This window comes from Papio anubis, chromosome 19 (assembly GCF_008728515.1).
Source record: "Papio anubis isolate 15944 chromosome 19, Panubis1.0, whole genome shotgun sequence".
Lineage (NCBI taxonomy): Eukaryota > Metazoa > Chordata > Mammalia > Primates > Cercopithecidae > Papio > Papio anubis.
Window position 1 is genome coordinate 3,970,653 of NC_044994.1, and position 121,896 is coordinate 4,092,548.

General features: G+C 41.2%; 1 protein-coding gene and 1 pseudogene across 5 annotated transcripts; one reads left to right on the forward strand and one right to left on the reverse strand.

The window, feature by feature from the left end:
• Positions 1 to 7,038: 7,038 nt before the first annotated feature.
• On the reverse strand, positions 7,039 to 120,677 carry TWSG1 (twisted gastrulation BMP signaling modulator 1). 4 transcript variants are annotated; one of them, XR_001897170.3, is made up of 7 exons: positions 120,530 to 120,677; positions 118,091 to 118,250; positions 96,008 to 96,107; positions 60,812 to 61,078; positions 57,902 to 58,012; positions 9,093 to 9,226; positions 7,039 to 7,634 (listed from the first exon to the last, which is right to left on the reverse strand). XR_001897170.3 is itself a non-coding variant. In XM_017951532.3 (6 exons), the coding sequence occupies exons 2-6, from the start codon at positions 118,211 to 118,213 to the stop codon at positions 20,637 to 20,639; spliced, it is 714 nt and encodes a 237-aa protein (XP_017807021.1). In that variant the 5' UTR covers positions 118,214 to 118,250; positions 120,530 to 120,677; the 3' UTR covers positions 20,385 to 20,636. The 4 variants fall into 4 exon arrangements, 3 of the variants coding, with proteins under 3 accessions (XP_021785636.1, XP_017807021.1, XP_003914213.1); XM_017951532.3 differs by lacking the exons at positions 7,039 to 7,634; positions 9,093 to 9,226 and adding an exon at positions 20,385 to 20,749; XM_021929944.2 differs by lacking the exons at positions 7,039 to 7,634; positions 9,093 to 9,226; positions 118,091 to 118,250; positions 120,530 to 120,677 and adding exons at positions 19,702 to 20,749; positions 105,250 to 105,964.
• On the forward strand, positions 15,569 to 16,111 carry LOC101026178 (annotated as a pseudogene). The gene has a single exon (XR_004180011.1). The product of XR_004180011.1 is annotated as a 40S ribosomal protein S20 pseudogene (transcript).
• Positions 120,678 to 121,896: the final 1,219 nt, after the last annotated feature.

The following is a 121,896-nucleotide window of genomic DNA, read 5'->3' on the forward strand; positions in this document are numbered from 1 at the left end:
AGCACAAAGAAAAGAGCCTTAACCAAAACAGGGCTTTGAAGTTTGCCATTAAAAGGATTTCCTTATAGTGGCTATTGCGGGCTTTTAAAATGATAGGCTTTTAAAACCACAGTGGGTTATCACTCCTTAGGAATTTTATGTGTGAGTCTAATGACGAGAAAAGATGATCAATTGAAATATCCTTCAATATTGTTGAAGTCTTTGATTTAAGTGGCAGTATCTGGCAAATGAAGGATGCGAAATGTCCTGCTAGTGACCATCTCAGAGTTCCTTTGTTAAGTAGTTTAAGTTGTGAAGTAGGAGCTGCAGGGTTCTAGAAGCTGAGGCAGTAGCTAAAACCTAACATGGTTGGTGGAACTGTAAATTGGTGTAGGCTTCCTAGAGAGAAATTTAGGATATCTAACAAAATTTTAAATATACACGGATCCAAAAATGTAGTCTAAGGTTATAATAGGACAAGTGTGACATGCACAGGAATATTTAGACTATTGTTATTTTTAATAATGAAAGCTTCATCAACAAGGGCTTGAGTAAGTCAATTAAAATATATCTATTGCAGTAGAATACTGTGTGTAGTTTTTAAAAGACAGATTTTTAATTTTTGCATGAATCATATTTATGACATACAGCAAACAGCAAAGTGTTCGTTATCTGGATGGAATATGTATGAGAACATGTTCCTGTCTCTGTATTGTTTGAACTATTTATGAAAGTGATGCAATATGAGGGAAGAAAACAATGATGGCTTCCGTTTGGAAGGGAAAAATCGGCTGTGATTTTTATTTTCTGCTGAGGAAACAGAATAAAGAATAGAATATTGGGCTAAAAAGATCTATGATCATCCAATCCAATTTCCTCACATAGGATATAAATAGTAGGACACTTTTCCTAACAAAAATTCTGTATTTAAAATATAAGTAGTAATTTATTTTCCCAAAACTGTTGCTGAGAACTGTGATATGAAAAAAATTATATTTTTCCCCAAGGAAAAATATAATAATTTATTTCATCATTAAAAATATTACAGATATAGCCAAAATGATTTTTATAAATCAAAAAATACAATATGCAAAAAATATAATAGTATCAGAAATTGAAGTATCTAGCCTTGCACAATAATAATATATAATACATGTTCATAATGTAATAAAATTTCATTGATTTATCAGAATTTCGGTGGTGTTAGGAGATGATTTGTATGAATCGTGTTACTTATAAACTTGTCCATGATAACTTTAAAAGATACTTTCCTTTTTATTAGTAAAGTTTTATGTAGCAAATGGACATACTTGAAATATTCCTTTTCTACCAAGCTTGAAATCTTTCCATCCTCTTTCATTTCTCTCCCTTCTCTGTCTCTTTCTTGTCTGGCAGACATCTCTGAATTTATAGCTTATTGATAATAATTGAAAAGACTGACAAACTTAGCTTTGAGGGCTATTTCCCAACCTTATTTTTATTAACAAACTCCTTTCACAGTACAATATCTCTAACCCCATTAGAATTTTTATATGCCTTTTTCTCCAGTATTTTATTATGAAAATTTTCACATACATAGAAAAGTTGAAAGAGTTGCACAGTGATATACCCAATCATTAAATTCTACAATTGTCAATATGCTGTTCTATTTGTTTCATCACCTTTCTCTATCCATGTACCCATCCATTCATCAATTCATCTTATTTTATTTATTATTATTAATATTTTTGAGGCAGAGTCTCGCTCTTATCACCCAGGCTGGAGTGCAGTGGCACGATCTTGGCTCACTGCAACCTCTGCCTCCAGGGTTTAAGCGATTCTCCTGCCTCAGACTCCCGAGTACCTGGGATTAAGGTGCCTGCCACCACACCTGGCTAATCTTTGTATTTTTTAGTAGAGATGGGGGTTTCACCATGTTGGCCAGGTTGGTCTCGAACTCCTGACCTCAGGTGATCTACCCTCCTCAGCCTCGTAATTTATCTTATTTTTTAATGCATTTCAAAGTAAGTTGCAAAACTGGCTCACATCTGTAATCCCAGCTACTCATGAGTCTGAGGTGGGAGAATCCCTTGAAGTCAGGAGTTTGAGATCAGCACCTGGGCAATGTAGTGAGACTATCTCTACAAAAAAAAAAAAAAAAAAAAAAGGACAAGGTGGCATGTGCCTGGAGTCCCAGGTACTCGAGAGGCTGAGCTGGGAGGATCACTTGAACCCAGGAGTTCAAAAATGCAGCAAACCGTGGTCATGCCACTGCACTCCAGCCTGGGCAACAAAGCAAGAGCCCATCTCTAAAAATATGAAAAATAAAAGAAAGAAAGTTGCAGACCTGAGTACACTATATCCCTAAACACTTCAGCTTGCAAATACTTATCTAGATCATTGTATTTTTATAGTGTTGTTTTATTTCAAAGTAAAACACATATAGTGACATAGACAGATATTAACTGCACCATTCTGAGTCTTTAAAAATGCAAAACTCCACCCAACCCCTATCTGGAAAACATTTCATTACCCAAGAAGATTCCTTTGTGCCCTTTCCTAATCAGTCCCCAGCTTTGCCCATACGAAGAAATAACTACTGTCCTAATTTTTATACCATAGATTAGTTGTGCCTATTCTAGAACTTTACGTAAGTGCAATCACACAGCACTGTTTTATGTAAGGCTTCTTTTGCTCAGCCTGTTTTTGAGATTCATTCATGTTTTGTGTTTCAGCAGTTCAGATCTGATTTTGTTTTATTATTTAAAAATTTTTTAACTTAATTTTTTTTTTTTTTTAAGATAAGATCCTGCTCTGTCATCCAGGCTGGAGGGGAGGAGCACAATCATAGCTCATTGCAGCCTCAACCTTCCTGCTTCAGCATCCTGAGTAGCTGGGACTATAGTTGCATACTGCCATGCCCAGCTAATTAAAATAATTTTTTGTTGTTGAGACGGGGTCTCACTATGTTACCCAGGCTTGTCTCAAACTCGTGACCTCAAGCAATCCTCCTGCCTCAGCCTCCCAAACCACTGAGATTACAGGTGTGTGCCACTGTGTCTGGCCAGTTCATTCCTTTGACTGTTTTTGAGACAGGGTTTCACTCTGCTGCCCAGGCTGGAGTGCTGTGGCATGATCACGGTTTACTGCAGCCTTGACCTCTCCAGGCTCAGGTGATCCTCCGACCTCAGCCTCCTGAGTAACTGGGACTATAGGCATGCACCACCATGCCTGGCTAATATTTGTATATTTTTAGAAACAAGGTTTCACCATGTTGCCCAGGTTGGTCTCCATAGTTCATTCCTTTTTATGGCTGAGTGGTATTACATCATTGAAGTATGGCACAACTCATTTGATCTCTTCTCCAGTTGATGGACATTTGTTGTTCCACTTTAGGGCTGTCAGAAGACAAAATTACAATAACTTAGTTTAAAGATTGAATTGACTTTTATTTGCCATCCTGGAATCAGGCAACACCTCATTCTATAAAGTGGAATGAGTGTTTCAATGAGCTGAGTGGAGGTATTGACTTTATAGGCAGGAAAGGGCTAAAGAAGGCAGAAGCAAAGAAAAAAAGCAGATGGGTCTTTTCAGTTACTTTCCTTGTAGTACTAAACAGAGTGAAATTCCTTATTACACTGACTCAAGTTGGCTGGAATCTCCTGATTTTTAGGAAAACTCGCCCATGTCAATGTTCAGTTTGATTACGTGGCAGTTAGTACAAGTGACTTCATTCTGGTTTGATCTAGTCTCCTGGGGCCCAGTGCAGGAGGCTAGTCCAAAACAATGGCCTCCCATAAACCTTGTTTAACAGGACAATTAGGAAAGAAGCTGCTACAAACGTGTCAAGAACTACGCAGGGTCTGAATGTTATCCTATTTGCAAGATTACAAATTAGCCTGCTGCAATTTCATGGATGCTGGCAGATAACACAAGACTCCTGAGTGAGTGACAGTTTTCTTACTCACAGCAATAGCAGTGGCCACAGTTACGGGAATTTGTGAGAGTTCCCCCTAAGCTCCCGTTTCCACAGGGTGACAGGCAGAGAGCCAAGTGACATCTGCATACAGTTACGCAGGTGTTACCAGAGAGGAACCCTGAGCTTAAGGATTCCTAATCTTTTATAGTTGCCCTGGAGGGCGACACTATTGTTATCTTCCCAGGCTGTTCTCTGTGCAAACATACAGATATCTCAGAAAAAGGCAGCCCATTACTTCTGCTCACAACATGTGTAAAACACCAGAGACCTATGGAGAATTGTCTCCTGACAGAACATTCTTGTACAAATCTTTTTGTGAACATCTGTTTTTATTCCTCTTGGGTAAGATCCTAAGAGTAGTCCTAGCTACTTGGAAGGCTGGGGCGAGATTGCTTAAGCCGGGAATTCAAAGTTACAGTGAGCTATGAGCTACGATCACACCACCGCACTCTAGCCTGAGCTACAGAGTGAGAATCTGTCTCAAGCGTAGATAACCCCTCATAGAGATGTTTATTGAACCTTTCCAGTGGTCATAAGTTTCACAAAAAGTCTGAGGTGTGACTAGCTACACGTTTTACCAAAAAGGCTTGTGGCAGTGGTTCATACCTGTTATCTATTAGTAGCAACCCAGGAGGCTTAGGTGAGAGGATCACTTGAGCCCAGGAGGCCAAGACTTCAGTGAGGAATGATCGTGTCACTGCACTCCAGCCTGGGAGATAGAGCGAGACACTATCTTAAAATATATATTTAATATATATATTAAATATATATTAAATATATATTTAAAAATATATAATATATATTATATATTTTTTACAAATATACAATTTTTTCCTGGAGGACTGTGGCAGGGTTCTACCATCTTGCAGCTGCCTGAGACACGGATTCTGTTTTTAAGTCCCTATTAAACGTTTCTTTCTGAGAAAATGGAATTGTCAGCCTCTTTCTTTGACCTCTCAGCTCCCTCAATCTTTGGGAGCAGGTTTGCACAGCCCGGCTTACTGCAGAACATTTGGTGAACTAGCCAGGAACTGAGACCAAGAAATGGGCGAAGGCACCGAAGCATCTTGTGGGGAGGCCCCAGGGTGGCGCCACATCTGTGTGGGACGGTGCAGCTCACATTTTAGATGCTTGCAGACCATGGCATGAGTACAGGGATGCTGCCAAATGCTGGCAGGCTTAGAATGACCTTTAGCCGAGAGCCACCTACCCCACTGTGGCAAGGGAGGGCAGAAAGGGGCAAGCAGCTCTGCAGCAGGGCAGCCACCTCCATGGACAGAATGGAAGCCCAGCTACCAGCAGAAGCAAAAGTAAAAGAACTTGAAGAGGACTCCAGGCATGGTGGCTCTCACCTGTAATCCCAGCACTCTTGGAGGCCAAGGAGGGAGGATTGCTTGAGCCCAGGAGTTTGGGGCTACAGTGAGCCGTGATTATGCCACTGCACTCCAGCCTGGGCAACAGAGCAACACCCTGTCTCTAAAACAAGAAATTTTAAAAATTAATTAATTAATGAACTCAGTGATCAGAACTCAGCTTAATTAAAAGCTGGTATTATGGTTGTGTTGTGTGTGGGGGAAAAAAGCTGATTTTTTTTATTTCTTATTTTTTTTAGACAGAGTCTAACTCTGTTGCCCAGGCTGGAGTAGAGTGTCACTATCGTGGTTCTCTGCAGCCCTGATCTCTGGGCTCAGGAAATCCTCCCGCCTCAGCCTCCCGTTGTATTTGGCAGTGCAGGAACATATTACCACACCCAGCTAATTTTAAAAACTTTTTCTGAAGACGAAGTCTCACTATGTTGCTCAGGCTGGTCCTGAACTCCCAGGCTCAAGTGGTGGTACCTCTGCCTCAGCCTTCCAAAGTGTTGGGATTACAGGTGTGAGCCACCACACCCAGCTTTCTTCTCTTTTTGCATCCTCTGTCTGAGAATTTGTTTTCAGTTGACTGAGCATCCCCCCTTTTAAAACAATTTATATGTTTGGTCCCTCTGTGTGGTGCCTTTCTTGTTGGTATGGCTTTTGCCTTTTGGAAAGCTTGAAATTGCCCCAGTTTGGCTCCTCTAAGACTTAGTTTTCAATGTCCTTCCATTCCGCTCCTCCTTCATTTGCTATGTTCAAGACCACGTGAAGGAATCTAGAGAAGACTTCTAGCAACCCTGAGACCCCTTAAGAACATAGGAAAAGGTGTCACACATCCCCTTTTGGGGGTCTTCTGCCTTCCATATGGAGTCCCAAGAGTTGAGGGGAGGTTTCTCTTGGGTCTAGAGCGCTGTTCTCTTTTGCAGTGATGTTGGATATAAAACACTCCAGGAATAAATGCTTGGTGCTGCAAAGTAAAACCAGCACTCAGGCAAAAGTTTAATCCTCTCAGCAAGGCAATTTACTTCTGCAGAAGGGTGTCACTCACGTCAATCAAGATCACAAGTGCACACAGAACAAAGGACACCAGGGGATTTTTATCCTTAATGCAGTCCCTGTCCCTGTGCCATAGCCACATGGGCTGGGGTCGGACTGCACAATTTGAGCTGACCTGATTGGCTACTTGTACATATTTTCCTAAATATAGCAGGGGAGGGGGACGTGAGGTACAGAGGTGGATTGAGTGAGACGTGCAGTTTCGGGGGAACAATGGGTACAGGTAACCAAGGGAACAGATGTGAGTTACTGATTAGAGCTGATGTGAAAGGGAAGGCTGTTTACGGTGAGTAGGGGCAAGGAAGAACAAGAACGTTGAGTTTGAGAACAAAGGGTAGGGAAGTCAACAGGCTAAACCCTTTGAAGAGAAACTCAGAAAGATTTATTGTTTCTTATGAGTCAGTTCTCTGGTCTCTTTAGCTTTGGGAGTACCAGGGATGCCTTTGTGCTATGAGAGAACATGATCTTTGGGTATGCAGTGGCTGAAAAGTCACCAGTGAGGGCTGCGGTTTTGGAGGTTTATAATGAGTGGTTATGACTGCAGGGGGCTACTCGTTTCTCTGCATGTTTAGATAAGAAAAGCATGGCTGGGACACCTAGAGGCTACGTATCTTAGTCGATTTTGCATTGCAATAAAATAATCACCTGAGGCTGGGTCACTTACATAGAAAATAGGTTTATTTCACTTACAGTTTTGCAGGCTGTCCAAGAAGCATTGTGCTGGCATCTGCTTCTGGTGAGGGCCCTGGAAAGCTTCCACTCATGGCAGAAAGTGAAGGAGAGCAGGAAAGAGAAAGGAAAAGAGAGGGAGGGAGGTGCTGGGTTCTTTCACAGTCAGTTTTCTCTGGAACTAAGAGTGAGCACTCACTTTTGAGAGAATGGCACCAAGCCATTCATGAGGGATCTGCCCCTGGATTCCAAATGCCTTCTACCAGGCCTCACCTCCAACCTGGGGGATCAAATTTCAACGTGAGATTTCGAGGGGACAACTATCCATTCTATAGCACTATGGAAACACTTGCCACCAAGGGACAAGACTCCCATGGGGGATGGGCTGATCACAGAATGGGCTGCTTGGCACTGACTTGCCCACCAGCCTCAGGGGAATGTCCATGCAATGAGGTGCACTATGGGAGCATTGCACTGCCCAGGCCTGTGCTGTTTCCCTCTTCAGGGGAATGTGAAAAGAGACCCAAAGTGAACACGTGCTGTTGGGAAAATGGTGCCGATACACTTCCTCCATGCAGGGTTTCCACAGACCTTCAATTTGCAAAAGATGGTGGTGTCTGTGAAGCACAGATAAACAAGAAAAGTTGAAGGTTTGTTCAAAGCAAAGTGAAGCAAAATAAAACGAGGTCTGCTTGTTATAAGATTCATAAAAGAAAACCCAGAGAGCTCTGCTCCAGTCACTATTGCTACTAACAACCTACCCCAAAACATAGTGGTTTAAAAGAACAAGAATCATTTCATTAGCTCACAGATCTGTGTTTGGGGCTGAGTTTTATTGGGGGCGCTCCTCTTGGATCCGCGTGGTGTCAACGGAAACAGATTGAAGGCTGAAACTGATTAAACTCTTCTTAACTCTCCTTGTGATAGTAAAACTCCGTTTTCTATACTCACTGCCTCTGACTTTCTCCTGCCCTGTTCTCCTTTTAAAATTATTTTTAATGATTCATTTTGAAATAATTCCAAGCATAGAGAAAATTGGCCAGAAAGGTGAAAAGACTCCCATCCTCCCCAGTTATTAGTACAATTAATAATAACAGATTCCCCAGTTATTAGTGCAGCCACGATGGAGAACAGTATGAAACTTCCTTAGAAAACTACAAATAGAACTACCCATACCCACCAATCCCACTGCTACCCATTTACCCAAAGGAAAGGAAGTCAGTGTATCAAAGAGGCATCTGTGCCCCTGTGTTTATTGCAGCCGTAATCATAATAACCTGGATGTGGAATCAAACCAGGTGTCCAACAACAGATGAATGCATAAAGAAAACGTGGTGGATTTACACAATGCAATGCTATTCAGCCATAAAAAAGCGTGAAATCCTGTCATTCATGGCAACATGGATGGAACTGGAGGACGTTATGTTAAGGGAAATAAGGCAGGAACAGAAGGTTAAACACCACATGTTCTCGCTCATATGTGGAAGCTAGAAAAAGTTGATCTTGGTTGGGCACGGTGGCTCATGCCTGTAATACCAGCACTTTGGGACCCTGAGGCAGGAGGATCCTTTGAGTCCAGGAGTTCAAGACCAGCCTGGGTAACATAGCAAGAATCTTGTTTCTATCAAAAAAAATTTTTTTTATTTCATAGAAGTAAAAAATAGAACAGAGGTTACTAGAGGCTGAGAAGGGTATGGGGAAGGGGGGATAGGGAGAGATTTGTCCAAGTATACAAAATTACAGTGAGATAGGAGGAATGAGTTTTAGTGTTCCATACCACTGTAGTATGACTGTAGTTACAAATAATACATAGTTTCAAATAGCTAGAAGGAGGATATTGAATGTTCCCAACACAAAAAAATGATAAATGTTTGAGATCATGGATCTTCTAATTACCCTAATCTGAGCACTACATATTATATATATCAAAACATCACTATGTATCCCATAAATATGTACAATTATTATTCAATTGAAAAAATAAAGTTAACATAAAAAACCTTTTAAAAGTTATGTTTACACTACACTGTAGTCTACTAAGTGTGCGATAACATTATGTCTAAAAAAGTACATACCTTAATTTTAAAATATTGCTAAAAAATGCTGACACAGAGACGACAAGTGAGCATATGTTGTTAGAAAAATGGTGCTGATAGACTTGATTTATGCAGGGTTGCCACAAACCTCCAATTTGTGAAAAATGCAGTACCTGTGAAGGGTAATAAAGCAAAACACAATGAAATGAGGTATGCCTGTATAAGAGAGAAATTAAGTATAATGACACAAAATACATTTTAATAGCTATTTTATAATTTTCATAATTATTTTATATTTCATAAACCCATTGTTATAAGCCCAAATTTGACTTTTAAAATGTAACAACTGATCTATGCCATGTTCTTTGGTTAAAATTAATTAGGCAAGAAAAACATAACAGTGTGATGTTATCTAGCTGTGTTTGTTATGTTTTGATCCTTTAGAATAAGATATTCTAATTAGTCTGATTAGACTGATTAGTATAGCCTGATTTGAATAGTCATGCTCTAGGAAGACTAAGAATGAAAAAAAGTTTAATTAAGAACAAATTAAGTAGTCATTACTTTGTTGATTCTTGTCTAATTATAATATATAATTGAATCTCTCACCTAAATTAGCATTTCTTTCCTTCGTTCTCTTTCTCTCTTTCTTCTTCTTTTTTTTTTTTCGGGGGGGAGACATAGGGTCTTACTCTGTCACCAGGCTGACGTGCAATGGTTCAATCAACAGCTTACTTCAGCCTCAACCTCCTGAGCTCAAGCAATCCTCCTGCCTCAGCCTCCTGAGTAGCTAAGACTATAAGGCACATGCCACCATGTCTGGCTTAAACTAGCATTTCTAACTAAAGAATTTGTTCATTTGTAAACAACATTAGAAACAAAAAAGATATGCAAATAATTGAAGAATCATTAGGAGTTAAACATGTACTTTTGAAAGTTTGACATTGGAAATATCTAAAATCATGAAATATGTAATAGGCTAATATTTAAAAATCTATGATTTAATAAATATCAAGTATACAAACAAATTTGCTTATCCAGAAGTTGATCTAGATTCAAAAGATAGGAGATACAATGCCAATATAAAGTTTTTCTGTCATTTTATACTACTTTCCTGTTTATTTTTTAAAAGTTGCTTAATATACATTTTCTCATTTGTCCCTTTAAAACCTGTATCTTGAAAACAATAATTCATTTGTCGTTTTGAAATAGCAGGCATCTCAGCTATTATATTTATTATTATTATTACTTGTTTTTTTTTTGTTTGAGACAGAGTCCCCCAGCTGAAGTGCAGTGGTGCGATCTAGGCTCACTGCAACCTCCACCTCCCAGATTCAAACGATTCTCTGCCTCAGCCTCCCGAGTAGCTGGGACTACAGGTGCATGTCACCATGCCCAGCTAATTTTTGTATTTTTAGTAGAGACGGGGTTTTGCCATGTTGGTCAGGCTGGTCTCAAACTCCTGACCTCAGGTGATCTGCCTGCCTCTGCCTCCCAAAATGCTGGGATTACAGGTGTGTGCCACCACACCCGGCCATTTATCTTATTATTGAATGAAATTTACATCCTCATGAAATACTATTTTAGTTATCTTAGCAATTTCTGGGACTTTTGATGCATTAATGAGTTTGTTACCTTACTAGCTACAGAATGTTGTGACATGCAGTGGTAGAAAGTCAGGGGTAAGGTCCCCGATTGCAAAGCTACTAGTCCACTAGATATAAGATAATCTATTCTGTCAGAGAACCTTATCAATGGAAAAACGACTTGACCACCAAAACGTCTCTGCTACCAACACAGCAGCCCTTAATGAAGGATAGCCTTGAGGCATAGAAGTTGGCTAGACAGCAAATATGAGCAATTAAGGACCCCTGGATATACAAGAAATAAACTGCAAAAACGAAAATACTAAGGTAGACAAACAGACAAACTGTTTTTTGTAGGAAAAAGTGGTAAGTCAGGGTTTTCTATCATATCAATTTTAAATTATTTACAATGTAAAATGCCATATATAGCCAACCTATCAATTGAATGAGGAAGCAAAATTAGGATATTTGTACACGTCCAAGAACTTAGAAAGTATAGCACCCACACATTCGTTTTTAGGAAGATTTTGAGGATGTATATATTAGTGAAATATGTAGACAGCCAAGAGAAAGGAAGATATGGGATACAACAAAGATTTAAACTGACCTAGAAGCCTATTAAGAAGAAGACATGCTTCTTTTTCAAATCAGATAAAACAAAGGCACTTAGAGGCCGGGTGTGGAGGCTCATGTCTGTAATCGCAGTACTTCGGGATGCTGAGGCCAGTGGATCACTTGAGGTCAGGAGTTTTGAGACCAGCCTGACCAACATGGTGAGAACCCCTCCTCTCATCTTTACTAAAAATACAGAAATACTCAGGTGTGGTGGTGCATGCCTGTAGTCTCAGCTACTCGGGAGGCTGAGGCAGGAGAATTGCTTGAACCCAGGAGGCGAAGGTTGTAGTTAGCCAAGATCGTGCCACTCTATTCCATCCTGGGTACCAGAGTGAGACTCCATCTCCATTTCAAAAAAAAAAAAAAAAAAAAGCAAAAGGCAATTAGAAATGCCAAGCAAAACAGAAGATTGTACAGGATAGTCTTGATTCAAACATGAAACATGCTAAAATGTAATTGTAACATTTTGAGCAATTGATAGTGTTTTAGAAGAGAGTATTTTTTGCCCATGATTCTAGAACTTCTTTCAGTTGACACTGGAGTGCTGACATTGACCATATAGAGGAGGAAACAGAATCTTAGCATATTTTTTAAAAGCTCTCTGATTAATAATACCTACATATTATAATAATGTGCATGCTATTTAATGGTTTTCAACTTTAAAAAGTCACCCAATAGACAATTCACAGAAGACTTAATACTGGAACCCAAGTTGCAGAGAATCTTATATCCTGGATTGGCAAGGAATATTGTATAAAGTTAATGGATCATGAAATAGAGGCTTAAGTGTTTCATTTCAAATTACAAAGATTAAAAAAAAGAAAAAGACATAAGCAAAATAATAATAAAAATTGAGAGGAGAAAGGCAATAGTATGGGTTAAATCCTCATCTTTTAGAGCAGGGACTTGTTAGATGTTAACCATCTAATCTAAAAATAGTAGTATGGAAATATAAAATTTAGAACCCTGAAGGTAATGATCAAGAGAATAAAATATAGAAAAATGATCGCCTATGAAGGTAGGCCTAGGGTGGGAAGGAGACATAGACTTTTCATCACAAACCCTGCTATACTCTGACTTTTTTACTTTTTATTTTTTTCATTGCTCATCAGCTGACTTTAAGCTGTACTCTTTTTAAAAAGTAATTTACATATATCATGTTGATACAAATTTGTTTAAATGAGAAAAAATTTAGATGGAAATGTATTTGCATGATGGCATCAGAAAATAGACCAAAGCAGCTATTTCAAATGCTTGCAATTTTTGGTTTTAGAAAACCTGGTTGGCTTATTTTTGTAATTTTTCAGTTTTGTTTCTAAATGAGGAGCTAGAGAAGATCTCAAACTGCTATTGGTGCTATTGGTTGTCATTTGTTCAGAAATCATACATTGTGAGTACAGATCTTCTTTTCTTTGTAAGTAAAAAGCCAAATTGAATTTTTTTTTTTTTTTTTTTTACTATATAGTAGTATTTTCTCTTTTAACATCGATGTTTGAAGAACCAGAGATAGTTTGATATGCTATGTAAGAATTACGACCAGATAAATATATGGTATAGATCTAGTGGAAAATATCTTGACAGGAACTTGAAAAATTATCATTTTTGTGTTCCTTGTTAAATTGTTTGTGATTGAACAAAGCATTCCTTACGCTTCCCCACTTTTAAAAAATTGTGGTCAAATATATGTAACATTAAAATTAGCCATTTTAACCATTTTTAAGCATACAGATAGTGGCATTAAGTACATTCACATTCTTGTGCTACCATCACCACCAGACATTGCCAGAACTTTTTTATCTTCCCCAGCTGAAACCCTGCACCCATTAAATAACTTCCCACTGCCCCTGCCTTACTCCTGTGACCATGCCTCTACTTTCTGTCTCTATGAATTTGACTACTGTAGGTATCCAACGTAAGTGGAATCATACAATATTTGTTTTTTTGTGTCTGGCTTATTTCACCTAGTATAATTCAAGTCTCCTTTATGTTGTAACATGTCAGAATTTCATTCCTTTTAAAGATGATTTCAGGATATGTACATACTACTTTTCATTTACTCATTTATCAATGAATGTTTGGGTTATTTCCACCTTTTGGCTATTGTGAATAAGGCTGTTGTGAACATTGGTGCATAAATATCTGTTTGAGTTTCTGCTTTAAATTCTTCTGGGTATATACCCAGAAGTGGAACTGCTGGATCATATGGTAATTCTATGTTTGACTTTCTTTTTTGAGATGGAATTTCACTCTTGCTACCCAGGTTGGAGTGCAATGGTGTGATCTTGGATCACCTGAACCTCTCCTCCCAGTTCAGGTGATTCTCCTGTCTCAGCCTTCTGAGTAGCTGGGACTACAGGCATGCACCACCATGCCTGGCTAATTTTGTATTTTTAGTAGAGATGGGGTTTTGCCATGTTGGACAGGCTGATCTCCAACTCCTGACCTCAGGTGATCCGCCCGCCTCAGCCTCCCAAAGTCCTGGGATTACAGGTGTGAGCCACTGCGTCCTGCCTGTTTGACTTTTTTGAGCAACCAACATCTTGTCTCCCATAGTGACTGCACCACTTTACATTCCCACCAACAGTGCACAAGGGTTCCAACTCTCCACATCCTCACCAACACTTGTTATTTGCTGTATTTTTAAGAAAGAATAGTCATCCTAATGAGCGTGGAGCGGTATCTAATTTGGTTTCGCTTTGCATTTCCCTAATGATGAGTCCTGTGCTTATTGACCATTTGCTTTTTGTTTTGTTTTGTTTTGTTTTTGAGAGTCTCGCTCTGTTGCCCAGGCTAGAGTACAGTGGCATGATCTCGGCTCACTGCAACCTCCACCTCCTGGGTTCCAGTCATTCTTGTGCCTCAGCCTCCCGAATAGCTGAGATTCAGGTGCCCCCCGCCACTCTCAGCTAATTTTTGTATTTCTAGTAGAGATGGGGTTTCATCATGTTGGCCAGGTTGGTCTTGAACCCCCTGACCTCAAGTAATCCACCCACCTCGTCCCCCAAAGTGCTGGGATTATAGGTGTGAGCCACCGTGCCTGGTATTTATTGGCCATTTGTATATCTTCTTTGGAGAAAGGTCTATTCAAGTCCCTTGACCATTTTTAAATTGGGTTGTTTCAGGTTTTTGTTTTTGTTGTTGAGTTGTAGGAGTTATTTATATATTCTAGATGTTCATCCTATAGCAGACACATGACTTAAAAATATATTTTCCTATCTGGTGGGTTGCCTTTTCACTCCGCTTCTCACTTTGAGCAGTAGGGTTTTGCTGTTGTTTTTTGTTTATTTTGAGACAGGGTCTTTCTCTGTCACCCAGCCTGGAGTGCAGTGGTGTGATCATGACTTACTGCAGCCTCCACCTCCCTGGGCTCAGATGATCCTCTACCTCAGCCTCCTAAGTAGTTGGAACTACAGGTGTGCACCACCATGCCCAGCTAATTTCTCTATTTTTTGTAGAGATGGGGTTTCACCATGTTCCCCAGGCCGGGAACAGTAGTTTTATATAAATTAAACCTTATAAAATTAAGGGTAAAACAATGAAGAACTATGTAATAGTCCACCCACCAAATAAGCCCACTAACAGGAGTAACTAATATTTGAGCTGGTTCATCTGATCCAATTATTGGAAAAGCATTTGGTGGGGCTCAAACTTTCTGTTTTAAGGTTGAAAAAAAAATTTTTTTTTTTTTTTGAGATGGAGTCTACTCGCATTGTTGCCCAGGCTGGAGTGCAATGGCGTGATCTCGGCACACTGCAACCTCCGCCTCCTGGGTTCAAGCGAGTCTCCTGCCTCAGCCTCCCAAATAGCTGGGATTATAGGCACCCTTCACCATGGCCACCTAATTTTTTTTTTGTATTTTTTAGTAGAGACGAAGTTTGACTATGTTGGCCAGGCTAGTTTTGAACTTCTGACCTCGTGATTCGCCCGCCTCGGCCTCCCAAAGTGCTGGGAAATTTTTTTAAAGTAATTACTGCATTATTTTTAACAGTTGGGGCTGGGTGCAATGGCTCATGCTTGTAAACCCAGTGCTTTGGGAGGCTAACGTGGGAGGACCAGTTGAAGCCAGGAGTTTGAGACCAGCCTGGGCAACATAGCGAAACCCTGTCTCTACAGAAAAAAAAAAGCTTTTTAATTAGCCAGACATAGCAGCGTACACCTACAGTCTCAGCCACTAGGGAGGTTGAGATGGGAGGACTGCTTAATGCCAGGAGTTTGAGGCTGCAGTGAGCTATGATTGTGCCACTGCGCTCCAGCCTAGGGGAAAGAGTGAGACTCTGTCTTTAAAAAACTGGAATAAAAACAATGACCGGCTTTTTGAGGAAGACGCGGTCGTAGGACTTGCGGATCTTTGGTTCGCACGCTCCTGCTCCTGACTCATCGCTGTTCGCTCTTGCGGAGGAACAAGTCGGTCAGGAAGCCGCGCAGCAGCCATGGCTTTTAAGGATACCGGAAAAACACCCGTGGAGCCGGAGGTGGCAATTCACCGAATTCGAATCACCCTAACGAGCCGCAACGTTAAATCCCTGGAAAAGGTGTGTGCTGACTTGATCAGAGGCGCGAAGGAAAAGAACCTGAAAGTGAAAGGACCAGTTCGAATGCCTACCAAGACTCTGAGAATCACTACAAGAAAAACTCCTTGTGGTGAAGGTTCTCAGACATGGGATCGTTTCCAGATGAGAATCCACAAGCGACTCATTGACTTGCACAGTCCTTCTGAGATTGTTAAGCAGATTACTTCCATCAGTATTGAGCCAGGAGTTGAGGTGGAAGTCACCATTGCAGATGCTTAAGTCAACTATTTTAATAAATTGATTACCAGTTGTTAAAAAAAAAAAAAAAAAAAAAAAAAAAAAAAAATGACCGTTCTATTGTCATCAAGTGTATGCCCTTTAGCCCTCTGTTGGGGTAAATAAAGCCCTGCTCTATTAAATAAATAAATAAATAAATAAATAAATAAATAAATAAAGCTCCAATAAACCTGATTGCCAAAGTCACTGCTTTGAAATCATCCCAGGACTCACCAGGAGCGCCCTCTTCAGGACTGGGAAATCCTGCTCGAAAATTCTCAGGCTTCCCCTTTTCCCCAGATGAGCCATTCCCCCTGGATAGCTCTATCACCCTATAGTGGGGAGGAAAATTTGAAATTCAGTTTTACAGTAGTCAATATTAAATAATGAAATTCAGAAAAGAGGATGAAAGTGTAGAGTTTAGTGCAAAGCTTGAGGATAGCCACCCGGTAAATGCAGACTCCAGATGAATAGGGTCAGCATTTTAAAGTAGAGATGTTGGCTGGGCGTGGTGGCTCATGTCTGTAATCCCAAGGCTTTGGGAGGCCAAGGCGGGAGGATCACTCGAGGCCAAGAGTTTGAGACCAGCCTGGGCAACATACTGAGACCCCATTACTAAAAAAAGTAAAAAAAAATTAGCCAGGCATGGTGGCACGTGCCTGTGGTCTCAGCAGCTACTCAGGGGGCTGAACCAGGAGGATCACTTGAGCCCACGAGTTCAAGGTTATAGTGAGCTATGATGGCACCACTGTACTCCAGCCTCGGTGACAGAGCAAGACCCTGTATCTAAAATAAATAAATAAATAAATAAAGTGGAGAAGCTAACGTCTCCCTTATATAGGCAGAGACAGAAAAGTTTTAGCAGGATTGTAACATTTTGTATACAAGACCAGAGCATATATTACAGCAATTTGATTGACTACAGATTGCTACATTCCAAAGAAGATGATTTCTCTGTGAGGAGGGGTAATGGTCTGAGGGGCCCTGATTCTGCTGCTACCTGGTCTTCCTAATTATTTACAGGAAAAAAGGCAGAAGTTGCAGCTGCATGCCACGTAACTTAGACCACATAGCCACATTCTTCTCAAGGCTCAGAATAATTTAAGGTTCTAATAGCTTTAAGTTTGCATGATTTAATTTCACACAATTTAAAAATGACATCAGCCCTTCTTCCAAGAGAATTACACTTTGTGAAATCCCCTCTGTGCTAACTTTAGAAAAATTCAAATTTTGACTCAGTATCTGGCTCACAGGGTCTCCCATCCACGAGGCAAGCCACGGCACTTGTGTGGCCATGAAAACGGAGCCGGGACCACGAAAGACACATCTACTCGGCTTCCTGTCTTTGACCCTGCTCCAACATTCATGGCATTGTCACACTTTATTAACTTATAAAAGCTAACTAACTACTAAGGAAATTCAGCGCTGCCCTAGGAAAAGCAAATTGCCAGTTATTTTGATATCAGAAGCTGTTTGATAGTTCTGTGAAAGGAAAGCCTAACTGTGATCTTAGCGAAATTAATTTTAAGAAACATAATTTTCAAAGGTGATAATTATTTTTCAAAAATATTGCTGACCACTGACATCTGAAATAGGCTTTTGGGTTTTTTGTGTTTGTTTTTTGTGTTTTGCCTTTCACAAAGATTATTTCGACATTTTTGCTTCTGGGAATTTCTTTCTTGGCAACACATATAAAAGCATTAAACTGGATGAAGTTGACATTCTCAGCATTTGAAGCTTGTCTTTGATGGCTTCAAAAAAGAGAGCAAATGACATAAAAGGGAAGAGGAAGGCCTTTAACATCATTAAACCTTCTTTGAAAGTTTAATAGGCTTGTGCTATGGAAAACTAAAATGAAACAAAAGTATTTTTCAAAATGATGGAATTTGGGGATCTCCACTCAACGTTCCCCAATCTCTCCTTTGCAGAGACGTAGGGGCTGAGGACATGCAGGTTGCTCCCCCAGGACATGGGCTGGTTAGTAGGAAAGGGGGTTTCAGAGGCAGGCTCCAGCAGGTCACTGCAAGTCTGGGCGAGTGGTCTCACCGAAGGCCTCACTCTCCCTAGCCCTCCCCATCCTTTACACAGACTGCTTCTTAATCCTAAATCAGCTGCAGGAAACAAAGGAGCACCACCAACAGCCTTTTGTTTCTTTCTCTTTTTTTTTTTTTTTTGAGATGGTGGCTCCCTCTGTCACCCAGGCTGGAGTGCAGTGGCCAGATCTTGGCTCACTGCAACCTCCACTCCCAAGGTTCAAGTGATTCTCCTGCCTCAGCCTCCCCAGTAGCTGGGAAACGCCACCGCGCCCTAATTTTTGTATTTTTAGTGGAGACAGGATTTCACCACGTTGGCCAGGCTGGTCTCAAACTCTGACATCATGTGATGTGCTGGCCTTGGCCTCCCAAAGTGTTGGGATTATAGGCGTGTAATCCCACCATGCCCGGCCCACCAACAGCCTTCTTTTTTTTTTAAGACAGGGTCTTACTCTGTCACCCAGGCTGGAGTACAGTGGAGCAATCCTGGCTCACTGCCACCTCCGCCACCCGGGTTCAAGCGATTCTCCTGCCTTAGCCTCCCGAGTAGCTGGGATTACAGGTGCGCACCACCACGCCCAGCTAATTTTTGTATTTTTAGCAGAGATGGGGTTTCACCATTTTGGCCAGGCTGGTCTCTAACTCCTGGCCTCAAGTGAGCCGCCTGCCTGGGCCTCCCAAAAGCGCTGGGATTACAGGCCTGAGCCACCGCCCGCGGCGGAGCCTTCTAATTATGAAAGATAGGCAGCTTTCCTTTAAAAAAATCCAAGATGGCTCTACATCTAGCAATCTGAAATGCTGTAGTCTATTAAGGGAAAAAGCAAGTCACAGAAAAATAACAGGATTCCATTTACAGTTTTAAAAAATTATATATCTGTGTGTATACATAGTTTAAAAAAAAAAAAAACGAAATCATGCCATCAACCTAAAGAGGAAACTCAGAGAGACAGACTCGGAAACAAATGAGCTCATTTGGGACTATGCAAGGGATTGCAATCTGTGGAAGCGTGTGCCATGATGGCTCATAAAGTTTAAAAGACAAAGAGAAGTCCACGCACGCTGCTTTGAAACAAGACTGTCAGGCCACAGAAGCTCGCTGCAGGAGCTGTCGTCTGTTTGTTGGTGGAGGCGATCACTGCCAGGTCACTATTCCGTGCTGGTGGCGGATCTGGAATACGGCAGCCTCCACAAGTCCTTGCAACCAGTCCTGATGTGGGTCTACGTGCAGGAACGTCTTGAGATGGGTCCCCTGGCGAGCATGTGGGTGTGAGGGCTTTTCATGGCCTCCCTGCAACTCCATTTTGCTAGAGTTTAGAGTTTGACCCAAGTGACCCCGTTTTGGCACCAGCAACTTTCATAACACACCCCACCCCTCCTACTTTTTTGTTTGTTTGTTTGTTTTTTTTTTTTTTTGACAGAGTCTCACTCCATTGCCCAGGCTGGAGTCCAGTGGTGCAATCTAGGCTCCCTGCAACCTCTGCCTCTGGGGTTCAAACGAGCCTCCTGCCTCAGCCTCCCGAGTAGCTGGGATTACAGGCTCCTGACACGACGCCAGGCTAATTTTTGTATTTTTCGCAGAGACGGAGGTTTCGCCATTTTGGCCAGGCTGGTCTCCAACCCCTGACCTCAGTGATCCGCCTGCCTCAGCCTCCCAAAGTGCTGTGATTACAGGTGTGGGCCACCGCGCCCGGCCTGTAACCCCTTTTTAAGGGCAGCTTCTTCCCACCCCTAAGGCAGGTCTGGGCCCATCTCACTGTCCTCTGCTGGGGAACGCTGCTCTGCGCTGGGCCCTCCCTGTTTCCGGAGAGTGGGGCTGCCCCTTTGCCGTGCAGGCCTGGCTGAGGCTGGGCCCGCTTCCTCCTGACAGCTGCAGCCCCCGGGGCTCCCCAGACAAAGGCAGTTACACAAAGACACAAAGGAAGGCTTAGAAGAGTCCACGTCCTTGCTAACTCAGAACAGCTCCTGAGCTGCAAAAGATAGGTCCTAAAGCTGGAGCTGTTCCCTGGGAGGGAGGCCTCTGTGTGCCGTCGCCTCTGTCTGAGCTACTCACATCCTCCTCACTGTCCCCAAAGCTACCTGCCTGCAGCCTCTCTGCTTGCCGTCCGGCCGCCAGCCACTAGGCTGCACCTCCCCCTCTACAGACTCATGCTTGGATTTCCCGCTCTGCCTGAGGTATCTATGGGACCCCTTCAGTTTGTAAAACTAGGCCTCCTTTTCCACTCTAGAAATTCTCCAGCATAAAATCTGTGCTCTTGGGGAATGAGAAGGAGAGGTCTTCCTAGGAGTGCAGGGGTGGGGTGGAGCCGAGCTGGGGCGGGAGGTCTTCCATCTGTTGAATCTATAAATACTCTGAGAGACGTCTGGGAGGGGAAGGAGATGGAAAGAAGGTGTGATGAAGGGGCTTTCACTGTTTGCTCCATGTATTTCTGCCTTGCTGCATTTTTTTTTTACAATCAGCATGAATTCATGCTTTACTTGTGTAATGATAAAAGGGAAAGAGATGCCTGGCTTGCTGAAATGAGTCGTGGGCTTATGTATACATTTTCACTTGCCTTCTGCTTTTCATGGACCAGGGATCGTCTCTGAAGTGAGGCCACCGGAGGAAGTTATGCAGGACGATGTCAAGGGAGCTGCAGCAGGCCAAGGGTGTTCTCCAGCTTGGTGATGTTTGTGCCCTAGATGATGAAGTTCAGAGGCAGTTTGTCTTCAGAAGCACTTCATATAAATACATTGTATTAGTCCGCTCTTGCATTGTTATAAAGAACTACCTGAGACTGGGTAATTTATAGAGAAAAGAGGTTTAACTGGCTCATGGTTCTGCAGGCTGTACAGGAGGCAGGGCTGGGGAGGCCTCAGGAAACTTAAAATCATGCTGGAAGGTGAAGGGGAAACAAGCATGCATTACATGATTGGAGCAGGAGGAAGAAAGAGAAGCGGGAGGTGCTACACACTTTTAACCAACCAGATCTCGAGAGAACTCACTAGCAAGGGGGAAGTCCACTCCCATGATCCAATCACCTCCCACCAGGCCCACCCTCCAACATTGGGTATTATAATTAGGCCGCAGTGGCTCCCGCCTGTAATCCCAACACTCTGGAAGCCCGAGGTGGGTGGATCGCTTGAGGTCAGGAGTTCAAGACCAGCCTGGCCAACATGGTGAAACCCCGTCTCCACTAAAAATACAAAAATTAGCCAGGCATGGTGGCACATGCCTGTAGTCCCAGCTACTTGGGAGGCTGAGGCAGGAGAATTGCTTGAACCAGGGAGGCAGAGGTTGCAGTAAGCTGAGATCGCCCCACTGCACTCCAGCCTGGGTGACAGAGCAAGGCTCCATCTTAAGAAAAAAAAAAAAAAAGAATTAGACATGAGATTTAGGCGGGGACACAAATCCAAACCATAGCATACATATATAAGGAAAGCACCCAGATCAACTTAGTCTTACCGGCTGTGAAATTCTATAAAGCTCAACAGTGATAAAAAGTATCTGCTCACAATTGAAATCTGGCTAACAGAGGCAAAGGAGTTTATAACTGATATGAGACCAACTCATATCACAAATGAAAACATCTTTGTATATGGAACTTTTTTTTTTTTGAGACAGAGTCTTGCACTGTCACCCGGGCTGGAGTGCAATGGCATGATCTCGGCTTACTGCAACCTCCACCTCCCTGGTTCAAGCAATTCTCCTGCCTCAGCCTCCCGAGTAGCTGGGATTACAGGTGCTCCCCCACCACACCCAGCTAATTTTTTGTATTTTTAGTAGAGATGGGGTTTCACTATTTTGACCAGGCTGATCTCAAACTCCTGACCTTGTGATCCACCTGCCTCAGCCTCCCAAAGTTCTGAGATTACAGGTGTGAGCCACCATGCCCAGCCAGAATTTTTTAATTAAAAAAAAAAAATTATAGGCTTGGTGCAGTGGCTCATGCCTGTAATTCCACCACTTTGGGAGGCTGAGGCAGGAGGATTGCTTAAGGTCAGGAATTGGAGATTAGCCTAGGCAACACAGCAAGACCTAATCTCTTCAAGAAAATGGAGAATTAGCCAGGCGTGGTAGCACATGCCTGTAGTCCCAGCTACTCAGGAGGCTGAGTTGGGAGGCTGGCTTGAGCTCAGGAGTTTGAAGCTAAAGTGAGCTATGATTGTGCCATTGCACTCCAGCCTGGGCAACAGAGAGAGACTCTATCTCAGAAAAAAAAAAAAAAAAAAAGGAAGAAAGAAAGAAAAAAAATAAAGAAAGAAGCAAAGAAAGAAAAAGAAAGGAAAGAAAGAAAAAAGCAAACAAAAATACTTTCATTATATGACTGAAATGTTGAAAGAGAGTCAGTTTTCTAAATAAATAATTCATATAATTCATTGGGAGGCCACTAGAGTGAGGAGGCTCCAGCACCCTGGCTTCCTAGTAAGCAAACAAAACCCATCTCAGTGTCAATGGTTGTATTCTAGGCCAATCGGAACTAACTTCTAACTAGGGACTTTGACTGGATGGATTTCTTTGCCTTGCTTCTGCATTCATGTTGTAAAAACCACAGTGTCCTTCTGGTGGTGCCTCAAGCTACTTGAGGTCTGGTGCTGCCCAGTCCATGAATCTGTCTGCTCAAGAAACTCTTTAAAATTTTAATGTGCCTTAGTTTGTATTGTAACAGAGTAATATGGATTAAGGAAAAGAAACCTTATAAAATAGGTGATTAGTGAAATGTTGGATATGAAGCAGAGATGATCACCCTTGCTGCTGAAACCATTAGCTATGTAAAAGTATGCATAGCACATTTTTTTTTTTTTTGAGATGGAGTCTCGCTCTGTCACCCTGGCTGGAGTGCAGTGGCGTAATCTCGGCTCACTGCAAGCTCCACCTCCCGGGTTCACGCCATTCTCCTGCCTCAGCCTCCGGAGTAGCTAGGACTACAGGCTGCCACCACCATGCCCAGCTAATTTTTTTTTTTTTTTTTGTATTTTTAGTAGAGACGGGGTTTCACCGTGTTCATAGCACATTTCAAAATTAATTACTGCTTGTTAATACAGGTTATCACTTATCCAAAATGCTAGAGAGCAGAAGTGTATGGAATTTTGGAAATTTTTGGATTTTGAAATGTTTGCACATGCATAATGATATAGATATTGGGGATGCAGTATCTAAACACAAACCTTATTTCTGCTTCACATACAGCTTATACACATAGACTGAAGATAATTTTATACGCTATTTTAAAATGATGTTGTGCATGAAATGAAGTTTTATTTTATTACCCTTTGTGGGCATGCTTGCCTGGGGGAATCTGGGAATAAGTGAACATATCTATTGCAGCTGAGGGGCTGGGAAGGTCTTTTTCCCCTTGGGGCCACTGAATAAACTGGTTTGTGTGCCTGTGTTTCACTGAGACCCTTCACATGAGATCAGGTGTGGAATTTTCCACTTGTGGCATTAGGTCGGCGCTCTAAAAGTTTCAGATTTTGGAGCATTTCCAATTTCAGATTTTCAGATTAGGGAGGCTCAACCTGGAGAGCAACATTTGAAAAAAAAAAAAAGAAAAGTGTTCCTTAAGGAGTGTGAACCTAGAAAGTACATATTGTACCTGCGCTTGATAGTTTAGTGAAATCAAATGCAGAGAAAATCACTAATCTCCTTGTAAATAAAACCAGTTAATTTTTTAAAAAATGCCTAAAGTTGTGATTTGCAAATATGGACACTTTCATTATTTTATCAGACTTTGTCCAAAAAAGTGAGTATCTGTGTATATGGTACTTACATGGGCAGAGTTAAGACAACCGAGATCTGAGTCAGTTTGCCTTTTTAAAAATGTCCTAGTCATTATAGTTTCATACCTTGATACAAGTGACCTTTCTAATAGTGGCTCATGAGCAGTTAAGTTATAATAGCAACAGTCAAATTCTCTGGGCTAGGAATGTAAAATGAATCCAATATGTTGAGGTGGAAGCTTCTAAAAAAGAGCAATCTGCTGTCCTCCAGTTGTTCGCCATCTTGTCAGTCATCCTCGTTTGCTCAAAGTACCCACATTGTTCTGCATTCCTGAGTTTTTGGATGTTCCAGGGACCGGTCGTTATTTAGAGCAATGTTCTAGTGTTCGTCATGCAAATGTGGTTTTGCTTTAAACATGAATTCAATGTGTTTGCCGCTTCGCAGATGCCTTGATTGTTCATCATACAAACCTAGCTCTGAGGACCTCATGAATTGTGAAATGGGTAATGCTTTTAAAACAAAGGAGCTTGTTATTTTGTTCTCCTACTTTGAACATTATTTTTTTGGCATTTGCCAATGTCCAAGTAATTTCCCAGCTGTTGAATGGAGTTCTATTTCTTAACCCACAAATTTGCAACTTGAAACGATGCTTGACTCAAGGGCTTCTGAAACTAACACAGTTTGAGATTGGCATTGCATAATAATCATTTGCCCTACATATTTGGTACCAGGTTTTGGATATTTTTGGCTACCTCTGACAACCAGAGTAATTGTTCTGTGTATGTCTTTCATTTGGCACATGAAAAGGTACAGATCCTGCCTGGAGACATGTGGAATCTTTTTGAGGGAGTGAAATATTCCCAGAGCACTAACAGTCAGAGGCTTACTGAATTCAAGCCATGGCATTCCAACCCATGCAACTGTGCATGGGCCAAGAGTGTGGCCCGGCACACCGAGCTTTGACTGCCCGCCCGATGCAAACAGCTCTCCACTGCTTCATTCTCTGGTGCACGTAGTTCATCGCCTCAAACACAATTCTCTGGTGTTAACAACACACTGGTACTAGTGATGTTAGATTCAAAAATAACTAGCAGACAATTAACGTGTCCAGGCAATCTTGCATCATGGGGAGTGGTAGGACTGGCTGAGCTTTGTGTCGATGTGTGATTCATGCTGTCATGGCACGATCTGTATTTTTGCATATTTCCCTTCAAAAAAAATCTGACAAATCCCATTCCAAAAAGAGACTCTTACTCCCCTGGCTGAGGATCACTGCTTTAGGAAGCAACAGGGAAATCTAGAAGCATCTGAAGGGGAGAGAAGAAAGGAGGAGGAGGCCCCAAATGTGAGTTTCCTGCTTTCTCAAGCGAGTGAAATTCTGACGGACATGGTCTTCCAACAGAAAATCATTATTAGGTTCAAACCCACTGTTTTAAAATAAACATTACTAAATGCTTTGCCATATAAATGCTGGTAAACACATAAATGTCTCATTAGAATCCTGCTAAACTTCCTTCAAGGGAAACAGAATCAATATTTAGCAGCTGGCAAATTGCCAAAAATTCCTATTCATTTCCCCTTGAGAGAACATGCCTTTCAGAGCCCTTATCCCACCATCAGAGAAGCCTCTGATACAGGCGGTGCCCAGGATACCACCAGATAGGCCAGTGACGCAGCCTTCTGTGAGGAAGCACGTCAGTCGGTCCACCTGGCTGCTCTTTCCATCTCTCTCAAGCCTTCTGTCCTCCGTCTCAGCCATGTGAACAGGGCGTTCTGGAGTAAACACACAGCAAACCACCACAAGCCGGGGAGGCTGCGCACCCACCCTCGTCTGCCTCTTTGCGATTTTAAGAGGTTGTTGTCTGTTGGGCCTCCGTCTCCTTGTCTGTCAAGCGAGGAGTTGATGAGCAGTGCCTCTCAGTCTCATACACTGAGGAACTCCAGTGGCAGAAGTGAGTTTCACCCAACTCAAGGGTCTAGGGATGAGGCCCAGATAGCCTTGCCAACAGTGGGAATGTTTCTTTCAAGACTTACATTTTTAGTTTTAGAATTTATGAGAATCTAACATTCTATTCTGTAACATACCTGTGTTTACTTAAATATTAAAATAATGTCTTGCCAAGTGGGGTGGCTCACACCTGTAATCCCGACACTTTGGGAGGCCGAAGCAGGAGGATCGCTTGAGTCCAGGAGTTCAAGACCAGCTTGAGGCACATAGTGAGACCTCATCTCTGCAAAAAGTTTTAAAAAATTAGTAGAGTGTGGTGGCACACACCTGTAGCCCTAGCTACTTGGGAGTCTAAGGTGGGAGGATCACTTGAACTCAGGAGTCTGAGGCTGCAATGCACTATGATTACCCCACTGTACTCCAGCCTGGATGACAGAGTGAGACCTTGTCTTAAAAATAAAATAAAATAAAATAAAATAAAATAAAATAAGTCTTAAATCACTTCCCATGAAATAAAGGTAAAACGCTACATTCTTCTTGTACCTTTGAGAACTGCCTAGCTTCTTCCCATGAGCCTGGGTACACGTACCTCAGTTTAAGTAGCATGACTTGGGTCTGGGACACCAGCAAGATGCTTCCCGTAGTGTCACACTGTGACAGGTGGGCTTGGCTGAATGCTGGCCCCACAAAGTTGTCCAGATCCTAATCTCCTATGAATATGACCTTGTGTAGAAAAGGGACTTGGCAGATGTCATTAAATTCAGTGTCTTGAGATGGGGAGATCAGCCTGGATTAGCTGTATGGACCCTATGTAATCACCAAGGCCCTTCTAAGAGGGACACAGAGGAGTCAGGGTTGGAGGAGCAGGAAACAGAGACTGGAGTGATGCACTTTGAAGGCCAAGGAAGGGGCTATGCGCCAAGGAATGTGACAGCTACTGGAAGCAGGAAAAGGCAGAGAACAGATTTTCCCGTCAGCACCTCCAGGAAGAACCTGCCCTACTGACACCTTGACCTTAGTCCAGTGAGACTGACTTCAGACTTCTGGGCCTCCTGGACTGTTAGATTATAAGCTTGTGCTTTTTTAAGCCATCAGGTTTGTGATGCTGATTTGCTACAGCAGAAACAGGAAATGAATACAAATGATATAAAAACCCAGCTTATTTCAGCAGTTTTTCCCAGTGCCAGAAATCCTTATTCATAGATTCATTTTTTTTTTTCGCATTGCTAAGTAAATCAGAACAGTAGCTGCTTTTGTTCGGGCATGCAGGTATACAAGACCATTTTCTCCCTCAGAGGACACACTGCTGGGTGCATGTTTGAAGCCTACTCTCCTGTTAATGGAGTGACATCTTACACTTTTTCTCTAAAGGAAGAGTCCATGAGACAAAAGGAGTACACAAACAATGGTCCCTACTCAGTCAATACACCCAGGCAGCGCTGGCCCGGAGGGTCTGTCTTGGCTCAGACTTAGTCAAGGAAGAACAGAAGATCCCCACGTGATATCTGCCAGAAGTCTCTCCCAGTCTTAACCGGCTTTGTCACTCTGCAGGAGTTAAGCGGCCAACTTCCGACTCCAGTCTCACCTCCAGTTTCTCACACTAATTTCTCTTGCAAGAATTTGACTGATTAATCCTAGGGAACTTTTCATTTTCATTATCGTGACACAGTTTCCTTCCTTCCTCCCTCCCTCCCTCCCTCCCTCCCTTCCTCCCTCCCTCCCTCCCTTCCTTCCTCCCTCCCTCCCTCCCTTCCTTCCTTCTTTTCTTTCTTTCCTTTTTTCTTTCTTTTTGTTTTGAGATGGAGTCTCTGTCGCCCAGGCAGGAGCGCAGTGGCACAATCTCGGCTCACTGCAATCTCCACTTCCTGGGTTCAAGTGATTCTCCTGCCTCAGCCTCCCAAGTAGCTGGGGGAATACAGGCACCCACCACCATGCCCAGCTAATTTTTTGTACTTTTAATAGAGACAGGGCTTCACCATGTTAGCCAGGATGGTCTCAATTTCCTGACCTTGTGATTTGCCTACCTCAGCCTCCCAAAGTGCTGGGATTACAGGCGTGAGCCACTGTGCCTAGCCTATGGTGACACAATTTTCAAGCAAAAGGTGAAATCAAGCAAATGTTTGCAGTTTATGACTAATCATTTTAACTGTACTTTTAAACAAATTAAATGTTTATTATTTAAATTTTTCACTATGAAACATTTCAAACATATTCCAAAATAGACAGAGTGGTATAAGGAACCCCCATGCACCCATGACCCAGCTTCAACAATGATCAATACGTGGCTGATCCTGTCTCCTCCACCCATATTCCTTCATTGAAGCATGTGAAAGCAAGTCCCAGACATTATATCATTTCCTAAGTAAAGAGTTAAGTGATTATTTCAAAGAATAGGTAATACGAACAGAAAGTACAAAATTCACAAGGTGGAAAGGAAAGTAAAAAGTAAGTCTTGCTGCTTCCTTTTCCTCCTCTGCAGATGCATGACCAGTTTCTAACCAGTTCTTTTAACGAGGCACCTCTTTGTTCCAAACAAAGGAAATTTCTCCTGAGAAATCAGCATCTGAATTGACAGACTGAGCTATTGCTTTTGTGAGAATGTGATTGATTGGATTAGACACCAAGCACATTGTAGAGCAATTCATATTTGTGAGTTAATTGATCCAGAGCTACCTAAAGATGGGTGTTACTCAAAACTCAGTTTTTAAAGCTTTACTTTGCACCACTCTTATCTGGGCCATGCATAGAATGTCAGAACAGAAAGGGATCTTAGCACCAATCTAGACAAGATCTGAGAGGCAAGAGGATTGAGGCCAGGGAGGTCAAGGTGGTGGCAGGGACAGGATTAGAACTTCCTCCATCCAGTGCCCTGTCCACCATGTTTGCTAAATTCTTGCAACAGCCTGTCCACATGGGATCACACTTGCCCATCAGATGCATTATCATTACCTGTAATCGAGGGCAGATGCTGCATCTTCTTAAATTTGCCCTTGGAGAAGGAGTCCTTATGGTGCTTGACAGAGCAGCCAATAGTGTTTTACATGCCAGAGCTGGCCATAGAAAATTCTTCCCAGGACTCAAGACATTCTTGAACAGACCCACTTCATAAGATGTTGCCAAGATGCCACAATGGACTTGTCAGGCCTCTGAGCCCAAGCTAAGCCATCATAACCCCTGTAACCTGCACATATACATTCAGATGGCCTAGAGCAACTGAAGAACCACAAAAGATGACATTCCACTATTGTGATTTGTTCCTGCCCCATCCCAACTAATCAATCGACCTTGTGACTTCCCCCCGCCACTCCCGCTGACAATGAGTCTCATGATCTCCCCATTCTGCACCTTGTGACCCCCGCCCCTGCCCTCAAGAGATAACCACCTTTAACTGTAATCTTCCATTACCTACCCAAATCCTATAAAACTGCCCCACCCCATCTCCCTTTGCTGACTCTCTTTTCAAGCTCAGCCCACTTGCCCCCAAGTGAAATAAACAACCTGTTGCTCACACAAAGCCTGTTGGTGGACTCTCTTCATAAGGACATTTGGTGCCAAACACCTGGGACAGGAGGACTCCTTTGAGAGACTGGTCCCCTGTCCTTGCCCTCACTCTGTGAGGAGATCCACCTATGACCTTGGGTCCTCAGACCAACCAGCCCAATGAACATCTCACCAATTTCAAATCAGGGAAGCAGTCTTTTCACTGTCTTCCCCAGCCTCTCTTGCTATATTTCAATCTCCCAGTCCTTCCAATTCCAGTTTTTTTTTTCCTCTCTAGTAGAGACAAAAGAGACACATTTTATCTGTGGACCCAAAACTCTGGCACCAGTCATGGATTCGGGAAGACAGTCTTCCCTTGGTGTTTAATCACTGCAGGGATGCCTGCCTGATTATTCACCCACATTTCAGAGGTGTCTGATCACCGCGGGGATGCCTGCCTTGATCCTTGACATTGGTGGCAAGTACCACCTTCCCTTTGTGGCAAGTACCACCTCCCCTGGGTGGCAAGTACCACCCCCTCTCTCCATGTCTCTATACTCTCTTTTTTCTAAATTTACCCTTTTACTATGGGCAACCTTCTGCCCTCCAGTCCTCCTTCTCTTCCTTAGTCTGTGTTCTAAAAATCTAAAAAAATTAAAACCTCTTCAACTGTCACCTGACCTAAAACCTAAGCATCTTATTTTCTTCTGCAACACCACTTGGCCCCAATACAAACTCGACAATGGTTCCAAATAGCAAGAAAATGGCACTTTTGATTTCCCCATCCTACAAGATCTAGATAATTTTGTCGAAAAATGGGCAAATGGTCTGAGGTGCCTAACGTCCAGTCATTCTTTTACACATTTGTCTCTCCCTAGTCTCTGTTTCCAGTGTGACTCATCTCAAATCTTTCATCTTTCTCTCCTGTCTGTTCCTTCAGTCTCCACCCCAAGCTCTGAGTCCTTTGAATCCTCCTTTTCTACGAACCCATCTGACCTCTCCCCTCTTCCCCTGGCTGCTCCTCGCCAGGCCGAGCCAGGTCCCAATTCTTCCTCAGCCTCTGCTCGCCCACCCTATAATCCTCCTATCACCTCCCCTCCTCACACCCGGTCTGGCTTACAGTTTTGTTCTGCAACTAGCCCTCCCCTACCTGCCCAACAATTTCCTCTTAGAGAGGTGGCTGGAGCTGAAGGCATAGTCAAGGTTAATGCTCCTTTTTCTTTAGCTGACCTCTCCCAAATCAGTTAGCGTTTAGGCTCTTTTTCATCAAATATAAAAACCCAGCCCAGTTCATGGCCCGTTTGGCAACAACCCTTAGATGCTTTACTGCCCTAGACCCAGAGGTGCCAGAAGGCTGTCTTATTCTCAATATGCATTTTATTACCCAATCCTCTCCTGACATTAGAGAAAGCTCCAAAAATTAGATTCCGGCGCTCAAAACCCACAACAAGACTTAATTAACCTCGCTTTCAAGCTGTATATAATAAAGAGGAGGCAGCCAAGTGGCAACATATTTCTGAGTTGCAGTTACTTGCCTCAGCTGTGAGAGAAACCCCAGCCACATCTCCAGCACACAAGAACTTCAAAACACCTGAACCACAGTGGCCAGGCATTCCTCCAGGACCTCCTCCCCCAGGATCTTGCTTCAAGTGCCAGAAATCTGGCCACTGGGCCAAGGAATGCCCGCAGCCCAGGATTCCTCCTAAGCCATGTCCCATCTGTGTGGGATCCCACTGGAAATTGGTCCTGCCTGGCAGCCACTCCCAGAGCCCCTAGAGCTCTGGCCCAAGGCTCTCTGACTGACTCCTTCCCAGATCTGCTTGGCTTAGCAGCTGAAGACTGACACTGTCCGATCGCCTTGGAGGCCACCTAGATCATCACGGATGCCAAGCTTCAGGTAACTCTCACAGTGAAGGGTAAGTCCCTTTTTAATCAATACAGGGGGTACCCACTCCACATTACCTTCTTTTCAAGGGCCTGTTTCCCTTGCCCCCATAACTGTTGTGGGTATTGATGGCCAGCCTTCTAAGCCTCTTAAAACTCCCAAACTTTGGTGCCAACTTGGACAACATTCTTTTATGTACTCCTTTTTAGTTATCCCCACCTCCTATTAGGTCAAGATGTTTTAACAAAATTATCTGCTATCCTGACTATTCCTGGACTACAGCCGCATCTCATTGCTGCCCTTCTCCCCAACCCAAGCCTCCTTTGCATCTTCCTCTTGTATCCCCCAACCTATCCAACATGTATGGGACACCTCTACTCCCTCCCTGGCAACCAATCACACACCCATTACTATCCCATTAAAACCTAATCACCCTTACCCCACTCAATGCCAGTATCCCATCCCACAGCAGGCTTTAAGAGGACTAAAGCCTGTTATCACCTGCCTGCTAAAGCATGGGCTTCCAAAGCCTATAAACTGTCCTTACAATTCCCCCATTTTACCTATCCAAAAACCAGACAAGTCTTACAGGTTAGTTCAGCATCTGTGCCTTATCAATCAAATTGTTTTGCCTATCCACCCTGTGGTGCCCAATCCGTACACTCTTTTATCCTCAATACCTTCCTCCACAACTCACTATTCCATTCTTGATCTTAAAGATGCTTTTTTCACTATTCCCCTGCACCCCTCGTCCCAGCCTCTCTTTGCTTTTACTTGGACTAACCCTGATACCCATCAGTCCTGGCAGCTTACCTGGGCTGTACTGCTGCAAGGCTTCAGGGACAGCCCTCATTACTTCAGTCAAGCTCTTTCTCATGATTTACTTTCTTTCTACCCCTCTGCTTCTCACCTTATTCAATATATTGATGACCTTCTACTTTGTAGTCTCTCCTTTGAATCTTCTCAACAAGACACCCTTCTGCTCCTTCAACATTTATTCTCCAAGGAATATCATGTATCCCCCTCCAAAGCTTAAATTTCTTCTCTATCCATTACCTAAACACACATACTCCCCCTGCCGATTGTGTCTGGCTGATCCTCAAACCCTAACCCCTTCTACAAAGCAACAACTCCTTTCCTTCCTGGGCATGGTTGGATATTTTCACCTTTGGATACCTGGTTTTGCCATCCTAACAAAACCATTATATAAACTCACAAAGGAAAACCAAGCTGACCCCAGAGATCCTAAATCCTTTCCCCACTCCTCTTTCTGTTCCTTAAAAGCAGCTCTAGAGACTGCTCCCATACTAGCTCTTCCTGACTCGTCCCAACCTTTTTCATTACACACAGCCAAAGTGCAGGGCTGTGCAGTCGGAATTCTTACACAAGGACCGGGACCACGTCCTGTAGCCTTTTTGTCCGAACAACTTGACTTTACTGTTTTAGGCTGGCCCTCATGTCTGTGTGCAGTGGCTGCTGCTGCTCTAGTACTTTTAGAGGCCCTCAAAATCACAAACTATGCTCAACTCACTCTCTACAGTTCTCGTAACTTTCAAAATCTATTTTCTTCCTCACACCTGAGGCATATACTTTCTGGCCCCCCACTCCCCACCCCCAGCTCCTTCAGTTGTACTCACTCTTTGTTGAGTCTCCCACAATTACCATTGTTCCTGGCCCGGACTTCAATCCAGCCTCCCGCATTATTCCTGATACCACACCTGACCTCCATGACTGTATCTCTCTGATCCACCTGACATTCACTCCATTTCCCCATATTTCCTTCTTTCCTGGTCCTCACCCTGATCACACTTGGTTTATTGATGGCAGTTCCACCAGGCCTAATCACTACTCACCAGCAAAGGCAGCCTATGTTATAGTATCTTCCACATCTATCATTGAGGCTACCGCTCTGCCCCACTCCATCACCTCTCAGCAAGCTGAACTCATTGTCTTAACTCGAGTCTCACTCTTACAAAAGGACTACGTGTCAATATTTATACTGACTCTAAATATGCCTTCATATCCTGCACCGCCATGCTGTTATATGGACTGAAAGAGGTTTCCTCACTATGCAAGGGTCCTCCATCATTAATACCTCTTTAATTAAAAACTCTTCTCAAGGCCACTTTACTTCCAAAGGAAGCTGGAGTCATTCACTGCAAAGGCCATCAAAGGGCCTCAGATCCCACTGCTCAAGGTAACATTTATGCTGATAAGACAGCTAAAGAAGCAGCCATTATTCCTATTTCTGTCCTCACGGCCAGTTTTTCTCCTTCCCATCAGTCACTCCTACTTACTCTCCCACTGAAGTTTCCATCTATCAATCCCTCCCTACTCAAGGCAAATAGTTCTTGGACCAAGGAAAATTCCTCCTTCCAGTCTCACAGGCTCATTCCATTCTATCGTCCTTTCATAACCCGTTCCATGTGGGTTACAAGCCACTAGCCCGCCTCTTAGAACCTCTCATTTCCTTTAAGACATTTGTCCTGCATTTCACTCCATCCTTGGCTACCTTCTCCTTGTTCTTCAGACTCTCCCTCCCAGCCCCTCTTCTTGTTTACTTATACCCAACCCCTGAATAACAATGAAAGGTTGCTTGTAGACACTATGCACTTTCTCATATACTTTAAAAATCAAACCTCCCCCTCTGCCCAGTTGCCCCATCAATCCCCATTACAACCTCTAACGACTGCTGCCCTCACTGGATCCCTGAGTCTTGGTGTAAGACATCTCTTTTGGTGCTCCCTCTCATCTTTTCACTTTACATTTCCAGTTTTGCCTTACACAAGGTCTCTTCCTCTGTGGCTCCTCCACCTACATGTGTCTACCTACTAATTGGACAGGCACATGTCACTAGTTTTCCTTACCCCCAAAAATCAATTTGCAAATGGGACCGAACAGCTTCTTGTTCCCCTCATGTCACCAACACTTCACTACTCTTTTGTTTTGTTTTGTTTTTATTAATATAAGAAGATAGGAATAGGCCTTGACTTACTGCTGAAAAAGGAGGACTATGCATATTTCTAAATGAAGAGTGTTGTTTTTACCTAAATCAATCTGGCCTGGTATAAAACAACATAAAAAAACTCGAGGATAGAGCCCAGAAGCTCGCCAACCAAGCAAATAATTACACTGAACTCCCTTGGGCACTCTCTAATTGGATGTCCTGAGTCCTCCCAATTCTTAGTCCTTTAATACCTGTTTTTCTCTTTCTTGTTAGATATGAGTTCTAAATTTCTTTTCAAAGAATTAATATATCAGTATGTTCAATTCTTTGCCTTCTACTTTTAAACTTAACTTCCTCATAAAGCAACCTTTTTTGATTACTACAAAACCACATCCAGGCCATCACCAATCATTCTATATGACAAATGCTCCTTGTAATAACCCCACAATGTCACCCCTTACCACAAAATCTTTCTTCAGTTTAATCTTTCCCACTCTAGGTTCCCACGCTGCCCCTAATTCCACTTGAAGCAGCCCTGAGAAACATCACCAATTATCTCTCCATACCACCCCCAAAAATTTTCACTGCCCCAACACTTCACCACTATTTTGTTTTCTTTTTCTTATTAATGTAAGAAGACAGGAATGTCAGGCCTCTGAGCCCAAGCTAAGCCATCATAACCCCTGTGATCTGCACATATACATCCAGATGGCCTGGAGCAACTGAAGAACCACAAAAGATGACATTCCACTATTTTGATTTGTTCCTGCCCCACCCCAACTAATCAATTTACCTTGTGACATTCCCCCCACCACCCCCACCCCCACCCCACACAATGAGTCTCATGATCTACCCACTCTTCACCTTGTGATCCCCGTCCCTGCCCTCAAGAGATAACCACCTTTCATTTTCCATTACCTACCCAAATCCCATAAAACTGCTCCACCCCTATCTCCCTTCGCTGACTCTCTTTTCGGGCTCAGCCCACTTGCACCCAAGTGAAATAAACAGCCTTGTTGCTCACACAAAGCCTGTTGGTGGACTCTTCACATGGACGCATGTGACAGGACTCTGCTCTAAGCTGCTCACTGGGGACAGGCTGCCTTCTACTCAGGAGGCATTTGTGCAGCGCTGCAGTTTATAAGGCGCCTTCACATCCAACAGTTCATGTGTTCCTCCTCCTTTAGGGTGAATATTTATAACCCTCATTGTGCATAAAATAAATGAGATTCAGGCATCCCAAGTGACCAGCCCAAGGACCTGCAGTCACTAGGAGCAGAGCTAGGACTTAAATGATGGTCTGGCCCCAAGCCCAGAGCTCCTCCTCACAGAATAACTGGTCAAGTATAAAACGGGCAAATGTCCCTATTTAATGTGAATATTTAAAATTGGACCACTCTTTTGGAAGCTCATAAGCACAGTATGTGTTTGTCCTGATACCAATTTTAATTTAGTAATTTTGGAAAGGGCATTTCAGGCAGAGGGGATAAGCTGGGTGTGTGTGGAGTTACAAGCAGTTTACATATCTGGAGCATGAAATGGGAGTCAGGCAGGGGTGGGAGAGAAGCTCAAGGGTGGCCGGGATCCAGGGGTTTGCATATCCTGAGAAGAGCTTGGATTTTACACGCTTGGGAGGAGATGAGAAGTGACTGAGGATTACTTTTAAGCGAGGAATAATATGACAATACTTGCATTTTACAAAGGTCACTGGGGTAACTGTGAGGACGATGGATGGAAAGTGCCAAGCACAGAGGCAGAAGGACCCGCTAGGTGGCTGTGCATGAGTCAGGGAGCCATGGGGAGAAAGTGGGGTATGAGGGAAGGGAGCGAAGGGAACCCTGGCCCAAGGTCTCTGCCTACTAGGGAGTCCACAGGAAAGACAGATTTATGTACATCTACACCTAATCTTACAGTGCTAATTAGCAGATGAAGCATTGCTTTCTGGTCTAATTTTTTTATTGAAAAAAAATGTTAAGAGATAATGAACACACAACAAAATGCACAGGTATTAAGTGTGCAGCCCAATGGATTTTGACAATTGTGTAACCTGTGTAACCACCAGGATGTGACACATTAAAGTGCTTTTGGCTGACAGCTAACTCCAGGTAGGGACACTACGAGAAGGGAACTTTTTCTTCTTCTTTTTTTTTTTTTTTTGCCATGTACCTAAGCCCCATCGCTATGGAACAATGCCAGCATTTCACCTTCAGATATCTTCATCTTCTCTGGTGTGACCCTGGAGAAATTATGAAAGAAGAAAGGGCAGGAATAAAGATGGACTGAACACCAGTGTGAACTGTATGCCAGTGGTTATGAGTACCGTGGCCATAACCTCCCAGCCTCATAGCCAGACAATGACATGGGAACAAATGGCTTCATTCTGTGGGTGGAGAAGGTGAGCCTCGGAGGTCATTTGTGTTGTCAGGCAAAGCCACAAAAGTGACTTACTGACCACCAAGAACGAACAGCTAGAGCTCAAACTACAATGGACATTTCTTAGAAACTCCTAATTCCAAATGTGTTCATTCCAGGCAAGGATGTTGGACATAGTGACAGAGTAGCATTGGCCACATCCAATGAGAACAGCCATCAGGACAGAGGCCAGCCCTGTGGCTGGAGCTTGGTCAGGTCAACAGAGGTCAGAGGGAGAGACCAGCACACAGTTCTCAGGAACACCACTGTGCTCTGGGAGGCTCAAGGGACAGACAGTGCCTCCACAAGAGGCCTGGATCCAGGACTCTTGAGGGCCTGGGGCTCCCCAAGTGAAGGTCCTTGGGTGCAAGACTGGGGTAACACTGATGCCCCTCTCGGCTGCAGCCGCCACTGAAACACGCTTTGGGAGCAGATGTTTGAAGCCACAGGAGTGTGATCTGTGCCACTGTAGGCATGATGTGTCAAAAATGTGTTTTGAAAGGCCCATGTTTCTTGAAAGCCCTGTGAGATGCTTCAGTAGAGATGCAGGGTCATCTTCACTTGAGTTATACCAAAGTGCTCAGAGTTTCTGTTTGTTTTTTTTATTTTGATGACAGATTTGCTATTTAAAAAATGACACAGAATGGCCGGGCACAGTGGCTCATGCCTGTAACCTCAGCACTTTGGGAGGCCAAGGCAGGCAGATCTCAAGGTCAGGAGTTCGAGACCAGCCTGGCCAACATGGCAAAACTCCGTCTCTACTAAAAATACAAAACTTAGCCAGGCGTGGTGGCAGGCACCTGTAGTCCCAGCTACAGGGGAGGCTGAGGCAGGAGAATCACTTGAACCTGGGAGGCAGAGGTTGCAGTGAGCTGACTACACCACTGCACTCCAGCCTGAGCAACAGAGCGAGATTCCATTAAAAAAAAAAAAAAAAGCCACAGAACAAATAAAACTGTGTTATGCTTCATGCTTTTTGGTGGTTCATTTCATGTTCTTTTGACAGTTCCAGTATGTTTCTGCTATTGAAAAATTGTGTTTGGCTCGCTGCTAGAACTCACCAAGGCCTGCTGGATGGGCAAGAAAAGCCCAGGGCAGGGGTCAGGTGGGCTCCCAGGAAGGCGGTGGACTTGAAGGTTTCATTAGACTCTGCAGCGGGTTTCTGTGCCGGATGACATTCTTTCAGTAAGGTTGGCAACAAATTGAACTTCACTGTGGTGATGATAGCTTTCCAGAGGTTTGGGTATCTTGCAAGGAAATCCTATAAAGTTCTAATAATACTATGAGAATGCTCACAATATATTGTCAAGTTAAAAAAAAAAGTAAGTTACAATATAGCATTGCAGTTAGATCCACTTTTGGAAGAAAGAGTATATAGTCACCTTTGTATACAGAAAAAAAAAAAAAAAAAAAAAGGCTAAGGATGGCCAGATGCAGTGGTTCACGCCTGTAATCCCAGCACTTTGGAAAGCCCAGGTGGGCAGATCACTTGAGGAGTGATCTGGAGAAGCTCAAGACCAGCCTGGGCAACATGGTGAAATCCTGTCTCTACAAAAAATACAAAAAATCACCTGTAGTCGCAGCTGCTTGTGAGGCTGAGGTGGGAGGATCACTTGAGTTCAAGGGGGTGGAGGTTACAATGAGTCGAGATTGCGCCACTGCCCTTCAGCCTGGGTGACAGAAAGACCCTGTCTCAAAAAAAAAAAAACAAAAGGGCTAGAGAAATATTATAGTACTTAAGGTTTTATGGCTGTAATGAACTAACAGAGACTCACTGAAATTCCTCAAGAATGGAGAGGCTCATTGAGGGAAAACACCTGCATAATGAGAAGGAAAAGCCACAAATAGTCAGGACTGAGGATTACTCTGGAATCGAGGCAGGTCTAGAGGCCTCAGAAGGAGCCTGTGTGATGGCTTTGCTCTGCCCTGTGGCTGACCAGCTCCCTCACCTCCTGTCTGGATTGTTTCTCTTGCTTGCAGCTTCTACTTAGATTTTCTTCCCTTCACAACTTTGGCCTGCACAGGACCTGGCAGGGCCACCTCGGCCCTCCCAGTGCAACTGGAATCTTTCAGCTGAGTTCCTGCTGCTGGTCTCGTCATTCTCCCAGGGGCTTCTGGTTCCAACACCCACAAGGGAATATCCATGGCCCACCTGTGTTTGTGCCCAGCCTCATGAGCAGCCCAGGCTATGGGCTCTCCTGGGACACCTGTGCTCCCAGCCCAATTAGCCAGGCAGTGTGAGTTACTCGGTCTTAGCCTGGCAGTGCTGGTGGCCTGGAAGCGGGGGTGGAGCACCTTAAAAGAAAGAGCTGGCAGTGTCCCCACCATGAGTAATAAAGATAAGAAACACAACGAAAGCCTGAATGGTAGAAGAGGATGCCGTTCCATGCTGGTGAACAGGGGTGCCCCACCTTGTACAGCCAGAGGTTGTCCATGCCTGGCCCAGAGCAGAGCCTGCCCCGCCTGCTAGGCCTGCCTGCTCACTGCTCCTGGTTCCCAGCAGAAATATCTGGATTTGCCAAATGATTAAATCATGGGTGGTTGTTTTTCAGTCCATCTTATAGCCCCTTATCATGGGGAGAATCAAGCATTAAATGAAAATAGTTTTCTCCTTTCCCCACCTTCAGTAGAAGTTTTTCTTTTTATTTGGAAATCAAAGAGAGGGCCAGGTGCAGTGGCTCATGCCTGTAATCCTAGCACTTTGGGAGGCCAAAGCGGGTGGATTGCCTGAGCTCAGGAGTTCAAGACCAGCCTAGGCAATAATGCAAACTCTGTCTCTAATAAAAATATAAAAAAATCAGCCAGGCATGGTAGCAGACACCGGTAATCCCAGCTGTTCAGGAGGTTGAGGCACTTGAATTGCTTGAACCTGGGAGGCAGAGGTTGCAGTGAGTCGAGATCATGCCACGGCAGTCCAGCTGCTTGGGCGACAGAGCGAGACTCTGTTTCTTTAAAAAAAAAAAAAAAAAGAGCATTCAAAGAGAGGACAAGGAGAGTCTCAGATAAAGGCAGGGACGTCAGGAGCTCCTTGGGGGTGCGAAGGGCCCTCCTTCACAGACACTCCTCCATCCGCCAGAGTAGGCAGCAGCTCTGCTGTCTGAATTTTGTCTTCAGAATGGCTGAACACCTGCACTGCTTGAATTTCATTCAAGATTCCTAGTCAGTCGGAATGTGTTCTTTTGAGAGGTCAGATTAGTTTCTGGAGCCTCAGAGCATGAACATGCCTGGCACCCTGCCACTGGCCCCAGGGGTGGCCGGCGTGGCGGTGCTCTGGGCGCTGTTAGAATGAGCTCTTTTGTCCTACAGTCTGTGCTTGTGTAGAATGGGTCCTCAGAGGAAATCTGGTGTGTCTGTTCAGTACAGTCACAAAAGGGAGACTTGTAAACACTCTGATAGACAAGTTCGCTTTAATAAATTAACAGTCACGTTTAGATGATTACATGGCTGAGGCTCCCTCCTCCTCATCCGGGGAGTGCTGGCCCTGGCGAACCTATCGGACTCTGTATAGCTGGCAACTGCAAGGAAATTCCAAGTCAGGAATGTAATGGAGGCCCTGTGATTGGGGGCAGGAGGCACGGGGGACAGAGGAAAGCCGTGCAGAGCAGCCGTTCCACACTTTAGAAACGTGGCAACAGATGAGAGCCGTTTGTTAGTGTGTTTTATGTGATTAAAATACACTCTTCAAAACTATTCTCATGTAATTTAAAAACCAAGGCTTCGAGTTCCTTGCTGGTATTCTTATTGGTTCTGACTAGTTTAAGGAAGCTGGAATGCAGCTGTTTGAATGCTATGAACTGAATTTGCACTCTTGAACTCCTCCATAAGGAAAAAGAAGGAAATTCCATGGTAGGAGAAGGCACAAACTATAGGATTATCTGTCCTGAAATTTTCCTGCACCAACCTAAGCCCCTCTGTGGAAACGATTTGGTAGAGTTTGAGAACTGAATCTGTCGTTGTCCATCCAGAATGTGATAGATCAGCAGCAGTGCGAGTTTCCAGTTAGGGTAACAGCGTTTTGTTCCCATAGCCTGCTAACATTTCCATTAGAAACTGTGAGTATCTAGACCTTCATATGAACCCATTTTCTGGGCACTGATAACAAAGGTGCTGCAAAATTGTGAGGACCTTTCTTTCAGAAGTCTCCTCCTCTTTTTTTTTTTTTCTGAGACAGTCTAACTCTGTCGTCCAGGCTGGAGTGCAGGACATGATCTCGACTCACTGCAACATCCACCTCTCAGGTTCAAGTGATTCTCAAGCCTCACCCTCCGGAGTAGCTGGGATTACAGGTCCCGGAGCCACCACGCCCCGCTAATTTTTGTATTTTTAGTAGAAACGGGGTTTTGCCATGTCGGCCAGGTTGGGCTCGAACTCCTGGCCTCAAGTCATCCATCTGCCTCAGCCTCCCAAAGTGCTGGCATTACAGGTGTAAGCCACTGTACCTGGCCAAGAAGTCTCTTTCTCTTTGAAGGGCCTCCCCAGCAGCATTAGGGGCCTCTCCTTCCAGCTCCTGTGGAACCCCTATCCTGGCCCTTCACACAGCTGTCCTGGTTTTCAATGCCATTCTCTTCCATTTAACCTGATTTTTTTTAAGAAAAAAGTTTCAAGATAAAAGTGTCTTTTTAGTTTAAACGTTTACTTTTTGAAAGGGTAGTACATTCTCATGGCTCAAAATTCAAAGCTACAGGCCAGATGCAGTGGCTCATGCCTATAATCCCAGCACTTCGGGAGGCCAAGGCGGGCGGATCACTTGAGGTCAGGGGTTTGAGACCAGCCTGGCCAACATGGTGAAATCCCGTCTCTACTAAAAATACAAAAATTATCTGGGCGCAGTGGCATGTGCCTGTAATCCCAGTTACTGGGGAGGATGAGGCAGGAGAATCACTTGAATCCAGGAGGTGGAGGCTGCAGTGAGCCAAGATTGCACCACTGCACGCCAGCTTGGGTGACAAAGCGAGACTCTATCTCAAAAAAAAAAAAAAAAAAAAAAAAATCAAAGCTACAAAAGGCTGCACAGTGCAAAGTCTCTTCCTACGCCTGTCTCTCAGCCCCCGTTTTCCCTCCCTCGAGGCAGCCAATGTTTTTATTTTCTTGTGAATTCTTCCAGGTATCTTACTTGCATACAAGCAAATATGCACACATTTTTTTCTCTTTTTCTTGTTTTAAACAAATGCCAGACTATATGTGTACATACTTCTGAAGCTTATATTTTTCTGTTAACAGTATTTCTTAGAGACAATTTCTATCAGTCCATCATATTCCATTATAAGAATGTATATAATTTTATTAGCTACCACGGTTGGACATTAGGTCCAAAATTTTGCCATGGCCGGGAGTGGTGTCTCATGCCTGTAACCTTAGTACTTTGGGAGGCCGACATGGGTGGATTACCTAAGGTCAGGCATTTGAGACCAGTCTGGCCAACGTGGTGAAACCCCGTCTCTACTAAAAATACAAAAAAATTTTAGCCAGGTGTGGTGGCGCATGCCTGTAATCCCAGGAGGCTGAGGCATGAGAATCGCTTGAACCCCGGAGGTGGAGGTTGCAGTGAGCCAAGATCATGCCACCGCACTCCAGCCTGAGTGACAAGAGCGAAACTCCATCTCAAAAAAAAAAAAAACAACGAAATTTTGCCATGACGATGCTGCAATGGATCATTTCTCACTGTGTAAGATGAATCTACAGGATCAGCTCCTAGACTTGAAACAGGTCAATGCATAAGTGCCAAGGCACCCCTCTCCCCACAGAGGCTGTGGAAAATTACATTCCCAAGAACGCTGGGACCGATTCCCACAACCTCCCCTAGGTCAGGCGTTATTTGATGATTGCCAATTTGACAGATGAGAAATGTTGATCATTGTCAGTTTGATAGATGAAAAATGGTATCTTCATCTTCTTATTTTGTGTCCCTATTCTAATTTGGAGTTCTCACATTTTGAGAAAAGTGGAGAATCTTCTTATGTGTTTAATGGCCATTGGCGTTTCCTGGTCTGTGACTAGTCTATTTTTATAAATCAGGTTGTTCTTTATTTTACTGACTTATCAAGAATATATTGTACAAGTTCTCATTTGTCATTTGCATTGTTTAGGGTGTTTTTCATTCCCAAATTAAAATTTTAGTTTTATAGTCAACTGTATCAATCTTCTCTAAGAGCCAATAAATGGTTTTAGATTTTTAAAAATTGTAATTCGAAAGGCCTTTCCTACATAGAGACTAAAAACATTTTCTCTTTTTTGGGTATTTTGTAGTTTAATTTTTTGCATTTCAATCTTTGATTGATACGAGATTTATGTTGGTACAAGGTGTGAGGTATGATTCCCGCTTTATTCTCTTCTAGGTGGTTACCCAGTCTTTCCCACATTTATGTAATTACATTTCCCACTTGAGTGCAGGACCACTTTTATCTTATACCTCATGTTTTATGCATTCAGAACTATTTCTAGACTTACCTCTACCATAAATATGGCTGTTCATATGAATTACTATAGCATTTATAACATGTTTTAATATCCCTCTCCTGATTTTAAATGCATTTTGTACGCGATTTATTATTAGTTGGTGTTCTTTTGGATGCAACAACAGAAATAGATTCTTAAGCAAGAAAACACATTTAATTGGAAGATTGGTGGGGGAAATCTAAGAATCAAATTGGGGAGGACAAACAGGAGCTCAGCTCCAGAGAATCTGTTGGTAGAACACTTCTCCAGAATGGTGTCATTAAGTGACTGGGCTCCTGGGTAACTGTCTTCAAGTTACACATTCTTGAGACAGAGATGAGCTGTTTTGGCTTAGGTCAAGTGAATGTCTTGATCCCAGCTGTGCTGGGATGCAGGGTTGTTACAGCATAGAAGAGGTCACTGAGAGGTCACAGTGAGAAGGAAGTTGCTCCAGCTAATGTCTACTACATACTTGGATTCTTGCCACCCTTCTCTGAATTTCTGACGCTGCTAATATATAATATGTTTATGTTGAAAAGTAAATGTTCAGATGTCCCTAGCATTTCAGCAGGCTAGATTGCTGGGGAAAGTTCCAGATAAAAAATAGTAAGAAATGCTGACAAAATATAACCAAATATATATATATATATATATATATATATATATATATGCATTTTTTTTTGTGTGTGTGTGTGTATATATACATATAGTCTTGCTCTATTGCCCAGGATGCAGTGCAGTGGCATCATCATAGCTCACTGCAGCCTCAAATACCTGGAATCAAGCAGTCCTCCCACCTTAGCCTCCTGAATAGCTAGGACTACAAGGCATGTGCAACCACACCTGGTTAATTTTACTTTTTCTAGAGATGGTGTCTCATTATGTTGTCCAGACTAGTCTTAAACTCATGGACTCAAGTGATCCTCATGCCTCACTCTCCAAAAGTGCTGGGACTATAGGCATGGCATGAGCCATCTCACCCAGCCCCAAACCTTTTTCTTTTTCTTTTTTTTAAAATATGAAGCTGGGCTTGTAAATAATTAAGGAAATTCCCCAGATTAAGAAAAGAAAGAAGTCTAATGCCAAAGCTGAAAGTCAGAATGACACTGTTATGAGGCATTGGCCTGTGGAAGGTAGAGATTGTTGTTTAGAGGCCTTCTTTCATCTCCCATGGAGCTGAGACTCTTGATAAAAGGGTGGACTGGAAAAAATTCTCTTTCTGACAATAGTAGAACAAATGACAAATAACTGTGTTCGTCTGGCCCTGGATAGGGCAAATGTCTCCCTGAGAGTTCATGATCATGAAAGTTCATGCCGTCATGCTATTCTGGAGTTCAAAAATGTATCCTACCAATTTATACTGACTCCTATAAACTGAGAAATTAACATCAAGGGTTTCTGGGCTAGTAACCCCCTGGAACAGCTGTAGAAGCAAATAAAAATCCTCCTAAAAACTATATATCCACAGCCCAAGTCCCCTAGAAATCACCCAGACAAAGCCCCGCTGAGCACGAGCTTACACTCCAAAAGTATACAACGTGTGGAAATAGGCCACCATACATGAACTAGAAATTAAAACTTTAGCCACTGGAGTCAAAGACATCAGAATGTCACTCTGCCAAAGTCTTTAGCTACTATAAAATCACCTCTGGGTATCATTACTGCCTTAGTGACTGCCCATTTCATTTGACCACCAACTCATAAACACGCATTTATCATGCTGAGAGAGCCTCAGAATAAAATTGTCCCACTGATAAAACATTTAGAAATGCCCACAGTTTCCTGTCAGTAATTGTCTGTACCCCACAACCAGTCTAGGCACAGTCTTCCAATATACGCTTTACTCCTCAAACACCAATAGGCACAGATTTTAAAAGTTTAGGCCGGGCGCGGTGGCTCAAGCCTGTAATCCCAGCACTTTGGGAGGCCGAGACGGGCGGATCATGAGGTCAGGAGATCGAGACCATCCTGGCTAACACGGTGAAACCCCGTCTCTATTAAAAAATACAAAAAACTAGCCGGGCGAAGTGGCGGGTGCCTGTAGTCCCAGCTACTGGGGAGGCTGAGGCAGGAGAATGGCTTGAACCCGGGAGGCGGAGCTTGCAGTGAGCTGAGATCCGGCCACTGCACTCCAGCCTGGGTGACAGAGCAAGACTCCGTCTCAAAAAAAAAAAAAAAAAAAAAAAAAGTTTAATTACCAACACCCTAATTGATTCTCTCAAAAACAACAACGACGACGACGACAACAACAACAACAACAACAAAAACCCAAACCGGAAGAAGAATCCACTAGCAGTATCCGGAAGAAAATCTCTGCAAAAATCCAGTGGAAAAATCCACTTAAATAAGGGACAAATTCAAATAGTTAAAAAAACACAGACCATAATCTTGGACTTGATCCAAAGGCAGTGAATACATGATTAGACTCACATCAAATAGAAGGAACATTAAACACAGTTTCTTGTATTCTATACTGAGAAATTAAAAATCAGTAATCCTTTTTCATAGGTTCCCTGAATCTCAAGTATTGGATCTGATAGAGTTCTTACATTTTTTGGTTGTCCATTTTTAGTACCTAGTACGTATCTGGATAAAGGACATAAAAAACTGGCTGGGTGTGGTGGCTCACGCCTGTAATCCCAACACGTTGGGAGACTGAGGCGGGTGGATCACCTGAGGTCAGGAGTTTGAGACTAGCCTGGCCAACATGGCAAAACCCCATCTCTACTAAAAATACAAAATTAACTGGGCGTGGTGGCGCATGCCTGTAATCCCAGCTACTCAGGAGGCTGAGGCTCGAGAATCACTTGAACCTGGGAGTTGGAGGTCGTGGCGAACCAAGATCGCACCATTGCACTCCAGCCTAGGCAACAAGAGTGAAACTCCGTCTCAAACAAACAAACTAACAAAGCTATAGCAAATTATTATTGCATTACTCATTTATGAATTATGAATAGTTTGGAATAATAGTACAACATAGCAATCGAGGAATAAATCATTGTTTATGGATATTTATCATGCCCTTTATTAAAACTCAAAATACATTTTTTATCCTAAGAAAATATGTTACAGACTTGAGATTCAAACTGGCCTTCATAGACGTTCTTTTCATATTTTAGCTAAAAGAATACTTGTTCTTTTTTTGTCTTTTTTTTTTTTCTGAGACATGGTCTAACTCTGTCACCCAGGCTGGTGTGCAGTGACATGATCACTGCTCACTGCAGCCTCAACCTTCCATGCTCAAGTGATCCTCCTGCCTCAGCCTCCTAAGTAACTGGGACTACAGATGTGCACCACCACATCCAGTTAATCTTTTATTTTTTGTAGAGACATAGTCCCACTATGTTGCCCAGGCTGGTCATAAACTCCTGGGCTCAAGTGATCCTCCTGCCTCGACCTCCCAAAGTGCTGGGATTACAAGCATGAGACACTGAACCTGGCCAGGACTACATCTTGACTGATTTACTAGATTACATTAGTAAGAATTTTTAACATGTCAGACCAGAAAAAAATTGTGGGGCCTCAGATGAAGAATATTTAAATATTTTTAGCATGTGGATTTCCAGTTGTTCTAGTTTGTGTAGAAGTGGGTTTCTAAAGAGAACATTTAATAAAGCTGAAACTTTTTCTGAAGCATACCTAGTGAAGACCTTTAGCTTTTACCTGTGCTTTATCCTAAGCCCTTTTTCTGCTAATGTCTGTATTTCTTTTGGGGATCTACCACTCCCCAACTGTGTCCACATGACTTGGGAGGATTGACTTCCAGTCTGGGCCAGTGAGTCTTATCTGGGACTTCTGGCTATCTGAATAGTGATGATCTATTCCTGCTGAGATTGACATGTGAGCCTGGTGTAGTGGAGGGCTCCCTGAGAATGTGCAGTGCAGAGTACCAAAGAGCTACAAGCAAGAGGCCATTTCTTGCACTTGGACTTGCCTAAAGCCATGGTATCCCAAGGCTTTTCAGATATCTGAGACTTCTCCCTGGTATTTTCTATTGTTTTTTCACTTGAGCTACTTTAAATTTGATTTCTGTCATTTGTAACCAAACCTCCCCTATAAGAATACTAAAGGGAGTTCTTTAGGCTGAAATAAAAGGACACCCAAATCCACATGAACAAGTAAAGAGCACTCATAAAGGTAGCTAACGAGATAAATATAAAAGACAGTATCAATATATTTTTTGTTTGTAACTCTTTTTTCCCCACCTATCTGATTTAAAAGACAACTGCATAAAGCAATAATTGTAAGTTTATGTGATGGGCACACAAAGCATAAAGATGTAACTTGTAAGACAATAACATCACAAAGGAGGAGAGAGGAAATGGAGAGACATAGAAACAAAGTTCTTGCATACAACTGAAATTAAATGGCATTAATCAAAACTAGATTGTTAAGATGTTAATCATAATCCTCAGGGCAACTGCTCAGAAAATAACTTATAAGAATATATAGTAAAAGAAATGACAAGAGAAAATGGTACATGACAAAATATGTCTTTAATATAAAAAAGAAAGGGTCAGTAAAGGAGAAATAGAAAGAAAAAAGACAAATGACAAATAGCAAACACAAAGCAAAATAGCAGATATAAATCTTTCCTTATCAATAATTACATTAAAAATAAATGGATTAATATTTCTGTAATTAAAAGGCAGAGATTTGTAGCATGGATTAAAAAACATGATGCAATCATATGGTGCCCACAAGAGACACACTTTAGAGTCAAAGATATAAATAGGTTAAAAGTAAGAAGATATAAAAAGACATACCATGCAAAGAGTAAACAAAAGAGAGCTGGAGTGGCTATACTAATATCAAACAAAATAGTTTTTAAGGTACTAATTGCTACTAGAGACAAAGATATTTTATAATTATAAAAGGGTCATTCATCAAGAAGATTGAAGAATTATATACATATATGCACCTAACAAGAGCTCCAGAATATATTAAGCAAAAACTGACATAATTGAAGGGAGAAATAGACAATAAAACAATAATAGTTGGAAACTGCAATACCCAATTGTCAATAACGTATGGAACAACTAGACAGGAGATCAATAAGATAATAAGTGATGAAATGTGTTAACATGGTATAAGTCCTCTAGATCTGCACTGTCTACTAGCCACACGTGGCTACTGAGCACTTGAAATGTAGCTAGTCCAAATTTGGATGTGCTGTTCAACATACACCAATTTCAAATACTTACTTAATACCAAAACAAGAGAATGTAAAATGTACCATTGGTAATTTTTATATAAGTTATATGCTAAATTGCTGATTTGGATATATTGGGTTAAAGAAAATATATCATTCAAATTAATTCTACATGTTTCTTTTTACTTTTTTAATGTGGCTACTAGAAAATTTTAAATTACATGTATGATTCACAAGTCTTGCTGTCCTGCAAGACTACTTCAGAAACCAGAGAGAAGAGTCTGTGGTCTATGATTTTAATATGGAAAAATCTCAAGGCTGAGCCCTCTTGTTCAGGGACAAGAGTCACTGCAGACTAATCAACAAAGTTTCAACAAACTGGTCCAGTCATGGATTGTATATGGTTTTCAGCTGAAAAGAAATAATTTTTTTCACCTTCAAATAGCACAGAGAAACTAGAGAATATTGATCTTTTCTAGAGAAATTCAGCCAAAGAGAAAAATGTAACTGCATTAAATGAGAAACTCTCTTACACAGATAAAAAGACCACTACTAACATGTGAAGTTATCCAGCTCCTATATACATCTTCAAAACCAAGAACCTCAGAAATTGCTATTAGCTAACTTCATCTAGATTTTAAGTCATGCCCCTTTTGATAATCACAAAACCTCATCCTTCTTTACTTGCCACTCTGTCTAGAATCAGTGCTTTTCTAGCTGTGCCAGCGGCTGCCTCTGCACTTTCAAGCTGGACATACAACGTCATTCTGGTGTGGGTATATACAGCCAAGTAAACAGGCAATTACAACACAGAGTGATAAACACTATGAATGGGAAGTGTTTAGGATGCTACAGGCACCCATGCATAGTGGAGATGGCTTGGGCCAATCATTCTCCCCTTCTTCATTCTCTCCTTACTAACAATCCTGAATTTTATTCAGGTGCTAATTCCTTGTCACTCTTGCAAATAGTGGTGGCCAATGAGACATAAGCAATTGTTGTTGGATGGGCTTCCTGAAGGCTGACCTGGCTTGGAGGTATATAATTTTTACACTAATCTCCTTCTTCTTCTTGGAAAACAAATATGATGGTTGGGGCTCCAGAAGGCATCTTGAGACCATGAGACAAATATTAGGACAGCAGAGCAAAAGGAAAGCCTATTTCCTGGTGACAACGTAGAGCCCCCATTCCAGATCTGGTCTACGTATTTTCAGACTTCAAGTTATGTGAGAACAAACAGTCTCTAGTTGTTCAAGCTACGATTACTTCAGGTCTCTAATATTAGCCATTAAAAAATGAAGGGACCAAATAAGGGTGGAAGGGGAGACTAGGAAAGCTAGGCCTGTGGTCTGCCATGACAAACTCCTAAGAATAAAGGCCCCTGGAAATCCTCAATGGAAACAGGCTGCCATAGAAAGACCTAAACGTTGTGGCCACTAGTTAGGCAAAGCCATTTGAGATAACTCAAATTCTGTATGGTATTATTTTAGAACAGTTGTATTATCCTTAGAACAGGAAAAAAAATGCAAGAGTCTATTAGATTCAAAGTTCTTGAACCTGATATTCAAAAGAGACTTATTTCCATATTTGAGAATTTCACCAAAGGGTACTTAGAGAAAAAGACAAAAATGTATCTTTTACTTTTTAGATGGAGTCTCGCTCTATTGCCCAGGCTGGAGGGCAATGGCGTGTCTCAGCTCACTGCACTCTGCCTTCCAGGTTCAAGCGATTCTGTCACCTCAGCCTCCCGAGTAGCTGGGATTACAGGCACCTGCCATCGTGTCTGGCAAATTTTTGTATTTTTGTAGAGATGGTTTCACCATGTTGGCCACGCTGGTCTTGAACTCCTGACCTCAAGTGATCCGCCCGCCTCAGCCTCCCAAAGTGCTGGGATTACAGGCGTGAGCCACCGCGCCCAGCTGAAAAAGACAAAAACATAATCTTAAGAACCAAAGATGTGCAAAATCCAATCCACTCACTGACCTGGGTGGAAAGGGCAGACTTCTCTGAGAAGTTGGGAAGATGTAGGTAATGTGTATCACTTGGAACTGAGAACAACTTCTCCCTAATCCTGATGCTTCCTTCCTGGGTAGGAAATCACTTAGTGCACCACGGGCCTTTCTCTGCCTTTCTACTCATTCTGCCTCTGAGCAGAGAAACAATGTGACCAGCAAATTTGGGAAGAAAACTGGGCATACTCTTCATCTTGGTAGTAAACTATTTGTAAAGAACATGAATTTTGCGCTGCTTGTCCAGGGGCAGGCCCTTCTTGACTTATGTTTTGGGGTGTGTCTGGCTAAATGTTGGCTAAGTCTTGTCCTCTAATCTGGCCTCCCTCTGTTTCCAAGTTCTCTGGCACCTATTTTACTGAGGCCATAGAAACCTCTGTGACCTGTTTTGCTTAACCAGAACCTGTTTTTCAATCATGGAATGATTTGGAGGATCTGGGATAAAAGAGACTCAAAACTACATCATTAGTACTATTGTGTTAAGAATGGGCTTATTTGAATATTTTAGAGGATTTGGCTTATTAGAACACAACCTCACAACTCCAATTTAAAATTGGTAAGTGTGAAATTGAATGAGAGTTGATTCTAAGTTGAAATCTTCCTGTGTATGTACAGTATTGGAAATTTCATCAGGTTCACCTTAATAGTGAGTATATTAGCTGTTGAAGTACTCAGCAAATACTGAACGAGGGCCCTGTAAAAATGATTATTAGATATATAGTTAGGCTGCTAGAAGAAATATTTGTAAGCTGTTTTTAAAAACTTATGGAAGAACTAAGTTTGATTTTATAAATTAAATACATTAAAAATTAATTTAAAAAATGAACATTAGTTTCTGTGTAGTGTCTTCTGCAAATAAAATTTGCCCTCAAGGACACCAAAAAAATTCACATCATCATGCATGGTCTTCTTGCTAGGTTGCTAAAGAAGTCCCTTAGTCTCCCACAAAGCCTGCATGGGTCAGCAGTCTAAAAACAGCCTCAGCCACGTGGCTAAAGGTGTATTTGCAATACTACGAATGGCCCAGTGGAAACTTGGACACCAGGTTGAAGTGTAGGAAGCAGAAGTGTAAGGTAATGATGAAGTTAGGATGCTGCTGAGGAATGCCCTGGGGTCAAAGGCTACGCCATTGTGAGCCGCTCAGTGAAAGGCGTGAGGAATGAGCACAGAGGGACAAGTGTCTCAGATTGATAAAACCATACTTACAGGGGGACAAACAGTGGCTCCAGGGGATGGCCACCTGGACTGCTGGGATGGGCCTGGTGGTGAGCAGGGGCATGCTGCCTGGCCCTGAGAGGTCTGCTGCACAGTTGGCACTTACTTGTCTGAGGGCACTGAGGAGCCACTGTTTAAAGCAGATATAGGCTAAGACTCGCCATCACTCATCCACAGAAGAGCTGGTGCCCTTGAGTGTGAGACATTAGGTGCTGGAGAGCTGTGTTTGGGGCAGTAACAAACCAAAGAAACAAGGTCCCTGCCCTCAAGGGTCCCACAGTCTGAGAGGAGAATGCATGATAAACAAGTAACCGATGAATACTTTTTGAGAGGTGTCTGCCATTAAAGAAAGCAGACGAATGGGATGGGGGAGTGGGGAGGGGCTGCTCCTTTAGAAGGGGTCAGAGGGCCAGGCACAGTGGCTCACGCCTGTAATCCCAGCATTTTGGGAGGTTGAGGCGGGTGGATCACTTGAACTCAGGAGTTTGAGACCAGCCTGGCCAACATGGTAAAACCCCGTCTCTGCCAAAAATACAAAAACTTCACCAGGCATTGTGGTGTGCACCTGTGATTCCAGCTACTTGTGAGGCTGAGGTGAGGAGGATCGCTTGAGCCAGGGAGGCGAAGGCTGCAGTGAGCCAAAATGGTGCCACTGCACTCCAGCCTGGGTGACAGAGGGAGACCCCACCTCAAAAAACAACAACAACAAAAAAAGGGAGGTCAGAGCAAGGAGCCACAATCTGCACAAAAAGCAGGTCTAGCAGGGGACACTCCTCCTGCGACAGCCTGAGGGTGGAGAGAGAGGGTGGCATGAGCTTGGCTTGCTGAGGGGGAAGTCAGCAGTGATGGGAGTGGGTATACGACATGAGACAGGAAGGGGAGATGCCAGCCGAGGCTGTGAGTCAAGGAGTCTTGGGACACAAATGCAGTCCACAAACCCAGTACTGCAACGCATCCTGTCTCATGGTTTTCTTCGAATCAAGTAAAATCCGACTCTGAGCCTCATCCCATCCAACGCTGGCCAGGAGAGAGGCTCTGTCATCCATCTTGGGACTCACAGAACCCTGGCGGCAGGTCTGGGGGGCTTTGGACAATGAGGGCTGGGCTGCTAATATTTCTAAGCAGAAACCCCTGGAAAAGGGAACGGCAGGCTCGGGTTCCCCGTGAGCCACGGGCCGAGAGCGCTGGTCTCCACAATCAGGTGACCTGGGCCTCTGCAAACTCTTCTGGCCCCTCTCTCAGGCCCTCAAAGTCCTCGTTCTCTCCGCTCCCCTAGCAGGACACCCCGGAAGCAGAGAGGCTACAGGTAAACAAAAGACAGGTTCTCTGACCTTGCTCGACATCCTAGTGGGTAACTCACACCCTTCCGAGGCAGAGGAGCGCAACGGTCTTGCTATTTGCCTAGAACTGGGGGATGGAAGCAGTAATTACTAACACACATATTCTAGAAAGATTGCGCTAGCTGCAGAGGGAAGTACGTAAGTTAGACGGGCAGGAAACACATTTCTGCCATAAAGATATTTCGCCGGTGACTGTGCCTAACTTCAGGGGCTACCTTCAGCCCAGTGAGGGAAGTCCTGTCTCCTTGACTGGCAGGGCGCCTGCACTCTCCAGGCGTCATTCGGTGAGTGACAGCGCGGACTCTAGGCTTCCCAGCACTACTGAGCGGGGGCAGAATTCTTTTCCTCTTTGCATCTGCACGGAGAATTCTCATCTCAAAAGCCAAACCTTGGAGTTGTTGCTGACCCCACACTTCAAGCAGACTTTAAAATAAAAAGAGGTAGAACACATTTACTTTTTTTTTAATTGAGACGGAGTTTCACTCTTGTCGCCTAGGCTGGAGTGCAGGGGCACAATCTCAACTCACTGCAACCATCTCTTCCCAGCTTCAAGCGATTCTCCTGCCTCAGCCTGCCAAATAGCTGGGATTACAGGCACGCGAAACCACACCCGGCTAATTTTTTGTATTTTTTAGTAGAGACGGGGTTTCACCACGTTGGCCAGGCTGGTCTCGAACTCCTAACCTCAGGTGATCTGCCTGCCTTCGCCTCCCAAAGTGCTGGGATTACAAGCATGAGCCACTGCGACCGGTCCACATTTACTTTTTACTGGTTAAAGCTCAAAGGTCGAAGAGCTGTAATGGCTAACACCCACCCACCAATGGCGTGTCTGCCTGGCTTACTGAGCTCAGTGCCCGCCAGGTCTGGAGCAGCCCTATGGGGCCGGATGCACCATGTTGTCTGCAATGTCTCCTGGAGCCTCGGGCTTGGATGCCTCCCCTCCCAGCTCAGCTTCTCTCTCTGACTGTCCACAGGACTAGCTGCCGTGTGGACACCTTCAGCAGAAGTACATCTTTCCTGGTCAAACGTTCTCTCTGTCCTTGACATTCATTCTACCTTCCAAATGCCGCAGCTCCTTTCTTAAGTCACTCAGGCTGTCCTCTTGAGTTCTTCCCCTCTCTAGATCCTCCAGGCACCAGGCTGCCAAAACACGGACTCTGAAATGAGGTGGATTTGGCCATGGCAGCACAGCTCACGGTTCCCAATTCTAACAGTATCCTGTGGGAGAGCTGAGAAGGTTTTTCTCTACCTTGACCCTTCTGCAACTCCTTGCAACCTTTAGATCATTCTTGTAAAGCTGGTTGGCATCCGAAGGCCCACAGAGCAAGCAGAATAGTAAAGTATTCATTTAAAAGGTTCCCCCATATTGGAATAAAGCATATGAAAAAGTAGACAGCAAAATTTTTGTTCAAAAATCTGTTCTGAGAGAATTTGTATAGACATCCTGAGAGAAAGAACATTGTTTGCTGATTGCTTTTTTTTTTTTTTTTAAGACAGGGTCTTGCTCTGTCACCCAGGCGTAAGTGCAGTGGCACAATCACGGCTCACTGCAGCTTCCACCTCCCTGGGCTGAAGTGATCCTCCCACCTCAGCCTCTAGAGTAGGTGGGACTACACATCACCGTGTCTGGAGTTGGCTCCTGCTGTGGGTTCTTAATCTTGCTGACTTCAATAATGGAGCCCCAGACCTTCGCGGTGAGTGTTACAGCTCTTAAAGATGGCAGAGACCCAAAGAGTGAGTGGTAGCAGGGTTTATTGTGAAGAGCAAAGGACAAAACTTTCACAGTATGGAAGGGGACCCAAGCTGGCTGCCGCTGTGGGCTGGGGTGGCCAGCTTTTATTCCCTTATTGGCCCCTCCCATGTTCAGGTTTCTGTCCTATGAGTGCCCTTTTTTCAATCCTCCCTGCGATTGGCTACTTTTAGTATCCTGCTGATTGGTGCATTTTACAGAGCACTGATTAGTGCATTTTACAATCCTCTTGCTAGCTACAGAGCACTGATTGGTGCATTTCACAGAGCACTGATTGGTGCATTTTACAATCCTCTTGCTAGCTACAGAGCACTGATTGGTGCATTTTACAATCCTCTTGTAAGACAGAAAAGTTCTCCAAGTCCCCACTTGACCCAGGAAGTCCAGGTGGCTTCACCTTTCATCACAACACCCGGATAATTTTTTAATTTTTGTAGAGACAAGGTTTCACCATGTTGTCCAGGCTGGTCTTGAACTCCTGAGCTCAAGCGATTTACCCACCTCAGCCTCCCAAAGTGCCACTGCACCCTGTCCGCTGATCCCTTAAACACTATCTTCTTTAGACAGAAATGTCAAATTTACATCTATGCTGAAGTTAACAAAAAATATGACTCACACTCATTTCGATTTTTTATTAAAATACTTTTTTGTTTATAGGGACAACCAAAGAAAAATACACAATTTTATATGTTGTAGATCATATAAAATACAATAAACATAAACTCTTGGGAATGCAGAATAGATTTCAAAAATCTTAAAAGAAGCTTTCATAAAAATAAACTTTAGAAATGTGGCTTAGATTTACTGCATTTTTTCAGAAAACTTTCTTTTCTCCGTTTGAATGCTACCCTGATTATAAATAATTGTTCAAATATTCTAACGTCTTATCAATTTTGCTTTCTGGAATTTTAGAAATCACATGTCTAAATGAAGACCTCTTTTTATACCACCCTACATAAACACAGAATAGATTTTATTTAAATTATCATTTGATTTGGCACTATTGTAAATACAGTTTTAGTAATAATTAAATGTTATGGGGGAAAAACTAACAGAAAAACCTGTTAACAAGCACAAGTCTTACTATAAGAAAGGATCTTTTATATATGGCTTTTATGATACCCACTGATTTAAAATCTAGTGCTTTTAAAATCTGCTTACAAGAAAAGCAATAATCTAATTTTTTATTAAAAAAGAAAAAAGAATTTTTACCAAAACTTCAATATAGAAGTTAATGTGCTTAGCATGGTAACAGAGGATCTAACTTTTAACCAGGCTATCAACTTCTTGAATATTTACTTTCAATTTGGAAAAAATATTGTTATTCAGAACCTGAAATACATTATAAAACTGGAAATGGAATCTTTTAGGTGAATTCTTTCTTTCAACCCCTCATAAATCTGAAAAAATAGGCCAAATTTGAAGGCAAAAGATCATTACATTTAGGGATCATTTCTAATGAGAGAAATCAAGGTAAGAAAAATCAATTAAAACAATGTGGTTTAAGAAAGCATCCTCCTAATGTAGGGGGTGGGAAACAGATATTACATTTTAAAATTTAATAATAAAGACCTAAAAAATGATAAATGCAGTTTTTAAATATTTGTTGTCATCATTAAGAAAACTTAGGCATGTTGCCAACACACACACAAACATCACTCCACTCACAGTAGGAAATGACTGAAAAACAGCAGAGTTGAACTGCAGCAGGAGGCTGCAGATTCCTTTCAGCTTTCTGCGTAAAGTTCAAGGATACTTTCAGCTCTACAGGTGCTCATGAAGAAGGGGAGCTAAATGTTTTCAAGGCACTTTTAAACGAGGCATTCTAGGTAAAAGGAAGAAAAGGAGATCCTAATGTTTTCCTACCAAAAAATATATCCATGAGCTAAATCTCAACTTTTTAAAAGGCTAAAATATCTTGAATATTAATTAAGAGTTATTTGAAAGAGCAGAAAAGGTATTAAGACTTTAATTTATAATAGTTGATCATAATATTACAAATGATCTTTTAACTAACTGCTATTCAGATCATGAATAACACAAAATGTATCCAAGAGCATTATCTATTTTTATATACTAAAATATGTAGATGTACAAAGAGGTATTCCTAAAAAGTTGCTTATAGTTCAGATATGCACTAGAGCAATTAGTAATTTGGTAAAATTAAGAGTCTGTAATATAAACATTTGTGTTTTAGATTCATGCTTAAAGATTGAGATTTTATTACTATGAAGGGCACATAGTATCTTTATTGAAACATTTATTGAAACATTATATAAAATGTTGGCTAAATTCTGTAGCCTATTTGGAGTGAACATCATCTTGAATAGAGATTTTAAAATTTCATAATCTTAACCTCCCACGATATGACTATACTTGTTTAAAAAGATAATAAACTTAACAAATGAAATATTACAAAATATGAACGTAGATGGTTTTAAGTTTGTTTCCCTTTATAATTCCCAGCATTTTCACCCTGCCCTGTTCATACGAGTAAATTCTCTTCAATTCCTGTCCCATCACCCGTCTGCTGGAAAACACTGCTTTGTCTTGGCTAAGGCTGCATGAGCTCAGTCTCGCACTGGCTCAGCCTCCCCTTTCAGCGACACCATTTCCCTACCAGGGTACAAGCTGTTTCCTGGTGCTCTAGGTGGAGTCTGATTTGGCATTCGTTCCCCATCCCTAGTGCTCTTTAAGCTGGTACCTTAAGTCACAGAAATGCTTTTGCTTGCTAATTATTTACCCTAGCAGTGCATTTAATGCAATTTCATAGGTACACCCTGACAATCTTGGTAAAGATTCTTCATCACTGCCTAAGTCAGCACTTTGGGCAGGGGAAATAAAAGAGAACAGGAAACTTTCTCTAAAGCTTTGTCAACACATGTATTATAGAATAGATTCTACTATGTAAGAGTTCTCAATTATAAAATATGGTAAGCATTTACCTTTTAAAACCAACATAAAAGGGAAGAAATTAAGCTTTTTATGATATTTTTATATGAGTTATCAGAGTGGTATATCAAATATCTACTCTATTTATAAAATGGATAAAACAAGGCACAAAGAGGAATGATGTGCAACTATAAAAACTCTGTGCTAAAAGTCGCACATGAAGAAATCATAACTCACATCAACAGCTTCTGCTAACACTGCAAAAACCTTTTGGAATGCTAAAGGAAAACCACATCAGGCTTCATGTTAAAAACCTCAGATGTTTCAAGAAATTCTCTGTACACCTGCTTCTCATATGACCAAAGTTGTATATGTATTCAAAGGAAAGGGCTTATTGCTAGGGGCAATACAATCAGTAAGAACAGTTATATAATTAAACACATCACTGGCTATGTCATATTTTAAAAGAAACTTATTCCAAAGTCTTTACAACTTAACTTACCAGGATTCTGACACAACCAACAGACTTACAGAATAACTTTTTATACCTATTCTTTTACTAAGTTGCTTTGGTTTGCATTTGTCTTCCTTCTTTAAAACATGCAGTTCATACATTTGACAGTTTTACTACCATAGTCAATACATTCTGGACCAATGCACTCACAGCAGGCATTATGAAACCAGCGATATTTGGATGCTCCCATGGACTCACAGGATATTTTACACTGATGTATGGACATGCAGTCATCAAAATAAACCACAGTACACATGTGTTCTGAAAAACAAAAATTTAAGATTTCAGGGCAAGAAAAAAGAAAAACAAAAAAAAGCTTTATTACCTAGTTGAATATTAATAGTTATTTATCTTAGTTCTCTTACTGCTGGTCTGTACATGACAAAGAGGAGGTACAGGAAAAAAGATCTTCATTAATTAATTATGTTGAGAAGGAAGTCAGATTCTCCCACTCTATCTGAAGAAGGCAAAGGGCTTCCTTAGCTTCTTTTATTAAATTTCAGGCTTTGATCTAAAGGTTGGTTTATTGGGCTTAAAAGCATTTGCTATGTTATACAGCTGTACTTTTAAACTGGGCATTTCCTTTTTTTTTTTTTTTTGAGATGGAGTCTCACTCTGTTGCCCAGGCTGGAGTGCAGTGGTGCGATCTTGGCTCACTGTAGCCTCCACCTCCCAGGTTCAAGTGATTCTCTACCTCAGCCTCCTGAGTAGCTGGGATTTACAGGCATATACCACCACACCTGGCTAATTTTTATATTTTCAGTAGAGGAATCAAAGAATCCACGGAACTAAGTAGAAAATGATAGATCCATAAGCTAAAAACAGACAACAAATAGAACTGCAAATGCAGGCCAGGCATGGTAGCTCAAGTCTGTAATCCCAACACTTTGGGAGGCCGAGGCAGGTGGATCACCTGAGGCCAGGAGTTTGCAACCAGCCTGGCCAACATGGTGAAACCCTGTCTCTACTAAAAATACAAAAAATTAACCGGACATGATGGCGGGTGCCTGTAACCCCAGCTACTCGGGAGGCTGAGGCAGGAGAATCACTGGAACCTGGGAGGTGGAGGTTGTAGTGAGCCGAGATTGCACCACTGCACTCCAGCCTGGGCGACAGAGCGAGACTCCGTCTCAAAAAACAAACAAACAAACAAAAAAAACCAAAAAAAACCAAACAAACAAACTGCAAATGCAGGAGGAGCAGTAGGAAGAGGCTAACTCTATCTTGGGGAAGAGGTGCCCAGGAAAGATGTCACAGAGAAAAAACTTTAGCTGTGTCTTGAAGACAGCTGGAGTTTCCAGGAATTAGCTTCTTGCTAATTGCTTCATAAATTTAAATAATCTTTGAACAAAACTTATGAATTATTATTTAATATCTATTATGTTGATTATTTAGATTTCAATAATGGAGAAAATGATAACGAAACATATTATTGCATTCCATATGTTTCTAATGTTTTCCAAAATCTAGCATTTGTTTTACAAAGTACTCTAACCTAAAAGGGAATAAGAATTCTTACACTGTCATTTAACAGAAGCTGTTTTGCTTTTACTATTAATGTCCGAAGCTCACACGGTTTTTTTGTTTTTTGTTTTTTTTTGGAGATGGAGTTTTGCTCTAGTTGCCCAGGATGGAGTGCAATGGTACGATCTCGGCTCACCACAACCTCCACCTCCTGGGCTCAAGTGATTCTCCTGCCTCAGCCTCCCAAGTAGCTGGGATTACAGGCATGCGTTACCACACCCAGCTAATTTTGTATTTCTAGTAGAGACGAGGTTTCTCCATGTTGGTCAGGCTAGTCTTGAACTCCCGACCTCAGGTTATCCGCCCGCCTCGGCCTCCCAAAGTGCTGGGATTACAGGCGTGAGCCACTGCACCTGGCCCACACTGTTTTATATAGGTAGGAATGTAATGGAGGGCACAAGTAATAGCCAAGTAAGAGTACAAATTATACTATTTATACATAATTCACCTCATATTTTAAGAAATAATTCCAATTTTTCATAAGTGCTTTATGCTTCCACAGTAAAATTATATGGTGCCTTTTATCAAAAATATCAAAGATTTTATAAAAGTCACATGCTCTTTACATTCCAAAATTATGATATGCCCTATCTTCACTAATAAATGCTCTTAAATATGCTTCTGTAATTTGTGTAAGTTATTTTCTCATTTAATTCCTTTTCTCACCAACAGCACTCATTTGCAGAGAACTGGCTGGGGTTAGTTTATGCCTGGAAATGAGATGTCTGGAATACCAACTTGCTTATAAAGAAATTTAGCTAATGACTTTGGCATCATTTTGGTACGTCTGCTATTATAAAAATCTGACTTCATGGGATACTCTGAACGTTACCTGACAATGAGCAATATCATATTAGAGAAGCAGCACTGTTGTTATCTTATGAAGAGAATAAAGCCTAAGACAAATAAATACCAGAATTAGGAACAATTATCTATTTTCCAATACAGTACAGCCTCTGCTGCCAGGAGTATGGAGGAATTTTGACAATATGCTGACATGCCTCTTTATCTTTTTTTTTGGCAAGACGGAGTCTTGCTCTGCCACCCAGGCTGGAGTGCAGTGGTGCGATCTCGGTTCACAGCAACCTCCGACTCTCAGGTTCAAGCAATTCTCCTGCCTCAGCCTCCCTAAGTAGGTGGGACTACAGGCTCCCGCCACCACGGCCAGCTAATTTTTGTATTCTTAGTAGAGACAGGGTTTCACCATGTTGGCCAGGCTGGTCTTGAACTCTTAACCTCGTGATCCACCTGCCTCAGCCTCCCAAAGTGCTGGGATTACAGGCATGAACCACCACACCTGGTCGACATGCCTCTTTATCTACCCAGGGATCGGAGATATTTTTTTTTTCTCTTATCCTTCTGGCATGTGCCTCTAGATATGATGGGATCAGGGTTATTGAATCTAGAATTTATGTGAGATGATACAAATTCAAAACCAAAAAGCTGCTCCAAAAGATGGTCTTATACAGATTTTATAAATTACATGGACAGACCACATGAGGGGGCGAATGGAAAAAATCAACTGTTGGCCGTTACCTTTGTCACTGGAATAAGGCGCGTGAACATTATTGCTGGGAACAGACACATTCTGGTGGTGTGGCTGGTTCACAGTTTCTAAAAATGAAACCAGATTCTCATGATGTGAAAGTTCTTCTGCAACAGGGAAAGAAACGATGTTCCAATTCAGCTGAGTATCTCCTTCTGTGAGTGCCCGGAAGAGAGAAGGGATCGGTTCATGCAGCTCCTCCACTGTGCTCTTTGAAGTTGGAGGTGTGTCACTATAATTTCGAGGATTACACATACCTGGGTTGGGGGTAATATCATAAGATTTTATTAGTCACTGCCTTGCAATCAGAGCTATAACACATTAAAATTATGTAACTTCTAGGATTACATGTAGATATTTTCCTAGCTTTTTTTTTTTTTTGCTAGGTGAGCCTAAATGATGATATCCTACCCTAGTAGCTTCAAGCATACTGAATGCTCAGATCTTGTTTTTAAAATACCTAATAGGAACCAGAGCTCCTTGGAGGAAAGACTGATTTGAAGGCTGGGTCAGGAAAGTACAAAATGAGCCAGGAACACATTTGTGCCAGAAAGTAAGGAAGTGCACCATGAATGATGGGGCATGCTGAAGAGACACAGGAGGCCAACTGAAGGGGCTCCTACTGGCTAATAGACAATTTGAGCATTAAAATAATAATAAGCTGAGCGCATTGGCGCACGCCTATAATCCCAGCACTTAGGAGGCCAAGGTGGGAGGATCACTACAGCCCAGGAGTTTGATACCAGCTTAGGCAACATAGCAGGCATCATCTCTACAAAAATTAAAAAAGATTAGCTGGGTGTGGTGGTACATGCCTGTAGGCCCAGCTACTTGGGAGGCTGAGGCATGAGGATTTCTTGAGCCCAGGAGATAAGGCTGCAGTAAGCTATCACTGTACCACTGGACTCTAGCCTGGGCAACCCCATGTCAATCAATCAATCAATCAATCAATCAATAAAAATGGATTACCATCTTGTAAACAAAACAAGAATCAATGAGCTCCTTCTTTTTTTCTTCTTTTCTTTTTTGTTTTGTTTTGAGACAGAATCTCGCTCTATCGCCCAGGCTGGAGTGCAGTGGTAGGATCTCGGCTCACTGCAAGCTCTGCCTCCCAGGTTCACACCATTCTCCTGCCTCAGCCTCCTGAGTAGCTGGGACTACAGGCGTCCGCCACCACACCCAGCTAATTTTTTTGTATTTTTTAGTGGAGACGGGGTATCACCGTGTTAGCCAGGATTGTCTTGATCTCCTGACCTTGTGATCTGCCCGCCTCGGCCTCCCAAAGTGCTGGGATTACATGCGTGAGCCATCGCGCCTGGCAATGAGTTTTTATATACAAATAAATACAAGAGAAGGGAATGATATTCCTTACCAACTGATGAACATAGAAGAAAGGAAACAGAAAATCACCATTTGGCACTCTCACAGGGGTTTGATTCGGATGGGAGTAGTGAATGGATATTAAGTCTGGTGGGTGACTGTTAGATAAGAACATGCTGGTGTATTCTTGGAAAGCTCTCCACAAAATACTAATCACTTACAAAAGGTCATTAATAATGACTTTAATGTGGAGAAGTCTGGCGGGCACCAATATGATCAGAAGATCAAAGTTAACATCACCAGTGATGGGAGGTGGTAATGTTGCCAAGAATGTGTGACGTAAGTCTGGTCACAAGTAAACATCAGGTACATCAAGGCTGAGGGAAATCCTGTGCCATTGTGCCAAACAGCCTAGTTGGGAATGCAAGGGAAAAGTTCTTGAAGGAAATGGAAAGTGTTACTCTTAACACACAAATGCTGAGAAAGTGAAACAGCCTTACTGCTGATATGGAGAAAGTTTCAGTGGTCTGGATAGATTAAACCAGCCAAAATATTCCCTTAAAGTTCAATCCAGAGCAAGGGCCTCTCTTCAATTATGTGAAGGCTGAGAGAGGTAAGGACGCTGCAGAAGAAAAGTCTGAAGCTGGCAGAGGTTGGTTCATGAGGTTTAAGGAAAGAAGCCATCTCTATAACATAAAAGTGCAAAGCGAAGCCGCAAGTGCTGATGTACAAACTGCAGCAGGTTATTCAGAAGATCTAGCTAAGTCATTGGTGAAGGTGGCTACACCAAACAACAGATTTTCAATGTAGATGAAACAACCTTCTATTGCAAGACGATGCTATCTAGGACTATCCTAGCTAGAAAGAAGTCAATGCCTGGTTTCAAAAGCTTCAAAGAACAGGCCCACTATCTTGCTGGGGGTTAATGCAGCTGGTAACTTTGGGTTGAAGCCAATGCTAATTTGCCATTCCAAAAACCCTAGGGCACCCATAAGATTTATGCTAAATCTACCCTGCCTGTGCCCTAGAAATGGAACAACAAAGCCTGGATGACAGCATATTTGTTTACACCATGGTTTACTGAATATTTTAAGTCTACTGTTGAGACCTACTTTTCAGAAAAACTGATTCCTTTCAAATATTACTGCTTGCTGACACTGTACCTGGTCACCCAAGAGCTCTGATGAAGACGTACAAGGAGATTAATGTTGCTTTCATGCTTGCTAACACAGCAGCTGTTCTGAAACCCAAGGTTGAGGGAGTCATTTCAACTTGCAAGTCTTATTATCTCAGAAATATATATTGTAAGGTTATAGCTGCCATAGATTCCTCTGATGGATCTGGGCAAACTAAATTGAAAGCCTTCTGGAAAGGATTCACCATTCTAGATGCCATTAGGAACATTCATGATTCATGGGAGGAGGTCAAACTATCAACATTATCAGAGTTTAGAAGAGAAGTTGAGTACAACACTCATGGATGACTTTGAGGGGTTCAAGACTTCAGTGGAGAAAATTACTGAAAATGTAGTGGAAATAGCAAGAGAACTAGAATTAGAAGTGTGGCCTGAGGATGTGACTGAATTATTGCAATCTCATTAAAAAACCTGAACAAATGAGGAGTTGCTTCTTATGGATATGAGCAAAGCAAGTGTTTCTTGAGATGGAATCTACTCCAAGTGAAAATGCTGTAAACATTGTTGAAATGACAACAAAGGATTTAGAATATTATGTAAACCTAGTTGTTAAAGCAGTGTGGGGTTTCAGGACTGACTCCAATTTTTAACTTTTATTTGCTGAGAGAGAGTCTTACTCTTCACCCAAGCTGGAGTGTAGTGGCACAATCACAACTCACTGCAGTACTGAACTCCTGGACTCAAGGGGATCCTCCCACCCGAGCCTCCCAAGTAACTAGATCTAGAGGTGTGCACCACCATGCCCAGCTAATTTTTTCCATTTTTTGTAGAGATGGGGGTCTCACTATGATGTCCAGGCTCATCTCAAACTCTAGCCTGCAGCTATCCTCCTGTCTCAGATTTCCAAAGCTCTGGGTTTATAGACATGAGCCACTGCATCCAGCCTAATTTTGAAAGAAGTTCTACTGTGGGTAAAATACTATCAAATAGCATGACGTGCAACAGAGAAATATTTCATGAAAGGAAGAGTCAACTGATGCAACAAACTTCAGTGTTATCATATTTTAAGACACTGCCAGCCAGTGTGATGGCTCATGCCTGTAATCTCAGCATTTTGGGGGACCAAGGCTGGAGGATTGCTTGAGGCCAGGAAATTGAGACCAGTCTAGGCAACATAGTGAGACTCCATCTCTATTTAAAAAAAGAAAAAAGAAGGCTGGGCATGGTGGCTCACACCTGTAATTCCAGCACTTTGAGAGGCCGAGGCGGGTGGATCACGAGGTCAGGAGATTGAGACCATCCTGGCTAACACGGTGAAACCCTGTCTCTACTAAAAATACAAAAAATTAGCTGGGCATGATGGTGGGTGCCTGTATCCCTGCTACTTGGGAGGCTGAGGCAGGAGAATGGCGTGAATCTGAGAGGCGGAGGTTGCAGCGAGCCGAGATTGTGCCACTGCACTCCAGTCTGGGCGACAGAGCGAGATTCCGTCTTGGGGAAAAAAAAAAAAAAAAAAGAAGAAAGAAACTGTCACAGCCACTCCAACCTTCAGCAACCACCAGCCTGATCAATTAGCAGCCATTAAGATGGAGGCAAGAGCCTCCACCAGCAAAAAGATTACAACTGCCTGAAGGCTTAGATGATTTTTTGCATTTTTTAACAATGAAGTATTTTGTATTTAAGGTGTGTATTTTTTAAGACATAATACAATTGCACACTTAATAAACTACAATATAGTGTAAAATAACTTTTATATGCACTGGGAAACCAAAGTATTTGCGTGACTCACTTCATTGGGACCGTCGCTTTACTGCAGTGATCTGGAACCAAAGCAGCAATATCTCCGTGGGGTGTGGCTATACTTCTGAAAGCTAAATTATGTTTCATTTTTGTTTTGCATCTATTAGGTGTAAGATGGAGTTTCACTTCTTCCTCAGATTAAAAGTTTAAAAAGTTAAGCCAGGCCGGGTGCGGTGGCTCAAGCCTGTAATCCCAGCACTTCGGGAGGCCGAGACGGGCGGATCACGAGGTCAGGAGATCGAGACCATCCTTGATAACCCGGTGAAACCCCGTCTCTACTAAAAAAAATACAAAAAAAAAAACTAGCCGGGCGAGGTGGCTGGCGCCTGTAGTCCCAGCTGCTCGGGAGGCTGAGGCAGGAGAATGGCGAGAACCCGGGAGGCGGAGCTTGCAGTGAGCTGAGATCCAGCCACTGCACTCCAGCCTGGGCGACAAAGCGAGACTCCGTCTCAAAAAAAAAAAGGGTTAAGCCAAATTTATAAATTCCTATTTTTATAAATTCAGGGAGGAGAAAAAAAGCCATCTATTTCCTCATTTTGTTAGTTTAAGGATCATGGCAAGAGCAGAGGAGAACAAAGTTGTGTGTGCTCTTCATCACATTTTTCAATACATCTGAACTTGAATAACTTAGGTTGTATGACCTAATAACCTAAATAACTTAGGTTGTTTGATCATTTAAATGATCAAATCTGATCCCCTTATTCATAAAATGAAGAAATAGGCGCAGTTAAGTCAAATGACTTGTCCAATATTATGTCATCTAGGATCAGAGTCAAGATCATGATGTAGCTTCCTGATTTCATGTCTACTACTCTTTCTAATAACTACATCTATACATAATCTTTAAGTGGTATCAAAAAGCAAATAATACTTAGAATGCTTATATTATACAACTATACATAATATAGTCTTCTGCCAAATTTATAAATAAAAATTAGTGGCCAGGCGCAGTGGTTCACACCTGTAATCTCAGCACTTTTGGAGGCTGAGGCGGGCGGATCACCTGAGGTCAGGAGTTCGAGACCAGCCTGACCAACATGGAGAAACCCTGTCTCTACTAAAAGTACACAATTAGGCTGGCATGGTGGCACATGCCTGTAATCCCAGCCACTCAGGAGGCTGAGGCAGGAGAATCGCTTGAACCTGGTAGGTTGAGGTTGTGGTGAGCCAAGATTTCACCATTGCACTCCAGCCTGGGCAACAAGAGTGAAACCCCATCTCAAAAACAAACAAACAAACAAAAAGTCAAAAAACAAACAAACAAACAAATTAGTAAATAGAGTTGAAGGTAAACAACTGAGTTCAAACATTATAAAAGCTAAATTTAACATCTACTGAAGACTTTAAATAAATTTCAGCCAGGCACGGTGGCACGCATCCCAGTCACTTGGGAGGCTGAGGCAGGAAGACTGACAGAACCCAAAAGTTCCAGGCCAGCCTGGGTAACTCGTGTGACCCTGTCTCTAAAAAACAAACAAATAAATAAATGAAACTTCAGTGCTCATTATCAGAGATTTCATTCTATCAAAAAAATGTGTGGGGAGTTTTGTGCATTTAACAAATTTAGGACAAAAACATTCGTAATTTAAATCTCAATATACTGCATTAAAACTAGTAAACCTAATGTCCCTGATTTGCTGATAAAGATACTAAGGTCTTTTCCACTTTCCCTAGCCAACTTCTCCAAATTCTATATTGACAAACTTGATAACCATATTCTGTGGCAAATTCACAATGCAGCCTAGTCTCATACATTGAAAAGATACATTGAAAGAGTTGAGAACCAGTACAAGTTTTCTCATATATTGAAATAGTTGAAAACAGTACAAGTAGTTACCTTAACATAATCCTATGAAAATTGTTCATGACAGAACAGGTAGTATGGTAGGACTTCCTTGTTCAATGTCATATTGTCAGAGGACAATACTTCTGATTTTGAGATAAAGTGAACTTTTCCTTGAACTTCATAAAACAATGAAAACCATGTTACATTTCACATGGCATGACCTAAGAGATGTTCTTGCCAAGAAATATTAAACCTGAATCTAACCATTTTCTTATACTTAGCTTCAAATTACTAGAAATACAGAGGGGCAGAGGAACAAGTTAAAGGATACCACAAGGAGCAGTCAAATCCTGAATGTGGGCTATTCTATAGGTCAACTGATACAGTTGGCAAGTGGCATGACAGAAATGGAAGGAGGGTCAATCTGGATGAAAACGCAACAAGCAAACTCAATACAAGAATTGTGAATTAATTTGAACAAGTGAACTGTGAAAACACATTTTTGAAACATCTGGAGAAACCTGATCATGAACTGAATTTTAGATTTCACCAAGAACTTATTGTTAATTTTGTTATGTGTTATAACAGCATTATGATTAGAAAAAGTCAATGTCCACCTTTTTTTAGAGATTGACACTGAAGGAAAGTAGGGGTAAAAAGTATTTGATGTCTGCAATTTGCTTTTTTTTTTTTTGAGACAGAGTTTCACTCTTGTTGTCCAGGCTAGAGTCCATGGCACAATCTCAGCTCACTGCAACCTCTGCCTCCTGGGTTCAAGTGATTCTCCTGCTTCAGCCTCCCAAGTAGCTAGGACTACAGGCACCCACCACCACATCCAGCTAATATTTTTTTGTAGTTTAGTTAGTAGAGATGAGGTTTTGCCATTTTGACTAGGCTGGTCTCGAATTCCTGGCCTCAGGTGATCTACCCAGCTTGGCCTCCCAAAGCGCTGGGATTATGCATGAGCCATTGCGCCCGGCCTGCAATTTGCTTTTAAATACTTCAGCAAAGAAAGAAAAAAGGATGAGGCAAATGTGGCATATTCTGGACCACTGCTGAACCTGCGTGAGGAATACATAGTTCATTATGCTCTTTGCTCCACTTCTGTGTATATTTCAATATTTTTAGAATAAAAAATTAACTGCCAAATTTAATTCCTTTATGGAGAATTATTTTCTTGTTCAGTTTTCTTTTTTCTTGGTATTTCTATGCTTGGAATTTTCTTTCTGTGTACCACACAATAATGTTTCAGCATATCTTGAAAACTTATTCTGCTTCTCAATGATACGCTGAATCCAGTTTCTTTTTTCTCTTTATTTACTGCTTCCGTCAGGACGCTTCATCCCAGGCCTCCTGTGTGATTATCATTCTGCAGCTATCCTTAACTGAACTCCGGTTAAAGCTATTGCTTCCTTCAACCCATGTTGTTATCTTTCTTGGTTTTCTATCCTGTTTTGTTTGATTGATCTCTACTAATTCTTTTAGAAATGGTAGGTGAGAAGTAAACTTAGAGTTATTATTTGTCTAAAAATGTTTCTATTTTACATCCACATTCCTGATCATTTGACAGGTCAAAATAATTTTCCCACCAACCACTTAAGTCATTGGCCCAGTGATACTGATGAGAAGTCTGATGGCAGTGTGATTTTTAACTTCTTGTAGACGAACCTTATTATTCTTTCTGAAATCTTTTAGAATATTTTTTAACCTAGACGTTGTAAAATTTTGAGGATGTGGCACATGTAGGTTTTTTTTTCACTCATCTCACTCAGCATTCTGTAGGCTCTTTCAACCTAAGGTCTCACTGTTTTTTTTTCTCAGCTTTGGTAATTTTTCTTCTACTATTTGATAATTTCTTCCCTCCTTCCTTTTTTTAAAAATTCTTCTGGAGTGTTATATTCCCTGTTATATTTTATTACCTGCCTGTTTTCACCATATTCTATGACACTCCAATAATATTTTCAGACTCTCTGATTATTTTTCTAACTGATTTTTTTTTTTTTTTTTTTTTTTTGAGATGGAGTCTCGCTCTGTCGCCCAGGCTGGAGTGCTCACTGCCAGCTCCGCCTCCTGGGTTCAAGCAATTCTCCTGCCTCAGCCTCTGAATAGCTGGGATTACAGGTACCCACTACCATGCCCGCCTAATTTTTATATTTTTAGTAGAGATGAGGTTTCACCATGTTGGCCAGGCTGGTCTCAAACTCCTGACCTCAGGTGATCCGCCTGCCTGTTTCTCCCAAAATGCTGGGATTACAGGTGTGAGCCATGACGCCCGGCCTTTTTTTTTTTTTTTTTTTTTTGACAGATTCTCTCTCTGTTGTTCAGGCTTCAATGGCATGATCTCAGCTCCCTGAATCCTCCGCCTCCCCGGATCAAGCGATTCTCCTGTCTCAGCCTCCAGAGCAGCTGGGACTACAGGCATGCGCCACCACGCCCAGCTAATTTTTGTATTTTTAGTAGAGTTGGGGTTTCGCCATATTGGCCAGGCTGGTCTCAAACTCCTGACCTCAGGTGATCCACCCGCCTCGGCCTCCCAAAATGCTGGGATTACAGGCATGAGCCACCATGCCTGGCCCCAATTGAATTTTAAATTTGCAAAAGTTTTCTTGTTCTGATTGTTTTTCATAATATAGACATGACATTTTTTTAACTTTTTCTAAAAGATAACAATCGGTTTTTAAAATATTTCTTTTATATCCTAAATATTTCCTCCATGGTCTGCTCTTTACTTCATTCTTTCTTTTAAGGTACACTTACTCTATTTTTCTTTCACATCTAGTCATTAGGCTGAAGACACCTTTCCTCCCTGCAATGCCTGAATGAGGAGGCCTTGCCTGGATACCAACAACACATTAGTGGCCCTACTACTTTTCAGCTAGTTTCCTTCAATTTCTCTAGAGAGAAATTCTCCAATTTCTTTTTCCTAGAGAAATTTCTTAATTACTTGGAACTTTTTCTGATGAATGGAGGAGGGAATCGGTTATCAAATCATACAGCTGTTCTACAGACGGATCTTCAAATAATCCTGCTATTTTCAAATTCATTTCTCACTCCCACACTCCACAAAGCTGCAACTGGAGCCTCTTTGGGGTTTAGCTGGAAAGGTCACTCCTACTCTCACCATAACCCCCTTTTATGCAATTTGTTTTGGTGTTCCTTCCAATCTGTTTACTAAAGAGCAAGCACATCTGGGCCGGGCGTGGTGGCTCATGCCTGTAATCCCAGCACTTTGGGAGGCTCAGGCTGGTGGATCACCTGAGATCAGGAGTTCAAGACCAGTCTGGCCAACACGGTGAAACCCCATCTCTACTAAAAATACAAAAATTAGCCAGGCATGGTGGCATGCGCCTGTAGTCCCAGCTACTCGGGAGACTGAGGCAAGAGAATAGCCTGAACCCAGGAGGCGGAGGTTGCAGTGAGCCAAGGTTGAGCCACTGAACTCCAGCCTGGGTGACAGAGCAAGACTTTGTCTCAGGGAAAAAAAAAAGGGAAAGCACTTCTATCTGTCCTTTTAGATATCTGATGCAAACTCAAATTACAATTGCTCCTTTTATTTCTCTTTGTTTTTAGAGTTATTTCCAATTTTATTCCTTTATTTCATTTTACTGGCATCCTAAGTGGAAGGGAAGAAAATATGTGAATTTAGAACATCATATTGAACTAGAAGTCACTTTACTTGAAGGAGTTGGAAAATGTGATCAACCATTACCTGCATATTAATCTACTCATCATTGATCCATTTCTTCCAGATATTTGTATCCAACTTTCTATAGAATATCGCCACTTGAGAACCTTATAGGCCCCTCAAATTCAACTGTCTCAGTCATCTTCTCTAATACACCTGGGTCTTAGGTAAGCTTATTTTGGTTTCCTGTCACAAGTTATCCAGTCATATAAACAGAAACCTAGAGGTAATTCCTGGCTCCCATCAACCCTCAGTTCCCATTTCCAAATTGTCACCAAATCTAATTGAGTTTAACCTTGTAATTATTTTTCTAATGAGGCCACCTCTCGTCATCTCCTCTGCTATCATCCTAGACCAAGCCCCCATTACATTTTAACTGAACTTGGAGACACAATTGTTTAATGGATTTTAAGGTGTCTTCCATTCTCTTTAGAAAACTCCAGCTCCTTTAAAACACACATTATAGGCTGGGCGCGGTGGCTCAAGCCTGTAATTCCAGCACTTTGGGAGGCCGAGACGGGCGGATCACGAGGTCAGGAGATCGAGACCATCCTGGCTAACACAGTGAAACCCCGTCTCTACTAAAAATACAAAAAACTAGCCGGGTGAGGTGGCAGGCACCTGTAATCCCAGCTACTCGGGAGGCTGAGGCAGGAGAATGGCGAGAACCCGGGAGGCGGAGCTTGCAGTGAGCTGAGATCCAGCCACTGCACTCCAGCCTGGGCGACAAAGCGAGACTCCGTCTCAAAAAAAAAAAAAAAAAAAAAAAGGGTTAAGCCAAATTTATAAATTCCTATTTTTATAAATTCAGGGAGGAGAAAAAAAGCCATCTATTTCCTCATTTTGTTAGTTTAAGGATCATGGCAAGAGCAGAGGAGAACAAAGTTGTGTGTGCTCTTCATCACATTTTTCAATACATCTGAACTTGAATAACTTAGGTTGTATGACCTAATAACCTAAATAACTTAGGTTGTTTGATCATTTAAATGATCAAATCTGATCCCCTTATTCATAAAATGAAGAAATAGGCGCAGTTAAGTCAAATGACTTGTCCAGTATTATGTCATCTAGGATCAGAGTCAAGATCATGATGTAGCTTCCTGATTTCATGTCTACTACTCTTTCTAATAACTACATCTATACATAATCTTTAAGTGGTATCAAAAAGCAAATAATACTTAGAATGCTTATATTATACAACTATACATAATATAGTCTTCTGCCAAATTTATAAATAAAAATTAGTGGCCAGACTGTCTCAAAAACAAAAATAAATAAAATAAAATTAAAAACACACATTATTTAATGTTACCATTCCTTTTCTCTCCTTTTGGCTATTATCTTTGTATACTCAGCCACTTCTCCCCCACTTACTAATAAACTTCAATACCTGGATCGCTATCTCATTTCCACCACTGGACCCACTGTCATTCTTGACAATTTCAATATTCACATCAAAGATTCACCCAACACTCTAGTCAAAATTTCAATTCCTTAATGATAATGATTTATAAATCCACCCCACTTTAGCTACCTCATAGATCAACTTTAATTCCTCTCTTTTCTCAGATCTTATATCCAATTCAAACCAAACTCTGACAGTTTCCCTCCAAAATATTTCCAGAATCTGAGCTCCACCATTTCTACTGCTATCAGTAATCCTAGTCAAATCCACCATAATCTTTTATTTGAACTACTGCAACAGTCTCCTAATTTGTTTCTTCTCTTTACATTCTCAAATCTACCTTCCATGTAATAGTCAGAATGATCATTTAAAAATGTAATTCAAGGCCAGGCGCAGTGGCTCATGCCTGTAATCCCAGCACTTTGGGAGGCCAAGGTGGGTGGATCACGAGCTCAGGAGTTTGAGACCAGCCTGGCCAACATGGTGAAACCCCATCTCTACTAAAAATACAAAAATTAGTTGGGTGTGGTGGCGCACACCTGTAATTCCAGCCCCTTGGGAGCCTGAGGCAGGAGAATCGTTTGAACCTGGGAGGTGGAGTTTGCAGTGGCCAAGATCACGCCTCTGCACTACAGCCTGGGTGACAGAGCAGGACTCTGTCTCAAAAAAAGAAAAAAAAAAGTAATTCAGATGTCACCACCATACACTCTCCAGTGAGTTTCCATTATACTTAGGATATAATCCAAACTCCCTTCCATGGTCTCCAAGACCTGGTCCTGACCTACCTCTCTCACTCATCTTTCTCTACTCTTCCCCTTGTTTATGAACATCTAGCCATACTGGTCTTTGTGTTCTTCAAACTTGTATATTTAGTCATTGTACGTAAGACATATTTTGATATTAAGTGGTTCACCTCAACCTTTTTGCTATTTGTTACCTAAAGTTGCTGACAGAGTTTGCTGGGGAGAGCCTCTTTTTATTTCTGTTTTTTTTTTTTTTTCCAGCCTCTCTTAATTTATTATTTTTCCAATAGACTTTTTTTTTTTTTTTGAGACGGAGTCTTGCTCTGCCACCCAGGCTGGAGTGCAGAGGCATGATCTCAGCTCACTGCAACCTCTGCCTCCTGGTTTCAAGCAATTCTCCTGCCTTAGACTCCTAAGTAGCTGCGATTACAGGCACCCACTGCCATGCCCCGCTAATTTTTTTATTTTTAGTAGAGACAGGTTTTCACCATGTTGGCCAGGCGAACTCCTGACTTCAAGTGATCTGCCCGCCTCGGACTCCCAAAGTGCTGGGATTACAGGTGTGAGTCACCGCACCCAGCCTGTTTTTTTGAGACAGAGTCTCGCTCTGTTACCCAGGCTGGAGTGCAGTGACACGATATCAGTTCACTGCAACCTCCGCTTCCTGGGATCAAGCGATTCTCCTGTCTCAGTCTCTCGAGTACCTGGGACTACAGGTGTGCACCACCATGCCTAGCTAATTTTTGTATTTTTAGTAGAGACAGGGTTTCATCATGTTGGCCAAGCTGGTCTTGAACTCCTGGCCTCAAGTGATCTGCCTGCCTTGGCCTCCCAAAGTGCTGGGATTACAGGTGTGAGCCACCGCGCCCAGTCACCATGCCCAGCCTCCTCTTGTTTTTTCTAAATATGGTTAACTTTCCCAGAAGTGAGAACTTTCCAGTGATGAGGAAAAGAGGAAACCAAAGCTGAGATGTATGGTTCATGTAAGTGCTTTCTGTAAATGACAAAAAAAAAACCCAAAAATATTATTGAAAGACATCTTTTGATGCAAATAAATATAGTTATTCTAAAGGTATCTTAGAGTTTTTAAAAGATAAAGATATCTTAGAGTTATTCTAAAGGTATTGTAGAGTTTTAAGCACAACTATGTTAAAATGTGCGGATAAGCACAATGAGGTTTTTGGTGGTGCTAGCAATGTTCTGGTTTTCCGTATGGATGCTAGTAACAGGGGTGTGTAAAGCTCAGGTAAATTTATTTTGCTGTACACTTGTGGGGTATACTTTCTAGATGTATATTTCAAAAATAGGTTCAAAAATATATACCTCTTTACTAGCTGTATTATAAACAACTTGAGGGAGAGCAACTAGGGGTATAAAGGGAGGCATTTCATTATAAACACCTTCTTGGCATTGCTTGAATTTACTATGTTCAAGGATATGTTTAAGTAGTCATTTTAGTTTTTAAATTATATTTCGAAGAGAAATACATATATGTTAATAGTAGTAGATGCTAGATGGCTTTCTTTTCTACATTTTTGAAAAATTTAACATAATGCTTGAACCTTAAGTAATCTACCTAGGTATGCAAAATTATTACTTCATGAGTTTTAAAATACTGAATATATTAATACGATACTCCAGATACATAATTATTGGATGAGGCTATTAAAAATGCTCTTTTCTTTTCCAATTACATAGCTGTGTGAGGCTGTATTTTCTTTATATACTTCAACCATTACAACACATCACAAAAGACTGAATTTTTCAGAGTGTAGAGGGGTCCTGAGATTAAAAAAAAAAATGTTTGAGAACAGTTGCATTAGAAGAACAGATGGCAGGAGACTAGCCATAATAAGTAGCTAGATTGCTATGGCAAAATGTGCCGGCAGTTACCCAGAAAAGCTGATGGGATTCACAGCATCTGAGCAAATAGACCTCATTGTGAGAGGGGTTCGAGAGTAGAGAGAAGTTTTCATTGCTGGCACTTAGTTTCCTCAGCATGAATACAGGGAGTAAATCAATCTCCAGAGGGTGTGTATAGTTTTTTAAAAGAACCAAATCAACAGTATAATTGTCTTTTTCTGAAAGCAGAACAACTATTATTTTGAAACTACAGATTACAAAAGAAAGAAACAATTTGGCTGATGATATTAGAAGACACAGTGAAGCCAAAAGGACACTGCTGAGACAAATAATGACTGAAACTGAAAAATGAGGGCATGACATTGTCTAGGGCAGCTTTCCTTAATCTTTTAAAACCTGGGCTCTGTTTTGATAAACATAAAAATCTCACTACCATCTGTCCTCTCTGAAATTGTCATATTTATACGCTGCCTCTAAATGAAGACTCAATGTGTAAAGCCAAGTGTAGTTCAGCTGAGGCAATTTCATAAAGAGCCACAAAAATGCAGTCTAAGTATGCAGTTCTCAGGCAATCTGGCTGAATCCAAAGAGAAAATCTAAGTTCACAGACTACAGCTTTGTCCTCAGTCCCAGTTACCTTTCTGGAGATTATGAAAAATCAGTAGCTGTAAATAACTATTTATTAAAACCAACATCATTACTAGCTCAAGAGTAATAGTTATGCTACAGATGAAAGCTACTGTGCATATGATGTGATTTTAGAATGATAACCACCTTCACCTTCACCTTCACAAGAAGCTGAATAATGTATAACACCAAGAAGCCGTGTAACATACTGGATCACGGAGCATGGACCCTTGAAGCAAGACTGCGTGGCTGGAACTCTGGCTTTCCTCCATACTAGTTATTCGACCTTAGGAGGTCACCTAGTTCTGGCCACAGTTTCCTCATGTGTGGAACAGATGAGGGAAAATAACACTCTCACACTCTTTAGGTTTGTTGTTAGGACTGAATGAAGTAATACATGGAGAGTGCTTGCCACATACAAGATGCTATAAAAGCATTAGCTATTATTAAGTTTCACAAAATATTCCATGACTGACTAGATCAAATCCAATTTAGACGTTGCTACCCTGACATTTTAAAGAATTAAAAATTGTTTTACTAGACAAAATTCTCTAATGAGTCACACAGTATACAGGGAATGCCTGATGTTAAGAAACCAGGATCTTTTTTTCTCTTCAGGATATCTTTAATCAAAGAAGCATCAAGTTTTAAAAGACTACAATCAATTCACTCCATAGTACAGTCTCATATGAGTTTCTCATTAAAAACAAAGTAATACCATGTTTATGGGTAGGAAGAATCAATATTAAAGCTTCATCAATTCTCTACAAATTGATCTATAGATTCAAGGCACTTCTAATAAAAATACTAAGAAGTTTCTTTTTTCAAATAAGTCTCTTTATTCTACAATAGGATACATGGATAGATGTATTTCTTTTATATAGAATTGTCCATTATAGTTTTTTCCTCTGGGATCTATTTTTTCAAAACATTTTCACTTTATTTTAGGTTCAGGGGTACTTGTGCAGGTTATATAGGTAAACTTGTTTGCTATACAGATTATTTCATCACCTGGATACTAAGCATAGTACCCAATAGTGTTTTTCCAAACCTCTCCCTCCTCCCCACTCCCACCCTCAAGTAGGCCCCAGTGTCTGTTGTTCCCCTCTTTCTGTCCATGTGTTCTCATTATTTAGCTCCCACTTATAAATGAGACCATGAGGCCTTTGGTTTTCTGTTTCTGTGATACTTTGCTGCAGGTAATGGTAATGGCTTCCAGTTCCATCCATGTTTCTGCAAAGGACAAGACCTCATTCTTTTTTCTGGCTGCATAGTATTCCATGGTGTGTATGTACCATTTTCTTCATCCAGTCTACATGGATGGGGATTTAGGTTGATTCCATGTCTTTGCTATTGTGAATAGTGCTGAAATGAACATACGTGTCTTTAAGGTAGAATGATTTATATTTCTTTGGGTATATACCGAGTAGTGGGACTGCTGGGTCAAATGGTAGTTCTATTTTTAGTTCTTTGAGGAATCTGCTTTCCACAATGGTTGAACTAATTTACACACCCACCAGCAGTATATAAGTGTTCCCTTTTCTCCACAACTTCGCCAGCATCTGCTATTTTTTGACTTTTTAATATAACAGTCACTCTGACTGGCGTGAGATAGTATCTCGTTGTGGTTTTGATTTGCATTTATCTAATGATTAGTGATATTGAGCATTTTTTCATTTCCCAGGCTCAAGTGATCCTTCAGCCTCTGCCTCCCTAGTAGGTAGGAATACAGGTGTGAGCCACAATGCCCAGTTTTTTTTTTTTTTTTGGTATTTTTTTGTAGAGATGGGGTTTTGTGAAGTTGCCCAGGCTGGTCTCAAACTCCTAAACTCAGTGATCCACCCATTTGATCCACCCATCTCGGCCTCCCAAGTGCTGGGATTACAGGTGTGAGCCACCACACCTGGCTAGTATGACCATTTAAATGATATCGATTCTTCCTATCCAAGAGCATAGAATGTTCTTCCATTTGTTTTTGTCATCTCTGATTTCTTTGACAAGTGTTTTGTAATTCTCATTGTAGAGATCTTTTATCTCACTGGTTAAGTGTGTTCCTAGGTATTTTATTCTTTTTGTGACTGTGAATGGGATTGAGTTCCTGATTTGGCTCTCAGCATGGGTGCTGGTTAGTGTACAAAAAAGCTACTGATCTTTGTACATTGATTTTGTAACCCGAAACTTTGCTGAAGCTACTTATCAGTTCAAGGAGCTTTTCGGTAGAGACTATGGGGTTTTCTAGATATAGAATCGTGTTGTCTACAAACAGGGATAGTTTGACTTCCTCTCTTCCTATTTGGATACATTTTATTCCTTTCTCTTGCCTCACTGCTCTGGCCAGGACTTCCAATACTATATTGAATAGGAGTGGTGAGAGAGGGCATCCTTGTCTTGTTTTTGTGTATTCTGGGTAACAATCCTTTTTCAGATACAACTTTTGTAAATATTTTCTCCCAGTCTGTGGCTGAACTTTTCATTTTCTTTACAGTATCTTTTGCAGAGTAGACATTTTTAATTTTAATGAAGTTTGGCTTATCAGTTCTTTCTCTCATGTTATATCTAAAAAGTCACTGCCAGGCTCATGCCTGTAATGCCAGCACTTTGGGAGGCCAAGTGGATCACTTGAGCTTAAGAGTTCAAGACCAGCCTGGGCAACATGGCAAAACCCCATCTCTACAAAAAATACAAAAATTAGCCAGGCGTGGTGGCACATGCCTGTAGTCCTAGCTATTTGGGAGCGTGAGGTGGAAGATGGCTTGAGCCTGGTAGGTCAAAGCTACAGTGAGCTGAGATCACGCCACTGCACTCCAGCCTGGGCAACAGAGTGGAGACCCCATCTCAAACAAAACCCCACAAATTAAAAGTCACTGCCAAATCCAAGGTCATTTAGATTTTCTCTTATGTTATCTTCTAGGAGTTTCACAGTATTGTGTTTACATTTATTTAGGTCTGTGATCTACTTTGAGTTAATTTTTGTGAAACAGATTTGTGTATAGATTCATATTTTGCATGTGGATGGCCAGTTGTTCCAGCACCATTTGTTAAAAAGACTATCTTTAGGCCGGGCACGGTGGCTCATGCCTGTAATCCCAGCACTTCGGAAGGCTGAGGCAGGTGGATCACTTGAAGTCAGGAGTTTGAGACCCGCCTGGCCAACATGGTGAAACCCTGTCTCTATTAAAAATACAAAAATTAGCTGGGTGTGGTGGCGCAGGCCTGTAATCCCAGCTACTCCGGAGGCTGAGGCAGGAGAATTGCTTGAACCCGGGAGGTGGAGGCTGCAGTGAGCTGAGGTCACACCACTGCATTCCAGCCTGGGCAACAGAGCAACACTCTGTTTCAAAAAAAAAAAAAAGAAAAAAAAACAGACTATCTTTGCTCCATTGTATTACCTTTGCTCCTTTGTCAAGATCATTTGACTACAGTCATCCCTTGATAGATCTGTGGGGGACTGGATCCAGGACCCCCCAGGAAACACCAAAATCCACAGATGCTCGTCTGTTATACAAAGTGGTATAGTATTTGCATATAACCTACCTACGCACAGCCTCGGGAATACTTGAAATAATCTCTAGATTACTTATGTACATAATGTAGTATAAACATACTGTTATGTAACATGTAAATAGTTGTTATACTTTATTGTTAAACGAATGATGACAAGAAAAAAGATTCTGTACATGTTCAGTACAGACATAACCATCATAGGCCTAATACATTTTTTTTTTTTCTTTTTGGAGACAGGGTCTTGCTCTGTCGCTCAGACTGGAATGCAGTGGCATAATCTCAGCTCACTGAAACCTCCACCTCCTAGGCTCAAGCAATCCTCCCACCTTAGCCTCCCGAGTAGCTGGGACTACAGATGTGTGCCACCGTGCCTGGCTAATTCTTTTATTTTTTGAAGAGATGGGGTTTCGTCATGTTACCTAGGCTGGTCACAAACTTCTGGGTTCAAGCAATCCACCTTCCTCGGCCTCTCAAAGGGGTGAGATAATAGGCGTGAGCCACCATGTCAAGCCCTAACTACATTTTTGGTCTGCAGTTGGCTAAATCCAAGAATACAAAACCCAAAGATATAAAGGGCCAGCCGTAAATTTATGTGGGTCAGTTTCTGGGCTATTATGTTCCTTTCATCTATTTGTCTATTTTTTTTTGCCATTACCACAGTCTTAATTACTGTAGCTTTATAGTAAGTCTTAAAGTCCAGTAGTATCAGTCCTACAACTTTCTTCTCTCCTTCAATATTGTGTTGGCTATTCTGTGTCTTTTGCCTTTCCATATAAACTGTAGAATCTGTTTGTCAATATCCATAAGATAAATTGCTAGGATTTTTATTGCAATTGCACTAAATCTATAGGCGAAGGTCGGGTGCAGTGGCTCATGCCTGTAATCCCAGCACTTCGGGAGGCTGAGGTGGGGGGATCATTTGAGGTCAGGAGTTCGAAGTCAGCCTGGTCAACATGGTGAAACCCTGTCTCTAATAAAAATACAAAAAAATTAGCTGGGCATGATGGCAGGTGCCTGTAATCCCAGATACTTGGGAGGCTGTGGCAGGAGAATTGCTTGAACCCGGGAGGCAGAGGTTGCAGTGAGCTGAGATCATGCCACTTTACTCCAGCTTCGGTGAAACAGTGAGACTCCGTCTAAGAAAAAAAAAATCTATAGAGGAAGGTGGGAAGAACTGACATCTTGACAGTATTGAATCTTCCTATCCATGAACATAGAACATCCTCCATTTATTTAATTCTTTGATTTCATTCATTGTAGTTTTCTTCATACAGATCTCGTGCACGTTTTGTTAGATTTATACCTAAGTATTTGGGGGTGCTAATACAAATAATATTGTGTTTTCAATTTCAAATTCTACTGTTCATTGCTGGTATGTAGAACAGCAATTGCTTTTTATATATTAACCTTATATCCTGCAACTTTACTGTAATTGCTTATTCATTTCAGGAGTATTTTTGGTCAGTTCTTTCAGATTTTCTACATAGACAATCATGTCATCTTCATAAAACAAAGATAGTTTTATTTCTTCCTTCCTAGTCTGTACACCGTTTATTTCCTTTCCTTGTATTACTGCATTAGCTAGGACTTCCAGTATGATGGTGAAAAGCAGTGATAAGAGGGGACATCCTTGCCTTGTTCCTGACTATAGTGGGAAAGCTTCTGGTTTCTTACCATTAAGTTTGATGTTAGCTGTAAGTTTCTTGAAGATATTCTTTACCAAGTTGAGAAAGTTTCCCTCTAGTCCTAGCTTGCTGAGAGTTGTTTGTTGTTGTTGTTTTTATCATGAACGGGTGTTGGATTTTATTAAATGCTTTTTCTGCATCTATTGATATAATCATGTGATTTTTTTTTTTTCTTTTTTAACTTGTTGATGTGATAGATTACATTGCTTGATTTTTTTTTTTTTTTTTTTTTTGAGACAGAGTCTCGCTCTGTCACCCAGGCTGGAGTGCAGTGGCACAATCTTGGCTCACTGCAACCCCTGCCTCTTGGGTTCACGCCATTCTCCTGCCTCAGCCTCCCGAGTAGCTGGGACTACAGGCGCCCGCCACCATGCCCGGCTAATTTTTTGTATTTGTAGTAGAGACAGGGTTTCACTGTGTTAGCCAGGATGGTCTCGATCTCCCAACCTCGTGATCCGCCCGCCTCGGCCTCCCAAAGTGCTGGGATTACAGGCGTGAGCCACCACACCCGGCCCACATTGCTTGATTTTTAAATGTTGAACCAGCATGGCATACTTGGGATGTATCCCACTTGCTCACAGTGTAAATTTATTTTTATACATTGCTGTATTTGATTTGCTAATATTTTGTTGAGAATTTGCCTCTATGTTCATGAGAGGTATTGGTCTGTAGTTTTCTTGTAATATCTTTGTCTGATTTGGGTATTAGGACAATGCTAACCTTACAGAATGAGTTGGGAAGAATTCTCTCTGCTTCTGTCTTCTGAAAGAGACTGTAGAGTCTTAGTATTTTTTCCTTAAATGTTTGGTAGAATTTACTAGTAAACCCATTGGGCCTGGTACTTTCTATTTTAGAAGGTTATTTGCAATTGATTCAATTTATTTAAAAAACATAGGTTTGAAGTCTTGTGTGACTTTCTTCTTGTGTGACTTTCTTCTTGTGTGAGTTTTGGCAGATTGTGTCCTTCGAGGAATTGGTGCATTTCGCCTAGGTTATCAAATCTGTGGGCAAAGAGTTTTCATAGTATTCTTTTATTGTCCTTTTTAATGTCCATAGGATCTATAGGGATGTTCTCGCTTTCATTTCTGCTATTAGTAATTTGTGTCCTCTCTTTTTCTTAACCTAGTTAGAAGATTATTGATTTTATTGAGTTGTTTCAAAAAATCAGCTTTTGGTTTGGCTGATTTTCTCTATTGAGTTCCTATTTTCAATTTCATTGATTTCTACTCTGATTTCTTTTCTTCTGCTTACTTTGGATTGAGTTTGCTTTTTCTTTTTCTAGTTTTCTAAAGTTGAAGTTTAGATTATTTTTAGATCTTTTGTCTTTTCTAATAACATTCCAGTGTTATAAATTCCCCTTAAGCACTGCTTTAACTGCATCCCACAAATTTTGATATTTTCATTTTTTATTTAGTACAAAAGGTTTAAATTTTCTTGAGATTTCTTCTTTCATCCCTGTGTTTAGAAGTGTGTTGCTTAATCTTCACATATTTTGGGATTTTCCAATTATCTTTTTGCTATTGATTTTTTATTTAATTCCATTGTAGTCTGAGAGCAGACATGGTAGAATTTCTATTCTTCTAAATTTGCTAAGGTGTGTTTTATGGTTCAGAATGTGATCTATCTTGGTGAATGTTTCACATAAGCTTGAGAAAAAGCTTACATGCTTGAGTATTCTGCTGTCGTGGGATGAAACAGTCAATAGATATCCACTGTATTCAGCTGATTAATGGTGTTTTTTAGTTCAAACATGTCCCTATGGATTCTCTGCCTCCTGGGTTGAGGGGGGTTGAAGTCTTCAACTATAAGAGTGGATTTCTGCTGCAGTTCTGTTAGTTTTTGCCTCATATAATTTTGTTTTTGTTTTATTTTGAGACAGAGTCTCACTCTGTTACTCAGGTTGGACAGTACAGTGGCACAATCTCAGCTCACTGCAGCCTCTGCCTCTCAGGCTCAAGTAGTTCTCATGTCTCAGCCTCCCAAGTAGCTGGGATTATAGGCATGCACCACTATGCCCAGCTAATTTTTGTATGTTGTTGTTGTTGTTTTTTTTTTTTGTAGAGACAGGGTTTCGCCATGTTGACCAGGTTGGTCTTGAACTCCTGCCCTCAAGTGATCCACCTGCCTCAGCCTCCCAAAGTGCTGGGATTACAAGCACGAGCCACTGCACCTGGCCCTGCCTTACACAGTTTAATGCTCTGTCATTAGGTGCATACACATTAAAGATTGTTATTTCTTTTTGGAGAATTGACCCCTTTATCACTATGTACTGTCCCTCTTTATCTCTGATAACTTTCCTTGCTGTGAAGTCTTCTCTGTCAGAAATTAATATAGCTGTTCTCACTTAACATTTGATTAGTGTTAGCATGGTATATCTTTCTCCATCCATTCACTTTTAATCTATATGTCTGTATATTTAAAGTGGGTTTCTTGTAGATAACATACAATAGGGTCTTGTTTTTTGATCCACTCATAATCTCTTTTAATTGCTGCATTTAGACCACTGATATTAAAAATGATTACTAATATAACTGGATTAATATCTATCATATTTGTTACTATCTTCTATTTGTTGCTCTTGTCTTTTGTTCCTATTTTTGTCTTCTACTCTTTTCCTGCCTTTTTGGTTTTAATTGAGCATTTTATTTGACTCCATTTTCTCTTCTTTTTTAAGCTTCTACTTTTTTTAGTGGTTGTCCTGGAGTTTGCAATATACATTTACAATAAATCAAGTTCACATTTGATAAGACTATATCACTTCATGGGTAGTGTGAGTACCTTATAATGACAAAATAATCCTAATTCCTCCCTCCTGTCCATGTATCATTGTTTTCATTCATTTCACTTATAACAAGCAAACATAAGCATATATTATATATGTATATATAATATACATACAGTAGTTGCCTCTTATCTGCAGTTTTTCCAGTTTCAATTACCTGTGGTTGACTATCATCTGAAAGTATGAAGATATTTTGAGAGAGAGGGAGAGAGAGACAGGGACCACATTCACATAACTTTTATTACCGTATTATTGTTATAAATTGTTCTTATTCTTAGTTATTGTTAATCTCTTATTATGCCTAATTTATAAATTAAACTGTATCATAGGAATGTTTATGTATAGGAAAAAGCATAGTATTTATAGGGTTTGGTACTATCTGTGGTTTCAGGAATTCATTGTGGGCCCTGGAATGTATCTCCCACAGATAAGGGGGGAACTACTGTATATAATGTATGTACATACATAGGCACACATAATTAAATACAGTGTTGCTATTATTTTGAACAAGCTGTCATCTGTTAGATCAATTAAAAATAAAAACGTTGGCCAGGTGTGACGGCTCATGCCTGTAATCCCAGTACTTTGGGAGGCCAAGGAGGGCGGATCACAAGGTTAGGAGTTTGAGACCTGTCTGGCCAACACAGTGAAACCCTGTCTGTACAAAAAATACAAAAAATTAGCTGAGTGTGGTGGTGTGCGCCTGTAACCCCAGTTACTCAGGATGCTGAGGCAGGAGAATCACGTGAACCCGGGAGGCGGAGGTTGCAGTGAGCCCAGATTGTGCCATTGCACTCCAGTCCAGGTGACAGCGTGAGACTCTGTCTCAAGAAAAAAAAAAAAAAAAAGAATACAAATGTTTCACTTTATCTTCACTTATTCTTGGTGTGTTCATTGCTACTGGGGTAGGACTTCTTTTTAAACTGTCTTCTAAAAAGGCAGATAATATATAGGAAATATACTACAAGCAACCTCAAAGTTCGTTTTAGGATAAGGAAGGCAAACTATGTATATAAGTGATTTATAGGCTGGGCACGGTGGCTCACACCTGTAATCCCAGCACTTTGGGAGGCCAAGGCGGGGCAGATCACGAGGTCAGGAGTTTGAGACCAGCTTGGCCAACATGGTGAAACCCTGTCTCTACTAAAAATACAAAAATTAGCCAGGCATGGTGGCATGCGCCTGTAGTCCTAGCTACTCGGGAGGCTGAGGCAGGGGAATGTTTTGAACCTGGGAGGTAGAGGTTGCAGTGAGCTGAGATTATGCCATTGCACTCCAGCCTGGGTGACAGGGCAAGACTCCATCTCAAAAAAAAAAAGAAAAAAAAAAAGTGATTTCTAAAATCCTTTAAATTAATGCAGTTTCCTTGCTTTGGCTGAGACTCACATTTGAGGCCATATGCAAATACTAAAAAAACAAAAATTCACTTCTAAATATTCATAATGCAACCCCAAACCTGCTTTTGTGGCAACTTAAGGGACTTTTATAAGCAATTTTAAAGTATAGGGTCAATCTGTCACTTCCAAAAGTGAGGGAAGTTAGATCAGTCTAATAGGCCCAACGGGTATCACACAAAAGGGAATTTTTTTTTAAGTTTAATCTGGAGTAAAGGTACTGCTATTCAATATCTCAGGGAAACACCTCAGAGTTAAGTTATTATTATTCCATTTTGGCTACTTAGAGTAAAATCCCCTTAACTTAAAAAATGAACAATTACCTAACATAGCTTTTCTGGGGGGAAACGGTTATTGAAATTGTTCCTGAATATTATGCTATGGCTCATATTTTCTACAACTCACAAGTTTTGACGGGCTCAGAGCAGGAAAGGATGCTTAAATGAATGTCCCTGAAGAAAATTCACTCTAAGGAGGAAGCTACTGTTACTAGTAGAAAACATCTGTGGCTGGACTTAATTTTGGAATTAGGTCCTGTGCTATTTGACCCAATGGATAAATTACATTCAGATTTGGTTTTTATCAGTTTTCTGAATCAATGCATCAGTTTTAAAAGTAAACTCTGAATAGGCGTAAATGACTCTAGTCTTTGGTGTCTTTAAGTACTTATCGGGTAACAATTGCAAACATCTAGACCAAACAAACATCTCTGGCAAAATAAAACCCTACAAAAAAGCCCATAAAGCATTATCCTTTGGCATACAAATTCTAGTGTATGTATTCAGCGAAATTCAACACTGACAATGGTTGAATTTGGGAGGGGATTGGAAAGTGATCATGATGTATCTAAAACTAGATAGAGGTTAAAGCTCCACGACATTGGTCTGGACAATGATTTTTTTTTTTTTTTTTTTTTTTTGAGATGGTGTCTCGCTCTGTTGCCAGGCTAGAGTGCAGTGGCACGATCTCGGTTCACTGCAACCTCCACCTCCCGGGTTCAAGCAATTCTCCTGCCTCAGCCTCCCAAATAGCTGGGACTACAGGCGCATGCCACCACACTCGGCTAATTTTTGTATTTTTAGTAGAGATGGGGTTTCACCATGTTGGCCAGGATGGTCTCGATCTCTTGACCTCATGATCCACCCATCTCAGCCTCCCAAAGTGCTAGGATTAGAGATGTGAGCCACTGCACCTGGCTGGACAATGATTTTTTTGGACATGAATCCAAAAGCACAGGGAACAAAAGCAAAAATAGACAAATGGAATTACATCAAAGTAAAAAGCTTCTGCACAGTCAAGGAAACAATCAATAGAATGAAGAGACAATATACAGAATGGGAAAAAATATTTGCAAACCATACATTTGATAAGCGGTTAATATCAAAAATATGTAACGAACTCAGGGGGCTGGGCATGGTGGCTCATGCCTGTAATCCCAGTGCTTTGGGAGGCTGAGGTGGGAAGATCACTTGAGGCCAGGAGCTTGACATGAGCCTGGGCAGCATAGTGAGATCCCATTGCTACAAAAATTAAAAAGTAAGCTGGGTATGGTGGTGCACACACTCCAGCCCGTGCAACGGAACAAGACCCTGTCTCAAAGCAAAAAAAGGAACTCAAACAACCTAACAGTGAGAAAGCAAATAATCCAATGTTAAAAAATGGGCAAAGGGCCCAGGCGTGGTGGCTCATGCCTGTAATCCCAGCACTTTGGGAGGGCGAGGTGGGAGTATCATGAGGTCAGGAGTTTGAGACCAGCCTGGCCAACATGATGAAACCCCGTCTCTGCTAAAAATACAAAAATTAGCCAGGCATGGTGGCAGGCACCTGTAATCCTAACTACTTGGGAGGCTGAGGCATGAGAATTGCTTGAACCTGGGAGGCAGAGGGGGCAGTGAGCCAAGATCGCCACATTGCATCCAGCCTGGGTGACAGAGCAAGACTCCAACCCAAAAAAAAAGTGCAAAGGATCAGAATAGACATTTCTCAAAAGAAGACAAATTGCTAACCGACATATGCTGTATATGTAAAAATGCTCAAAATCACTAATCATCAAAGCCATACAATTTATTTTATTTAATTTATTTATTTATTTATTTTTTGAGAGACAGTCTCACTCTGTTGCCCAGGCTGGAGTGCAATGGCACTATCTTGGCTGACTGCAAACTGCGCCTCCTGGGTTCAAGTGATTCTTGTGCCTCAGCCTCCTGAGTAGCTGGGATTACAAGCGTGCACCACCACGATTAGCTAATTATTACTATTTTTTTTTTTTGAGACAGAGTCTTGCTCTTGTTGCCCAGGCTGGAGTGCAATTGCATGATCTCGGCTCACTGCAACTTTCACCTCCCGGGCTCAAGCGATTCTCCTGCCTCAGCCTCCCGAGTAGCTGGGACTACAGGCGTGTGCCACCATGCCCAGCTAATTTTTGTATTTTTAGTAGAGACGGAGTTATACCATGTTCACCAGGCTGGTCTCAAACTCCTGACCTCAGGTGATCTGCCCTCCTCAGCCTCCCAAAGTGCTGGGATTACAGGCGTGAGCCACCGTGCCCGGCCAATTTTTGTATTTTTAATAGAGATAGAGTTTCACTATGTTGGCCAGCCTGATCTTGAACTCCCGACTTCAAATGATCCACCTGCCTCAGCCTCCCAAAGTGCTGGAATTACAGACGTGAGCCACTGCGCCCAGCCCAAAGCAATACAAATTAAAACCACAATAATGGCCAGGTGCGATGGCCCACGCCTGTAATCCCAGCACTTTGGGAGGCCAAGGCGGGTCAGGAGTTCAAGACCAACCTGGCCAAGATGGTGAAACCCTATCTCTACTAAAAATACAAAAAAATTAGCCAGGCATGGTGGCAGGCACCTGTAATCTCAGCTACTAGGGAAGCTGAGGCAGAGAATTGCTTGAATACGGGAGGCGGAGGTTGCAGTGAGCCGAAATCATGCCACTGCACTCCAGCCTGGGCGACAGAGTGAGGATCCATCTCAAAAACAAAACAAAACAAAACAAAAAAATACCACAATAAGATATTACCTCATACCTTTTAGAAGGGCCACTATAAAAAAGATGAAAGGCAACAAGTGTTGGAGAGGGCATGGAGAAAAGGGAATCCTTGCACACTGTTGGTGGGAATGTAAATTAGTACAACCACTATGGAGAACAGTATGGAAGTTCCTAAAAAAATTAAAAATAGAACTAGCTCAGTACGTCAAAGAGATATTTGCATTCCCATGTGCCCTGCAGCATTCTTCACAATAGTCAAGATAGAGATCAACCTAATTGTCCAAAAATGGATAAGGAAAATGTGGTATATATGCACAATGTGGTATATTTTATATATACAATATAAAATACAATTCCGCTTTATATACAATGGAATACTATTCAGCCTTAAAAAAAGAAGGAAATCTTGTCAGTGGTCCCCAGCCTTTTTGGCAATAGGACTGGTTTCAGGATGAAACTTGCACCTCAGATCATCAGGCATTAGATTCTCATAAGGAGCATGCAACCGAGACCCCTTGCATATGCAGTTCACAATAGGGTTCAAGTTCCTGTGAGAATCCAATGCTGCCGCGGACCTGACAGGAGACGGAGGTCAGGCGGTGATGCTCACTTGCCTGGTGTTCACCTCCTGCTGTGTGGCCCGGTTCCTAAGAGGTGGCGGACTGCTACTGGTCCATGGCTCAGGGGTTGGGGGCCCCGATTTACAACAACATGGATGAACCTGGAGGACATCATTAAGTAAAATAAGCCAGACACAGAAAGGCAAATACCGCATGATTTCACTTATATGTGGAATCTAAAAAAGTTGAACTCATAAGAAGCAGCAAGCAGAATGGTTACCAGGAGCTGAGGAAAAGGGGAGGTGTCCATCAAAGAATGCAAAATTTCAGTTAGATAGAAAGAATAAATTCAAGAGATCTATTGTACAACATGGTGACTATAGCTAATAACAATGTATTGTATTCTTGAAAATTGCTGACTGGGCACAGTGGCTCACACCTGTAATCCCAGCACTTTTGGGAAGCCAAGGTGGGAGGACTGCTTGAGCCCAGGAGTTCAAGACCAGTCTGGATAACACATTGACACTCCCCTCTACAAAAAATTTTAAAATTAGCCAGGCGAGGTAGCATAGTCCCAGCTACTCGGGAGGCTGAGGTAGGAGGAACACTTGAGCTCAGGAGGTTGAGGCTACAGTGAGCTATGACAGCATCACTGCACTTCAGCCTGGGTGACAGAGACCCTATCTCAAGAAAAAATAAAAAAGAAAATTGCTAAGAGAGTAGATTTTAAGTGTTCTCACCATACACAGAAAAGGTGAGGTAATGCATGCTCATTAGCTCTATGCAGCCATTCCACAATGTATACATATTTCAAAACAACCTGTTGCCCTGGGTAAATATATACAATTTTTACTTGTCAATTCAAATTAATAATAGTAAATGTTGTATCTAAATAATTTGCATAGCTTTTCTTAAAACAAAAAATAGAAAATTTGAACTCCTAGCACCTATTTATTCCTTAATATTAGAAAAGTAACATGTGTTAGAGTGAAGCAAGACAGAAATTCATTCTGGGCAGGAACCGACGGATCTACCTGGATCTGACCTGAGATACGAGAGAGTCATAACGAAAAGCCTGGATGTTCCAAAAGGAAGACGCCAAGACCCATCAAGGAACTGTGGCGCTGAGTTCAAAGTCAGAGTTCAAAGCATCTGCCTAACAAAGAGCAGGATTAAAGAAAAAACATGTGATCCATTAGGTGGTACAGCCTGTCCCAGGGTTGCGTTCCCAGTGCAGAGCTGTCTGATCCTGTTTTCCTGGGTTTTGCAGGCACTGAGCCCATTGCCTGACACCACCCACCTTTTCTGGTTCTTTCCCTGTACCCCTTTCTTCCATTCACCAGAGCGACATCTAGGATCTATGACCTGGAATGGCAAAATGAGCCAAGTTGTGGTTGCTAAGCAGGTTTTCAGCAGGCTTCCCAGCCTTGGTCTTGGAGCTTATGATGCTTCCAATTTATTAAGTACAATAAATGATCTTGGTACGACAAAGAATCTGCTATTTCTAGGTCAACATTATACAAACAGTGCACCACTGAATTATAGTGTTCCACAACATGCTAAACAGGTGGTTCAAGATGAAAAAGTTCATGCTTGCCATGTTTTAATTCATTGGCACAAGTTATTAATTTTTTCTTTTAATTGTTTTGAAACAGGGTCTTGATCTGTTGCCCAGGCCGGAGTGCAGGGGTGCAATTATAGCTCACTACAGCCTCAAACTCCTGGGCTCAAGTGATCCTCCTGTCTCAGCCCTCCAAGTAGCTAGGACTACAAGCATGCATTACTATGCCCAGTGAATTTTTTGTTTTTTATTTCGTAGAGACAGAGTCTCCCTATGTTGCCCAGGCTGATCTTGAACTCCTGGGCTCATGCAATCCTCCCACCTAGGCCTCCCAAAGTGCTGGGATTACAGGTGTAAGCCTCTGCGCCTAGCCTAGTTTTTTTCTTTTTCTTTCTTTTTATCTTTTTCTTTTTTTTTGAGATAAAGTCTCACTCTGCCACCTAGGCTGGAGTGCAGTGGCTCAGACATGGCTCAGTACAGCCTCAATCTCCTGGCCTCAAGCGATTCTCCTGCCACAGCCCCTGCTCCTGCTCAAGTAGCTGGGACTACAGGCACATGCCACACATGCCCAGCTAAATTTTATATTTTTTGTAGACAGGGGTTTTGCCATATTGCCCAGGTTGGTCTCAAACTCAAGTGATCCATCTGCCTTGGCCTCCCAGAGTGCTGGGGTTATAGGTATGAGTCACTGCACCCAGGCAATTTTTTTTTTTTTATAATTTAACCATAGAATTCAACATTTATTTATTTATTTAAAAAAAATTTTTAGGCCGGGCGCGGTGGCTCAAGCCTGTAATCCCAGCACTTTGGGAGGCCGAGATGGGCGGATCACGAGGTCAGGAGATCAAGACCATCCTGGCTAACACGGTGAAACCCCGTCTCTACTAAAAATACAAAAAACTAGCCGGGCGAGGTGGCGGGCGCCTGTAGTCCCAGCTACTCGGGAGGCTCAGGCAGGAGAATGGCGTAAACCCAGGAGGCGGAGCTTGCAGTGAGCTGAGATCTGGCCACTGCACTCCAGCCTGGGCGACAGAGCAAGACTCCGCCTCAAAAAAAAAAAAAAAAAAAAAAAAATTTTTTTAGAGATAGGGTCTTACTCTCTTGCCCAGGCTGGAGTGCTGTGGTGCAATGAGAGCTCACTGCAGCCTTGACCTCCTGGGCTTAAGTAATCCTCCTGCCTTAACCTCCCAAGTAGCTGGGACCATATGTGCATGCCACCACACCTAACTAATTAAATTTTATTTTGTGTAAAGATGGGGTCTCCTTATGTTGCCTAGGCTGGTCTCGAACTCCTGGGCTCAAGTGATCCTCCTGCTGTGGCCTCCCAAAGTGCTGGAATTACAGGCATGAGCCATCATAATCAGGCAGAATCCAACTTTTAATGCACATTAAACATGAATCGAAGTTATAATGTCTTAATGGCATTAAAGAGTCTATTATTAAATCATTCATCATTTCATGCTTTTCTAAAATGTATTTTAAGCTACTATGTAGTAATGTAGGATTCCATTTACATTATACAGAAAAATTCCAGCAAATAACTGCAGAAGTAATGATAAAAATAGAAAATCATTGTCCTATAACTTTTTTTTCTTTTCTTTTCTTTTCTTTTTTTTTTTTTTTTTGAGACAGAGTCTCGCTCTGTTGCCCAGACTGGAGCGCAGTGGTATGATCTCAGCTCACTGCAACTTCTGCCTCCTAGGTTCAAGCAATTCTCCTGCATCAGCCTCCCTAGTAGCTGGGATTACAGATGCCCACCACCACACCTGGCTAAGTTTTGCAGTTTTAGTAGCGACAGGGTTTCGTCATGTTGGCTAGGCCGGTCTCGAACTCCTGACTTAAGGTGATCTCCCCAACTTGGCCTCCCAAAGTGCTGGGATTACAGGCATGACCCACCACGGCTGGCTGTTTTACAACTTCTAATGAAGTAGCTGACTTAGGCAATGGTCATCAACGAAGGGTGAAATCACCAGGTGAAAGGCTGATGAGGCCCTTTATCACCAAGGGATCAGACTTTCACCATCAGAACTCATGGGATCAATTTTAGCATTACTAAAAGCAGGACGTCTGGATATTGTTTGGCTTTGTGTACACTATACCACTGTTCCCTCCTCCCCAAAACTGAGCCTCAATCTAATCAAGCCTTTATATCTAACTTCCAGCCTACAGGAAATAGAGAAGACCAACTAACATGTTAAATAACCAAAAGAAGCAATCAGCCAAATCCAGAATGTGGTTTATTTTGAAGAAACCAATCATGACTAGTTTCTTCAAAAAGCCAGTAGAATATTAAAGGATGGGAGAAACGGGGAGGAGAAACTGTTTTAGAATAAAAAAAACTTAAGAAATCTAACAACCAAATACAGTGAGTAATCCTTTTTGGATCTTGATTTGAGAAAAACAACTGTCAAAAACATTTAGTCTTCAGTGAAATCTAAGTATGATCTGAGTGGTATTAGACAATATTAAAGAAGTACTGTTAAATGACTAGGTGCGGTGGCTCATGCATGTAATCCCAGCACTTTGGGAGGCTGAAGAGGGCAGATCACTTGAGGTCAGGAGTTCTAGACCAGCCTGGCCAACATGGTGAAATCTCGTCTGTACAAAACATACAAAAAATTATCTGGGTATGATGGCGTTTGTCTGTAGTCCCAGCTCCCTGGGAGGCTAAGGCAGGAGAATCACTTGAACCCAGGAGGCGGAGGTTGCAGTGAGCCGAGAACGCGCCAGTGCACTCCAGCCTGGGCGAAAGAGCAAAACTCTGCCTCAAAAATAAAGATAAAAATAAAATAAAGATGTGCTGTTAATTACATTACAGTAATGACATAGTGTTATGTAAGAATACTCTTTTTTTGAGATGTATAACTAAAGTACATCGGGGTAATAGTGAAACGATTTACTTTATAATACCCAAGCAAAACAAAAAGATTGTGGGGAAAAATAGACACATACCAACAGATGAATGGATGAAACAAGTCTGGCAATGTATTAACGACTGTTGAAGCAGGTAGGACGTACAGCAGATCACTGTACTCTCTATTTTTGTGTACATTTGGAAAAGTAAAAATAGTAAAACAAGAAAAAAGGGCTCGTGGGTGGAGATCTGGGATCCAAAACCCACAGGATTTGAGGAATATGTTGGATAGCAACGATGAAAATGAACTATGGTAGTTATTCTTACCTTAAGAAACAATCAGAAAAGGGAAGCTCTCATACAAGGGAGCCACAGGAGAAAGCTTCCTAGAGAAAGTATGTGTTGAAGTCCACAGAATGAGAGAGGAAAGGAAGGCTGCATTCTAATTTGGGTTCTCTCAGAGGTCTGCGCCCCACCCATGAAAAGTATGGGGACTATTTCAACTTAGGAAGGAGGAGCAGCCGCAGGTTTGCAAAGGACATTAAGAGAACCTAATTTGGAAGAGAGCTGCCTATAAGGAGGAGGACTGCTATATAAATAGAACTGGAATATCTCAATTTTATCCTAGAAAGGGGCAAGATTAACTTAATTTAAAATGAAAGATAAAGTTACATTATGAGCTTACTCAAAGTTTAAAACTGGACATCTAACCCTTAAAGGTAAGTAAGCTTTTTTTTTTTTTTTAAATGAGAACTAGCCTGGAAGCATATCAGTTGCTTCTAAAATTGTAGAGATATAAGCATGTATAATTATTCTTTCTCAGTGGAAAAAATTGCAGAACTCTCTTCCTAAAAGAAGACGCTGAACAGCACTGTCATCATGGTGTGATGGTTAAGACACACACATATATAACACACATACACTCACATTCATACACTCGCACAAACACTCTCACACATATACGTGCACATTATTTTAAGCAATGCTATCAATAAAAGTTCATTTGTGTATTTTGGCATCCATGTTTAAATTAAATTCTTACGTGTGAGGCTGGGCACACTGGCTCATGCCTGTGATCCCAGCACTTTAGGAGGCTGAGGCGGGTGGATCACTTGAGCCCAGGAGTTTGAGACCAGCCTGGGCAACATGGCGAAACCCTGGCACCACCAAAACTACAAAAATCAGCTGGGTGTTGTGGTTCATGCCTGCAGTCCCACCTACTTGGGAGGCTGAGGCAGGAGGACTGCTTGAGCCCAGAAGGTTGAGCCTGCAGTGAGCCATGATCACGCCACTGCACTCCAGCCTAGGCAACATAGCAAGACCCTGTTTCAAAAAAAAAATCTTATGTGTGTATATCAGAGATTAAGATGGCTATTTTCTCTTTTTTACTTTCATTGTACATATTAAATTAATAAACAGTTAATGCCCTAAAATAATTCAAAGCTAGCCGTTAGAGATACCAAGATGAATATAAGAGGACAGAGGAAAAGATACTTGTGCCCCTATTCTCTCAGAATTCACTACAAAGCACTAAAGAAAAACAAGAAATGGAAACACTAACTCTATGTGTGGAGAAGCTAAGAGCTAAAGGTACCTGACTGAGCAGAGTCTCCACACAGGCCATGTGCCCCACGGAACCCTGAGGAGACTCAGGAGCTGGAGGTGCCAGTGTGGCAGAGGCAAGCCTATTCTGTGGGGTAGTTACACCTTCACGTCCCTGTCTCTTCTTCTACAACTGTAGGAAATGAGAGAGTTATTCTTTAGAGAAATTAAGCCAAAGAGGCCCTGGACTGGGAATGCCAAAAATCGCAAAGGGTAGAGATGAGTATGGGAAAAAAACAAGGAAAGTAAATAAAAGTATGCTCACTGTTCACTGTGACCTCACCCCTCAGGTTCCCAGAACATCTGCAGCCTGGCATACTGCCCCTTACCCCAGCCTCAACCCCAGCAGGAAACCGGGAAATCTTTCTCTAGAAAAAATGTGCAACCCTAAAGGGAAAGATCTATAGACATGAAATAAGAGGGCTCATCAGTGAAAAAGGCAGTTCATCCTCCAACCACCTTTTAGTGAGGCAAACTAGATTCCATGCCCTGTCCATGGATTAGGTACTCCCAGTCCGCTTTGGGGTACCTAAATTGTACAAAGGAATAGACAGCCAAGGGTCACCAGACACCTGAGAAAATGGAAACCATGCAAGGAGTAGAAGGAAAAAACTCAACAGCAACCACAAAACTGTGTAATTAAGAATTCCAGAAAGATAAGAAAAATATATTACATAAAAAACAAGAACAGTATGTTCCTTCAAAAAGGACAATCAGAGGAGGGCTCTTGGAAATTAAAAAAGGAAGTAAAAATTTAAAAAATTAATACAAGGGTGAAAAGATTAGGAAATCTCTCAAGAAGTACACCCAAAATACAGGAAGACAGATAATGGGATAACTCATTTAATTAATTAGTGCTGACCTTATTATGCATCCCATGAATATATATCACTAATTCATTAGAGTGATTCTTAAAGTAAATACTGATTTCACTAGAAGGAGTGATAAAATCACATTAGGAAGATTAAGAGATAACAGAATGAAATGCATGTCTACCATAAGAGGAAGTCAACTGATAGTTTCTAACATCAAAGAATCAAGAGAGTAGTATAGGGTTATTATTCAGAATTATGGAAGAAGTGCAACGCTGAAAAGTTGTAAGTGGTAGTCTCTGGGCATAGGATCAAAGGCTTGGAAAGAAGTGAGATGGGATTGTTTTAGTACTATGTGCCTTAAAAACTATATGCATATAGCCTATTTTGATAAAGGATAACGTAAAAAAGATCAGTATGACTATATTCCTGTTCTGAAGGAGTTTATACTCAGTTGAAAAAAACATGCAAAACAACGATTATAGGAGCATGCAATAAATGATCTCTCAGAAGCACAGAGGATCCTCTATCTCAGTCAACTAAGGAAGGTTTCCAAGGAATGGGGATACTTGACCTGGGGTTTTAAAGGTTGAAAATGAGTTAACTGGTCAGAGAAGGGCTGACAGGTGTTTCTTCTGACACACGTAAGTTTTCTTTCTAACACACAAATGATAGCATTCTATAAGCATAATTTTGAACCTGGCTTTTTAAACTTAACACATCTTGGGAATGTTTCTTCTTATAAAACCTACTTCTTATTAAAAACAAAACAAAATGCTGCTGCTTATAAAAAATTCAAGAGTACAAAAACTTTCAAAATAAAAAGTTAAAAATTCTGCCTTGGCCCCCCACTCCTACTTCCCAAGGATAAGCACTTTTAAATACATGTATAGGTAAATAATACTGAATACAACTGAATGTAAAAATACAACGTTCTGTATGTTTACTATATCTCCCACACATACTTGTTTATACATATAAACTACATTTATATTCCTCAAAGTCTCTTAAAGCCAAGGATTCTGTGATAAGAAATATTAAGAAGTCTCCCTTGTATCAACTTACCGACACAGTCACAGCACTCGTCCCAAAGGGCCCCGAGACACAGCATGCACTCCTTACAGCAGGAGCAATTGCCTTCGCCCGGCCGGCACTGGCAGAGCTCCTAGAAACAAGACAGATGTTAAACTTCAAATTCCAAATAACGATATAGAAAACTGTTACTTTTTAAGCAAAAAATCCTGCCATATTTGCATTTACAGTAATGTATTCTTGACATAATTTTTTATTCAACATTATTATTCATCAGAACATAAATATCTACAATGTCACATAGATTTTTTTTGGACACATTCAGTGAACATACTTTGAATGCTTTAACCATATTTTGAAATAAGGAAAATATTTTATTTTATAACCCATTACTTGACTACCCACACCACCTCAACGAATAATTCAGTACAAGAACCAAAACTGCTTCTCAGCTATTATACTCATTGCCCAAATTTAAACAAATAGCCAACTTGCAGGGTTTCCCAATATGTAAAATGTGAGTAAAAGAAATTCGGAAATTCTATTTTTATTGTTCCATGATACAGAAAACAGTGTGCTCGGTATGGTAGATTATTTACAAAGAAGGTGGCAATTATTTCCCTCTCTAGGTCTCCCCTCTTTGCAATGCAGCTTCACAGTTCCTCTGATCAAGGGACAGGGTCAATTTCTAGACCTCTTGAATTTAGGTGATCCTGAGATTCACTCTGGTCAACAGGGTTTGGTGGATATGACATTATGTCACTTCTGAGTTCAGGCCTCAAGAAGCCTTGAGTGCATCCACTGCTTCTCTTAGGACTTTGCCCAGCTGCCATGTGAAGCCAGAATATGGCCATGTGGACAAGTCAGTCCACCTGGGGCCATCCTAGATCAGCCAGCTTCCAATAAACCAGCAGCTGCCAACAGACACGGGAATAAGGCTAGAAAACCACCCAGCCGATCCAGGCTCAAACTGTCAACCCACAGAAAACAAGAGCTAAATAAATGGCTATTGTTTTACCCACTAAACGTTAGGGTGGTTTGTCACTCCACAAGAGCTAAGATAGCTTGCTCTGTACAAGAAGTTCTAAAGCAATTCCTTTAGCACTTGCCCCTGCCCTCCCCTTGCCATCAGACTGCCACTCCTGAATAGACCCAACTGAAATGGAAATTCTGCAGCCATCACTGATTACTTGCTTTCCCTGGTTTAAGATACCACATATATTTATAAGAAAAACATTAATATTTTATTATTTTGGTGGAAATAACTTATGACAAAACTGATTTTACTCTCAGGCTTAGAAGGAATTTCACAGGTCAACAAATCCTTCCATCTAACACCTGAATCGCTTCTATAATGTTCCATCAACATATGGCCATTGCAGCCCACAGCTGACAAGGAACTTAATAATCCAAAATAGCTGGTCCCAACCTTACAAAGTTTTAAGTGTTTTGTTTTGTTGAACTGAAGCCTGATTCCCGGAAGTCAGGTCCTTAAGACCCCCCTCCTCCAAATATAATTTCTCTTCAACAAAGCCATTCTAATTTTTCATGGCACCTGCCCTGGACAGTTTGGAATGTCTGCCCTGCTTGGCTGCCACCTGCCTTTGATTCCCACCCTGTCTGTCTGCAGCTCTGTTTTGAGCTATATGACCTTTTTTCTCCCTGGCTACAAATAATTGGAACAGAGGTAAAAAACAGACTGTAGCTGGTCAATCAGACTGTCTTCCAAGATTTTGGAAGTAAGACACAGACAACTGTCAATCTCTATTAGGAACTTGAACTAGGGATGATACAAAGCTGGGGCTGGGAAGGCCATTTCGAAACAAGAGGTAAAAAATTATCCTGTGGCTCCCCATTCCTATTTTCCAAAGATAAGCACTATGACATTCATGGTCACAAGGAGAAAAGAAGGGAGGGAAGAAGCCATTCTGATTCCTAATAATGCTCCAGTTCTTGGTTCTAGTGCCAACTGCACTTCCTGTTCTTAGAGATACTGTTATTAGTTGGAGATATTCTTCATTGAGATATTCTTACCAATTGGAGTAGGCTTTAGTTATTTCCAACTAAAAAAGCCCTGTTTAAAACAAAATGATTTCTATTTTTATTCCCCCACGTCCTCATTTTAGATCAAATACTCCCATGGTTTCTTCACTTGTTCCCCATGACATGATGTTAACCCTGCCATTAGCTTTGTCATTAGTTGAAAGTGTGGTAATTCTAAATCATCATCATCCCTATCCCCCTCCCCCTCCCCCTGCTCTCTCCTCTTCCTTACGGCATAATGTAACTAGCCAAGAAGGAGAGAATCCTGCTTACCTCCTTGATTGTGAACACTAGTTTTTAAAATTAAAGGAGCCTAAAATTTGTTTGTTTGGGGTAGCAATATGCTGTCAGCAACTGTGCTACTTTCAAACCATTCCAACAAATCATTTCAGTAAGATTTTTAAAATCTGAGACCTAATGGAATGCTATTGATATGCATGTTTTAAAAAATTAACTAGTGCAATGTAACTATTATTTCTCATTTCTATACCTCAATACTGTGCTTTTAAAATGTAAACACAGGTCATAATATTTATCCCTATTAAATATTTCTACACTGTTGGAGCCAGCCCATTATTCTAATATGACATTTTTTGCAGCACTGATTTTAATTCCTTGGGTTTTGTTGTTGTTGTTTGTCTCCAAAAGTCCCCTCGCTAATTATACAGCACTTTCAAGAATCAACACTTGTGCTATTTTCTAACTAATTCATTAGTTTGATATAAGCGTACATGTGTGACCTAATATATGCACATTGTAATATTTTAGTACTGCAGAATTTTGTACACTCAGGCTGCATTCATGTGACATAGACATTAGGTAACTTTGCTGAGCCTATAAGAAAGAGAGGGACTGAAAGGGCAGGGACTTAATGAGAAGTATAGCTGCTTCATCACAAAACTGGTAATGCCTGATTCAGACAAGCTCCAACTTAGCTGGCAATCTAGAAAAACAGAATTGCCAAAGCTATACTTTGTCTTTGGAGTAAGAGAACATTTCTGAGTACATACTTTTTAGAAATAGCATCAGACAAGAATACTAACAATCTTTTTTTTTTTTTTTAGATTTATAAAGGTTAGCACTTAGTCACAAGAAACAAAGTTTTTAAAAAAATTTTAATTTACATTATGTGTATAAAATATCCTTTTACTATCTTAGTTGCTTATACAGGTTGAGTATTCCTTATCTGAAATGCTGGGTACCAAAAGTGTTTTGGATTTTGAGTTTATTTGGATTTTGTAACATTTGCATTATACCAGCTGAGCATCCCGTATCCAAAAATCTAAAGCCTTTCAATAAGCATTTCCTTTGATGTCATGTCGATGCTCAGAAAGTTTCCGATTTGGGAGCATTCTGGAGTTCAGATTTTTGGATTTGGAATGCTCAACCTGTATTTACGTTATGGACTAAACTCACTCAGGAGAAACAAACTAGAAAAGTAACAAATTTACTCAAAGTCTCTCCTTTTTCTGCAGCTTCCAAATGGTAGCTTGCTAAATGAATTACTGTATATTATGTCAAATATGTTTTAAAAATGAACGTCAATGTAATGGCTTCCGTTAGAGAAATCTGAGTCTGTGAGGCATTCATTATGCCTTTTACTGTCAGTATTTGTGAAGTGTTTTAAACTAGAATGAAAAGGTGGGTGAGACTGAGATTACTGTGAACAAACGTTGTTTTAACAAAATGTTGTTAAAAACATTAACAAATGTAGTTTTAACAAAAGTTAAAACTAACAGCCTATTTAAAAGTTGCTTGAACTTGCCCAGGTTATCTAGTTCTTTAGATTAAATGTATTTCACACCCTCTTAATAGATGCCTGTCCTGCACTTTTACATACTGGTGTAAGAGAGTAATATGCTGTAATCATATGCTTACTGCTTTACAATTTAGTGATAGAATACAATGTGAAAAGCTATGGTAGGGAGAAACAAGAGGGAAACGACAGAGATAAGCTTTCATTACTGTACTATTAAAGAGACAAAAATTCAGTTTAAGACTTTAAGGGTAAAAACTACTATTAAAACTTGTTGGACACCAAACAACAATATCCTGGCTAATATTTTTCTTTCTTTCTACCTTACTACAGAAAAGACTAAAAAACCTTTGTCTTAATAAAGCAGAAGTTTAATCACCATAAATTAAGAAATATTCATAACTTCGGTAAATGAGCCTCCACATACATCAAATACTCTCTATTCTTCATAATTCACATCAGCATTCTTTTTAGGAGATTGGCAAATAAGAAAAACAAGCTCCTCAAACCGACCTTTTGAAAACAGAGTTTGGGCCGGGCGCAGTGGCTCAAGCCTGTAATCCCAGCACTTTGGGAGGCCGAGACGGGCGGATCACGAGGTCAGGAGATCGAGACCATCCTGGCTAACACGGTGAAACTCCGTTTCTACTAAAAAAATATATATATATATACAAAAAAACAAGCTGGGCAAGGTGGCGGGCGCCTGTAGTCCCAGCTACTCGGGAGGCTGAGGCAGGAGAATGGCGAAAACCCAGGAGGCAGAGCTTGCAGTGAGCTGAGATCCGGCCACTGAGATCCGGCCACTGCACTCCAGCCTGGGCGACAGAGCGAGACTCCGTCTCAAAAAAAAAAAAAAAAAGAAAAAGAAAAGAAAAGAAAACAGAGTTTGTGGCCGGGCGCGGTGGCTCATGCCTATAATCCCAACACTTTGTGAGGCCGAGGCGGGCGGATCACAGGGTCAGGAGATCAAGACCATCCTGGCTAACACGGTGAAACCCCGTCTCTACTAAAAAAAAAAATACAAAAAAACTAGCCGGGCACGGTGGCGGCGCCTGTAGTCCCAGCTACTCGGGAGGCTGAGGCAGGAGAATGGCGTGAACCGACAGGCGGAGCTTGCAGTGAGCCGCGATCACGCCACTGCATTCCAGCCTGGGCAACAAAGCAAGACTCCCTCTCAAAAAAAAAAAGAAAAGAAAAGAAAAGAAAACGTTACCCCTAGCTGTTTCAGTTATAAGAATACATGTCTTCTTTTTTTTTTTTTTTTGAGACGGAGTCTCGCTCTGCCGCCCAGGCTGGAGCGCAGTGGCCAGATCTCAGCTCACTGCAAGCTCCGCCTCCCGGGTTCACGCCATTCTCCTGCCTCAGCCTCCCGAGTAGCTGGGACTACAGGCGCCCGCCACCTCGCCCGGCTAGTTTTTTGTATTTTTTAGTAGAGACGGGGTTTCACCGAAGAATACATGTCTTCTATAACAAGAAAGGCTAAAGTCAAGATAAAAAGAAAGGTTTACCAAAATTTTTAAAGTATTTATTTAATTATATAAGACTTTGGAAAATATCTACTAGAGTAGAAAGAAAGAACCCTAAATTCCTCCCCCTTTGGTAAATTCCTATGCATGTCTAACAAAATGATGATTATATACTACCTTGATCTAAAAAAAATAGCATTTCTCTACCATAAAAATCTGTCAACATAATTTAATCAGTGCGTAATAGTACATCAATGTGCCAAAATTCAGAAACAGTGATTAAATTCTTAATCCTTTCCACACCTTGTCCACTTTCTCATTTTTTATCACCTTCATAAACTTTATCAGTTTCTATTTTACTATTATTTCAAGTCTCCACTCCTTAAACAGAAAATATGGTAGAGCTGAAATTTAGAATTTTCTCTTTGGACTGGGTTATTTATATACTTTACTAACCTCACTATGACTAAATTTGGGTTCTGCTCAGTTGAATGGAACATGTGATCAAAACTAAACACCAAGTTCCCTGAAGTCAAAAATAAAGACTGACTCAATGCTTCCAATTATTTACTGCCACCACCTCCCCCAAAGTCCTTAAATGGGTTCTATTTAACCCTTACAGGCACTGTGCTAAGTATTTTATATGCATTGTCATGAATCTTATAAAGATGCAGGTCGTTATTATGCTTATTTTTTAAATGAAGTCACGAAATTTATACAACTTCATTCAATTAGTGGCTAGAATTTGACCCCAGTTACGGTTAGGTATTCCTGTTTTTTAAACACTAAAATGAGAAATATAAAAGTTATTTTTCATTAAGTTAACATTTTAATAATTATAGTTATTACTCTCTTAGAAAGAATAAGCCTATAATTAAACTTAGATAATTCTTTAGGTTGTTTAATCAAAGGCATTATTGTATCTTTCACTCTCAGTACCTGAATACAACTAGAAATGCCATTGCCCAAGTTTAATCATTGTTTGTAAGGGTAAAATTGGAATCATTGGCTAAGAGTTGCAAAACCAGTGACTTGGAATGCAATACTTGATATTTTTTGTTGTCGCTTCAGCTGGTTAATGACTGTATCTTCTGCTTCCCTAGTCTGCAAGTCACGGAGAAAGTGTGGTTGTTCCTCATGTGCAGAAGAGAAGGCTGAGAATGAGTGGTTTCATGATTTCTGTGAGTTCACACAACTGCGGCTTTGAAACAAGGTCTTCTGACTCAAGGCTCTTTGTACCACCATTGCTCTTGCATGTTAGAGGCGAGGTAATATGGAATAAGACATGTTCTATGTGTAAATAACTACGCTAGATGTTCTTAAAGTTTTGTAGACACATTGTTCAACAATTTCATGATGAAAAAAATTAAAACTTTACACTAAATGGAAAACTGAAATTTATACATTTGAATTACTCTTTATTGACCAGCATGAGTATTTAGAGAGAATTTGGCAAACTGTTTTAAAAGTTTATATGAAATCAAAGTCTGGCAGGATGAAAAGTTTGATGGAAAAAATCTAATCATTGAAAATATATTTTACTACATTTATATTGAGGAAAACCTTCAATATGACAGAGAATTTCAAAATTTTAAATGCCAGAAGACAGATACAATCATCTTTAGAGAAGAATCTTATTCCATATACAGTCATGTTTTATCTCTTAAGGATAGGGATACGCTCTGAAAAATGGCGTCTTTAGGCAATTCGGTTGTTATATGAGTATTAGTGTATACCTACACAAACCTACATGGTAGAGCCCGCTGTAATGCTAGGCTATACGGTGTGGCCTATCGCTCCTAGGCTGCAAACCTGTACAGCATGTTACTGTCCTGAATACCGTAAGCAATTATAACACAACGGTAAACATTTGCATGTTTAAACATAGAAAAGGTACAATAAAAATACAGTATTATAATCTTATGTGACCACCATCATACATGTTGTCTGCCATTGACCAAAATGTTGTTACGCAGTGCCATGACTATACAACTGATGTTCTGGTGAAATATTAATTCTTTATGCAAAATAAATTGAGGGGGAGGATATTTATCCAAGACTAAGATTAGACTTTAAGAGTTAACATTTATTATACGAACTCCCAAATTTCTAGGCCAGAAATGGAAACTAACAACTTGAGGAAGAATCTTATTTATATTGACTCTTAGTTACTGATAAATATTTCCATTCTTGTTGCAAAGATCTGAGAGATGTGTTAACCCTGTTGCTATAATAAAACAAGGAAACATCACTGAAAACAACATTATATTCTAGTAAAGATAGCAAATGACTTGGACTTACAAGATCTGGTTTTAAGCCCATAAGCTGTTTGTAACCCTGAGTCTTGGTTTCCCAGTCATGAAAAAGGAATGGTGTTCCTGGATTTTCCCTTACAAACTTTGGCATCCCAATGAGATAACGAGTATCAAAATGCTCTGGTGACCCAGCAATCCCATTCCTAGGTATTTACTCAAGAAATATTAAAACATAGGTCCATAAAAAGACCCATATGGGAAAGTATCAACATCATTCGTAATTACTGAAACTGGAAACCATGCAAGGTCCATCAACCAGTGAATGGATAAACAAATTGCAGTACATCCACACAACGCAATCCTACTCATCAATAAAGAGGAAAGAACTACCCAACACACACAATAATATGGCTGAATCTCAAAGCCTTATACTGAATGAAAGAAGCTAGACAGAACAAAAGGCTATGTACTGTATGACTCCTTTTATATAGGGGAAAAAAAATCAAATCAGTGGTTGCCAGGGGCTGAGGCTAGGGAAAAAGCTAGGTCCAGCTACAAAGGGGCACAAGGGAATGTTTTAGGGTGATGAAAAATATTCTCTATCTTGATTGTGGTAGTAGTTACATGAGTATATGTTTGCCAAAAATCATAAAACTATACATCTAAAAAGAGTGAACAGGCCAGGAGCAGTGGCTCATGCCAATAATCCCAGCATTCTGGAAGGCCAAGGTGGGTAGATTGCTTGAGCTCAGGAGTTTGAGACCAGCCTGGCCAACACAGCAAAACCCCAACTCTACTAAAAAAATACAAAATTAGCCAGGGGTGGTGGTGTGTGCCTGTAATCCCAGCTACTTAGGAGGCTGAGGCAGAAGAATCTCTTGAACTCAGGAGGCAGAGGTTGCAGTGAGCTGAGATGGAGCCACTGTACTCCAGCCTGGGTGACAAAGCGAGACTCCATCTCAAAAAACAAAAATAACAAAACAAGAACAACAAAAAAACCCAGCATGGTACATTGGGGTTTCTCCATAAATTTTGAAGAAATAAACCTAAGTTGAAAAATATAAAGCATTAAGTTGGTATTAAGCAATGCAGAAGACAGTTCTAACTCTGAAAATATATTGCTTTAATTTACTTTTAACCTAAAACTGAAATTTTCTAACCGAACACAATGTTTTTCAAAGAAACATAAAATGATGCTAGTGAATATGTAAAATACAACACTTGTATATACCATAAAATTGCTAAAAATCATCTAAACAGAGAATAAAAACCAGAAGGAGCTATATCAAAATAGTAAGAGTAGTATGTGTTTGAATAATAGGACTAAGAATGTTTTACTCTTCTTTTCTACTTCTCTGTATTTTCTGAATTTGGGGGTAGAAAATATATTTTTATAATAGCAAATAAACATTTAATTTATTGGATATTATGACTTCTTAAGATCCAGTTTAATTAACGTTTGAACAATTACAAAAGATATTCAAAAACACAAACTGAGGTTCTTAAATTAAGGAAACTAAGTATTTATAATATCTTGAGCTAAAAAACAGAAATGTAGGAATAAATCTAATGAAGTATTTACTTGCATATTGTGTAAGCGTAAGTAATCAATGAAGCATTATATTATACCTATGCTGACACTACTTTTACTTAGGTCAAATGAGTATTTAAAAATAAATAAATAAAACAAAATATCTTCAATTCGCCTGTATTCAAAAGAATAAACAATTATAATTAGATTGGGTTATAACAAACCTGTTTTGCCATATTAATACTCTTTAAGGAGGGCATCACATGAATCTTCAAATCCAGGAAAGAAATATCAACCCAACCTCATTAGCATGTTGTTCTTTATAAATTCTGATTGGTAAAGTTTTGTCCTGAAAATAACATACACTTAAATGAATCAGTACTGAAAAGAGTACTTATTTTTGGCTAAATAAGTCAGCATACAAGTTCAAATATATATATCAATTATCAAAATATATCAAATAGTGCCTAGTGCCTCTTTCTCATATAAACCTAGTAACAAAAATTTAGATGCTAATCCTACTTACTGTACAAGTGCCCTAATGAACTTCTTTAAAAGAATCCAGCTGGAGTGAGTTGGGAGTAGGTACAGAGACTGACCACATGTTGATCACTGTTGAGGCTGAGTAATGTGTAAATGGGGGGGTTATTTTACAATTTTTCCTACTTATGTATGTGTGAAAATGTCCGTGTGTCCCAATGAAATCCTCGTTTTGTTTTAACAATGCAACAGGTGAAACAACCAGTGAAAATAAATTTTAATCTCCATTTATATATCAGCAGCTACTATAACTGTATTAAACATTTGGAGGGGAACAATGATTTATTCTTCCTTTAAATTATATCAGGCCTAATTCATTACCTTTGAACATTAATTTCAGAGATTTTCACGTGGTGTTAACTGAAGCAAAAGAGGACAAAAATAGGTTAGTGCCACAACTTTTTTTTTTTTTTGAGATGGAGTCTCACTCTGTTGCTCAGGCTGGAGTGCAGTGGTGCAATCTCAGCTCACTGCAAACTCCGCCTCCTGGGTTCAAGTGATTCTCCTGCCTCAGCCTCCTGAGTAGCTGGGATTACAGGTGTGTGCCACCATGCTCGGCTAATTTTTGTATTTTTAGTAGAGGCGGGGTTTCACCATGTTGGTCAGGTTGTTCTCGAACTCCTGACCTTGTGACTCGCCCACTTCAGCCTCCCAAAGTACTGGGATTACAGGCATGAGCCACCGCGTCCAGCCATAGCACCACAACTTTTAAGAGCAGGAAAATGGGATGAAGAGGAAAGAAACAATTTAGGAAAATAATGTTCACAAGAGAGAAAAGAAAACATTTTACATTGCAAACCAAAATATTACTAGTACACTAACAAATCAAGATAACTATAGCAAGAGACTAAAGTGGAATCTAATTTGCACTGATTAAGAAAAAAAGAAGAGAAAGTTAATTCTTTAATTTACTGAATTAAGGAAGCCCTAAACTTATCTGAACTACTGATATTTTTAACTTAAGACAAAATATACTTTTAAAAGCTGGAATTATTAATGAGAAGTAAACTATTTTAAAATTCCAACTTATTTCAGAAAACTTAAGATTTATTTAATAACTAAATCAATTTTTAGAATAAAAAAGCAGATTGTCAATTTAGCACATAAAAGCGCTAAATAAATGTTCAGATAACAAAGTACTAAAATGATACATTAATTATCTCTGAACCCAATGTTGAATATTCTCATGAAATACAATGTTTATATCATCCTAAAAACTATCATAAATATTAGCCAAAGTACTCACAAGTTAATACAGGGTTTTTCCACTCTTGATACAAACTGGGACTTGAGATTTCTAGGATACAGCATAATATTGATCCAAATTTTAAAAATTATTTTCACAAAAGCAGCAGGGGAAAGTAGTAAAGATCTTCTTAAAGGAAAATCCTATATTACCAAATTTATTTTTTCCTGAAACAGGATAGCTAAACCCCTCATTATATGAGCACGGAAGTACACCAAGATGACAGTTTTACTTTCTTGATGTTTAAAGTTAGATTTCTTTCCTGTTAGAAGCACAAAATAAATATTTACATAGGGACCACCCTTAGGCACAGCAACTTGTAGGAGTGGCAAGAATGACTGTACTGCTTTGCAACCATGCTGGTAAAAAATATTTACATAACAGCTTCCAGGGAAAAATTTTCATACTTAGTTATAAGTGCAGAGGATGCAATATAAACAAATGTTCTAATTTATCCTCATAGTACATCAGTTCAACATTACAAATGTTGTTCAAACGAAACCAATTTAACAAAAAGAAATCTAAATTCCATCTACAAGGAAAGTAATATCTTTTTATAAACTTTTATAGCATTGCATCTTTGTCTTTCTTAAACTACTTATCTTCCACCTTATTGTATTCATTTCTGTACATCTTCTGCAAGTTTAAGGAGAAAAGCAGCTCTCATTATCTAAAATGTCAATGTGCCTTGTACTTTGCTATGAAAGTGGAATTTCATAACTCAGTATGTTGGAATGGAAAGCAAAGCCCCAACAATGTTTAACCTTTTCGGGTTCACCAACTGCTATGAGAACCTCTTGATAGCTGTGGACCTTCTCCCCAGAAAACGATGCACAGGCAGTTTTGAATATAATCCTGGGGATCTCCTGAATACAATCTGGGGGATCTCCCTTAAGAGGTCCAGGGCCCCAGTTAACAATCACTGGCACATGAAATACCAAGAGCCAAACCATTCTTCAACTAAAGAGAACAGGGATAAAAAGAGGATGTTCAAGTTCAGGTTTCTATCGGATCAGTTAGGCTACTCACACAATAGACCAAAAAGACAAGAACTAGACATCTACTGACCATCTACTGACCATCTACTCACCTCCAATCACAACAAGAAAATCAGCCAATCGAAATAAACAAATAACCAACAACTCTCTTCAGAAAGATGATTAGCCTCAGAGCAGAGAACACATTCCAACATCAAGGCCTTCCTTATCTCCAAGTGTTCTCTGCTCTAAGTCCAGTCTGTAAGTCCTATCTAAACACATGGATCTCCCAACCAGGTTTTATTGCCTCATTCTTAACTATATATGGACAACCAAAGAATGCTATACATTTGAAGAAATCCTGACACATAAAGACATAAAAGAAAAAAAGATCTCAAAAGAGACCTCCTCCACCAGCAAAAAAAACTTCCAATAAGTATCCTCCAAGACATTGAAGAAAATAATGCATCCAAAACAAGTAAATAATGTTAATAGGAAAAATTAACAAGCAATAAATAAGAGCTATTGAAATGTAAAAGTTATTGCTAAAATTAAACAATTCAATAGAAAGAGTCCAAAGGTAAAGTCAGGAAATTTCCCAGAATATAGAGTAAGAAGGTATGATGGGATAGAAAAGAGCTAATACACTATATACAAGCAATGAACAATCCAAAAATGAAATTAAGAGAACAATTCCACTAATAATAGCATCAAAAAGAATAAAATACTTATGAACAAGTTTAACAAAAGAAATGTAATACATACACAGAAAACTACAAAATATTGTTGAATGAAAGAAAATCCAAATAAAAGGAAAGGCACACATGTTCATGAAACAAAGACATAATACTGCTAAGATGGCAACACAGTACTCCCCAAATTGATCTACAGATTCAATGCAATCCCTATTAAATCTTAGCTGGCAATACCAAAGCCACAATTCATGAAAGAAATAAATGATAAGCTGGACTTTATAGAAATTTTAAACTTCTGCTCTGCAAAAAAATATTCTCCAAAGAATCAGATGACAAGTCCTAGACCAGGAGAAAATATCTGCAAAAGACTTTTCTGATAAAGGACTGCTATACAAAACATACATACAGAGACCTCAACAATAAAAAAAGTAAACAACCCAATTAAAAAATGGACCAGAGATTCTTAACAGACACCTCACCAAAAAAGGTATACAAATGGCAAATAAGTATAAGATGCTCCCCATCATATGTCATTAGAGAATTGCAAATTAAAATAATGTGATACCACTATATACCTATTTAGATGGTGAAAATCCAAAACACTGAAAACACCAAATGCTGGTGAGGATGTGGAGCAATAGCAACTCTCATTCACTGCTGGTAGGAATGCAAAATGATACAGCCACTTTGAAAGACAGTGGCAATTTCTTACAAAACTAAACATAGTCCTACCTACAAAACAGCAATTGCACTCCTTAGTATTTAGCCAAATGAAGTGAAAACTTATGCCCACACAAAACCTGCACATGGATGGTTATGGCAGCTTTATGTTATTTTATAGGGACAGGGTCTCACTTGGTTATCCAGGCTGGAGTGCAGCAGTGTGATTATAACCTACTGTAGTCTTGAACTTATGGGCTCAAGCCATCCTCTTACCATGGCCTCTCAGGTAGCTAGGACTACAGGTGCACGCCACCACTCCAGATGTTCTTTTTTTTTGGTAGAGATGGGGATCTCACTATGATCTTGAATTCCCAGCCTCAAGGGACCCTCCTGCCTTGGCCTCCTAAAGCAGTGGGATTACAGGCCTGAACCACCATGCCTGGCTAAGCTTTATTCATAGACACTAAATCTTAGAAGCAATCAAGATGTCCTTCAATAAGTGAATGGATAAACGAACTCTGGTACATCCATACTAATCAGTGAGTGAAATATTAATCAGTGAGTACATTCATACAATGGGATATTTTTAGGCAACAATAAGTGATAAAAAGAAATGCATTATCAAGCCATGAAAAGACATAAAGGAAACTTAAATGTATACTCCTAAGTGAAAGAAGCCCCCTTTAAAAGGCTACATTCTGTATGATTCCAACTATATGTCACTGTGGAAAAGGCAAAACTATAGAGACAGTAGAAAAGATCCGTGGTTGCTAGGGGACTGGCAGGAGGTAGGCAGGGATGAATAGGTTAGCTTATGGGGATTTTTAGAGCAATGAAACTATTCTGAATGATACTGTAATGGTAGACACAAGACATACATTTGTCAAAACCCATAAAAAGGTAAAATACAGAGTTAATGCTCATGCAAAGTATAGATTTTAGTTAATAATAGCATATCAATATTGGTTCATCAATAGTAACAGTATACCACACTGATGCAAGATGTAAATAACAGAAGAAACTGTGGACATGTAGGGGGAATGGGTATATGGGAACCTTTTATACTCTCTGCTCAATTTTTCTGTAAACCTAAAACTTTTCCAAAAAATAAAGTCTACATATTTTTAAAATCCCAGCTGGCTTTATTGCAGAAATTGACAAGTAGATTCTAAAATTCACATGAAAATGTCAGGGACCCAGAACAGCCTAAGCAATCTTGAAAAAGAACAAAGTTGGAGAACTTAGACTTCCTAATTTCAAAACATACTACAAAACTATGTAATCAAGACAATGTGGTACAAACATAAAAATAGAGATAGAAACCAATAGAATAGAACTGACAGTCCACAAATAAACCATTTATGGTCAAATGGTTTTGAACAAGGGTGGCACTATAATTCAGTGGGGGAGAAATGGTGCTGGGACAAGTAGATATCCACACACAAAATAATAAAGTTGGATCCCTGCTTCACTGCAGGCTTGAACTCCTGGGCTAAAGCGATCTTCCCACCTCCACCTCCCAAAGTGCTGGGATTACAGGTACATGCCACCACACCTGGCCTAAAACTATAAAATTCTTAGAGGAAAATAGACAAGTAAATATTTATGACTTTGGCTCAGGTAATGGTTTCTTAGATATAACACCAAAAGCACAAGTAACAAAATAAAAAAACAGAAACATTGGATGTCATTAAAATGTAAAACTTTTATGATACAAATGATACATAATAGTTGAAAAGACAACCCACAGAATGAGAGAAAATATTTGCAAATCATGTATCTGACAAGGGACTTGAACCCAGAATATATAAAGAATTCTTACAACTCAACTAGGTATATACGACAAGACAAATTTAAAATGAGCATACATCCAGGGCTATGCGTGGTAGCAGCTCACACCTGTAACCCCAGAACTTTGTAGGGTCAAGGCAGGAGGATCACTGGAGGACAAGAGTTCAAGACCAAGCTGGGCAACATAATGAGATCCTGTCTCCACACAAATTTTCTATTTTTTAAATTAGTCAGGTATGGTGGCACACACCTGTAGTCCTAGCTACTTGGGAGGCCAAGGTGAGAGGATCGTTTGAGCCTAGGTGTTCGAGGTTACAGTGAACAATGATTGCACCACTGCCTGTGGTGCAAACAAATCTATGTAACATAGTTTGTCTCTTAAAAAACAAAGATACGGCTGGGCGCGGTGGCTCAAGCCTGTAATCCCAGCACTTTGGGAGGCCGAGACGGGCGGATCACGAGGTCAGGAGATCGAGACCATCCTGGCTAACACGGTGAAACCCCGTCTCTACTAAAAAATACAAAAAACTAGCCGGGCGTGGTGGCGGGCGCCTGTAGTCCCAGCTACTCGGGAGGCTAAGGCAGGAGAATGGCGTAAACCAGGGAGGCGGAGCTTGCAGTGAGCCGAGATCCGGCCACTGCACTCCAGCCTGGGCGACAGAGCGAGACTCCGTCTAAAAAAAAAAAAAAAAAAAAAAACACAAAGATACATCCACACACTAAAACTTGAATATTCATAGCAGTATTATCTACCATAGCCAAAAATATAAATAACTCAAATATCTACCAACCAATAAATGGATAAATAAAATGTGGTATGCCCATTCGGTGGAATATTATTTGACCAAAGAATGAAATACTGAATATGTTACAACACACAGGAACCATGAAAACATTATGCTCAATGAAAGAAGTCAGACACAAAAGACAATGTATGAATCCATTCATATTAAACATCCAGAACAAGCATGTAGAGGGAAAGTAAACTGCCTCGGGTTTGCAGGGAGAGAGAATAGGCAATGACTTCTAAAGGGTATGACTTCTAAGGTAATGAAAATGCTCTAAAATTAGATTGTGGTGATGGTTGCACAAGTCTGTCGATATGCCAAAACCACTGAATTGTACCCCTAAATGGGTAAATTTTGTAATATGTGAATCATATGTCTCAATAAAACTTTTTTAAAAAAATATCTAACAGAGAATCCATCTTAGATAAGAGTTCCAGAAAGGAGGACATTATATATAATTATATATCATATAAAAATATATATTACATAAAACATATATATTATATATATGTATGTATGTTAGGTCAAGGGATATATATATATATATATATATAAAAGGCATTTCCTAGTCTTTGGCTCAAAACTGATCCCCAAAAGACTCACAAGATACCAAACGCAATGAATGAAAAGACCAACACTAGACTCAACAGTTTAAATTCCATAATACCAAGGCTAATGAGATGATACCGAAAGTTTCCAGAGACAAGATATAACAAAGTTACCTACAGAGAATAAGAAATGGACTGGCATCAGATTTCTTTTTTTTTTTTTTTTTTTTTTTGAGACAGAGTCTCACTCTGTTGCCCAGGCTGGAGTGCAGTGGCGTGATCTTGGCTCACTGCAAGCTCCGCCTCCCGGGTTCACGCCATTCTCCTGCCTCAGCCTCCCGAGTAGCTGGGACTACAGGCGCCCACCACCTCGCCCAGCTAGTTTTTTTTTTTTTGTATTTTTTAGTAGAGACGGGGTTTCACCGTGTCAGCCAGGATGGTCTCGATCTCCTGACCTCGTGATCCGCCCGTCTCAGCCTCCCAAAGTGCTGGGATTACAGGCTTGAGCCACCGCGCCCGGCCTGGCATCAGATTTCTTATTGGCAATATGGAATACTATTAGATAATAGAGAAATGTCTCCAAAGTTCTGAGGGAAAAGAATTTAACATAGAATTCTGTATTCAGGCAAACCATCAGTCAGGTAAAAAGTGAGAATAAATACATTTTCAAGATATGCAGGACCCAGAAAGCTTACTTCCCACACAAGCTTTCTTAGGAAGTTACTTGAGCGCATGTTGGGACAAAATGAGAGTTACTGTTAAAAACAACAAGTTATGAAATCCAAGAAACAGTGGAACCAACTTGGGAAAGTAATGATGGAAAGTCACCATAAGACAGCTTGCATTAGACCTAGATCGCAATCCATTAAGTATGGAAACATCAAGACTGAAGGCTCCATTTGGGAGGAAAAATACATTAAATACTTAAAACAATATAAGGGTTAATGATTGATGACACAAGGTAAAGAAAGATAATTAGAAACTCAAGAAAAACAAAATCATTCAAGAAGGGAAATATAATCATAGTACCTATATGACTATACAGTCAACAGTCAACAATATTTATATAATCATTATAGTATAAACATGGTTTATTGTCAGTTTTAGAATATACTTGTAAATAAAGCATAGAAGATTCAAATACAGTTACAAAACAGAGAAACAAGGTTAGTAGTTACCGATAGTGCACTCACGGGCCAGGCATTGCTCTAAATACTTTATACCTAATCCTCACAATACTCGCACAGTATGGTTATTATCCCTACTTTATAGATGAGGAAATTGAGGCATTGAGAGATTAACTAACTTGCCCAAGGTCATACAACCAGTAAATGGCAGAACTGGATCCAAATTCAGATAGCCTGGTTCCAGAGTTCATGCTCTTAACCATTATACTATGCAGCCTCTCAGAATATAGGTATTATCAATCTTGACAATATAAAAGTAAAAGTTCAGGTAACACTCCATTCCCCACAGATTTTGATGCAGCCCATCAGAATTCCAAAAGTAGCCTATCAGAATGCCAAAAGTAGAAAATTTTGAGGGCAGTACTGATAAATGCAAGGGAAAAAACTGATTTCTTTGCTTTCTATGATATTAATCATGGTAGATTCACATGATCTCCCAAGACTGGAGCCCAAACAAACCCTCTCTTTGATTCCCTAAAGAAATGCACTGTTCTTAAAACTCACTTATAGTCTGTCTCATTGCTAATAATAATAATAATAATAATAATAATAAAATAAACTTTAAAAGGAAAGAAGGAGACTATTAATATTCTCCGCTTACATCAGGAATAAAGAGATAGTGTCTCCAGTGGATAGAACAGAATAGAAAACCTTAAACATATTGAAGAAATTGAAAAAATAACCAAGAGATAAACTCAAAACTGTGATACAAGTGTGTCAGGGCAGGAGTGGGAAGAAGAACATGATGAGCTATGACCTTATCTGTTATAGCAGAAAGGCAATTTTAGATATGTAACATCTAAAACTGATAAATCAAGAAATAGTAATACAAGCATATTATTTAGGCACATGGCTAAAAATTACTAACAGAAGTAAAAATATAAGCAGTTAGATTAAAAGTGTTTTTCCCAGGGTAATAGAATGAGTAAGGAGAATTAGATCAAGGGATTCATTTTTCTACCATGTATCCTTCTAATAATTTAATAATTTATTACTCTGATGAAAAAAAAAGAACATTTGACACATACTAGTTGGTTTCTTTCTTTAAAACTGCCTAGAACTAGAAGAAAATTTTGAGCTCACCTAGCCAGTCAACTCACTTTACAGTTTAAATGTGGCAGAGTATATTTTCCACAGATGGCCACACCATTCTATCCCATCCACATGTTCAGCTTACAACATGACACTGTCACTCCTCCAACAGAGGTGGGGCCTATGTTCCCTCCACTTAAATCCAAGTGGACCCGCAGGAGAGATCATATATCAAGACCACAGAAACACACACATACACACACAGACAGAGTGAAAGGGAGAGAGGGAGGGAGATGGGGATAGAGAAGGGAAGAAGGGGAGGAGAAGTCAGGAAAAGAAGTATACCTGAAGAATCTTCCTAGCCCAGGTGTTAGACTTTATCAGTGAGCCTTCAGATTTTCAATGTCCAATACAGTGGCCACTAGTCATATGCAGCTATGCAGTTAATGAAATTAAAATTGAATTAAATTTAAAATCAGATTTTCAGTCATACTAGTCACATTTCAAGTACTTGGTAGCCACGTACGGCTAGATTCTACTGCATTGCACAGGGTAGACGTAGATCTTTTCCATCATCGCAGAAAGCTCTGTCTACAGTGCTGTTTCAGATAATTCCACTCCCACCACCTTCAAGCCGCCCTGCTAATGCTACGTAGAACAGAGATGAACTCTTCCACAGAGCCCTGCTCAGAATGCAAATTCGTGAGCAAAATAAATGTTGTTTCCACCCACCGGTTTTTGGGGTGGTTTGCCACACAGCCATAGAAACAGGAACACACGGAAACTAAAGCTCAGAACGTGAAATAATCTGCTAGAGTCTGGGAGTCCACAAAACCAGGTGAAGAGTGGAACTAATCACATTTCATTTCAACACTCAATAAATGTTTGTGAATAAACAAACAGGAAAATTCTCAATATTTGAGCCCTAGATCTTTTCTAACCCCAAGTAGTCTGTCATCCACCAGGAAAGTTTATCTGCTACTCCAGAAAAAAGTTTGATGTTTCCTGGCTCTGAAGGAACAACAGGAATCTCAGAAATGTCAGCATCCATGAATTTGTGACTGAATATATATCCTAGCTTATTTTGTTTACTAGAATCACCATTTGCGTTAGGTGGAGCTCCATTTGCTTTTCCGGTTTTTTTACACTGATATAGCACTCTTTACATTTTGAAGTATTTTGTTTAAGTCTTATAATTTTTTTTTGAGACACAGTCTTGCTCTGTTGCCCAGGTGGGAGTACAGTGGCGCGACCTCAGCTCACTGCAACCTCTGCCTCCTGGGTTCAAGTGATTCTCCTGTCTCAGCCTCCCAAGTAGTTGGGATTACAAGCATGGGCTGCCATGCCTGGCTAATTTTTGTAATTGTAATTTTTAAAATTTTTTTAACTGGCCAGACACGGTGGCTCACACCTGTAATCCCAGCACTTGGGAGGCTGAGGTGGCAGATCGCTTGAGCTCAGAAGTTGAGACTAGCATTGGCAACATGGCAAAACCCCGTCTCTACCAAAAATAGAAAATAAATCAGCCAGGCATGGTGCCACGTGCCCGTAGTCCTAGCTACTCCAGAGGCTGAGATGGGAGGATCGCTGGAGCCTGGGAGGTCAAGGCTGTAGTAAGCTGTAATAGAGCCAAAAAAATTTTAAAGAGTCAAACAAACAAAAAACCTTTGCAAGTATCTACCCATATTAACCAAAAGCTTTCTCTTTTAAATACTCCCTTTAAAAGCAAGGTATTTTAAATAAAGTACACTTTTTTTTCTTTTTTTTGAGACAAGGTCTTGCTCTATCACCAGGCTTCAGTGCAGTGGCACATTCATAGCTCACCGCAGCCTCAACCTCCTGGGCTCAAATGATCCTCCTGCCTCAGCCTCCCAAGTAGCTGAGACTACAGGCGTACATGAACATGCCCAGCTAATTTTTAAAGATCATTTGTTGTAGAGACAGGGTCTCACTGTGATTCCCAGGCTGGTCTGAAACTCCTGGGCTCAAGCGATCCTCTTGCCTCAATCTCTCAAAGTGCTGGGATTACGAGGCATGAGCCACTGTGCCTGGCCAAAGTACAATTTTTAATTACTTGAACTAATGCAAGTTATAGAGTTGAAGAGTAAAGAATATAATTTGGAATTAAAGAGAATCTCCATCTAAACATGAATGTAGCAAATGTTATGAGACTTTATTTTGAATAATGAATAATGAAGCTACATTGAAACAACCTGGGAGATACCACAGACTCCTCATCTGACCATAGCACAAAACTGGGCTTCGTGTGCAGACACAAAATTTCCAGCCAACACAAGCCTAAGCAGGCGTGCCTTATTAAGATTTCCACATACAAAATTAGGTGATTAAAGAATTAGTGTTAATTTTTAAACTGTACAGTTGCTCTAATAGCTATGTTGGTAAAGAGTTCTCTTTTAGAGATACATATTAGAATTATCAACAAAACAGTATCAAGGGATTTGCTTGAAATTAAAACAGAGCTGGGAGTGGATAGTGAAGGAGGGTATAGATGAAACAAGAGTAGCCGTGAGGTAGTGACTGCAGTAACTACTCATGGACGGTTCATTATATTCTTCTCCTTTTATACCTGAAAATGTCCACAGCAAGAAAGTTAAAAACTGAACAACACACAGACTTCCCTAGTTCAATGTTTTGGTTTGAAATGCAAAGTTAGGGTTATCAGAGTATGAAACGGGGGCAAGTAAAATTCCAACTATTAGCGAGAAGGACCAAAATGTCAGAAATAAGCACAAAATGTTTCTGATGTATAAAAACAACTGTCACTCCAGCACATACACACAGTTAGTCTCGAGTGAGGGTTACAGTCATGTTAGCTGACTCACACTTTACATAGAATGCTAATGTGTGTGGTTACCGAATTTCTGAGTGCACAGCCAGCAACTAGAAGGGAAGCTAATCAGGAGTTCAATACCAGCCTGGTAACTGAGCCGCATCACTTACTCTTACTTTTCTCCCCAGAAAAATGACCGTGGTGGCTACATTAAGAGGCCTGCCTTGATGATTGGAAAAGATATAACTGCGAAGTATCTTGGAAACAGATTGTCCAATCCCAGCCAACGACTTGCCTGCAACATTGTGGGAGACCCTGAGCCAGAGTCCCCTGGCTAAACTGCTCCCAGATTCCAGGCCCTCAGAAACGGCATGAAATAATACATGTTTATTGCACTAAGTTGCTATGTTTTGGGGTAATTTGTTACATAGCAATAGAAAACTACTACATCGTACTTAGGGTAACAATTTATTATTTGATCAGCTAATTTTTTTTCTAAATACAGTCATTGAACCTCTTTGCTATGTTAATTAGATTACACAAGGGAACCCCTTAAATCATCTGAATAGAGTGCTCATCACCTTGTAATGACATGTTTATACAATAGGATATTATACTCAGTATTGAACTTCTTGAATCTAACCTTGCTACATATATGATTGCTGTGAGGGTAAAAATCCAGACCTGTGGGTCATGATTCAGTACCTGAGGCCCTGACCCAACACTCATACCCTATATCTGTATATAAACATAATGTTTCTGCTCTACAATATAGTTCAATATTAATAAAAGTACTCTTAGTCCTACCTGAATAAGGCATTTGCTCACATCACTAGCACAGAGTGCTTTGTTACAGCTCAGTGATGCTGGAAGCCATGTCAGGAACATCAGGATGGCTAGAGTAAGCACAGCAACATAGTGTAACTTCATGTTTCTTCAAAGAAGATGATCAGTAACTCCCAGGAAGCTAAACAAACAAACAAACAAACAAACAAACATAACTTTAATTCAAAGGCAAGTGCTAGGGTAAAAACAAATATAAAAATGAAAAACAAAACATAAACTAAGACTCATTGTTTGTGTCAATAGACTTTTTCTTTCTTTTTTAGAGTCTTGCTCTGTTGCCCAGGCTGAAGTACAGTGGTGCGATCACAGCTCACTGCAGCCTTCAATTCCTGGGTTCAAGTGATTCTCCCACCTCAGCCTCCCAGTTCTCTGAGACTACAGACAATACCACCATGACTGGTCTTCAAAAAACTTTTGAGTGATCATTTAAAGATCATTCTCAGTGAAAGATTATATAAATATTTAAAAATAAACAGTAATTTTATATAATAATGGCTTCATCGCAATCTTCGAGGACCTAGAACACTACAGTTCCTCAGACTATCCAGAAATGGTGACTGTGAAAGTAGAGTGAGAATATCTAAACCCTCAGTAACCCGAGAATACATCAGGCAAATCGCTAGTTTCAATACTGCACTGCTACTATTCAACTTTAGTTTTAGCTCCATTATTCAACTTTAAGACCCTATAAAACTATTAATATTGTATTATAATTTTAAGATATTTAATTTTCATTCTTAGAATCAAAACAAAATTTTAAATGGAAATTATTCTAGGGTTTAGACAGAATAGAGCAGCTCAAAGCAAGAAGTAGTCCACAGAGTCACTTCTTAAATAATTGAGCAAATAACAAAAGGCAGTGTAAATTATTAATTGCATTAAGAACTCTGGGTAATTATTAGACTGTGAAGATATTCTTTTTTTGTTTTTGTTTTCTGAGACGGAGTCTCTCTCCGTTGCCCATGCTGGAGAGCAGTGGCGCAATCTCCGCTCACTGCAACCTCCGCCTCCCAGGTTCATGCGATTCTCCTGTCTCAGCCTCCTGAGTAGCTGGGATCACAGGCGCCTATTACCACGCGCAGCTAATGTTTGTATTTTTAGTAGAGACGGGGTTTCACCATATTGGCCAGGCTGGTCTCAAACTCCTGACCTCAGGTGATCCACCTGCCTCGGCCTCCCAAAGTGCTGGGACTACAGGGGTGAGCCACAGCGGCCGGCCAAGATATTCTTTTAATTCTATTAGTATCATGCATTCTTCAGAGTTACTAAGAAGATACTATAGTTCAAAAAGAAGAAGGAAAAAAGACTAGCACAAATAGAGTTTGACAGGAGCCAAACAGTATACATAGTTATTAAACTTTAAATACGGGAAGATATAATTTCTTCAGGTTAAAACACCTCCCTATCAAACATAATAAATTAAAATAAATGACTACTGACATAAGAGGGATAAACAGTGAGTTTATGGGGGCATTTATGATTACTCTAAACTTTTATTCTAAGTGTTACAAAGTACATTAAAGGAAAAACAATAAAAGAGTGAAAAGTATAAAGGGCTTTGGGCCTGGTATGAGTCAATTTTGAAAGAGAAAGCCCTGGTGATCATTACTGAGGCTCACAAAGCATTCCCTAAAGACCGTTAGTAACCTAATTTCCTAATGTATTTAACGCCGCATACCAAATAGGATGATTTCTGGAGCAACCAGTACATATACGCAGGGGCCAAATAAGGTTATTTGGAAACTAATTGTCGTGGAACTAGTTTTCATCCTACAACCACGAAAACTGGGATTTTCTCCCTCCCCCAACTTTTACGGTTGTCTTATGAAATGTTCCACAAATTCATCTTACTCCCCAGATTTCACTGGAAAAAGTATTCAAGTAACTACGGCCATGTCCAAATCAGGTAACAGAATTAAAGGACTTATCTTTTCCTAAGGAGTTAGAAACCATCACGTATCAAAATTGTTTCGCATACATCACGCCCAGTTTCTCGTTAAGGGAGATGGCACTGACAGCAACCAGGGCAGAGCAGAGCCTCTGTGGAGCGGTGCCAGGGCCCCGAAGGCGCCGGACGCGCGAGGCAGAGGCCGGCGGCGGCGCGGGGGACCCGGCACCCGCAACCACCCCCACCCCGGCTCGGCCGACGCGGGCTGCGGAGGACGCGGGCCGGCCCAGAGATGGTCTGGACCGAGGAGGCGCAGAGATGCTGCCGGCTCCAGGCGTCCGGCCTGTGCGCCCGCGCCCAGCACCCCCACTCTGTCCTCCCCGCAGCCGGGCCCAGGCTTCTCCCGGCCCCCGCGAAGCTCGCCGCGGCCTCGGGCCTCGAGAGGGCGGAGCTCGGCGCCCGGCCCCTTCCCGGCCAAGAGGCTGCACAATCCCCCAGCCGCTGCCGCTTACCGTGCGCCGCGGTCCCGCGAAGTCGCACACCCCGAGATCTCCGCCGGGTCGGCCGAGCCCGGAGCGCGCTGCGGCGGCTTTGAGTGCGAGGCCAGGCCGCGCCTCCGCCGTCCCCTCCGCGCAGCGCCCGCGAGCCTCGGGCACCTTAAAGAGACAGGCCCGCCCGCCGCCCTCCTCCCGGCTCCTGGCTCCCAGCCCCAGCTCCCCTCTTCCCCCCCGCCCTCGCTGGGGTCCACAGCCGCCAGCTCCCGCCAGGAGGCGTCTCTCACTCCTGCGGCGCTCCTGTCAGCGCGCACGCCCCCATCTCGGCCCCGCCCACTCCCCCGCCCCTCCCACAGCCCCGCCCCCTCCGCGCCCCCGGTTTCGCCCCTCCCTCGTGCCACGCCTCCACCGCGATCTCCCGCCCGCTGTCCCCCGGAGGCCACGCCCCCAGGCGCACCCACCCTGGCTGCCCAGCGCGATGTCCCTTCGCGCTTCTCCGCACCGGGATCCCCAGTCCCTCAGGTTCCGACAGACCCTCCTGTCAGGCCCGTTCTCCGGACCCCTCAGTTGCAGTGTTAAGATCAAAAGCGACTCACGATTAAAGCCTTGTGATGCGCCAGCCACTACGCTGAGGATATGCCGTGTAGTACAATTCCTCAGCACTCCTCACAGCCGCCCTGTAAGGAAGCGGCCATGGCCGGGTTCTAGGGATGCGAGGCCGAGCGGGGCGCTGGGTAGCCTAGCGCGTCGCCGAGGAGGGCTGGCATGTGAACCCTTGTCGTTTGCCGTCAGAGGTAGGATTTGTATAAAATGAGAGTTTCCTAGATCTGCCTCAGACCTACCGAATACGGATCTCCGAGGATAAAGCTTTCGGAACTTCGTTCACCAATGCGTTAAAACTTGCCGGGCTGGCGCTGAGCTCTGCATCCGGACTCGAGAGGAGGGGGCGCCGCGGATCCGGGCGCGGAGGTCGCGCAGCCTAGGTAGAAGGTGCGCGGTAGCACGTAGGTTAAAAACATTGAGAATGACACTCAGTTCTTTCCCACAACTCTGGGTTGTTTCTTTCTTTCTTTTTTTTTTTTTTCTTTTGAGACAAGGTCTCACCAGGTTGGAGGGCAGTGACGACATCAGGGCTCGCTGCAGCCTCCACCTCCCAGGCTCAAGCAATCCTCCCGCCTCAGCCTCTACAGGCGTGCACCACCACGCCCGGCTAATATTTTATTTTTTTGTAGACATGGGGTCTCGCTATGTTTCCCAAGCTGGTTTCAAATTTCGGGGTTCAAGCGATCCTCCCACCACGGCCTCCTAAATCGTTGGGATGACAGGTGTGAACCATAGTGCCCGGCCAGAATGTGCTTTTTAAAGAAGATGCCAGGGTGATTAAG

What these genes read in the sequence shown, in the direction of transcription:
- TWSG1 (XM_017951532.3), bottom strand. Translation starts at nt 118,213, where the DNA reads ATGAAGTTACACTATGTTGCTGTGCTTACTCTAGCCATCCTGATGTTC. An exon ending in TGAGCAAATGCCTTATTCAG is followed by an intron (nt 96,108 to 118,090) that starts GTAGGACTAAGA and finishes TCTTGTTTCTAG; the next exon opens with GAGCTCTGCCAGTGCCGGCC. An exon ending in CGAGTGCTGTGACTGTGTCG is followed by an intron (nt 61,079 to 96,007) that starts GTAAGTTGATAC and finishes CCCCCAACCCAG; the next exon opens with GTATGTGTAATCCTCGAAAT.